This window comes from Pinus tabuliformis, chromosome Q (genome assembly GCF_031772625.1).
Source record: "Pinus tabuliformis cultivar Carrire ecotype Pingquan chromosome Q, CPIR1, whole genome shotgun sequence".
Lineage (NCBI taxonomy): Eukaryota > Viridiplantae > Streptophyta > Pinopsida > Pinales > Pinaceae > Pinus > Pinus tabuliformis.
This window is the reverse complement of record NC_142296.1, coordinates 1,178,707,021-1,178,851,199: the sequence shown is the minus strand read 5'-3', so window position 1 is coordinate 1,178,851,199 and position 144,179 is coordinate 1,178,707,021. Positions and strand designations below refer to the sequence as shown.

The window sequence follows — 144,179 nt, the reverse complement described above, 5'->3', positions numbered from 1 at the left end:
TTTTATTTTATCATAACACCACGGCTGTTATATATTAATGTTTGTTGGGTGATTGCTCTTTACCTTCTGTACGTCCAATCCGCCTCCCTTACTCTCTGCATCACAATTCCGCAATCCATCACCCCGCTTCCCCTGCGGCAAGCCACAGAGATAACACATTCTCTGATTCTTTTTCTCCCACAACTACAAGAAAGCCATGGCAACGGTCACCACAGTAGCATGCGATGATGCCACAATCAACCCAGTCATCCAGTTGATAAAGGAAGTTATTAACAAGGAGGATACCCGTTCGATTCTAAAAACTGATTTGAGACCTATGGAGAGCCTTCTACAAGGTATTCCCTTCTTCGTTGGATATGAACACGATATTCCCTTCTTTTCCGGATATAAACAGAAAGAGCCGCTGGAGATGATGAAGATTTGGTTGCTGTTGCTGCAAAATTCGCTTACGGAGGCAAACCGCCTACTCGATCGCAGGGAGGGATCATACCAAAGCTGTCTTGACAGTGTCATGTGCAATCCCAGGACACTCTCCCACGAGATAAGAGTTTGGAAAGCCCATTTTAATCATCTCTATCAAGGCTTTCAAACTGAGATTATTCACCGTTTGGTTGCCCCAGTCACCGAACTGTTGAAGGATGTTATGAACAAGGAGCAGGATAATCCTCAGATTCCGCAAGCTGAGCTGAGGCGTATGGAGAGCCTTCTACAAGATGTGATCACCCTCTTCCGTGATGAACCCGATATTGCCACTCTCTTCCAACGTCAAAAGCACGAGCTCCTGCACATCTTAAGGACCTGGTTTCAATTGCTGCAAACTTCTCTTACAGAGGCAAACGGTTTATTCGATCTCGATCCCACAACACACTCCGAAGAAATAAGAGAATGGAGCGCATCTTTTGATAAGATGTATCATGGCTTGCAATCCGACTTGTCAAGATTGGTGACTTCCCTGCAGTTTGTTTCATCAAAACCCTTTTATGCATATAAAGAGGAAGATGCATCTGTAGGTTCAGGGATTATAGCTGATGAGGCACAACCCCTCTCTAAAGATGAAGCCTGGATGCTGTTTCGCACAGTGGCTTTCAAAGGCGTCCAAGTTTCTATGGATATACAAGAGCGTGCCAGGAATATTGCGGAAGAGTGTAGAGGTGTTCCTTTGGCCATAAAAGTAGTGGGCGCAGCAATGATTGGGCAAAGCAGTGTTCATGAATGGGATAATTGTTTATCCTCCATTCAAACCCTACATCCCTCTTTTCCACCCACTCATCGTTCTGGCCGCCTTGATGCACAGCTCTATGCACGACTCCGGTATAGCTATGATGCTCTGCCCAATTCACACGTGAAGAGGTGCTTCTTATGTGAGAATAATGCAGAAATAGATTTAGTTATGAGTGGTTGAACTGAATTAGTTGTAGGTGGTTGAACAGAATTAGTTATGAGTGGTTAGGTGTTATTCCTATATAAGTGTGATGTAATTGAACAAATAGATCAATATAAAAGTTTGTGGTTTTCTGTTTTTAATTTGGTATCAAAGCTCAGGGTCTGAGCTTGGGTGAGAGCGCAGGTGAGGAAGGCCAAGTGGTGTTTGCGTGAGGCCAGACGCCTGGTTTGTGGAAGATCCGGCTCCCTGAGACCTGCGTGAGGCCAGACTTGCTGCGTGTGAAGGAGCCTGGAATTGCTGCGTGTGAGTTTGCTGTTTTGAGGTGAACCCAACGTGAAGAGTGCAGATGCTGTGGTGTTGGTACCCGTGTTGGCGTGGTGAACGTCAGTTCTGGAGGCGTTGTGCAGTTTGATGCGGAGAGTCCGTTGTGCAGAGAGTGTGTGCGCTGCGTTTGTGCAGAGAGTTTGTGCCGCTGCGTGGAGGTAATTCAGAAACTGATGTGTCGTGGTTTCCTTATTGTGTTCTTTGCAGAAACCGTTGAGTGCCGTGGATAGTGCGCAGTAACCCTGTGATCCCAGCGTGTGAGGCTGCTGGACGTTGAACTGTGGACGGTGTGGTCGAAGTCTGCTTGAAGGATACGCTGTGGACAGCATACGCTGACCTGTGGACAGCCCTGAATCCGGTGCAGCAAATCGTAAGTGTTCCATTTTCTGTTTTAAAGAGACAACCGATGTTGTGATCACCATACGTGGAGTTTCTGCCGTTGTTGAAAAATCGTTGTTGAAAACCCTCGCCGAGAGGAGACCGTTTTCGATTTCTTGAAGTTAGCCCTCGTCGAGGAGGTGCTGGCTCGCTGAGTTTTCTGTTTTATTGAGTTTTCAGTTTTAAGACAACCTTCATTTGCATGCCTCCCTCCACCAGCGTGCTCTACAACTCCTTTTCGTCATACCTGCTACTCATAGCATCGAAGGTTGATCGGGTAGTTGGGCTCAGTGATACCCCAACCCACCTTTGTCTGGTGCGTTTAATTTGCTCGGTAAAAGAGGCCGACCTTCCAGAATCTCTTATTCTGCAACAGACGCAAGTTCAAGATGTCATATGGTTACGGTTTCTTAAAGCTTCATTAGTTTTACTTGGTTTGAAAACCCTTGGTATGATCGACGAAGAGGCCGGTGCAGTGTCGCAGTGGTGTGCTGTCGAGAACCGTCGAGAAGTCTGAGAACGTTGCTGGTGCTGTCCGTCGTTGTCCAGAACGCTGTCAAGAACGCCCTGTCCAGAATCCACTTGCTGGTGTGCTGCCAAGACCCCTGTCAAGAACTCGGGTAGCAGTTGCTGTTGTGCGTATGTGCTGCCAAGACCCCTGTCAAGAACTCGGGTAGCAGTTGCTGTTGTGCCATCAAGAAAGGCTGTACGTTGGTGCTGTCAAGAACCGAGGCAGTGAGGCAAGCAAGGGTGTGTGCGTATACAGTCGAGGAGCAAGGCGTATACCGTTGCTGTAGTTTTAAGATTGCGTGGAGTGCTGCATTGCGTGGAGTCCCTGTCCAGAACATTGCCTGGTGTTTTTTTTTTGCAAGCTTACCGTGGTCATATTCTTTTTCAGTCGGCCCGGTTTTCTTTGTTTTGTTGCAAAAATCGTGTAAGTGGGTCTTGTTCAAGAGAGTGCTGGTAGTGAGCACCGTTTGTGACAGCTGGTCTAATTGAAGGAGCCCGGAGGGCCAAGGAGAGCAGAGAGAGGCAGTAGAAAAGGCGTTTTGTTTGAAGTGTGATAAAGCTAACTGATATGTCTATTATTTTAGACTTTTTTGACAATGATCTTTTTAATGATCATTTTCTCATGAACCCATTTGGGATTAGCAGTGTTTTTGAGTCCATTGACAAAGAGTTTCATGTTGTTGAAGATCATGTCCCTGAAGAAATCACTCATGTTGTTGAGGATCACGCTGTTGAAGAAATCACTGAGATTAAAACTTGCCCGGTTGTTAGAAGTTTTATTGGATCTACTTTCAAGATGACTGCTACTTTGGAGGATACTACCATGGATGACTGCATTTTGGTGACTCCTTCGTTGGTTCCTCATGGAAAGTGGGGAGAACATGAATTAAATTACCTCGTTCGAGATCTTGCATTGCCTCTCAATCCAAAAGAGGTTGTTGACGTTAAGTATGTAAGCAAGGAGCAAAGGAATTTCATAAGGAAACCCAAAAAGGTGAAGATGAAACTGCACCAGCAATGGAAAAGGAACAAGCATGGACCTTTTAATAAGAAGGCAAAAATGAAATGTTTTGTTGTAAGCCTAGCTGAGACTTAGACCAGCAGGCAAGTTAAAGTTTAAGTTGTCATGATTAAGCATATAGTTCCTTGTATATCGTGCTATAGTATATATTTGTTATATAGTTGGAATTAAGGGGGAGTGGTAGAAAGGTATTAATTCCAACTACCCTCTGTTAATGCAGTAGCTAGATCAATCTAGAGAATACAGCAGATGTTCAAAGTACAAGTTCTAGAAGTCAGTTAGGTATGGTAGAAAATCCATTTCTCCATTAAGGGAGGATGTGAGAATAATGCAGAAATAGATTTAGTTATGAGTGGTTGAACTGAATTAGTTGTAGGTGGTTGAACAGAATTAGTTATGAGTGGTTAGGTGTTATTCCTATATAAGTGTGATGTAATTGAACAAATAGATCAATATAAAAGTTTGTGGTTTTCTGTTTTTAATTTCTTATATTGTGCCATGTACAAGAAAGGTGAAGAAATTGATACAGATACATTACTGCAAATGTGGATTGGAGAGGGGTTGGTGAAGAGCCAACAAGGATCCTATTTAATGGACATGGCCATTGCCCGCAAATATTTAAAACTCCTTGTACACCGTTTCTTCTTCCACAGAGTCCGTAAGAGCAGGGATCTCTTTGAGGGGAGGAGGACAATAAGAGTTCACGAGTGTATTCATGACATGGCGGTCTACATTGGGCAGAAAGAGGAGAACTGTGTATTTAGTCAAAATCAAGTAAATTTCCCAGAGTTTCACGATGAAAACTGCAGCAGGATATCAGTAGCCGAGAGTTCTATGGAACATCTACCCACTGAGTTGAGATGCCCAAAGCTTGCGAGTCTCAGCTTACAAGGCAATTTGCGTTTGAAAGAGCTTCCGTCAGAGTTTCTTCTCAGCTTAACCTCTCTCAGGGTTCTCAATCTGTCGGGATGCTCCCAAATAACTTCAATCCCGACGTCAATTGGGCAGCTCAGAATGCTCCAGTTTCTCTCATTAAGCGACCTTTTCCGCATCACATATTTGCCTGAACAGATATGCCATGTTTCCAGTCTTCAATTTATGGATCTTTCAGGGTGTACAGGTCTAACTTCATTGCCATCTCAGATTGGAGAGCTCACAAATCTCAAGCATCTTAATTTAGACAGATGTGATTCCTTGAAGATGATTCCGCGTGAGATGTCTGAACTTACTTCACTCAGCAGACTCCAGTTAAGTTATCGGACACGTTTAAGTGTGGAAATGGAAGCACCGGCAAGTATTTGGAGTTTGAAGGGTCTCAAAAGCTTGACGGAGTTGCAAGTATGGATAGACACGGAGCAGCAGGATGGAGGATGGTCAAGAATTAAAGATGGCATAATGGGAACCTGGTCGGAGATGAGGCACTTACAGTTGATGTACAATAATAGTTATGAAGAGGAGGATCTCCTTCGAGACGACATGCAGAACATGAAAAAGCTACAGAGTTTTATGCTATTCGGGTACCAAGGGTTAAGTCTGCCGAATTGCATGTTTGAACATCTTGAAATGGTCACATTGGTTAGTTGCTACAACATAAGGGAGCTGTCTCCATTGGAGCGGTTGCCCAATTTAAAGCTTCTGAAGTTATGGATGTGCTCTGGTTTGAGAGAGTTGGGGATAGGGAGTCCAAATACATATGTAAGCTTACAGAAGTTGGTTCTCATAGAGCTAGAGGATTTAGAGTCTTTGGGTGGAACATCAAAGACGGGAGTGTGGAATGAAACAACATTACCTCAACTCCGTGTCTTAAAGATACGGAAATGCGAATCTTTGCAAACATTTCCTAAAGGGATGGAAAAGCTACCAAATTTCCGTGCATTAATTTATCAGCCATGGTACAGGTCGGACAAAAGCGCAAAGGAGTGGTGGGAAAGGTTAAGGTGGGAGGACGAGAACATGAGAATCAAACTTGAACGAATCTTTATACCACGTTAGAGGTAAGTCACTGTTATTTTTTCATTAATTAAATTTTAAATTATTTATATTCTAGTATATTTTATTTTTCCCTCATTTCTTTGTAAAAATAATAACACGTGAGAGGTTAAGTCACTGTTATTTTTTCATTAATTAAATTTTAAATTATTTATAATTTAGTATTATTATTTTTATTTTTATTTTATTTTTTTATATTTTGTTTTTTTTTTAAATAATAATAATCAATGAAATTTATAAAACATCTTAGACTTATTTATTTTTCACATTTACTTATGATACACCGGTTGTAAAATCTATTCTACACTTTACTCAGGAATTTTATAATAAATATTATTATTAAAATTAATTAAATTTCAATTTTTATCATATAAACAAAATAATCAATTAAATTACATGCATTTTGAAAAGATCTCTGGACACGAAAATGCGTGCGTGTCAGTCACTATGAAATGGATAGCACTGAAATATCGGCTAATAGGATGCCCTGACCTGAATACTAATGTTAATTTAACTTGCACCTTATTCAAAAACTCCTATATTATATAGTTTTATTTATAAGTTTTTTTATATTATATATTAATATGATCACAATGTCAACTTTTTTTAATACTTTAGTTTCTTGGGAATGGATTTTTTTTTTTATATTATATATTAATATTATCACAATCAAGTACATTATTATTTTTTTAATACTTCAATTTCTTCGGAATCGAAAATAGTGGTTGACTATTTATAACATTCACAGCTAACAAATATCTTTATTTATGATTTTTTAAACTGAATTTCACTTTGGGATTCGTGTGAATTGCAATTTTTTTTTGTCACTGTATTGTAAATGAAAACTAATTTTTATTTAAAGTATTTATTTATTTAATTGGAACACCATAGTATGTTTACAACATTTATATCATTATAGTCTTTATTTATTTAATTAGAACAATATAGTAATATATAATATGTTATGTTTACAACATTTATATTATTATAGTCTTTATTTATTTAATTAGAACGCCATAATAATATATAATATATTATGTTTACAACATTTACATCATTATAGTCTTTATTTTATTAATGTCTATAACATTCACATCATTATATTTTTTATTTTATTAATGTCTATAACATTTATATTATTATAGTTTTTATTTTATTAATGTTTGGTATTTTATTGAACTAATTGTTTTGTTGGCTCAATTACAGGTAGGGGACATAGCTCCTCATTACCAAGGTGATCGTGAGACATAGCTATCCCCCGTAGGAATCTTATTGAACTAATTTAAATAAATTGATACTCTTTATTTTTTTATGAGATAGTTTTGGCATAAAGGAAGATGGGTGTCATTCATGTTGTGGTATTAATTCACTCATTTCATTTTTTTCCCTATCTCCAATTGGGTATACACTTCAAAATTGAGCAATCTTGGATGTCATTAATCTAGTTGTTTGAGTATATCATGGATTACCTTTTTATTGTGGGTTTGTTTCATTCACACTTAATTTGTTTTGCATGATTATAATGTCTCTTTACAATCTAATTAATTACAAGGTAAAGGATTAACTTTGTCTGTGATAAATAATGTTTAAATTATGTGATTATATTAAACTCTATAGACCACACATAATCTTTACGTATGAATCAACAATGAGAACAATGGAAGAAGTTATGATTCGTCATCTAGAAAGGGATTATTGAAGATGGTTACGGAGATGGTTGAATTGAATGTCTTGTTATGATATATTGGTATGACCACTTTTTAATGAAAAGGTATGATATTCTACAATAAAAAAATCCACGTACGTAATGACAAATTGAATATAATTTCCCTTCAAGAGTTAATAAAGTATAAACTCCCATTATCCCTTTCTTGATATGTGTTTGACTTTTTTCTACTACTAAATCTCAAAGTCAAGATTTGGAATGAGAGTTTAGTTTCCCATATTATTAAAAGAGTTAAGTCACTAAAGGTGTTGACCTTTCAAAAATATTTTCCAAAGACGTGGTAAGGCAACATGGAGAGTAGAAATTGTTGTATTTGTTGTTGAAAAATATTCCAAAGTCTCCTGAAGAGCATGGCTATTGAAGTTGTGAAAGAGAGCCATGATAAGACATTGTGAGAGGTTGTTTGAAGTTGTTCTAAAACTAGTAAAAGTAAATTTTGTTGAAAAATGAGAATGGATCTATTTGTTGATTATCTACATGAAATTGCTTCTGAGAATTATGATTGTGTACAACTAATCAAATTTTCCACATTAGGCTGATCAATTTGTTTAAGAAGACATCGCTTAGGTAATATAGGGTTTCGTCAATTGAGGTTGTGATACTTGTCATGCCTTCATTCTAACTCCTTTATTGTTAAAATTTTACTACTAACAATCACCCAACAAAGAAAGAGACATGCAAATGACCACTAAAAGGTTGATATGAAGGTTGTATAAAAAGGTTATGCAACCACAATTATAATATTAGTCCTTTTGTATATGTTGTGATCTATTTATAAATCTAGAATGTGAATATGTAAAATTATTTGATGGTAGAAAAATCTTCATAAGAACCTAAAAAAATTATTGTGCATGGAATATGTGATCTACAATTAAGGGACATGAAGCAATATATGTGGATCTTATTAACTATAATAATATTTTTCATCTGTGGTGGAATGTAGAAGATAGACATTAACTTGAGAATGACATAATAGATCCCTCCAATAGACAATAGAAGAATGAACACAAGAATGTAGATAAAACCCTTGAGGTAGGGTGACATTGTTAATTCCTTAAGGAAAGAAACAATGCATATATCATGATTGCTATGATTACAATATTTTTCACAATAAATCCCATTACATTGCTTCTACTTCTTTACATGGTTCTATTTAACTTCCAAGGAACTTTCTAGTGAGGAAACCTTCTAGTAGGTGGAACCTTATAGTAAACCTTTCTAATGTTTTTATTTTCCACAATATGGTCGCTTATCTATTATTACCCCCATTGGGTACCTCGTATTATCCTCCATGGGTACATTACATTTCATCCCATTTGAACCTTTTGTCCTCGAAACATGGGAGGAAGTCATTTAATACAATCTACTAAGTAATGTGACCAATTGGTACTAAGCATGAGCATCCATCAATCCTAGTGAAATGTAGGCATGGGGTCCAACTAGTTCCTTTACACCTTGATCTTGATTCAAGTTACTCTTTAGCACCATGTTGTCATTGTGCTACTATGGTATCCCCATGCATTGCTTTAGGTCCTCCATGAGCTTCCATATTAGTTTCCCTTTTGGTTCTATGTTGGTTCAAAAGTTTTTCGATGCTCACACACTTTCCTTCAGGACAATCATTTCTCTTAATGGTGTCAGTGGAAATATACATCAACCTTATATGTCATTTTTGTTGGCTTGGACTATGCAACTCGGGGTTATTTTAAGCCATTTTTTATGCCCTTGTTGGGGTTTTATTCATATGCTTCAATATTCTCTTCTTTTGATTCAACCTTAACATTTTCATTAATTTCTCTACCAAAAAAAATAGGTGGCCCCTTGGGCCTTTCTTATTTAGTAAGAAAAATATCATGCAAAGTGATTTTTTTCTTGTAACAAAGTTCTAATAACTTATTTTGCTAACTAATATTAATTGTACCAACCATGTCCATCCAAGGATATTATAAAACAATATCTACATTATCTTTATATATAACAGAAAACCCAAATGCAACACATATTTATCCATGGTAATATTCAAATCATTAAAAGTTTAAATAGTCTCACCCTCAACCTATGTGCTTTTAATTTCCTTCCTGAAACTTGTAATATTTTAGCCAAATTAAAATTTATTAAATTATGCTTTCTACTAGGGTTTATAGAAATAATGACATGTTATTGCCAAATACATCTATGAACATGTAATAGGAATTTTGTGAATGAAACTAAACCCTTGTTGCACTCTTTATCTTTCTGCAAAACGTTAGACCGCCTATCTAAAATTAATTATTCAATTGCTTCATCTTAAGGTGCCATCATCTTGTCACAGTTAAGAAACTACAACCATAAGGAAATATTCTTTTAAATTAATACCTACCCACTATATCCATTCCTTCCTCCATAATAACTATCTTTATTTTATGTATTCTTTAATAGAAATACCATCATTGTTTCCTTTGAAAATAATTTTCTTTGCTACATCTAAAAAATATAACAAGTATTTTGAGTAAATAACTTACTTTGCAATGTGGTTCTTATTGAAAATGGTAACTAGGTTCAGTCTTCATAATTATCATTGTACTTGTATCATTGTGTATTTCATGCAAAAGAAAAAAGAAGATAAATAATTTTATATTTATTATTTCATTAGTTAAGCATGTTCTTCATGGTTCTAGGATTTATTGATTCAAAGAGTCAAAGTCCTATTTGGACTTCTGGTAAAGAAAAAGGAAAAAGAATTTTTGAAAATGTAATTGGGTAAACTCACCTCAAGAAGTCAAGTCAGGCCCCCTGGATGTCAAGTCAGCTTAATGAAAGGACATTTCTTTTCATATGTTAGAACAACTATATATTGGCATACATCATCCACCCAAAAGACATGTAATTTGGTGTTTTTCTGTAACGAATTATGAGGTAAAATTTTCGAAGTTCAGAGGTTGTTTCCTTGTGAAGGAATGTGAAGTGTCTAAGACTATCCTTCTGCAATATGAGAGAGAGCTTCCTAGTTAGATGTTTGATATCATAACCTCCCGTGATCTAAAATAATTCAAATTCTTCTAGGGAAGAAGATCTCAACAGTGTGAGCTTCCTAGGCTATTGAGAGATTTGAAACAGTGTGAGCTTCCTGGGCTGTAGAAGATCTGAGACAAGTGCAAATTTTCTATGGATTTTAGAAAGCTTAACTTAGCCTCTTGGAGGATGGATTTAGGTCTTGGATATCTCACTTTGATCTCATTTTATAAGAAGAAAATATTTTCTGGGTTTTCCCCTTGAAGGGGTTTTTCCCTAGCTTGGGGCTTATATCTCGTGTTCATTGTCTTTTTTAATCTTCATGTTTATGTTTTTTTAAATTATTTGATGAAAATAATGTATTAAAGGAAATAATAAGCCAACAAACTCACAAATAATTACCATGCTAAGAGAAATCAACCCTAATTCATAAACTCTTTGATTCCTCAACTTGGTATCAGAGCTAAGGTCAATGGATGGCAGTTCTTAAGATCACTCATGTTGGCATATCTCTAATAAGTTTGTTATTCCTTTTGTGATGGTTTCTGAGGAAATTACACAAGCTCCCTGTGGTTAATTAATATTTTTATACATTTCTTTGATCTCTATGAGGCTCGTTGATCTCTATCTATATTCTTACTTATGAGTCTTGCACTATTCAGTACCTCGTATTAATTGACAGAGACTTGTTTATGTTACTTGTGGCAAAAATTAGATCCGTGGTGCCTTGTATACTCTGAACAGAGGTTCGATGTATATGTTTTGAGACTCACTAAGACTTGCACCTATGATTCGTTATATTTTTATAACACACAACATATAGTGTTTGAATCTACCTCTTTAGTAATCATAATGGTTTGTGCAATGGCTCATTCTTTATGAATTTCTCTGTGATTCGTAAATGGCATGGCATCACTCTATGGTGCACATATGGGGCAGTGGAATCATTTATATATAGTGATGTGACAGTTACTCAGATCATATCTCAGTAACATTGATATTGTATTATGACTTGAATTTATATTCCTATATGACTTATTGTGTCACACCTAGTTGTTGAAGGCTCGAAAATATTTGTCTCAACATCGGGGGAAACCACCCATGCGGGAACTTAGGGAAGCTCCTTTTCCGTTTGGAATGGTGGCTTCGACTAGGATTATGGGACCAATTTTCCTTAATGAAAGATATAAAAGCGGATGTGATATATATATATATATATATATATATATATATATATATATATATACATACATACATACATACATACATATATACATATATATATATATATATATATATATATAGATATATATATATATATATATATATATATATATATATATATATATATATATATATATATATATATATATATATATATATATATATATATATATATATATATATATATATATATATATATATATATATATGTGTGTGTGTGTGTGTGTGTGTGTGTGTGTGTGTGTGTGTGTGTGTGTGTGATTGATTATGTAAGTGAAACTAAGATACATAAATATATAGACTTAAATTATTCTATCCCGGGAAAGATTTTATGTATATGTGACTTATAAAGATCTCACATTAAACATGATAATATAGATTATCAAATCTTTTGTGAGGCTAAAACAAATAAAGATGACTAATCTAATTAAATAATTAAGTACTAGATTAGTTCTTGAAACACATCACACATATCATATATTTTTGTTCTTTCATATACTTAAGAGTTTTCAATTAAACACATTAGTGGCGATAAAGCTTAATCGCTTACAGAAATGTATTTGAAAAACAAAAACACAGTAACCATTCAAATGATAAACAGAGTGTTGATTTTCATATAATAATACCCGAAAACGTTAACTCTGCTCATAAGTGAAATAGCAGTGGTTCCTCTTTCCATTAAGACTTCTTCAAGATACAATAGTGAAAACTAAAAGATTTCTCGCAGAAATTTTGAACCCTTCCTTCATAATAATGAATCGGATTTATAGTTTGTAATCTAAACACAAATATAGAAAAGTTCCATAGAATGTTGAAGTGTTTTTAACAAACCATACTAAAATTAAAGTAAAAGATAATAGTCATTTGCAGTTGCAACAACTTGACTCTCCACTTGTTTCCCCACTCTCGCATATATCTGTCATTGGCTTTAATTCAAGTGGATGATGGATTTGTGCACGCCTCTATGCAGTGGATAACGCATTGTTAAGTGTTGAAAGTAAATGAGTGATTATATTGGAGAGACATCTCATAGTCAACGACTTATTATGTTGTTTGATTAGGAAATTCCAATGGCATTCCAAGTCATTCTTTCCATACTTTTGTTACCAATTTTACATCTAGAAACAATTTGATAATTTCTTTAGCCGAAAGACTGAATTGCTGCCCAAGTTTTGGCCTTTTTCAGTCTTTGTTACAACAATCCCTTCAGTTTAGAACCGTGTTGTGGCACATGGAAGAAAGTCTTCGGAAATCTCAGATCAAACTGTTACTTTCTCCTTATCAACCCTCGGTTCATCCCTATTACAATCAAGCAGAGATTTTATTAAACTCAAACGAAAATCGAATTGAAACCTAAACATAATAAAATCCCCACAAAACCAATGAAACAAACTTTTCATTTATTATAACAGAATCCCCCTGTAAGTGACAAGTGGCGAGAATCGTATGGTATCGACAAAAGGCTTATCGCAACTTCTGAAATGAGACAACATGAAAAACTTGCGATATTGGGTAGCTTCGATATGAGGCAGATACGAAATCACAATTAAACTCGTTGTAATAAATATATCGCATCTGTTATATCGGAGGTTTGAAATGGTCGCACATAACCAAAGTTGTGATATTGCAGACGCGATATGGCATTACATCACCGTAACAAAACAAATCGGGTCCACAATGTCAGAGATTTTAAGATGTATGGCATTACAAAGCATCTGATAAACGGATGTGATCTTGCATTAAATGGAACTTATAAATAAATCAGGTCCAAATATCGGAGCTTTGTTTCGATGATGTTATATTAGATGTCTTATTCAAAAGTTCTGATTGAGCACACACAATATTATATTGAATCAAACCTTATAATTATATCAGATCCGGATATCGACAATTGGTGAGCTCCAGTATTGCAGCAATAATGCTACAACTCCTGGGACTCCCTTCTTTACTTTTATCAACCTGGTAGTTTGTAACAAACTTGGAAGCGACAGTGTTGTATGCACAAGTACTAGCTCTTGCCGCAACTGTCACTTGGTCAGCTGGCACAAGTCCGCTAAGGGCTCAAGCCAACTTCTATGAGCTCTGAGAAGAAGCTTTTTAACCGATGGATGAAAGCTACTTTGAAGAAGGCTGATCTACTTGCAGAAAGACAGTGAAAAGCTAAAAGAAAATGCAAACCCTAGCAAACCCTAATTCTACCAACTAACCCTACTGATGCAAGGAGGAGGATGCAAGCTACTGAAGGAAATGCCATTGACTCCTAGGAAGGTAAATACATGTATCTAAGCTACTTCTTCAGTAACATCTTAAAGAAACATCTTTTTGTATTTTTGAATATGTTGCCAGAGTTATTATGCATATGATTTGACTGTTTTTGGCTGTGCGTTGGTGGATGGGCAAGAGGAAATGTTTGGAGGAGGTCAAGAAGGTTCAGAGAGGGCCTAAGGGGTCCCTAACACCCTTCCCCAGAGTTTCATTGAGTTTGGCTATCAAGAAACCTCATTCGTGAGCCTCTACAAGAAGTCTGCAGGGGTTGCACAGGATGTCTGCGATTTTCTACAGGATGTCTGGAATTTTCTACAGGATGTTCAGAAATGAGGTTTTTGGTGGATGAATGGAGAGGGAAAGGTGAAGGAGTGAGTGTGGAGGTAGGGTGAGGGTTGGAGATGGTCTAGAACTCGGTGGATGGAGTTGTGGACAGGTGTGGATCGCTGTATTTGGTTCAAAGACGACTAAAGCAATGTTACACACAAAACTAGGGTTATGGGAGCAAATGGCGAACAGGAGGCAAGGATTCTAAGCAGAGGGTGGAGTGGATGGTGTTGATGGAGAATGAACAGATGAAGGAGAGTTACAGGTACTCTGCAAGGCGTTTTTCCCAACTGATCCAACGAAGACCTATAAATTCAAAATCCTAATTACGATGACCTAAATCTGCTAGTTGCCAATAAAGAGAATGAACAGAAGTGTGACCTGCAATGAAACCATGTATTTTAACTCATGCAACTAAGCAAACTAAAGTCTGAACTTGCAACCAACTTCTACACATGAAAATCAAACACTAGTGATTGCATGGCAAAGCAAAATCAGTGTTTTTGTGGGCAGCAAAGTTATCCTGATCCCAGCTCTAGATCCTATTGAAGGAGAGGCGGAACCAGAGATGTTTGATGGCCCTTTTCTTGAAGCTTTTTCTGTAAACAACCTATCAACTAAATCTGAACATTCAAAAAGTCTTTCTAACCATTAACAGTGACCTAGTTAATCAGCAAACTTTAACCTACTTAACAGAAATGTTTTTGCAAATGCATAAAGAACAACTAACAATACATAGAGGAGGCCTTAACACTCAGGTTGGGCCCAACCCCAAGAGCTGCAGGCTCCTATAAAGAACTCAGATCTGATACCAAATAGAGCTGCTTATCATTATTCAAAAATAACCATCATAAGAAAGTTGTACAACAATAGCTACAATAAAACAGGCTGAGCAAAATGACAGCACTATAGTGCAAAAATAACAATAGTTCCAAAAGTAAACTACGAAGGTTGAGGCCTCCCTACTTATACAATATGAGGGGGCTAGCAGCCTTCCTAGATTCAAGGGACTCGGCTGTCCCAACTGCTAGTGAACAGTCACTCCTCCAAAAACTGTTTGGCTGCCTTTAAAACTCGTTTTGGTGGCCTGTGGAGCATGGTGTTGAGGGTGGAGATTTCGAGGAAGGCCATTTAATGCAAGAGACAACCTCCCTACGAATCCTCACCTCAAGCTTGGCTGTCAGCTAACCCATGATTGCTTGGTTTTGCTCCAAAATTTGTCCAAAAATCCTGAAATAACCACGTATTAGTCTCCTAGGTAGAGTGACCACCCTTATTCGTTCAAATAACATAAACATACTAGAAAAACATGCATAATCTATGAAAAATGGAGGATTGAACAAGGACAATTAGGCAAAATGAGCCCAATAGGTTACCCAATTTGGGGGCTCATCATCACCCCCCTGCTGAATCGGTTGCTCATCCTCTGAGCAACTAGTCCAGCTCATCATCCTTTATGGCTTTGATCGCCTCCCTCACGTCCCAAGCCTCTGCTGTGATATCCTCTTCCCGGTCGTGGAATCCTGCCTTCCTCTCCACTTCCTCCCATTGTCTACCTTCCTCCTCTTCCTTCACTCCTTCTAGCAATCCCAGAAGTAAAGGAGGACTGAATTTCAAGCCAATCCAATTGGCCTGCAAGTCCTGCATCAACTTTTTGTAGAGAGGTACCCTTGCCAAGGCCTCCCTCATCCTAGTGGGAGAGTGGTATTCCCTTATCTTCAAGCTGTGAGGCAATGTGTTCCACCGCCTTGTGCAGGCATGCATACAGTTTTCTCCCAACAGTCTCTCCATGTCCTCAAAATGGGCAATGGCTTGAACCTGTTGCTCAATGTATTCCGGTAGATCCTGAGGACTATTGGCCAAGTGCTGGTGGGCGCTTATCACTGCTGATGGGTCATCTGGCTCTGCTCTGATCATGAGAGGCTCACTGAGCTCTCTGCCTATGATACTGTGGACCTCTGCTGCTCTCTTCTCCTCATGGCTCATCCAAGAGGCCATGGCCATAAGTTGGACATCCCCTATCACCGTGTTAGGATCCCATGCGTTCATGTCTGGAAGGGCAAAGTTGTGCAAGTAGAACTCTGCCAATTTGGCCCTATCCTCAGATGAACTGCTGCCATAAAAAGCTGCAAACTGATGATAATTTTGGAAAGGGGTGATGCCCCTTTGAGCCAAAGTATTGATTTGAAATTGTAACCATTGGTCCTTGAGGTAAAGGGCATAGGATTTGGCAGGCTGCCTGCACTGCAGAGCTTCCATTGCCTAGCTGGCCATGCAGGCCAGTTGGGCCTCCTTTTCTTGCAGCTGCTATTTTAGAGAATGTATCTGTAATTCTTGTTCCTGTAGCTGCTGGTTCAGTGCCTCAATTTCAGTCTGTGTCCCTTCCTTTCTTCGTTGTTCATAAGGGGTATCTGTGGTTGTTGTGGGCCCCTCCTGTTGCTCTTGTTCCCCCAAGATGTGAGGCTCGTCTTCCTGCCTCTATCCCTGTGACTATAGCTGTTGTTTGAGCTGCTCATTTTCTTCCTGTAGCCTGACCCGCTGGATTCTTTCCACATGTCGTACCATAGCCAATTCTCTTCTGGCCTCTTTGAGCTGCTCCTCCAAAGGACCTATATCTGCTACTCCCTTGGACTTAGCGATTTTCATCCAAGTGTGGGTCCTCACCCTCTCTTCCTCTAGTGCAAGGAAAAGTGGCACTGTGAATTTCTGAGGAATGATATTTCTAGCCTCCAAGAAGTTATAATAGGAGCCCAAGCTGGGCTAGGGGCTAGGTTCCATAATGTGCTCGACCTCTTCTTCCTTCTGTGGTGATTTGGCTGCCTCACCTTCCATTTCTTCGGTCTCCTTCAGTCTAGCCAATGTTTCCTGTAGAATGGTTTCAACATCCTGTAGAGAGGTTTTTGTGTCCAACATTTTCATCCTCTCCCTCCAGGTGGATGTCTTCGGGCTTCCCCGCTCATAAGTGATGGCTACCTTGGAGGGGGACCTCTCCTTTGGTGTGGTAGGGGTGTCTACAATGGTGATTGGTTCTTTGGACGGTGGTTGGGGTTTGCCAGTTTTAATTCTTACACTTCTTCTTGCCTTAAAGTACAAGGGAGGCTCCCTCTTTCACTTTTCCTTCTGCTTGGAGGATGTGCTTAGGGTGGCCAGCACAGCTGCTGCCTCCCTAGCTAAAATCTCGGCCGATTTCTCCTTCTGCTGCCCTTTCCCCGGACTTCCTGTAGAAAGTCCTGTAGTGGCCGTTTTCTGGCTTCCTGTAGAAGCAGTTTTCTGACTTCCTGTAGAAATAGTCTGTTGGCTTCCTGTAGAACTAGTTTTCCCTGATTTGGCTTGCTTGGCTGGGGGTGCCTTATCTTTGACTTGTACTGTGGTTGCCTTGGGTGTGCCTTTACTTGTTTGTACCTTTTCAGTCCTCTCTGCCCGGGTTTGCAACAGTCTCTCCCTTGGCGTTGGTGTTTTTACTTTACTCCCAGCTTTGGCCTCAGCAACTTGTCCTTTTTCTTGCTTTTCCTTTTGTTTTTCTTGTGGCTTTTCCTGTGATGGTCTGTCCTGGGTTTTCTTACCCTTAGCTTCCTTACCCTTAGTTTTCTTCTCTGCCTCAATATGTTCCTTCTCCTCACTGCTGGATGAAGTGAGTTCTTCTGCCAGAGTCCGGATATCATCATTCTTGGTCATATTACGGAAAATCTCCCAGGAGATAGGGACAGTATAAGTATGGAGGGCATCTTCTACGAGGAGCTTGATAAGCCCATGATGAGCTAGCTGGTCTGGTGTCCCCTCCTTCAGTTTTGTGCCACACTCAATCAATGACTGCAGGAGGAAGTATGGGATGCTCAATTTTTGTTCTGAGGGAAAATCCATCTTATGCCTGAGCTCAGTTAACAAGTGGAAGTGATAACCATACACAATACTAAATTTCCCCTCACAGGTAATATATTTCATAATTTGAAGGCTGACCTCACTCCAAAATGGCTGTAAGCTAGCTCTCCGGACCCTATTTTTATCCTCTGAAAACTGTTCTTCTGGTAGGAAGAATTCCTTTTTGGATTTTTGGCCCAATTTCCTTTCCTCTTTATCCCAGGGCATCCCCAATGGCAATTCAGTGACCCAGCTAATGAGTTGTGGGGTGAGTTTCAAGGTCAATCCCCTGAAATTTACAGTTACCAATGTTTTTTATTTGGGTTGTAGGGACCTTAGGAACTCCTCTGTTATTTCATCATCGTGACCTTGAATTTTATCACAGAAGGTCATCCACTTTGCACGGGTAAACAGGTCTACCACCTCAGGAGTTTCTCTCAATTTCTTGGAATCCGAGGGTTCCTTTCTGATAAACCCTCCAGGCATGGTGAAAATACCATGTTTTCGGCTTGAGCTCTGGTTAGAATGGAAATTTGGATATGGTTTTCCTCCTTGGTTCTCAGGACAGGGTTCCTCCGCTGTTTGTATCTCCCCTTTCACCAATGCTCTGGTTAAAATACTACTACCGCCCAAAACTTCGACTTGTCAAAAGGAATGAAGCTCTTACAAACAGAGTGCAGAGCAAATTCTCATACCAATCATATAACAGTCACAAAAAAAAAAAATTGATACGTGCACAGGTGAGCCTTACAGCAGTTTGTCATTATAATGGGGAGAGTTTGTTAACAGGAACCACGGAGGTGAGTACAACGCAGCACCATTCAAAAGAAATTCTGTATATTATATAAGCAAACCACCGTTCTTGACCACAGACAAACTAGTTTCAATTTTCCCCCACTTCAAACAAGCTAATTCACCACCTTTCGAAAATTAAGCATGGGGATGGCATGTTCGGGCCTACCTCTCTTCGAGATTTCCAATTCCGACGCACAGACACAGGTTTCTCTGCTCTGGTAGCTTTCGCTCTGCTTCCTGTAGAGCTCCTTCCTGTAGAGAGCTTCTGCTGCTTCTGGAGGACGTCACGGCGCTACGGAGCAAGTCTGGGACGCGGGAAGAGTTTAAACTGGGCCGAGAAACTCGGGCTAACGAACTGCAGAGGAGGAGGACGCTCACGTTGCTGAAAAACCAGTTGTGGCGTAAATGACCATGGTTGATGTGCGTGCTCTGGCCGAATGATTTTGAAATACGGTGCAATTCATGGCGCGGGGGTGAGGTGTCCAGGCCGAGCCGTTAGACAACGTCACGGCCATCATTCCTCGGCATGTTTCTGACCGCCAATATCTATCTCCACCATTACCCGCCGTCATCCCTGTCAGTCCGCCGATTTCACTGCAAATCTGCTGATTTCCCCGACTGGACACTTCCCACGTGTCGGCTCCACGTCCTTTCGGTGGAATCAAGCGTAACCATGCTCGTTCGGATCCCACAAGACAGGTCTACTAGTTGTGGGTGGCCAGTTGACTGGCCATTGCGTTTGTTCAATCCGCACATTCACAGACATGCAAGTTTCATAGTATAGTTCATGTTAATTTGAGAAAATAAGGTTAAGCACTTACTTGGGGTGACCGCGGACGTGTTTCGCAGGTTTTTGGACGTGAAGCAATGGTTTTGCTCACTGCTGCTTCATGCACAGGCATGGTAATTCCCTCGTTCATTTGTTGATGCCCGATGCAAGGCTTTCAGGAACCGATCCTCTGGTGGTGAACGTTGCATGCACGGCCCCGTCTGTTCTCAGCTGTTGAGGAGGTGTTCATATTTTCGCAGAGCTGGTTGCATGCCTCCTCTGTTGATTTCAACTGCTCCTGACTCCATAGTGTGTATTCCAGGCGGATCAACCGCTACAGGATTCTTGTAGGACACCCTATAGCTTCTTCTCCTCCTGGGCTGCATGCTGAAACGGGCACGGCTACAGTCACGGGTGAAGGGTCCTCTTGGATCTTTTGACAGGTATAGTGTGTCGACCTTCATGTATTTGATTTGTCTGCTGGAAAAAAAAATGGCGATCTGAGAAAAACAGGACTTTTTTGCATGACTGTGCAGGATTACAGGACCAAATGGTGGTAATGGCAGTGGAAAGAGAGGAAACAGGGGATGGATGGAACAAAGGGGTGGCTGCAGGCCTCACCAACAAACTTCAAGTCTTAAATCTTCCTCCAGAATCGATTTTGGCTTGTCCAAGGGTTCTACAGGATGTTTCCTGTAGAAATGCAGAACTTCCTGTAGAAAGCCCTGAAACTTCCTGTAGGAGGCTGAATCTTGACCCGAATGTATCCAAATCCTGGAAAAAGTGTGTGGCCAGGGAGGGAGTGATGGTGAGGATGCCTGGTAGCTTGGGATGGACCCCTGTCCTTGATTTGCGTGACCCTCTTTATCTGCATTATATCCCTGCAACCTGCAATAATTTCAAAGATCAGACTTGTTTTTTCCTTTTCTCCTTGTTTTTTTTTTTTTTTTCTTTTTTTTTTTTTTTTGGAGAGACAACAGGGGCGCCTCTATGAGGTTTTCACCCCCACTATCTACCCTGGGTGCCTCAAAGAGGTTTTCACCCAAGGATCTTTTTTATTCCATTTCTTTATTTTTTTGAGAGACAGCAGGGGCGCCTCCATGAGGTTTTCACCCTCACTGCCTACCCTGGCCGCCTCAGAGAGGTTTTCGTCCAGGGTTTTTTTTGTTCCTCTTTTTTTTTCTTTTTTTTTTTATTCAAGGGTTGGCCAGAACAGAGACAGAACCCTGCTCTATTACCAGCACTGATTTTTCCACAGTTTCAATGAATTCCTGCCTCGAGAGGGGTTTCTTGTAGATTTTCAGTCGATGTCCATTGACAAGCATGGGGATGGCCTCTTCATCAATGGTCCTGATAAGGACTGAACCATTGTCGTTACATTTCTCCACTGTATATGGTCCTAACCATCTTGTCCTCAGCTTCCCTTTGAAATCCTTGTATCTTGAGTCATACAGCAGCGCCCAATCTCCCGGCTGGAATTGCTTTTCATTAAGGTGTCGGTCATGCCATATCTTCCTCTGGAGTTGAACTACTTCTGAGTGGAGGAGGGCCTGCATTCTTTGTTCATCTAATCCATTCAGCTGCAATAATCTCTCACGTTGAGCATGGTTGAGATCTAGGTCCAGCTGAGCTGCCACCCTCAATGTATTGTACTCGAACTCTATGGACAACAAAGCTTTCTTCCCGTAGACCAGCTCATAAGGTGTGAAACCGGTTGTGGTCTTCCAAGTGGTGTTGTAGGCCCAGGTGGCCTCAACCAGGCGATCTGCCCAATCCTTTCTGCTGCTGCTCACAACCTTGGTCAAAATCCCTTCCAATGCTCGATTAGTGACTTCCACCTGCCCATTTGCTTGAGGATGATAGGGGGTGGAAGTCTTGTGCTTGATCTTGTGATGAGCGAGCAAATCTTCAATCAGGTTGGAGGTGAACTGGCTTCCTTGATCTGTGACTAACTCTCTTGGGTAGCCAAACTTGTAGAAGATATTTTCCCTCAGAAACTCAGCCACCTTTTCTTCTGTTGCTGCTTTGATTGCCTTTGTTTCTACCCACTTGGTCAGATAGTCGGTGCACACAATGATGTAAGACCATTTCTTTGAAGGAGGGTTGATAGGACCCACAAAATCCATGCCCCACTTTTCAAATGGCTCAAAGGTCACTTGAGGTTGGAGAGGCATTCCATCTCTTGGAGTCGGTTTCCCCATCCTCTGACATCGGTCACACTGGCTTATGTATCTTCTGACATCCTGATGAAGAGTAGGCCAATAGTAGCCTGCCTATAGAATTTTGAAGGCAGTCCTTTTGGCTGCAAAGTGGCCTCCACAAGGTCCATCATGACAGGTTAGGAGGATGTCAAAGACTTCCTCCTCCCTAACACAACGTCTCAAGATCTGATCTGGGCCAAGTTTGAACAAATTGCCCCCGATCCAAGTGAACGGGGCACTCTTCCTTACAATTCTGCTCTTCTCCTTTGAGGACAGATGCGGGGGGAACTGTGTTGAGACCAAGTAGTTTGCTATATCAGCAAACCATGGAGAGAGTATTGAGATAGCAAATAGATGTTCATCTGGCATCTGGTCATCCACTGTTCCTTCTTCACCTGCAGGCAAGTCTAATCTAGACAAGAAGTCAGCAACAACATTTTCCTTACCTGGCTTGTCGACAATCGTCAAATCAAATTGTTGTAACAAAAGTAACCATCTAATAATACGAGCATTGACATCAGGCTTATTCATTAAGTATCTAATCGCAGCATGATCAGTGTGTACAAATGTTTGATAACCGGTGATGTAGTGTCTGAACTTGTTTAGGGAATGGACTACGGCCAGGAACTCTTTCTCGGTTACAATATAGTTCATTTTCTGCCTTTGACAGGTTTTTTCTAACGAAGTATATGGCATATGGGATTTTCTCCTCGATTTGTCCTAAGGCTGCCCCTATGGCTTTGTTCGAGGCATCAGTGTGGATGTGGAAAGGTAGGGCCCAGTTTGGACCTCTCAAGATCGGGGCGGACACCAGCTTTTCTTTCAACTCATCCAGTGCCCCTTGACAGTTGTCAGTCCATTTAAACTCAACATCTTTCCCTAAGAGTTCAAACAAAGGCGAGGCTAGCTTGCTGAAGTCCTTAATGAATCTTTAATAATATCCTGCGAAGCCTAGGAACCTCCAAACATCTCTTACCTTTTGAGGAGGTGGGACCTTTTGGATGATAGCAATTTTATTAGGGTCCACCTATAATCCTTGGCGAGAAATGGTATGTCCTAGCACGGTCCCTTCAGTCATCAGGAATTCACATTTTTCAGGACTGAGGGACAGGTTCATCTCAATGCACTTGGTTAGAACTTTTCCTAGATTGGTCAATGCTTCTTGGAAGTTGGACCCATAAGGAGTGAAGTCATCCATATAGATTTCTACCGAATCATGGACCAACTCAGAAAAGATGCTCAATACTGCTCTCTGGAAAGTGGCAGGAGCGTTGCATAGCCCAAAGGGAAGGACTCGATAGGCAAAGGTACCCCAAGGATAGGTGAAGGTGGTTTTATCTTGGTCTTCCGGGCTGATTTAGATCTGGTTATACCTGCTGAACCCATCTAGGAAAGAGAAGAACTTCTTCCCTGCCAATCCATCCAACACCTGATCTATGAAAGGCAAAGGGAAGTGGTCTTTCTTAGTGGCTTTGTTAAGTTCTCGGTAATATACACAGATTCTCCACTTCCTGTTCTTCTTGGGCACAAGCACTAGAGGTGAAACCCACTCACTATCAGAGATAGGATAGATGAATCCTGCATCCAACAATTTTTGCAATTCTTCTTTGACAATGTCCTTAAGGGCTGGATTCATTCTCCTCTGAGGCTGCCTGACTGGTTTACAATCTTCTTTAATGTAGATGTGATGGGTACAGACTGAAGGATGGACTCCTTTCATCTCCTTATAGCTCCAGGCGAAAGCATCTAAATGTTTGTTCAGTAAGCTACATAGCTCCTTCTCCTGGGAAGGAGATAGGGAGGAGCTGATCTTCAAAGTTCTCTCGGGGCCAAACTCCACATTCTTAACTCTGGGAGAGGTTGGATCAGTCACACAGAGGTCCACTAAGGTGCTGGCTTGGGTATCCTCCACCAATTCCTCTAAGGACAATGCACTGGGAGGTGGATTCTGAATCAAGGTCTCAATCAAATCATCCTCGGTTTGAGGACCTCCCCTAGTGGTTTCTATGGTGCACAAGGGTGCAGAGTATACCTCATCCTCATCTCCTTCTTCCAGCCAGAGCGGTAAGTCATGTTCTAGCAGAGGCTGGGCAGGAGGGTATAGGACTAGCTGCTTGGACATAGGACCATTTTTTATGGTCATGTTTCCAGCTCGGCAACTGATGTAAGAATCCACAATGGCTAACCAAGGCCTTCCCAAGATGAGGGGGTATCCAGTAAGCTTTGCCTTTCGTTGAAGGACTAAGAAGTCTGCAGGATACTCCCAAGAGGCAACCGAGACCAAGACATCCTCCACAATCCCTTCAGGAGTCACAGTGGAGCGGTCTGCTAGCTGCAGGACTGTCGAGGTCTTCCTTAAGGAACTCTGAAGGTTGAGTTTAAGCATGGTGTCCCTGGTCATCACATTAATGGCAGCCCCTAGATCAATCAAGGTATGGGGGATAATGGTGCCATTGATGTGGACATCAACTACAGGACTCCCAGGGTCCAAATACTTTGGACAGATGACTTGCCCCAACATTAGATCAGACAGTTGTCCTATGACATTGATAGTCGAGGCATCTCTTTTTCTCTTGCTTAGGTGCCTGAAACACTTCTCCTTAATCAATTTGTTGTATATCAGTACATCCTTGATGGCTTGGAGAAGGGGTATTTTCACACACAACTGTTTTAGTTCCCCTAGAAGTTCAGCCTCCTCTGGGTTTGGTTGTGTGGTTACTGTTAGTCGCTCAGGAAAGGGTGGAATGACTTTGGGTTCACTTTCCTGTTTCTCTTCCTCGTCCTCCGAGGGAGGAGGTTGGCGATCTGGAAGGGTCTTTCCGGGTTGCAGGTTGATCTCCTGGATCTCCACAGCATAGGTAGGACATGTTGTCTCCCCAGTGTATACCTGCTGGGCCTGTCAGTTGTTGGGGTTCGGGTTCGGTTGGGCAGGTATCTGGGGTTGTCTTGGAGGAGCAGGAGGTAATGCTTGTGGTTGAGCCAGTGGTGGAGGCAGAATGGCGGGAGGAGAGTTGTATTGGGGCCTCCACCCCGGTTGTGGTGCATTCCACTGAGGTTGTGGCTAGACATGTGAGTGAAACGAATGAGTAGTGGGTTGAGAATGGTATTGAGGTGGGTAAGACCACGGAGGAGGTGCAGACCAGGAAGGATGAGCAGGGGGACCCCAAGAAGGCATGTGAGCAGATTGGTTGGAGCTATAATAAGCTTGGGATGTCCCTTGCATCCCCTGCTGGTAAGGTCTGGGTCCATGCGGTCTCCTTTGGTTGAGGAAGTAGAGAGGTTCAGTGGGTGCCTCAGTCCCTTGGTACATGGCTTTGAATCCGAGCAAGGTTGGGCATTGGTTTGTAGGATGTTCCTCCTCACAAACGAAACATACCTCTACTGAATGCAATGGACACTCCATCTTAGGGTGCTTCCTCGTACATCTGGGACAAAAAATGGCCAAATCCCTCTCAGCTTCCTCTTTATTTTTTTGGATTCGGAAAGTATCAAGTTGCATGGCAATGGTCTGTCTCATCTCACTTTTGAGGTATTCCATCTGATTAGCAAACTCATGCTTGGAGAAGGTAGTACTAGCTGAAAGTGGATTCCCCCTACCTCTTTTCTGGGCTGCCCTAGAGTGGTTTCTAAACACCGTCTTTATGTCCTCATAAGCTAGTTGGTAAATATCTCCTCCAGCTAGCATGTGAAGGGTATCTAGAAGGTCTTCAGGGACTCCTCGGAGTAGAACCAGCTTTAGAGATTCAGGGTCAAGTGTGCACCTAGCCCGTTTATAGCTAAGTTGGAACCTTTCCTCATAGTCCTCTAAAGACTCATCATTTCCCATGGTCATCCGAAAGATTTCTCCCTTGGTTTCCTTTGACCTACAATAATCCCGGTATTTGTTGTTAAAGGCTTGTTGCTGAGCCCAAGTAGTGATACTGTTTCCAGGTAACCCCATGAACCAACGCAATGCTGCATCCTTGAGGGTAGAGGGAAAAAGTTTCAACTTTTGCTCATCTTCTGTACAATCATAAGTTCGACAAAGGACAACAAACTCAAACAGGAAGGTATCAGGGTCTTCAGTGGTCAATCCATGGAAATGAGGTAAGGCTGAGGGACTTATGTTCTTCATTTTCATGTCCCCGTTAGTCTCTTGGATGGGGAAGGTACCTTCTATTCTCTCATCATCGTCTCTACCATTTCTGTTGTCAGCCATAGTCTCAAAGGGAATGTTTTCTTACTCTTCTTCTGTTATAGGATCTTCTTATATCTCAGGAGGTTCACCTATAGGTTCTTCTGGACCACTGCCACCAAAGAAGAGAGAAGGGTGACTCAGTGAAATGGTGGGGGTGTTGGGTAGGAATTTTCCAATATTATCTCTGTTCCTACGAGGCATGAAAGGACTTTTGGTTGTTTTTGCTTTTTTCTTTGCTTGTACCTGCAAAACTAAAACAGATGGAACTTGCAACTAACTAAAATCTATCTTGCAGAAATGAAAATGCGGAATTGAAATGAAAGCAGGGAAAGACTAATCTATTTTGCTGAAATCAAATTGCGAGAAGGAAATACTAGACTACACTTGCAAAATTGAAATTCTATTCTATGCTTGCAGAATTGAAAGGTTAATCTACGAAAGCAGGAAATGTCTAGTTTACTTTTGCAGAAATGAAATTGCAGAATGGAAATGAAATAAACTACTTAGCAGAAGGCGAGAGTAGGAAAATAGAAGAAAAGCAGCAATCACAAATACTCTGACGCTTCCCCGGAAACGGCGCCAAAAAGAGGTGGTGAGCTCCAGTATTGCAGCAATAATGCTACAACTCCTGGGACTCCCTTCTTTACTTTTATCAACCCGGTAGTTCGTAACAAACTTGGAAGCGACGGTGCTGTATGCACAAGTACTAGCTCTTGCTGCAGCTATCACTTGGTCAGCTAGCACAAGTCCGCTAGGGGCTTAAGCCAACTTCTATGAGCTCTGAGAATAATCTTTTTAACCGATGGACGAAAGCTACTTTGAAGAAGGTTGATCTACTTGCAGAAAGACAATGAAAAGCTAAAAGAAAATGCAAACCCTAGTAAACCCTAATTCTACTAGCTAACCCTACTGATGCAAGGAGGAGGATGCAAGCTACTGAAGGAAATGCCATTGACTCCTAGGAAGGTAAATACATGTATCTAAGCTACTTCTACAGTAACATCTGAAAGAAACATCTTTTTGTATTTTTGAATATGTTGCCAGAGTTATTATGCATATGATTTGACTGTTTTTGGCTGTGCAGAGGTGGATGGGCAAGAGGAAATGTTTGGAGGAGGTCAAGAAGGTTCAGAGAGGGCCTAAGGGGTCCCTAACACCCTTCCCCAGAGTTTCACTGAGTTTGGCTATCAAGAAACCTCATTCGTGAGCCTCTACAAGAAGTCTGCAGGGGTTCTACAGGATGTCTGCGATTTTCTACAGGATGTCTGGAATTTTCTACAGGATGTTCAGAAATGAGGTTTTTGGTGGATGAATGGAGAGGGAAAGGTGAAGGAGTGAGTGTGGAGGTAGGGTGACGGTTGGAGATGGTCTAGAACTCGGTGGATGGAGTTGTGGACAGGTGTGGATGGCTGTATTTGGTTCAAATACGACTAAAGCAATGTTACACACAAAACTAGGGTTATGGGAGAAAATGGTGAACAGGAGGCAAGGATTCTAAGAAGAGGGTGGAGTGGATGGTGCTGATGGCGAATGAACAGATGAAGGAGAGGTACAGGTACTCTGCAAGGTGTTTTTCCTAACTGATCCAACGAAGACCTGTAAATTCAAAATCCTAATTACGATGACCTAAATCTACTCGCTGCCAATAAAGAGAATGAACAGAAGTGTGACCTGCAATGAAACCATGTATTTTAACTCATACCACTAAGCAAACGAAAGTCTGAACTTGCAACCAACTTCTACACATGAAAATCAAACACTAGTGATTGCATGGCAAAGCAAAATCAGTGTTTTTGTGGGGAGCAAAGTTATCCTAATCCCAGCTCCATATCCTACTGAAGGAGAGGTGGAACCAGAGAGGTTTGATGGCCCTTTTCTTGAAGCTTTTTTTGTAAACAACCTATCAACTAAATCTGAGCATTCAAAAAGTCTTTCTAACCATTAACAGTGACCTAGTTAATCAGCAAACTTTAACCTACTTAACAGAAATGTTTTTGCAAATGCATAAAGAACAACTAACAATACATAGAGGAGGCCTTAGCACTCGGGTTGGGCCCAACCCCAAGAGCTGTAGGCTCCTATAAAGAACTCAGATCTGATACCAAATAGAGCTGCTTATCATTATTCAAAAATAACCATCATAAGAAAGTTGTACAACAGTAGCTACAATAAAACAGGCTGAGCAAAATGACAGCACTATAGTGCAAAAATAACAATAGTTCCAAAAGTGAACTACAAAGGCTGAGGCCTCCCTACTTATACAATACGAGGGGGCTAGCAGCCTTCCTAGATTCAAGGGACTTGGTTGTCCCAACTGCTAGTGAACAATCACTCCTCCAAAAACTATTTGGCTGCCTTTAAAACTCGTTTTGGTGGCCTATGGAGCTCGGTGTTGAGGGTGGATATTTCGAGGAAGGCCATTTAATGAAAGAGACAACCTCCCTATGAATCCTCACCTCAAGCTTGGCTGTCAGCTGACCCATGATTGCTTGGTTTTGCTCCAAAATTTGTCCAAAAATCCTGAAATAACCACGTATTAGTCTCCTAGGTAGAGTGACCACCCTTATTCGTTCAAATAACATACACATACTAGAAAAACATGCATAATCTTTGAAAAATGGAGGATTGAACAAGGAAAATTAGGCAAAATGAGCCCAACAGGTTACCCAATTTGGGGGCTCATCAACGATATTAAGATGTGTGTGATATCAAAAGTTTTGATTGAGAAGATGTGATATTCCATTAAATTCTTTTTGATAAATATGTCAGGTCCAGATATCAGAGTGAATGGCATGTCGTAGATCGGAGATCAAAGATGAATTATTATCGCATATCGGAGATTGGATCTTTAGAGATATCGCAGTATTTTTGATGTCACATGTCGGAGGATGAGCGTGAATGGCTATTAGAAGTCGGAGCTTTGGAGATATCAGAGATCGGCAATCAGGGGATTTGGAAATGAGCATCATTTTAAAAACATCAATATTGGAATCTCGGATATCCTACGTGGAAATCCTGTGGGGTCGAGATTTTGTTATTATAATTTCCAATTGGGTGCATTTGTCACTTATAGCCTTGAACCCTTTGAAAACTTAATCGGAGAATGTTTAGTCGCAATATTTCTTAAAAGGAAATGTTATCATATTCGAAATACTCTGATAAAGTTTTTCTGATATGGAATTTTAAACAAAAGCTGATGTTTGTGAATATGTATTATGGACTCAAGCTCGGATAAAGTTTCCAATAAGGGAGACTTAAGGTTTCGATAAGGAGGATTTATCGTTTTAGTCAAGTTTTTTGGATGGATGAGACTAATATTATCTTCTTTATTGAAACTTAAAGGATTGTATCCTAAATTAAAAAGGGTCCCCCATATTTTATTAGTTCTATTATTAACCATATGGGGTGAGGGGGGGAGGTTGTTGAGTAGTACAACAATTGGCAACACACTAGGAGAAACAATTATATCTTATTAAAATTAAATGAAGCTTTAAACAACTAAATAAGAAGACTTAGAAAAGTAGAAATCTTGAAGTTTTAATTGATGAAAATTTCTCTGAATAAAAGAACTCTTTATCTTGTGAATTATCGCATAACCTGTTTATTGATGAAAATCGTTATTACCCATGTTGGTCATTTAATCAGTTATAAAGATAAAGTTAAGAACTAAAGAAGTTTAGCTTTTAAAATATACTTATTTGTCACTGGTTGAGCCACTGCTCCCTGCAGGCATCCATAGCCTCAACAGGGTTACCATTTAACCAAAGACATACCAGTATCCCATCCACTTTAAAGCTTTCAGGAAAGCCATTGTCCTGGCTTGGTAACTAGATTATGAAAATGTCATTCACAGGTTATAATAATATTGAACAAGTCGGGTCGTGATGAGACCTCTTGTCTTATAGTTATATAACCATAAGTCATTATCCTAGTTTGGTGGCCAATGTTGATAATGTCACTATCATTGGTTTATCATGACCCTGGTAAGTCGACTCATGATGAGACCTCTTATCTTTCAAGATTTATATTTTTGAATTACACTCTAAAAAATTTAAAATTAGTGGATGGGAAGGCATATTCACTTGTTAAGAGTAATTTTCAGGTCCCTATAATACTAGGATTACCCCATTACTATTGTAGTTGTATCCCTTATTAATATTGTTGTGCCCCTCTTGTCCCCATATTGTTATTATTGTGCCCCATAGAATCCCTCTATTGTTATTTTTGTGCCTTTATATTATTATTGTTAGGTCGGCTGGGTTATATTGTGACTCCTTAGACTCCTATATATAGAAAGGAGGTTTTGTCATTTGAATCATCAAAGAATCATTCATTTGTGTAATGTAAAGGAGTTTTCCCCCTCGAAGAGGCTGAATTCTAAGGCGTTGATCTATATTTTCTATCTTTTTGTGAGTTGGTTTCATAACATTTGGTATCAGAGCTTTCGATTCTAGGGTTTCGCTACTCCAAATAGCTCATCGTGGAATTTTCGCTGTAACTTTTTTCTGCGACGTTTTAGAAGAAAAAAAAAAAAAAAAAAAAACCCATTTGAGATGAAATCGTACTGAACCTCGTGTCCGAATTTCAGAGCTTTTCGCGCTATATTTGCGGAGATATGATCTGAGGAAGTTGGTCTTTTTGCAGACTCCTGAATTACATTCCAAATAGGTGACCTGGGGAAAATCGTCATAACTTTCTCTCTAAGCATCGGATTGAAATTTCGTAAGAAGGTACAGAAAGAGGACGGACTGTAGTTTCTTGTATATATTTTGCAGAGCCAAAGGTCAAAACAGGGACTCGTGGAACATCGTACAAGTTCACTCTTCTGAACTAGTCTATAATCAGGTCACTGTGGGAGATTTGGCATAACTCTTCCTTGGAGAATCCAATTGGTATCAGAATAGTGGCATTGGCAATAGGACACATAGGGCTACTTCAGGTCACAATTTCAGAACTAGATGATCTGAAATTACAGAGATACATTAGAGGCAATATCGAGTTCCTACAAAGTGAAGAAAGGTGTGTAGATTTTTTTAAATTTTTGCTTAAGCTTGGTTTGAAAAATTATTTTGAAAGAATTCAAAGGGCATAGTAGATCATTATTAATGGTAACTGATGCCCTGAGGAAAGAAAATTCAAACACCTAGTAAGCAACCTGAAAGCTCTAGCATGACTCATGAAGAAGAGGAAGAAATGCTACATGATATATCAAAATTACAAGACCAAGGGTGTGGAAGCTAAGATTGACGATTTGAAGATAGATTTGAAGGCAAATTTGACAAATTTTCTACAAGAAATACTTACTAATGGTGAAAGGGTAGTAAAGGAAACTCATGATGCGAACAAAAGAAATGTTAATCATGATGTCATAGACTCTAATGTTGGATCGAAGACCCACCATATTCCAAAAATCAATCTGAGGAAGTTTGATGGCAAGGATCCCGCAACATGGATAATACAGATGGAGCAATTTTTCGATCTCAATAATGTGCAAAACACATAAAAGGTACGTATTGCAACTTTATATTTGGAACCAAATCAATTTGTATGGTATCAATAGCTTTGCTCTCGTAAACAAATTATCACTTGGGAAATTTTTACGAAAGAATTGACGGCACATTATGAGGATACAAAAAGCAACACTTTTTTTAGCCAATTGATAAGTCTCAAACAAAAGGGTTCAATAATGGAGCACATTGAGGAGTTCCAAAAATTGAACATAAGGGTAAAAAATATTCTAGAGGAGCATAGGACTGATGTGTTCATAGGGACTTTAAAGGATAATATCCAACATGATGTTCACCTTTGGGAACCCAATTCATTAGAGAAGGCATTTAGGTTAGCAAGAAAAATGGAAAGCAAAATTATGGCAACCAGGAAGCATATCACTCACAACTATAAAGATGGAAGTGTTGTTGCCCCTAGTCTTCCACAACCTATAAGGTTGACACGACAACAATTGGAAGAAAAAAGAGCAAAAGGGCTTTGTTACAGTTGTGATAGCAAATACACTAAAGGTCATAAGTGTGCTGAGAAGAAATTATTCTACATAGATTGTGAAGAGGAAGAAGAAAAGGAGTAAGAAAGGTCAAAAGAAGAGGATATACTCCAGGAACAAAGCCTAGATAAAGAAGAAATGAATCCAACCATATCTTGTAATGCATTGGCTGGAATTACCACTCCTCAAACCATCAATATAGAAGGACAAATCAAGAAGAAAAAGGTAATAGTGTTGATTGATTCGGGAAGTACCCACAATTTTATTCATTGTAAGGTAGCAAAAGAATTGAATTGCTTCCTATATCCAGCACCAGAGTGTCAAGTGATGGTTGCAAATTGCGAAACAATAAATTGCTCTGGAAAGTGCCATAATATCAAACTATCCATGGGATAATATGTATTGACTAGCCCAATGCTTTCCATTCCAATGGGAGGTGCTGATGTTGTACTAGGAGTCCAATGGCTACAATCCTTGGGTACAATAGCTTTTAATTTTCAAGAACTTTTCATGAAATTTTCTGCGGAAGGAAAGGAAGTTGAATTAAGGGGTATTGCAAGGAAACCGGGAAAGATAATCAGCTCTAACGGTATGACAAAGCTTTTAAAAAAGGAACAAAGAGGTGTAATTGCACAATTATGTTTGCTAGATGTTTCCACATCGAAATCATCTATTTCTCCAGATCTCCAAAATTCTTAGACAATCATTCCAAGGTATTTGAGACTCCCAAAGGTCTACCACCTATTCATGATCATGATCATGCTATTCATCTGATTCCAGGAAGTGTTCCTCCAAACATCAGGCCGTACAGATATCCCTATGCCCAAAAGATTGAAATTGAACGTATGGTTGCAGAAATGCTAGAGGCTGGTATAATTCAACCTGAGTCAAAGTTCTTTCTCTGCTCCAGTAGTATTGGTGCACAAGAAGGATGGATCATGGTGCATGTGTTCGAATTATAGGGAGCTCAACAAGCTCACTATTAAAGATAAGTTTCCCATTCTTGTCATTGATGAATTGCTGGATGAATTGCATGGATCAATTTACTTCACCAAGTTGGATCTTCGTTCAGGATATCATCAAATCAGAATGAAGACTGAAGACATTCTGAAAACAACATTTAGAACTCATGAGGGTCATTATGAATTTTTGGTCATGCCTTTTGGCCTTACCAATGCACCTTCTACATTTCAAGGTTTGATGAATTCCATTTTCAAACCCTTCCTTAGAAAATTTGTGTTAGTATTTTTTGATGATATACTAATCTACAGCAAGTCTTGGAAGGATCATGTTGAACATGTTGACAGGGTGCTACAACTATTGGAGGAGAAACAATTATATGCAAAAAGATCCAAATGTTTCTTTGGAGTATAAGAGGTGGAATATCTGGGTCATATTGTATCTCATGAAGGAGTTAAGGTAGACCCTAGCAAAATTAAAGCCATTAAGGAATGGAAAATCCCCACATCCATAAAGCATCTGCGAGGATTTCTCGGGTTGATAGGGTATTATTGCAAGTTTGTTAAGAATAATGGGAGAATAGTAGCACCTCTAACAACATTATTGAAGAAAGATGCATTTTCATGGACTCTAGAAGCAACAAAGGCCTTCGAACATCTTAAAGAGGCAATGTGCCAAGCACCGGTCTTAGCTACACTGGACTTCACAGAAACCTTTATTGTGGAATGTGATGCTTCAAGAAATGGAATTGGTGTTGTTTTAATGCAAGATGAAAGACCCATTGCTTTTGAAAGTCGTCCAATCAAGGGAAAGTTTTTACACAAAGCTATTTATGAGAAGGAAATGTTGGCAATACTACATGCACTTAAGAAATGGCGACCCTACCTAATGGGAAGACACTTCAAGGTAAAAACGGATCATGATAGCCTTAAATACTTTTTAGAACAAAGATTATCCTCTGAAGAGCAACAAAAGTGGGTCACAAAGATGTTGGGTTATGACTTTGAAATCATCTACAAAAAAGGGAAGCAAAATGTGGTGGCAGATGCACTCTCAAGAAAGGATGAGGATGTGGAAGCATTGTTATGCGCCATTTCTATTATCCAACCAGATTGGATAAACGAAGAAAGGGAGAAATGGAAGAATGATGAAGAAGTGTGAGCACTTATTCGAAAGTTACAACAAGATTCCAATACATTTGATACATTTAGTTGGAAAAATGATTCGTTATGGTAAAAAGATCGCTTATACCTCTGTAAGAATTCCCAACTCAAACAAAAGATTCTTATGGAATTTCACACTTCTCCCTTAGGAGGGCACTCAGGATTTTTAAAAACTTACCACAGGGTTAAGAAGGAGTTTTTTTGGGATGGCCTTAAATCGGATATTCAAAATTTTGTGGCGGAATGTTTGGTTTTCCAACAAAATAAAGTTGAAACAATTAAGACCCCAGGTCTATTACAACCTTTATCCATTCCAATCCAACATTGGGAGGAGGTTTCAATGGATTTTATCACAGGTTTACCCAAGTCTGAGGGAAAGAGTGTCACCATGGTGGTAGTTGACAGACTTACCAAGTATGCACACTTTTGTGCATTATCACATCCATTTAAAGCGAGTACAGTTTCTACTGCATTTATGGAAACAATTCAAAAGCTACATGGAAACCCAAAGATTATTGTAAGTGACAGAGATCCCATTTTCATTGGAAATTTTTAGATAGAATTATTTTCTTTTCTCAATACTCAGTTAACTCATAGCTCATCTTATCATCCTCAATCTGATGGGCAAACTGAGATAGTAAACAAATGTTTGGAAGGATATCTTCGTTGCTTTGTATCTGATAAACAGACACAATGGGTCAAATGGTTGCCTCTGGCTGAATGGTGGTATAACACTTCCTTCCATACAACAACAAAAATGGCCCCATTTATGGCACTTTATGGATATTAGTCACCATCCAACACATCATATTTAAGAGAAAAATCTAAGGTTCAAGCAATGGAACATCACATCGAGCATCAACAACAAGTCCTCCAACTCTTAAAGGATAACCTCATGTTGGCGCAGAATAGAATGAAACAACAGGGAGATCAACATCGCAACGAAAGAAGTTTTGATGTAGGTGATTGGGTATTCCTACGGCTACAACCATATAAACAAATGTCCCTCAAGCAAGATAAGAAGGATAATAAATTATCACCAAAGTATTATGGTCTGTACAAGGTGTTGCAAACGATTGGTACTATGGCATACAATTAGAGCTTCCTACAGCTTCTCGAGTGCACTCAGTTTTCCATGTTTCATGTTTAAAGAAGGTTATAGGCGACAAGCTCCCAGTTCAAACAATATTGCCAGAACTTGACGAGGAAGGAAAAATTATATTGGAACCGGAAGCAGTCACAGGAACAAGAACTTGACAGCTACGAAATCGATCCATTTCATAGTATCTCATCAAGTGGAAGAACTTATTCGCTGAAGATTCCACATGGGAGGATGAGAATTTTATACAGAAGCATCCAGAACTACTCAAGCATTGAGGACAACACTTTTTTGAGGGAGAGGGGCATGTTAGGTCCCTATAATACTAGGATTACCCCATTACTATTGTAGTTGTATCCCTTATTAATATTGTTGTGCCCCTATTATCCCCATATTGTTATTATTGTGCCCCATAGAATCCCTCTATTGTTATTTTTGTGCCTTTATATTATTATTGTTAGGTCGACTGGGTTATATTGTGACTCCCTAGACTCCAATATATAGAAAGGAGGTTTTTTCATTTGAATCATCAAAGAATCATTCATTTGTGTAATGTAAAGGAGGTTGCCCCCTCGAAGAGGCTGAATTCTAAGGCGTTGATCTATATTTTCTATCTTTTTGTCAGCTGGTTTCATAACAATAATGAATGACAATTAAAGTCAAAAGATGTTAAAACTTCAAAATAGACTTTACTTTTTGAAGAAAACATTTCATGGCCAATCATAGGATAACCATACTTTATAAAGTTTTCAAATTATGGAACATTCACAATTTAAAGGATATAAAGATTTCAAAGTTAAAATGAAAAACTAAACTTCAAAGATATAATGAGCCTTTCTAAGATATATTCTCTAATCATTTAAATTTCATGTAGATGATGAGATACCTCCAATGTGAAGACAAAAGTGTATTACCTAACATAACTAGGATTAAAAACATCGATACATACATGTGGTTATGTGAGTTTTGGAAACTAGGGCCAAACTTCACATTGGACGGCTCATATGAGGAAGCTCATATTTTTATTGGATTCCTCTCTTCGAGAGGTGTAGGATTGATCTAAAGACCATCCCATTCTGACATGTACAAATGGAATTATGAATTTATTTTGATTATGGACAAATTGTCAAGGTCAGCCAACAAACTTATGTAGGCTCAGAGGCCCAACAATCACGTCTATTCATCCTCAACATTTGCATATAAATACAAGGTGCCTCATCCTCATTTGGACACTTCACTCACTCACACATCTCTCTCTTCTTGATTGGGTACAAATTTTTTAGGCTTCTCTCTCTCCACATGTGTGAAGAAAGGACTTTACTTTTTATGTCCCTGCGTTGACCAACTTTGACCGAAAGTTGCAAGAAGTTGTTTTGACTAGCGTTGACCATATTTGACTGTGGTTTTGTGTGGGGTATTTCTGCTTGGGCAGGCTGCAATTTTAGGCACGAAATATGAGGCTATTTGACCTTTGTTTGACTAGCGTTAACTATGCTAGGGTTTGCTGCAGCGTTGACTTTTGTTGACCATATTTGATTGGAATTTTTCAGACTTTTTGGGCTGATTTGACTTGTTGTTGGAGGCCAAGTTGACCAAGTTTGACCGAGTTGTTTTGGAGGTCAAAATCTACCCTGTTGACCAACATTGACTTTCTGGTTAGAGCTTTTTGTTTCTGTTGTTTGAATGATCAGATTTCACTATGATTGAGCAAGTGAATATTGCATATTGTACTCTCTCTCTCTCTCTCTCTCTCTCTCTCTCTGTGCTGAACTTTTGAAGAATTATAAGAAGAATTAATCAAGGGTTTCCCCACATTGGGGTTTGTCCCTGGCTGGTGCCATATCTTTGGTCCTCTTGTCTTGGCATGTCTTCTACTGTCATTATTTATGTTCTATCTGCATTTTACTATCATGAAGAAATTGACGTAAAATTTCTCTAAGCATAGAACATACCATTGTTATCTAAAATTAACATGGTATCAGAGCTTAGGTGAAGACAAAGCCCAAGCAAGAGTGAGAAGAGAAATCACTAAGAGGAGCAATCACTGATCAAAGACAACATTCAATGGCCTCCACATCCTACTTCAAGTTTGATGATAAGCTTCATGATAAGTCTGATTATCATGCATGGAAGACGTCTCTTGATTTGACATTAGAAGAGCAAGATGTTATGGATTATGTGCAGGGAAAGATTTCGAAACCTCCTTCAAATGCACCGATTCCTACTAAGTCAAAGTACAAGAAGGGTGAAGTCAAAGCCAAGAAGATCGTCAGGGATTCTATTCATAAGCATTTAGTTGCTTACATCTCCAATTTGAACACATCAAAGGAGATATATGATAGGTTGGTTGGCATGTTCAAATCTAGCAATGCAAACCAAATTCTTTTCCTCAAGAACAAGCTGAAGGATATAAAGAAGGGATGAAATGAAGATATTCAATCCTACTTCATGAGGATTACTGACATCAAAAATAATTTTATTTTGATTGGAGAATCTATTGTTAATAGGGAGATTACTCTCATTTCCCTTGGAGGACTCCCTCGTTAGGACATTCTTAATTATAAAGCATAGGGAGGTTTTTCTTCAATGGATTGGACTAGGGATAATTATGGAATAACTAGATTAGGAGGTAGAATAACTTATTTTCTATACACTAGTTGAAAAGGGGAAGTGCTTATAGAGACCTTCTGATTAATTCTATCATCCTATGAAGAAAAACTAGAGAATTGTGCCAATTTCTTTGATTTTGGTCAACTATTCTTTTGATTATCTTGTTGAGATTTTTATTAGTAGATTCTGCTAAGCCATTTCCTTGAGGGTAATAATTTGTAGAATACTTAAGTTTAAAACCTCTTAGAAAATTCAGTAATTGAATTTCCTGAGAAATAAGATGCATTATCAAAACCAAGGGCATGGGGAAGACCAAACCTAGTAATGATGAATTGATCAATAAATTCGATAATATTCTCAGAATTGGCCACCTTGAGGGGTATTGCTTCCACCCATTTGGTGAAATAGTCTGTAGCAGTCAAGATGTATTTATGTTGTTTGGAAGAGTTAGGAACAATCTCACCATGTCCACTCCCCATTGTTCAAAAGGTTATTCAATGTTAATTGGCTGCAATGGTAAAGTTGGTTTCTTCTATCTTCCTAATGCAGTTTGGCAGACTTTACATTTTCTAACATAGGCATGAGTGTCCTTGAATAAAGTTGCCCAATAGTATCCAACATGCATAATTTTAGAGCAGTGGTGTCTCCTCCATAGTGTCCACCAACTGGTCCATCATATAGTTCCCGAAAAACCTTTTCAGCTTCAGACATCCCTATACATCTCAGCAAAACAGAATCATAATTCTTTATAAATAAGACATCATTGACAAGCTGATATTGGTTAGATTTGAGTCTAAGAGCTCTTTTCTTCTAGTAATTGAGTTCTAATGGATCATAACCATTTTTCAAGTAAAAATAAGATCAGCATATCAAGATTCAGTATCAATGGGACATACCTCTATGATTTGTACATTATCACCTGAATCTTCATTAGCTGAGTTATCATTAGCTCCAGTAATCAACCTGCAAAAACCTTAACCTCTGACTATTTTATCTGGTTTAATATCTAGGTCATATCCTCCTGGGCAATAACTCAATTGGCTCTTTCCTCTCTTAATTCTTTCTATATAAGTAATTTCCTCACAGCAAGGAAAGGAACAATTACTTTAGTGTGTGTCTTCAAGAGGAAAGGCCTGAAATGCTTTATGGACTTAAAGACTGTGAAGGCTTGCTTCTCAACCTCTGAATAATTGAGCTCGACTCCTTGTAGATTGGAATTAAAGAATGAGATTGGAGCCTCAACTTGTTGTTCATTAGGTTGAGTTAGGAATATTGTGTAAGATTGTTGAGAAGCAAAAGTATAAAGAAGAAAATGTTTGGTAAAATATGGGGTTGATAATGAAGGGGCATCAATGATTTCCTGTTGTATTGACTCAAATGATTTTCTTTCAATCAACCCGCATTCGAAAATTGACTTCTTCTTTATCATGGCCTGCAAAGGAAGTACAATTTGAGAGAAGTCTGGAACAAATTTTTTAACAAAATTAATCTTTCCAAGGAAGGATTGCATGTATTTGTTTTTGTGTAGTAAGGGGATTTCAGATATCACCGTAATTCTATTTGGATCTATGCAGATTCCTTTTTTAGACATTATAAAGCCTAGAATTTTTCCTTCGTTAAGAGAAAATTTTGACTTTTTAGGATTTAGGGAGATTCCAAACTTTCTACATCTCTCAAAGATCTGTTTTAAATCATGTAAATGATTACCTCTTTGTTTGGAATAAATTGTAATGTCATCTAGATACACTACATGTATCTTATTGATCAAACCTTTGAAAGCAATATCCATAGCTCTTTGGAAAGTAGCCCCATGTTAGAAAATTATATATTACAGAGCAATGGAACACATAGAATATAGTAGAAATATAAACACAGAAAACGCATAAAACCAGAGAGACATAGATATACGTGGTTCACCCAGTTTGGGCTACGTCCACCTTGAACAACCAGTCCTTCCTTTCTATTATCCGGCAAAATGAAGAGACACAACCTACAGCAGATCCGCTATAATATCCTCTGTTTTCTCTCACAGTCTCGCCTCTCTGTTTCTCGCTCAGAGAAAACACATCTATTACACAGCCTCAATACAATGCCCTCATACATAGAGAGGGGTTTCCTTCTAGGGCAAAAAACCCTAAACTAAACATAAGTTCTACCATCAGATCATCCGCCTAATGAACGACCCAGATTGACTAGAAATTACTATACTTTTACAAGGCAATTTTACATCTGTTTTTAGCTTCGGGGGCGTTGCCCCCGAAACCCCGTGGGGGGGACAAGTCCCCCCCGCACCCCCCCGCGTGGAGGGGTGTACAAACTTCCTGGAGTATACATCCCGCTAAAACAAAGACCTCTAAATAATCATGCTCCACACCCAACACCCCAGCATTAATCAGTCTGAAAGGCATTTTTTGATAAGCATAAGTCCCCCACTTAGTCCTGAATGTGGTTTTCAGTCTGTCATTTGGATGTACAAGAATCTGATTGTAACCTGAAAATCCATCTGAAAAAGACATTAATTCAGAACCAACAATAGATTGTAAATCTTATTCCATTGGGGGCAAAGGAAAGTTATCCTTTTCATAGGCTTTGTTTAAATTTTTGATCTATACAAATACGAATATTCCCATTTTTCTTTCTAATTGGCACAAGGTTTGAGACCCACTTGGAATGTCTGACTAGAAAAATGATTTTAGCTTTAAGAAGTTTATTCAGTTCAATTTTAATCTGTGTTTCCAAGTTAGGGTGGTTTTTCCTGAGCTTTTGTTGGATTGGTTTGACATTTGAAAGCATAGGAATAATGTGTTGAATGATGGATGTGTCATAGGTTTTCAGATCATCATAATTCCATGCAAATATATCCTTGTATATTTTGAACAAATGAATGAAAGTAGATCTTTCATCCGGTGAATGTCCAAGGCCTTGAATGATGTTCTGAGGTTTATTAGATCCTAAGTTAACTAATTCAAATCTCTGAGTTGAACTTTGAAATTTGCAATTAGTTACTCTTTTGAACCTATCTTTCAGATCGTATAAATATTCTAGTTTAACTACAGGTTTAGGTAAAGATTTTTCCTCAGAATATTTATTCAAATGTTTGTCATGTTCATCTTCATTGATATACTGATCAAAGTAAGACCCTTTAGATGTAAAAAAAACCCGAGATGTCATTGTCATCATTAAACACTCGCCAATTATTAGTATTTTCTGGAATGGAGGGGCGAAAAAATCAATTCAATAGAAAATCTATCTAGATTGAAATCTTCATATGGGACATTAGGGGAATTTTGAGGTCTAAAACGGGCCTCCTAAGAAAAATATACAAACAAAATAAACTTTATAAGAACCAATAGGATTCAAGATGATGATGTCAACTATGGGGGATGATTCACCATTTTTGGAGTAAAAAGTAAAAAGATCAAAAAATAATAAAATAATAAAACTATTTTTTCAACTCATATTTTCAACTTATCTCCATAAGGTTTTACTCAAATTTCGAGTGGGGGTACTCGTTGGATGAAAAATTTAATTACTCATCCAAGGAGTACCCATGTTGCATACTTTTGATGGACCCTGCTACATGAAAAATGAGAAATACATGAAAAAGTGTGATTACAATCACGTTTTTCATTTATTTCTCATTTTTCGTGTAGCAAGGTCCATCAAAACTATGCAACATGGGTGCTCCTTGGATGAGGAATCAAATTATCCATCCAATAAGTGTTTCCGCTGGAAATTTGAGTAAACCCATAGGGAGATAAGTTGAAAATATGAATTGAAAAATATTTTTCTCTTTTCCCTCTAAAATTTGATGATGAATCTAATATTATTTTATAATTTCTTTAAGGCCCATTTTAGACCTAAAAACTCCCCTGATGTGAGTCTGGAAGCAACATTTGCTAAGAGTTCGACACTAGCATTTTGTATTCTTGGAATAGGAGCTATGTTAAATGAAGTGAAATGAGACGTGAGTTATTGGATCAAGGATTTATAATGCTTAAGGTGACTAGAAACACAATGGATGTTGTTTCTAACTTGTTTGATAACAATTTATGAGTCACAAAAAAATTTAAGATATTTGATATCAAGACTAATAGCCATTTGTAAGTCATGTATCAATGCTTCATATTCGGCAACATTATTGGTACAGTGAAACTCTAATGTGCAAGCTAACATATTTTTTTCTCCATGAGGATTACTTAAAATGCAACCAGCTCCTTCATTAGATTTTGATCCATCAAAATAAAGGGTCCAAAATGCGGTTTCATGCTTATTTACAAGATTATTTACAACATTGATACTGTTGGACACCTAATCCTCTAAGGGTTGGTGTGGGAGTTGAATAGCCAAAGGGAGTCCAAGAGACCACTTGGAATATGAATCCAAGGGTGACACCAATGTACTATATATGTATCATTGTGAATAATAAAAGCAATCCAATGTTTATCATTCATATTCTGTCTCTGACATTGTTATGTTTAACATGGTATCAGAGCATGCAAATTCTGGCCCTGCTCCAATTTGAGCCACTGGTTTTGTGGCCTCCACCTAGGTATGCATATTCTAAATTTCAATCTTGCCATTATGATCGTAATTATCTACCGTATTCTCTGCACATTTAATTCCCTCTTCTATTTTTCTAAGACTCTGCTACACTAACGCTCCCTCATCATGAAATAGGTTGGTCCTAACAGTGATGTGTATTCTGACCTCTTCCAAATCTAAATGAATAGCATTCTGAAAATGCACGATTAGTTGCTATTGTATTTTGACTAATTGCTTGGCCGATACACAGGTCGCCCAGTGTTCGAATCCCATGCAATAGCAGTTGTTTAGCCTGGTATTTGAGACGAAACGGGTCGGGGAATGAGACTGACTGCTTGCCTCTTTCCTACCCACTTGCCTCATATTCTTTGCCTTATTAGACAAATATATTTGGGAGTCACCTTCGGGGGTTTTCGTGGATCAATAGGTTTCGTATTCGATTCCGCTAGTGTAGGAACTTGCGAAGACCGTGTGATTCATAGATTGTAGTAGGGGAGAGGGGGATATGAAGAATGAATGACTAATAAAATAGATGAACAGGTTACCACAGCTGCATCTTACATTAGAAGTGTTAGTCTCGGCGTGCAGAACTTCGCCTCTCCGTTGGTCTCTCATATAATCGGCTTCTTCTCCTTGTAGCTAGGCACAATATCGTTTAGTAATGAATGCCGTTGCCAACTTCATGATCATGGCTATTAAAATCGAAACCTTAGTTGTTGAGCTTACCTCGACATTTTTATAGGAAATAGAATTTCAAATGCTAACTACAGATGATAGTTATTCAATTAAACGCAGAACATTACTTATGAAGCAAAAATCTTTACCTCGAGCGCTTATATGTTACAACTAAGAACAATTGTCCGACCAGGACCTTAAATATGAAACTATATACAAATCTTGATTGCATCTATAATGTATAGGGTAGATTATCAAGCGAAGTTATTTTGAGAGGCTGGCCTTAGAAGATATTGTCGATGTCGGGGATGTGCATTGCTTCATGAGGCCTTGGTAGGGATTTTAAAGGGCTGAAAATCATTATTCCACATTTTCTTATTGTTGTAGCTACATTGAAGGGACTGCATACTATCTCAGAGGCTAAATGAGTGTGGTTTGATAATGATACAAGGATTGTGGTGAAGAGGGAACATGTGCTTCCATTTCCTGGGTAGTGTACATCATAAACAAATGTTGAGGTGCCATTTTGGGACTGATAATTGCATATGTATTGATTTGTGTTGGTTTTCATTTAATTATCAAGTTTTGTTTTCCAATTTGCTCATTGTACAGTTAAGTTTTTGAATGAGAAATGTCCATTCTGTAGGAGTTGTCACTTAATGGCTATTGCATTTAATTTCTGAAGTTTCTATTGAAAAATACAAGTTTATTTGGAGACTATGAGTGCATGTGGAAGCCTTAAAAGCATTGTATAGTGAATAAACTTATGAAAATCACCCACAGTGGAGAACATTGTGGCAAAAATCATTTGCATATCAGGGTTTATCTATTGAGACAATGGAAAAACTTGAAGATGCATTAAAGTTATTGAATATCCTAATACATTCCACTGTAGATGAGATAGTAAACATCATCAAGGGTAATCTTTCCAACATTAAAATATGTCTGCAAAATGCACAGGAAAAGATTGATTTTTTGCAACTAGAGTCTCAGTTCCAGCGAGATGAGATTCAACAAATTTGTCATTCTAAATTGTTTTGTGTTAAAAAAATCCTCTGTTCAAGTTTGAAACAAACACCCATCAAAATCCAGCTAGTCATCAAATCAATAAAGTTGATGTTCTTTCAGATTCAGTGCCTAGTTCAAGAGAAGATTTGCATGCAAAAGAAGAAATGTAGCCTGCACTTCCCAAGCCAATCATCAGACCTTGGGAAGAGCTTGTCGACAATAGGCACAAAACAAGTCTTGGATATGACAAGGATGTTTCTCTTCATATTCCAGACTATTCCAAGCCCATTCAATTTCAGAGCATTGGATTTCTTCATGGCGGTTCACCTTCACCTGTTCCAGATTCTGCTCCTCCACATTCACAACCAAAATTTGTTAAATGCCAACACTATGACCGAGTTGGCCATATGAAATATCAATGTTTTGATCTTCATCTGTGCAAGAATTGTTGTTAGCATACTCATTCTTCACACAAATGCTTCAAAAACAAGCATCCTGCAAGAAAAAAGATTCATATTGGATGGATCGCTTCTTGACAATGGGCTTCAATAGCCAAGAAAATATTTCGCTCATACGATAGGATTTTTTCTTGAATATTGAAAAGTCTTGCAGTTGAGATATCTTCGTCTTCTCACCTTGTATCTGACATGGGGGGAAGTGATGGCCATTTACAAGTTTCAAAGCCACATCAAGTGAGCATGAGACACAACCTACTGTTACAGATCCATTTGGGCATATCGCTCCCATCATCTAGATCAGTGTTTTAGGGCTCATCAAACCTAATTTCAGTTGCTACATGCCTTAAACATGTCAACATTTTGAATGCCTCCTTCCCAGACAGTTTCATGACTTGAAGACATCCTGAAATGATCTCTAAAGGGACCAACGCAAGTAGGCCCATGTAAGGGTGCACTTCAGAGCAGTTGATTCCATGCCAGGGTGCTCTGCAGAGAACTTAGGCCCTCTTTGACTTGCGCTGGGTGAGATTGAGCGAAATTCACATAAGGTTTGGGGAATATTCTTATCTTTTAGAGTCTTCTAGAATTTTCCCTCACTTATCAACTCCTATGATCTCGAAAATGGATGAGAGTTAAGATGCATCCTATCCTCTCATCCCTTCCTCCATGGAACTAATTCTAAGTATGGAAGGCCATTCAATACCCCCATTTATGACATAACCTCCTCCATATTCCTATAAATTGAGCACTCATCTAAGTGATCAGGGGTTGGACTATGTTGAATTGTAAGGAGATAATGTTGCTATGAGAATTGACTTTGAGACAAGTATTGTTATGCTACAAGTTTGTCATGCTTTTGATGTGATGTGGATGGGATCAAAGCTAGAGGAGTGACTTTGAATCAGACTTGATGGTTGTAATTCCTTCTTCTATTCAATAAAGTATTTGAACCTTTTTCCCATATTCTTATCTTGTTATATGATGCTTATATGTGTGAATGTATCTGATTCCATTTGCTTGTAATCAATAGATCTTTTGCTTTGATTGGTTCTTTGTCTTTTGTTGATGTTTACAGGTACTTCTCAAGCGTGTTAAGTACGAGAAGGAGTGACAGGATCGATACAAAGGAGACAAGAGGAAAGAAAAACTACAAGTAGGTCTTCTCATCTTCTTTGTCTTATCTATTGCTTATAGGAAAAGGCTAAAGTGCTTTAAACTATTGTTCTAGATATGGATACTTATCTAGGGAATTAGTATTTATCCGTAGATACCAAATTCTCCAAAACAAATTGGTGACCATACTGGGGAAGATCATCCTTCCTAGTAGCTTATCCATCTCCTATGACACTCTTGCAAACCCTACTTGTTTTCATTTATTGTATTTCAGCTCTATTGCATTGAATTCTGGTAAAAAATTGTGTCAGTTTGCCTCTTGAAATGGCTTACTGTCACCAACGCAGGCTTGTGAGGGACACAGTTCTCTGCAGAGAACCCTTGGCTTAGGGACAGTGCTCTGAAGCACATTGTCTCCCATTCATGGCTGCGCTGATCCTCCTAGGGTCAGAATCCCACCTTTAGATTGAGATTTTGCCAAATTTCTTATGTTTGATTGCTTGCTGATTGGTCAATGAATGTCATGTCTCATAAAACAAGTTTTTATCTCCTTTCTTACCCCTACTTTGACTTGGTTGATTAATGTTTCTTAAATGTTTTCTTTGTCATTATCGATGCATAGTGAAAGTTAGATTATAGTTGATTAATCTTTGTTCGAAAGAAAGTTTTGTAAAAGTCTTCTTTTCCTTCGAAACATAACTGTCGTAAAGTCTTCGTTCTTGTTAAAGATTGATTGATTGTATGTGCATTAGTTTCCTTTTGTTCATATTCACATTAAGGAAATCAAAAGAAATGCATGCATTTTGCATTGAAAAAGTTTGTGTATGCTCATAGGAATAGTTTAGGGAAATTGCATTAGATTGTGCTCTTTGCTCTTTGATCGAAAGAAATCTGATTGCTCTATCCCTATTAGCTAATATTTTCATTATTAAATTGAATGGAAGGAATGCTTATCATAATAGTTTCATTCCTAGGAATTTCAGAATACATCACGTGGTGAACTTGAAAGGAAAATTCCTAAGCAAGATCAACTTAAAATTAACCTCAATTTACCTAATGGAGCATTGTCACCTAACGAAAAACATTTAGTGGTTCTAGGCTAGAGACGTATTCCGGTGTCATAAAACAAAACAATTGTTGCTAACTTGTCTACAATACATCTCGAGTGTGATGCCTCATTCCACATACGTGAGTATATCATAGCTCGTCCATGTACCTTCGGGTATATAGGGCGGTGTTACAGTATGTAAAGTATATGGGAATGCTCTCACTCTACGGTTTTGCATTAGATGGCGCTTATATCGATTGGGCCTCCATGTACTTTTAGGTATATATGGGAGGACAACACTAGGTTTCTATCCATCCTTAGGTAACCGAGTCGGCCGCCTTGTACACTGTGATACACCGAACACAGCATTCGGGGAGATTGCCTGCTCGTACTTCTTGGTTCGCCAGGAGGTATTCTGCAGTTCACAGTTGCTTGGTAAACCTTTTTCCTAGCTTACCCCTTTTTGTTTATTTCTTTTTTGTAATAAAATTAATCAGCAATCGTGGAGGAACATCAACCCTTACCCCGTCATTCACGGAGAGCAGCGAGCAAACCGCCTTTGCCGCCCGAAGCTACACCTATTCGATCAAAGCGGTCTCGTTTAATTGAGTCAAGTACATCAAGAACTCCTGGTTCTTCATCTGAATTACCAGAGTCATCCATTTTGGTAAGTACTGAGACTCTAGTTACTCCAACTATTTCTGGTACATCTGTTACTAAAGAAGAAGTTTCACAATTACCTGAGGACACTATAACTAACACTAGTGAAATGGTAACCATAGTTGTTCAACAACAAGTTGATCCTCAACTTGAAGTTGCTCAACAAGAAATTACTTATAAACTTGAATTAGTTCAACCAGAAGTTAATCCAGAACCTATCACAGTTCAATCAGAAGTTACTTTTGAACCTGAATTTGTTCAGGAACCTCTCCTTGAAACAGTTGTTCTTTTACCGGAACATCTAGGCTTTGAATTTGAACATTCAGAAGTTGTTACCTTATTGGAAGACGATCAACCAGTTAACCCTCAGACATCAGTAACTACTGAAACTTCCACTTTACCAACACCAGAAGTCTATTACGGACCTGACGGTGAAGTTCTTCCACCTGGTTTAATTGTTGTTGAGGAATAATTTGAGGAAGATACTACACCTGGAACTCCATTCCATTTTGGAACAGGGCTCTATCTTTACCCTTATACTCCTCATTTTACTACTCCTTTTGATCTACTTCTTTTCAAGTACCTGTTGATTCTTTAGGACATCTATTGGGTCAGTTAACTATGGCTAAACAACCGTCAACATCCCAGACTGTATCATCTAATGCAGCTGCGACAGAATCTTTTGTCGCAACCTCTTCGATGTTTTCTACTACTCCTGAGTCACATCTATATGGTGAACCATCTGTCCCAGTTGGTTACCAATTTATAATCTGGAACCCACTCAGGGGTTGCTTCTACACCATGGTCATCACCCATGTCCTCTACTAGAATTTTACCTGGTTCTTCATTTATGGGAACTCAACAGTTTGATCTTGCATATCAATATCAAACTGGGAAATCTAGTCAACAATAACCTATGTATCCACTACATACTGGATTGCCACCATATGGAGAGCAATATGCCTATTCACCTTATCCTCCATATCTTGGAGGACCATCATATGGTAGTATCCCATCGTATTCAGGTCAGTCTGGAATGCGAGTCTGTCAATGGAAACCAACAATGCCAGTTCAACCAAGGCTTGTGTATCCAACACAACCAATGCAAATTGTGTCAGCTATTCCTACTACACCTATTGTTACCACTGTACCGCAGTCACAAGTTCAAATGGTTGTATCTCAACCTGTACAAACTAGTCCTTCTACCTCACAACCACAAGTTTCAGGTCAGGAGGCCCAAGTTTCTCAGGCTGTTGTACAACAACCGCTTGTGTCCAGGGTCCAACAACCTTAGGTTAGTGTACCTTTATCTGGAGTGACTCAGACTTACACTGGTGTAGTGTATTCACAACGTGGTCAACCTTACATTGTTGGACAACAAAAACCGTTAAATCAACAACCGTTGTACCAACAACAACAACAGTTGATTCAACAACTGTGGCAGCCCCAATATCAACAACCTCAATTCCAGCAATTCCAACCCCAATTTGGACTTGCCCAACAAGCTCAACCTGGGTTTGGATAATATCAAGCTTACCAAGGTCCTGGTCAACAAGGCTTTGCTGGTTATGGACAACCACAAATTCAACCTAGTTATCAACAACCACCTTATACCGGATTTGTTCAACAACCACCTTATCAAGGTTACCAGATGCAAATGCCCTATGTTGGTATGCAAAGACCTATTGCTTAGGAAATTCCATCATATCCTGGGTATGCTCAACCTGACTTGATTCGACAGTTGTTGTTTGTAGCAACTCTTGAATTACCAGATTTAAACCAGCTCACTAATGATCCAATTTTATATGCACCTTAGTGGCCGGTAATTTTGCATCAATTACCTTCTGACATTCTGAAATTTAATGGAAATCCCAGAGAAGACCCATCAAATCATGTCATAACTTTTCATTTGTGGTGTTCATTAAACTCCTTGAATGATGATTCAGTTAGACTTCGTCTTTTCCAAAGAACGCTTATTGGTTCGGCTGTGAAGTGGTCCATTGAGTTACCATGAGCTTCTTTCGACAACTTTACGACTTTAGCCACCACATTTTTGACCCACTTCCAGTTACCTATCAGATACGAGACTAGAATGGAACTCCTGACCAACTTTAAACGGACTACTGCTACTCATATATCAGATCATATTCATGAGTGGCAACATCGTCATCGAATGGTTAAGACTTATGTTCCTGATCAGCTTTTGGTTGAGTGGTCTATAAAATCCTTATTTTCATCAATCACCGAGGATGTGGTGAAAAGGGGAGTTTTCACAGAAGAGCAAGTAATTTCTCATGCCCAATATTTGGACTTGATTTATACATAGTCTGGCACACTCTACGACAAGATTCTGAATGCACCCTGACTAACTTTCACTGTTCCTCCTCCACCATCGAGTAAGGACTCTCATGCCAGCGACGGTGTGATTGGTTCTTCGAGCACACAAACGGCAGGTAGACCATCTAGTCAAACACTTGCCATTTCCAATCAAACTTCGAATGCATCAAAAAACACTCTTGCTTCCAAAGTCAATGTCATGTCATTTAACAAAGGAAAAAATCAAAAGCAACCAGGAGGCAAGAAGAAGGGGAAAAAAAAGAAGAAACAAGATAATCCCCCTCAAGAGAAATCATCTGATTCCTCTACTTCGGCATGGAAACCTCGTTATCCATGTCTAATCTATAATGACGAGCATTTTACAAGATATTTTCCATACCTCTTGGAAGTCTCTAAGCTTCTAAAGACTTCTAACACATCTACAGTGTTGACTGATCCGTTTCAAACCCGGAGACACATTTGGTTGCGACAGACCATGCTTCCACATCCCAAGTACTTATGCTATCCATCACAAAGACTCAAAATGAAGTTTTGGTGTCAACATGAAAGAAAGATTATGGAAATCCACTGTCATCATCGAATAATCAAGCCACTGATCAACCTAATCCTTCGACTTCAAATTCATCTGAAAATACTCCACCACCTATGGCATGAGAATTGACAATAAAACCACCAAAGGGAGTTGTACATAAATCGACATTTAACCCTCGGGCTCGAGTAGCTTAGAACTATAACATAGTATAAGACCTTGCTCAATCACCTTCTGCTATGTCGATGCTCGAGGTGTTACAAAACTGTCCCTCCCAGAAGCAGGCTTTTTTGTCAGCAATTGGTGGAATAGACCCTACGGATTCCAATCTTGTGGTTTTCAACCATGCGGGATATACACCACAGTTACCGGCACAATTAGCTTTCTTAATTCAAGTAAAATCTCTCAATAAAAATGTTCACCGAACTATTATTGACGAGGGGGCATCTACTTGAATTATGTCAATGAGCTACTGGAAAACACTTGGTTCACCGTCGTTGTCACGATCACCAACAACGTTAAAAGCTTTCAACGTACACACATATACGCCTTGTGGGATTTTGAGTAACCTGCAAATTGAACTAGGGGGCAAAACAGTTACTGCTTAATTTGAGGTAGTTGACGGACCCCTCGACTACAACATTTTACTAGGAAGGCCATGGGTTTATGTTATGGCTGCTGTGGTTTCCACGTACTTTCATACAATTGCATTCCCTCATAAAGGTGGAATCGCAGTTATTGATCAGCTTGCCTTCTTTGCATCTAGTTCTCAAGCTACTGGAAGCATTCTGTTGGTACACGAACCCCTGCTATCACTTCAAAATGTTGGTGTAGGTCTCTTTAAAGATCCTTCCCTAATGGGTACTTTTATGCTACCGTCACCATCTGATTTTGCGGAAGTGGCAAGAGTAGAGACTTGCAACATGATTTCCTCCACCTCATCTTATTTAAGGAGGAATACCAATAGTTATGAAGTTGATAGTAATACTGAAGTTATGCCGCTAAGCCCCATTGAGCCTGCATAGCAATCAATTTTTCTGGGTTGCGCGGCGAACCCAAATCCACTTTCACCAATTGTATGGGTAGACCGTTCATTAGAATATGGTACTTCTTCGGATCCTTTTTCACGTATATTTTCTACGGATGAAGGAATTATCCAATCAATGATGATAGGAGAAGAACCTTGGGAAGATTATCATCATCATTCCCATCTTCTAGATGACATCAAAGATTATTCAAATGAACTTAACCACCCTTCAGTTGTTGATTTCCTTTCGAATTATGTTTTCATAGATACAGTAGATTCCAAGCGAAACCTGTCAAATATTGAAGAAATGATTTCTATTAATATTTCTACCAAACCTAATGTTGTAGAAAACATTCATGTTGGCAAATCTTGTTCTCCATCAAAACTTGATAATTACCATACTCTCTTTCGTGAATTTTGAGATATATTTGCATGGTCATACGAGGAGATGTCAGACATTGACTCTAGTATTGTTGAACATGAAATCAAAATGTATCCTGATGTCAAACTAGTACGACAGCGGCTTCGACCTGTTCATCCAAAGAAATCCACTGCCATTAAAGCAGAAGTTGAAAAAAAATTGCATGCTAGTTTCATTTACCCTGTACCTCTTATTGATTGGGTTTCCAACATTGTTCCTGTTATGAAAAAATAAGGGACAATTCGAGTGTGCGTCGATTATAGGGATGTAAATCAAGCATGTCCAAAAGACAATTATCCTACTCCTTTTATCGACCAGATTATTGATGAATTTGCCGCATGCGAAATTTTCTCATTTATGGATGGTTTTTCCAATTACAATCAAATCAATATCCACCCACAGGACCAATATAAAACATCTTTTATTTGTCCATGGGGAACATTCGCTTATAGGAAACTCCCTTTCGGTTTGAAGAACACAGGGGCCACATTCCAGAGGGCAATGAACTATGCCTTCCATGACATCAAGCATATTGTTCAACCTTACCTTGACGATTTACCTGCTCATTCACGAAAGCAGACTGATCACCCGCAACATTTGAGAGCTATATTTTTACGGTGCCGACACTACAAGATACGACTCAATCCACACAAATGTGTGTTTTGTGTTGGTTCTGGTTGATTGCTTGGATTCATAGTGTCTAGAGATGGAATTCAACTCGATCCTCTAAAGGTTTAGGCAATTCTTGACTTGCCTCCACCTTCAAATCTTTTACAGTTACAGAGACTCCAAGGGAAGGCTAACTTTCTGAGGAGGTTCATTCCCAATTACGCTGAAATGGCTAAAGGTTTTACACATCTTTTGAAAAAGGGGATACCCTTCCATTGGGATCAGGTTGCGCAAGCTTCCTTTGATGCTCTTAAAGATACCTTGATTAGAGTGTCATTAATGTATTCTCTGAATTATCAAAATGACTATTACCTATATCTCGTCGTTGCAGATACAACCATTGGCATGGTTTTAGTCCAAGAGGAAGATGGGATAGAACATCCTATATATTATTTGAGCCGCAATCTCAATGATACAGAAAGTAAGTACTCTTATGTCGAAAAGTTAGCTTTGGCAGCTGTGTAAGTTGTTCAGATATTTTGCCACTACATCCTGCTCCGGAAGACCACTGTCATTTCAAATTGCAACCCTATGACATATATTTTGTCAAAGAGAGAATCCATACAGGTTGGTAGAATTTTTATATTTGTGGAAAAACCTGTGAACAGTTTTTTTGAAACCAACGTTTCGGACTAACTTAGTGAGTCCATCATCAGGGCAATGTGATTTGTATTTTGAGAAGAGAGAGCGTGAAATCATGGAGCTATTGATAGTTAATTGAGAAAAATATTTGATGTCTTTTTTTCATTGTCGACTTTTAAATGATTAACTGATTTTTATTTTTATTTTTAAATATGTTATTGGTTTAATTATTGATTGATTGTGTATATATTTAAATTTATTTATTGATGATTATTTATTTATTTATTATTATTATTATTATTTATTTATTTATTTTTGTTTTTTTTTTGTTCTATTTTAAGTTCTTTGTTTATGTAGTAATGTATATAATTTTAAAGTTATAGTATTTGCTACTTTTTTATTTAATTTAATAAGGGTTTCCAGGTGTTACTTAATTTTAGTCTGTCATCTCTATTCCTCCAACAACATGAATAGAGATGACGGACTAAAATTAAGTAACACCTAGAAACCCTTATTAAATAAAATAAAAAAGCAGTAAATACAGATATACAAACATTCATAAATTAATTAATTAAAACTCTTTTAAATAAAATTTAATAAGTCAACATAAATAAACCTTCAAACTATAACTTTAAAATTATATACATTACTACATAAGCAAAGAACTTAAATATATAACATAGAATCAAAATATAAAATAAATAAATAATAATAATAATAAATAAATAAATAATCGTGAATAAATAAATTTAAATATATACATAATCAATCAATAATTAAACCAATAACATATATATATATATAATCAGTTAGTCATTTAAAAGTCGACAATAAAAAAAAGACATCAAATATTTTTCTCAATTAACTATTAATAGCTCCATGATTTCACGCTCTCTCTTCTCAAAATACAAATCACATTGCCCTGATGATGGACTCACTAAGTTAGTCTGAAACGTTGGTTTCAAAAAAACTATTCACAGGTTTTTCCACAAATATTAAAATATATTTTGTCACGTCAATTGTTGGGGGCCAAATACTCAAAATGGATAGTCATTTTGCAGGAGTTTGATTTGGAATTCATCAAATCCAAATCAAATAAGTCTCTCATTTTTGTCGAGCTACTTTATGACCTTCCCTCGACCTCCATTGATTCAACATCTGAACCATCGATTTTGGATGAGTCTCTGTTCCTGATATCGTCATCTAACTCGTGGTATGGAGATATACTGATTTATCTCCAGACCCAAACTTTTCAGCCTGATACCTCTCGCTCGCAACAATGACGTATCCGATACCAAGCCAAAGATTATCTGATCATTGGCGACACTCTTTACCATCGTGGTATTGATACGATTTTATGGAGGTGCCTCACACATGAGGAAGCCAAGAAAGCATTGAATGATTTCCATTCATGTGCTTTTGGTGGACACTCATCTGGATATGCTACCGCACAGAGAATTCTCCGTGTCGATTACTTTTGGCCAACTATATTCAAAGATTGTATTATTGTCATCAGAAGCTATCATGCATGCCAGATCTATGACCACAAAGCTAGATTACCACTTGTACCATTGCATCCAGTCGTTACTGTTGGACCATTCGCCAAATGGGGCATTGACTTCATGACATGTAACCCCACCTCGTCTGGGGGGCATGTGTATATTATAGTCGTCGTTGCCTATTTTACCAAATGGGCTGAGGCGATGCCAACATTAAACAACAGTGGCGAAACGGCTACTCTTTTCTTTTTCAACCACGTGGTTGCCCGGTTTGGTGTACCACAGGTTATAGTTACAGATCATGGGTCACATTTTCGCAATCACATGATGGCTGAGTTGACTGCTAAGTTAGGATTGTCACATGATAGTTCTACCCCTTATTATCTGCAAGCGAATGGACAGGTTGAGGCCATCAACAAATTCCTGAAGTGAATGCTTCAAAGAATGATAGGGGTTCATAAACGAAAGTGGCATTTAATCCTGTACTCTGCCTTGTGGGAATATCGACCCTCAATGAGAAATGCAACTGGATTTACACCCTTTCAGTTGATGTACGATTTGGAAGCAATCTTACCGATACAATGTGAATTTCATCTCTCAAACTCGTGATTAACCTGTTCCCTGACACTTCTGAAGAAGAAGCGTGTTTCTTGGAACTTATCCATATAGATGAAACCTATCGTAATGCTACATTATCTAATGAAGCGCATAAGAAATGAATTAAGGCACAATACGATAAAAATGTCAAGCCTCGTATCTTCTTAGAAGGAGACCTGGTCTTACTTTATGATCGGGAAGCTGATAAACTTGGAGCAGGGAAATTTGAACTGATGTGGATGGGTCCTTGTATTTTCAAGCGTGTTTTGGAAAAATGTGCCTATGAGTTAGTAGATTATGATGGGATTCCATTGTCGTAGCCCCGAAACGGGTTGTACCTCAAACGTTACTATGCTTAATTAAGTGTAGTAAAACTCACTGTATATATGCTTTCATGTGTGTGTGTTAGTGTGTCTTTAAGAGTTTTTTATCTGGTTAGTAATCCACTTTGCATTTGTTGCAGATGTCAGAATCTTCGGAACCATTTGTTGGTTACGCCGATGGTGTTAGTCGTAATACGCAGAACCTATCTTTTGCAACATGGGTTATTTTTTATCCAAGTGGTGAGTTAGTGAGTTTTCAAGGGATTTGTATCGATTGTTCAACGAACAATATCGCTGAGTATAGCACGTTGATCGAACTTCTCTCTGATGCCATTTCACTTGGCATTCACTCCTCGATGACAAGGTGTTTTTGATCGAGCCAATTGAAGAATGCAGTGGAAAAAATGATTGTTGACTGACCCGCATGTCGAGCCATCAATTCGACCCACCTCTGCATCTGTGGATCTTTAGGACCAGCTACACCTAGTGATACATGTTGCGGTTGCATCAGTGGTATTCTCTCTAAGGTAAAAGCAATTAAGATCGAACCATAGCAGAAATTCTTCGTCTTACCACTTTTTACCTTGGTCAGTTGTTATTTTAGTGAAGAAAGCACGGCCTCACACTAGTTGAATATTTTTGGCTCTAGACACTCAAGGGCATACTGCATATATGATCTGTTCACCAGATGAAGTGTCACACTGCCAGCCAACTTTGTGATTGTGAATAGGATCATTCTCAAAGGAAAATCACCTACATCTCTGATGTTTATTTTCCCATCCTTTCTAGGCTATGTACCTGGCCGACAAAACTGTCGAATGTAATCCCTCACCGATTCACCTCCACGAGAAAATCTAGAAAGTGAGATGGGGGAACCTCACCTCGACAATCCGGTGAGAAAGTAAATATCATAAATGGTAATAGGGACCCTTTTTTCCCCTATGTGAAAATTTTGATCTGTCAAATCCCATGCATGAACAAGAAACTACAATAGTTCTATTTGTTGCCTCATTCCAGATAACCTAAAGTATTTGAGTAACCCACAGTTTTTGAGGGCCTCAACTGTACCCGAATTGTTTAGGGCAACCATGTCTTGTTCTTCATGCTCTCTTTCTCGCCATGTAATTTACATTCTAATCCAATGAAAGCCTAAAATCCAATCATAAGCTTAGTTATGATCCTTTCCATGCAAAAAACAGGACAAGTTTTGGAGAAAACAGCTAAATCAAAATTGGGAAACTCGTCCAACACAACCCAGGCACAGAGACAGTGCATTGAAGAGCAAGTATCCTTCTATCAAGGTGCTCTTCAGCACAGTTTTCGATGTGAAATCCTGCACTGATCGCTGGGCAAAAAAATCAAACCCCAAAGGCCCTAAGAACCCTAAAACTTGCATGAAACAATAAAAGAATGATCTGAAAAGAAAGAGGAGGGGTAGATATCCTACCTGGTCTGGATGGCACGAGAAATGGTCCATAGAATCTCTTGCAATTAGTTGATGAAGTTCGAGGTAAAAAACTAGCCCAGAGCACAAAACTGAATGGTAAGTATCAAATGGTAAAAATTACATGGTAAAAACTTGTTTTATGTTTATTTCATATTCATTAATCAAGTAAACATTAGTATTTACCTATTTTTACCTATGAAACAGGTATTTTTAATCCATTTGGTGATGTTTTGAGTAGGTTTTACAGCTGACTTATAGAGTTTGATGTGCTCGATTGTAAATTGTACCTTTGACCACAGAGCATACTTTTATCTCTTTTTCGAGCTATGTTGAATAATGAAAAAGGAACCCCCTTGGAGTCCTCTTTAAGCTCTTTTCAGACTCTCTAAATATGAAAATATTTCCAAGCGCTTGTCCTTTCCATCTCATTTACGGATTGGAAACGACATCTACTCAGTATAAGTTTAACCCTTTTTCGCGCTGAGATAAATCATTTACGAAAAAGGAATACGTTGACCGAACATGGTCAATAGGTTCTCTCTTGTATTGTTTTACGCTTTCTCGGACTTGAGAGACAAATATACGAAAAAGAACTTGTGGAGTTTTATTTTTGTCCCTTTTCAAACTCTCTACACATGAAAAGGACCGAGTTATCTTTGTCGTTAAACTCGTTGAAACATCAAATAGCGACAAACTTGTCCATCTAGACAAGACCAAGTTTCACCTTCACTAGACTCGTTAAAACATCACATAGCGATGGATTCACCCGAAGGGTGGAATTATACAACAAGCGTATGTTATCCTCCTCAAGCTTGATAAAAAATAAAGAGGTACTAGTCAGCAATGACTGGGGAAAATGAGAAAAAGGGGTAAAAGCACTTTATGGTAGCAAGTTTCTCTTGTACATGACACTTTCACTTCATCACTGTGACTACTTAGGTTGGATTATCAGCTTGATGGTTATCATACTGTTGGTCTATCATACCATCCATCACTTTTTTTTGGGTCAATGATACTAATTCATTTCAGTGTCGCCGACATGTTCAAGAGAAGTCATCTAGTTAAAATTCATCCTTTGCAATACCATAAACCTTCATTTTCATGACCGCCATTCCTGAACCTTGTGTCGTCAGTCAAATTCCATCTCCAAATTCAATACACTCATTCTGTGTCATTGATGTGGGATACATCAAGGCCCTCCTGCAATGAGTCGCTTCTTTTTGACATCAGCACACTATCCAAGAAGTTGACTTAGAAACACCCTTCCAGTACCTTGAGGCTTGCATACATCAATGGCAAGTTTCTCGCTTTCGGCGATAGGTTAACATTAATGGCCTTCTACTGAAAGACTTTTTATGGTGTTCGACATCAAATCATCCATTCACACCATGCAGAATGTACTGCAGTGCCTTGAGGATCATTATAATCATTATCAGGGATTTCTCTTGCGTCTGTTAATGGCTCACATCATTGGTTGGTAATCAGACGGTGTCTTCCCAAATTCGACTTCAGATCACATATTCACATGGTTAGACTCGTACTTGAGCAAATGATTGAACGAGATAGAAGACCCTGGATCTAGTTTCATCCATCCGGGTTGTGATTTCAGGAGTACTAAATCATATGTACAATGGCCTGACAATTATGGTCATCCATTCATGGGTCTATATCTGTAGACTACTGTCTATGTACATGTAATGAAAGTTTATATGTTGAGCATGGGTATGCCTTCACTCAGAAATTCATGTAAAAATCAAAATATCATGATATATGTATTGTAATTGATGCAGGCCACCTTCCACTTCAAAACCTCCTCATCACATCGTAAAGCATTTCATTCAACATTTACATTTTCCGACTTCATGCTTTAGGGGGAAGCTGTTACAGATCCATTTGGGCATATCACTCCCATCATCCAGATCAGTGTTTTAGGGCTCATCAAACCCTAATTTTAGTTTTTACATACCCTAAACAAGTCAACCTTTTGAATGCCTCCTTCCCAGATAGTTTCATGACTTGAAGACATCCTGAAATGATCTCTAAAGGGACCAGCGCAGGTAGGCCCATGTAAGGGTGTGCTGCAGAGTAGTTGATTCCATGCCAGGGTGCTCTGCAAAGCACTTAGGTCCTCTTTGACCTGCGTTGGGCAAGATTGAGCGAAATTCACATAGGGTTTGGGGAATATTCTTATATTTTGGAGTCTTCTAGAAGTTTGCATCACTTATCAACTCCTATGAGCTCAAAAATGGATGAGGAATGAGTTAAGATGCATCCTATCCTCTCATCCCTTCCTCCATGGAACTAATTCTAAGTATGGAAGGCCATTCAATACCCCCATTTATGACATAACCTCCTCCATCTTCCTATAAATTGAGCACTCATCTAAGTGATATGGCTACTTATCTAGGGAATTAGTGTTTATCCGTAGATACCAAATTCTCCAAAACACCTACCATACCAGATTCAGAGTTGTAGCAAGAGACAAAGATGCCACTGAGCATGCCTTTGGTTGATGGTCAACCTTAAACCATATATGCGGGGTTGAGACCTCCCTTCAAATAATTGGGGACACTTCCTCTAGCAGAAGACTTCAATTTCTTGTCAATTTTGGAAGAATTCCAAGAATTGCATTAAGCATTCTAGAGTTGGTGGTCATCCTTAAACCTCCACAAGTTGTAGACCTCCCTTTTTCATGTTGAAGGTCTCCCTCTCTAGAATTAGGGACACTTACTCTAGCATAAGATTTCACCTTCTTATCAGACTTGGAAGAGTTCTGGGAACTACACTAAGCGTTCCAATGTTGGTGGTCATCCTTAAACCACCCCCTCATACCAACATTTCAGAGAGCACATTCAACCCAATGTTGTCATCCATGCATATTTACACATTTTGTATTACAACTCTCTTCTTGGACTCACACATGCCCCTTCGGATTAAGGGGGTAATGTTGAACACCTAATCCTCTAAGGGTTGGTGTGGAAGTTGATTAGCCAAAGGGAATCCAAGAGACCACTTGGAATATGAATCCAAGGGTCACACCATGTACTATATATGTATCATTGTGAATAATAAAAATCCAATGTTTATCATTCGTATTCTATCTCTGACATTGTTATGTTTAACAGATACACTTAGAAGAATCTATTTGGGAGAACTTTTCAATTTGAGATGAAACAGAGTCAACTAAAAAAGGAGGTTCTTGCACTTGAAAATTTCCAAAGAAAGACTCAAAGGAATAACTTCCAAGAATATTGTTCAATCTGCAAAGATATACCATTCAATCTGCACATCGGTCCCTAGTCTAGAAGTGGTTGTGATCTTATTCAACAATTTGTTCAATCTAGAATTAAAACCTTTGATTCTTTCATTTGAATTGGTCTTAAGATTTGATAAGTCATTAATCAAAGAGGAAGTTGTTCGATCATCACCAAATTTCAACAAAAAATTATCTTCGAACATATCCCAATTTGTTATTGATCAAGAAGGAACAGAAAAATACCAAGATCATGCAGATCCTTCAAACGTGTATGGAAATAGTTTGACAGCACAATTTTCTTCGGTGACTTCATTCAGATTGATGTCTAACATACAATTATGAAGATGTTCCTTTGTAGGGAGACCATCATTAGGATTAAACTTAGCAAGCCACCTCTCTAGGTGTTTGGGAAGTGGGTGTAATGGTGGAGCCATATGTACTGCCCCAAGGTTATTCCATGTCAGTTTTCCATTTTGGGAGTACTTGGAGTAGAAGATGAAGGGGATGGTGATGTTTGAGTCATTGTAGAAGATGTTCCTATAGTATTAATGATTATAATTGCACTAGACTATTGTGTTTGAGGAATTTGTATAGATAGGATGAGAGGTTGATTAGAAGAAGGCAAAGAGGTAGAGGAAGTGGAAGGACCAAGAAAAGAAGTAAGAGGGGAAGATGGTGATGTAATATCACTAGCAGAAGAATGAGTTTTTGGAGTAATTTTCTTTCTCCGATGAGTGGTTAATGGTAATTCAAAAGGTTTAAATCCAAGTTTTTCACTCTAACATCTAGTTAATACACCAGAAGACTGTAAGGATGAGGAAACACTTCCTTCTGATATATTTCTTTGAACAGGTTTCTCTCCATAAATAGAATCTCCTTTCAATTTTTGGAACAAAAACTAAACTTTAGGAGATTCAGTTGGTATTTGAGAAGAAGTTTGGCCATCTAAATCTAGAAGTGTGCTATGAGTCTTAGTGGCTTTTTTAACAACTTCATATCTTGGATTAGGAGATTTAGAATGTGATCTGGAAGTTGGTGGTGGTTTTGAGGGAGAATGACTCTTAAAATGACCTTTTCATTTAAGAGTGGATCTTCTTGCCATTCATAGTCTGAAGGCCCTCCTCTAGCACCAAAAATGTTGAAGGCTCAAAAATCTCTGCCTCAACATTGGGGAAAACCACCCGGTCAGGAACTTAGGGTACATCCTTTTCCGTTTGGAATGGTGGCTCCGATTGGGATTATGGGACCATTTTCCCTTAATGAAAGATATAAAAGCAGATTTGATATATATAAGTGTGTGACTCATTATATAAGTGAAACTAAGATACATAAATATATAGACTTAAACTATTATATCTTGGGAAATATTTTCCTGTATATGTGACTTATAAATATCTCACATTAAACATGATAATATATATTATCAAATCTTTTATGAGGTTAAAATAGATAAAGATGACTAATATGATTAAACAGTTAACTAGATTAGTTTTTGAAACACATCACACATATCAGATATTTTTGTTCATTCATATACTTAAGAGTTTTCAGTTAAACAGATCAGTAGTGATAAAGCTTAATCTCTTACTGAAATGTATATGAAAAACACAAATACAGTAACCATTCAAATGATTAAAAAAAGTGTTGATTTTCAGATAATAGTACCTGACAAAGTTAAATTTTCTCATAAGTGAAATAACAGTGGTTCCTCTTTCTATTAAGACTTCTTCAAGGTACAATAGTGAAAACTAGAAGCTCTCTCATAGAAATGTTGAACCCTCCCTTCATAAAAACGAAGGGGATTTATAGTTTGTAATCTAAACACAAATATAGGAAAGTGTCATAGAATGCTAAAGTGGTTTTAACAAACCATACTAAAATTAAAGTAAAAGATAATATTCATTTTCAGTTGCAACAACTTGACTCTCCACTCGTTTCCCCACTCTTGCATATAGTTGTCATTGGATTTAATTTAGGTGGATGATGGATTCATGCACGCCTCTATGAAATGGATAACACATTGTTAAGTGTTGAAAGTAAATGAGTGATTATGTTGGAGAGGCATCTTAGAATCAGCGACTGATTATGCAGTTTGATTAGGAAATTCCAATGACATTCCAAGTCATTCTTGAATTACTTTTGTTATCAATTTTACACCTGGCAACAATTTGAGGATTTTTTTAGCCGAATGATTGATTTGTTGCCCATGTGTTCGCATTTTTCAGTCTCTGTTACAAAAATCACTTCAATTTAGAACTGTGTTGTGACAAATGGTAAAAAGTCTTTGGAAATCTTGGATCAAACTGTTACTTTCTCCTTATCGATCCTAGGTTCATCCCTGTTACAATCAAACATATCTTTTATTAAACTCAGACAAAAACGGAATTGAAATCTAAACATAATAAACTCCCCGCAAAACCAATGAAACAGACTTTTCATTTATTATATAGCGACCCCCTATAAGTGACAAGTGGTGAGAATCGTATGGTATCAATGAAAGGCTTATCACAACTTTTGAAATGAGACAACATGAAAAACTTGTGATATTGGGTAGCTCTGATATGAGGTGGATGAGAAATCACAATCAAACAATTTGTAATAAATATATCACGTCCGTAATATCGGAGGTTTGAAATGGTCGCACATAACCAAGTTTTGATATTGCAGACGCGATATGGCATTAGATAACAATAATAAAACAAATCGGGTCCACAATATCGATGATTTTAAGATGTATGTCATTACAAAAGTTTCGGTAAACGGGCGCGATCCTTCATTAAATGGAACTTATAAATAAATCGGGTCCGGATATTGGAGCTTTATTTTGGCGATGTGATATCAGAGATCTTATTCAAAAGTTCTAATTGAGCGGACATGATCTTATATTGAATCAAATCTTATAATTATATCGGATCCGGATATCGGCAATTCTAAGTTGTGTGTGATATCAAAAGTTCTGATTGAGCGGATGCGATATTCCATTAAATTCTTTTTTATAACTATGTCGGGTCTGGATATCGGAGTGAATAACATGTCGGAGATAGGAGATCGGAGATGAATGATTATCGCATATCTAAGATCAGAGCTTTAGCAATATCGCAGTATTTGTGATGTCACATATCGGAGGATGAGCATGAATGGATATCGTAAGTCAGAGCTTTGGAAATATCGAAGATCGACAATCGGGGAATTGGAGATGAGAATCATTTTAAAAACATCGATATTGGAATCTTCGATATCCTACGTGGAAATCATGTGGGGTCAGTATTTTGTTATTATAATTGCAAATGGAGTGTGTTTGTCACTTATAGCCTTCAACCCATTGAAAACTTAATCGGAGAATGTTTTAATCGCAATAGATCTTAAAAGGAAATGTTATCATATTCGAAATACTCTGATAAAATTTTGTCGATATGGAAAACTGTTGAGGAGACCACTGATTGAGTTATAGGCACTGTGAAATGCAAGTACATTGCAAAATAACATCCTGAATGAAGTATATTACCCTAAAAGAAAGTGTTGTAACCCTTAAACACTGAATATGACCAACAATTGTCAAAATGAAGCAAACTAAAAATTGTAGTTTGAGATTGTAAGAAAAAAAGCAGTGTCATACTTTAATGAGATTGGACCGGTAAAGAGGAAGTGGAATAATCTCCTCAATAGATCTGGATGTGGTCCCCCTTGATGTATGTGGAGTCATGTTTGGGAGTCCATACATGTACATGGATGATGTAATATTCATGTGAAGAGCTAACTAGTATCAGCTCATCAAGGATGGGAAATCGTCCATCATCAACGTGCACAAAGGCAAGTCAAAAATTTCACTGGAAAGTGCCAACCAATCCAAGAAATTGATCAGTTCTAGCAAGAAGTATATTTTATTGTTTTTAAGAGAAAGTCAGTATGTAGAGGACCCAATAAGAGGTAAGGTTTCCCTAGAGGGGTGTACTAAGAAACAAAAACATAAATTGGAGGAGTTGTTATAGGCATACAAGGACGTGTTTCAAGAGCCTAAAGGGTTACCCCTTAAGAGAGAAGTGGATCATGAGATCTAGCTATTGCCAGACTCCCCATTGCCAAATATTGGGTTGTACAGGCAGTCTTTTATAGAAGCAAGTGAGGTGAAAAAACAGTTGCAGTAGCTACTCAAACAGGGTGTCATTCAACCAAATACATCACCATGTGGGTCACCCATCATCATTGTTTCAAAGAAGGATGGGACTTGACAAATATGTATATATTATAGGGTGTTGAATAAAATCACATTCAAGAAGAGATACCCCCTCCCTAGGATAGATGATCTGCTAGATCAGTTGCAGCAATCAAAGTATTTCACCAAGCTAGACTTGAAGTCTGAATATCACCAGGTTCAATTCAAAGAAGAAGATACATGGAAGATCACCTTCAAAACTAGGCAAGGTTTGTATGAGTGGTTAGTTATGTCATTTGGGCTATGTAATGCACCAGCTACATTTATGAGATTAATGAATGATGTATTGTGCCCTTTTATAGATTCATTTGTTATTGTCTATTTGGATGATATATTGATATATAGTGCTACCTAGGAGGAGCATATTTCACATTTGACGAGGGTACTAGAAACATTGAAGAAGCATCGGCTACTAGAAAATCTCAAGAAGTGCAAACTTGCGCAGCAGTCCTTGGTGTATTTAGGATATATGATTGGTGGAGAAGAATTGAAGATAGATCCTTCCAAGATGGAGGCCATCATGAAATGGTCGATGCCTACTAATGTTACTGAGGTTAGGAGTTTCATTGGGGCAGCACAATACTTGAGGAAATTCATAGCCTCATTTTTAGCGTTAATAGCACTGCTCCATGCCATAACAGCAAGTGGCAAGAGTTTCCAGTGGGGAAGAGGGCAGCAAAAGGCTTTCAACTAGTTAAAGAAGAAGATCGATGAAGCACCAATTCTAGCATTACCAAACTTGCAATGGCCCTTTGAAGTTGAGACAGATGCGAGTGGGTATGTTATGGGATTTGTCTTGATGCAAGGAGGAAGGCCCGTTTTCTACCATTCTAAAGTATTTCATGGGGCAGTTCTTAACTACCCTACCTATGATAAGGAGATATATGCCATGGTGAAAGCTGTGAAGAAGTGGAAGCACTATCTGATGGGAAAAGATACAATAATCCACACATATCACCAGACGTTACAGTACTTGCAGGCCCAGAGTAAGCTACAACAAACCAAGCATTACAAGTGGATGGGGTTTTTACATCAGTTTCATTTGGTGATCAAGTATAAGAAGGGAAGCACAAACAAGTTGGTCGATATGCTTTCAAGGCCACCCACATCAAAGATTACTGCTCTGGGGACTCTTATGCACATGGATCCATTCATGCATGACGCATACATAGAGGCATATTTATAAGATGAGCACTTCAAGGAGGTGTATCAGCAGTTGCAGAGTCATAGTCATGTGCACAATGGTGACAACACCATTGACTACCATCTCCAGGATGGGTTACTTTACAAGCTGGATAAGCTATGTGTTCCTAAAGGTGAGTGTTTGAAGCTGATTAAAGAGGCTCACACCTCCAAGGTTACAGGGCACTTTGGTGTAGGTAAGATCATGGCTAACTTGCAGAGGTATGTGTATTGGCCCAAGATGCAAGAGCAGATAACTTCTGAGGGGTTACAACCAGAAGCATCTGAAGACATGGGATGAAAATATGGTATATATACAACATTATTATAACAGAGCAGTCCACACTTCTACAGGAAAGTCCCCATTTCAGACTTTTTTTGGATATTTTCCACCTTCACCTTTGGATATTGCATATGGGAAGTAAGGAGGAGTGAAGGAAGATCTTACAGGAGATGCTTTGAGGGCTAAAAAATTTATAGAGAAGATTAGGTGAATCCATTTACAGGTACAAGAAACATTTTAGAAGTCGTAGGAGAAGTATAAGGTCAGGAATGATCAGTACAGAACAGAGAAAATGTTCAAGGTGGGAGATTGGGTATGGCTACAGTTGAACAAGGAGAGGTTGCAGGGGGCTGGAAATCAAGGATCTAAGATATGGTCCCTTTGAGATACTAGAAAAGGTGGGTGATAATGCTTATCGACTCAGTTTACCACCATATATGCGCATTTACTCAGTTGTAAATGTAGAGAATTTGAAACTCTATGAGCCTTCCATGTTAGATCAGGAAGAGGAATAGTTCCTACCTTCTGTGGAGGATTTGGCACAAGACGCTTAGGCAGAGTTGACAGAAGATACAGTTTTGCAGAAGAGGTCTAGAACTATAATACAAGGGCAACAAGACCTTTGGCAGATTGTGTTGAAGGGACAACTTACAGGCAAAGCTAAATGGTACACCATAGAGAAGGTGGAGGAAACATTTCCTCACCTCATTCAATAAAAGTTTTTAGGGATCAAAAGCCTCCCAAAATGGGGAGGTATGATCTGAATTGGATCATTATATTATTTTTCATCCATCTCAATTCATTTATAGTGGAAAAGGTGGAGGAATCAGCTCATGGGACTGTTTTTACTTGTGGGACCTAGTTTGACACTATGGGGTCTGAAACCTTCTGAGACCATTTTGAAGCTTCGAATGAAGTTTTTTAGGGGTAAAATTTTTCCCCTAATTGGCTCACCTTTCCATGCTATTCTACACATAGAGAGCTTTCCAACGGTGCAAGAATTGTGTCAATCGGAGTCTGTATGCAAAAGTTATGCCACTCAGAAGTTGACCTTCATGTTTTCACACCTATAGTTCGAGAGGATGTCTCATTAGCCCCCATTATTCATGGAAAAGGGGCTAGCCACGTGTTCATTATGTAAAATACTAGAACATTCTATTTTGTAAATCTAGTTAAGAGTTGATGTAGTCAAAATTAACTACTAGTAGGCTATCAGGTTGTGTTATAACCGGGCCAATAGGAGTAAGAGGCATTACATTATTTCGAGAGAATTTTATTCCATAGCTGAGAAAAGATAGCTAGAAGATATAGGAGGTAGAGCACACAAAGAGTATATGTGCACTATAGTAGCCCACGAGCCACAGACATTACTTATTTGTATCCGCAACCATGTTTCCAGACAGAGAAAGAGAGTGAAGCGGCCTCACCTTCCATCTAGGTTTTCTCCTGAAAGGGTTTCCCAGAGACAATATCTTATGTCATATGTGTGTGTGAGCTTATTTTTTTGTTCTCTACTTTTCTGCTTGATTTACTTTTACATGCATGCACTAATTACAGTAAAATCTATAGATCTAGAAATTAAATAAAACTGGAATAGTGTAGAATCTCAGATTTTATATATAATATTATCATATTTGTTCTGGCAAACTGTCTAGTGGAATATCCTTTGAAGTTTACAGATATTTGGTATCATAGTAGGTTTATTTGGGTATTTTTTGGAGATTGCAGGGATCTATATCGGTGAGGCTGAAAATCATAAAACCTTAATCATGGGTGACGAATTGTAAACGAACCTCGTGATCTTGCAGAGATAAGGTTTTTGCGGCTTCAACAACAAGTCGCAGACATAAAACGCAATGTAAACCTCCTCATGATGTCCCTAAGCAACAAGCTGGGGATATTTGGAGAAGACAGTGATTTGAATGCAGAGGAAAAATTAGAACAAGAAACAGAAGATCGAGGAGAAATGGAGAATCGACAAAAGAAAGAGCCCGAAAAAGATCAACCCAATTCAAGCGTCGTGAATCAATCACATTCCCTGTTTAAAGTGGAAGAAAAAGTTGATATCAAGTCATACCATGGCAAGATCAATGCTTTGAAGTTGAACCATTGGTTGCAGCAACTGGAAGTTTATTTCAGTGTCCATCAGATCAAGGAAGGGAAAAATATCTCATTCACACGGCTGAAATTGGAGGGTCATGCACTGACTTGGTGGGAGAGCCACACAGAAACCCTGAGGTTAGAGGGAGAACCTCAAGTGACTAAGTGGAAGGATTTCAAAACCCTCATTAAGTCACAGTTTTATCCCATTGGGTACGTGGAATACCAGTGGATCCGGTGGCATTACTTCAAGCAAAAGTTGGGCCAAAGCGTGCAGGAGTACACCACAAAATTTACAAAGATGGTTATAATGTTGGGTATCTCTCCAAAGAACCCAGATGTAATCCACAAGTATTTAGGGGGTTTACACCATTATCTATATGAGGAAGTGATGTTATTCAATCCCAAAACGGTGGACGAGGCTTATGTACAGGCACAATACCTAGAGAACATAGGCCTGAAAAGAGCGCAATCAAATGGATCGAAGCAAAAGGAACAACAAGACACTTCTAAGGAGGGGAAGAAGAAGCAAAAATGAGAAAAATATAAAAATATGACATCCATAGCACACCAGTGCAAAGATCCTAGCAACCACTACAACCACTGCAACATTGATGGCCATATCGAGGAGAAGTGTTGGAAGTTGCATCCAGAGCTAAACCCGAAGAACAAGAAGAAAGATAATAAGAAGAATAATCTCATGGCCACTGATTCGAACAACCAAGTTGAAAGAAGCTCGTACATGGATGAGAAGATCGTATGTACATTAGTGCAGAAGGAGGTGAATTTGAGTAGCTTTCAGCAACGGGAAGAGAAAGAAATGACCAAACTCTTCCATGTAAAGATACAAGTCAAGAAGATGAAGGTTGATGCTTTGTTTGAATCGGGATCACAGGAGAATCTCATTGAAACACATATGGTCAAGGATTTGGGGCTGGAAGTTCATGATAGTCCAAACCCATATCCACTGGGATGGGTACATAAGAATGCAGAATTGAAGGTAACAAAACAGTGCAAAATTATATTTGCTATTAGTGTCGATTTTATTGATGAAGTAGATCTGGATGTGGTCCCCCTTGATGTATGTGGAGTCATGTTTGGGAGTCCATACATGTACATGCATGATGTAATATTCACATGAAGAGCTAACCAGTACCGACTCATCAAGGATGGGAAATCATTCATCACCAACGTGCACAAAGGAAAAGTAAAAAATTTCACTGGAAAGTGCCAACCAATCCAAGAAATTGATCATTTCTAGCAAGAAGTATGTTTTATTTCTTTTAAGAGAAAGTTAGTCTATAGAGGAGTTAATAAGAGGAAAGGCATCCCTAGAGGGGTGTACTAAGAAACAAAAGCAACAATTGGAGGAGTTGTTACAGGAATAAAAGGATGGGTTTTGAGAGCCTAAAGGGTTACCCCCTAAGAGAGAAGTGGAGCATGAGATCCAGTTATTTCTAGACTCCCCATTGCCAAATATTGGGTTGTACAGGCAGTCTGTTATAGAAGAAAGTGAGGTGAGGAAACAGTTGCAACAGTTGCTAGAACATGGTGTCATTCGACCGATTACATCACCATGTGGGTAACCCATCATCATTGTGCCGAAGAAGGATGGGACTTGGCGGATGTGTATAGATTTTAGGGCATTTAATAAAATCACGCTCAAGAACATATATCCCCCTGCTTAGGATAGATGATCTGCTAGATTAGTTTTAGCGAGTAAAATATTTCACCAAGTTGGAATTGAAGTTTGGATATCACCAAGTTTGAGATAAAGAAGAAGATACATGGAAAACTGCTTTCAAAACCAGGCAAGGTTTGTATGAGTGGTTAGTTATTCCATTTGGCCTATGTAATGCACCAGCTACATTTATGAGATTAATGAATGATGTATTGTGTCATTTTATATATTCATTTGTTATTATCTATTTGGATGATATACTGGTATATAGTGCTATCTGGGAGGATCATATTTCACATTTGACGCAAGTGCTAGAAACATTGAAGAAGCACCAGTTGCTAGCAAATCTCAAGAAGTGCGAGTTTGTGCAGCAGTCCTTGGTGTATTTGGGATATGTGATTGGAGGAGTAGAATTGAAGATAGATCCTTCCAAGATGGAAGCCATCATGAAATGGTCGGTGCCTACTAATTTTACAGAGGTTAGGAGTTTCATTGGGGTAGCATAGTACCTGAGGAAAATCATAGCCTCGTTTTTAGCGGCAGCAACACTGCTCCACGCCATAACAACAAGTGGCAAGAGTTTCAAGTGGGTAAAATGGCAGCAAAAAGATTTTGATGAGTTAAAGAAGAATAGCAGTGAAGCACCAGTTCTAGCATTACCAAACTTGCAACGGCCCTTTGAAGTGAAGATAAATATGAGTGGGTATGTTATGGGAGTTGTCTTGATGCAAGGAGGAAGGCCCGTTTTCTACCATTCTGAAGTGTTTCATGGGGAAGTTCTTAACTACCCTACCTATGATAAGGAGCTCTATGCCATGGTGCAAGTTGTTAAGAAGTGGAAGCACTATCTGATGGGAAATGAGACAATAATCCACACAGATCACTAGTTTCTACAGTACTTGCGGGTCCAAAGTAAGCTACAACAAACCAGGCATTACAAGTGGATGGGGTTTTTACAACAGTTTCATTAGGTGATCAAGTATAAGAAGGGTAGCACAAACAAGTTGGATGATATGCTTTCAAATCCACCCACATCAAAGATTACTGCTTTGGGGACTCTTATACACATGGAGCCATTCACACATGACACATACATAGAGGCATAATTAGAAGATGAGAACTTCAAGGAGGTGTATCAGCAATTGCAGAGTCAAGGTCATGTGCACGATGTTGACAACATCGTTGACTACCATCTCTAGGATGGGTTACTCTACAGGTTGGATAAGATATGTGTTCCTAAAGGTGAGAGTTTGTAGCTAATTAGAGAGGCTCACACCTCCAAGGTTGTAGGGCACTTTGGTGTAGGGAATACCGTGGCTAACTTGCAGAGGTATGTGTATTGGCCCAAGATGCAAGAGTAGTTAGCTAGGTTCAAAAGAGGATTCATGCTTTGTTGTACCTGCAAGCCTAGCAATAGGAAACAGGGCCTGTATCATCCCTTACTTGTACCTACTCGTCCTTGGGAAAGCATTTTCATGGACTTATTGGGAGGTTTACCGACAACCAAGAAGGGAAATGACTACTTGTTTGTGGTATTTTATAGGTTCATCAAGATGTCTATTCTGATGCCCTGTAAAAATACCATCAATGGACAAGAAGCAGTAAACTTATTCTTTCGATAAGTCTGGGTGTACTTTGGGATTCTAAGGAGCATCATTTCAGATAGGGATACAATATTTCTCAGTGCATTTTGGACTACATTGTGGGATAAAATGGACATGAAGTTGAAGAGATCTACAACATTCCATCCATGTTATGCTACACACACATATATTTCCAACGGCGCAAGAATCGCGTCAATCGGAGATTGTATGCAAAAGTTATCCCACTCAGAAGTTGACCTTCCTGTTTTCACACCTATAGCTTGGGAGGATTCTGTGTCAACCCCCATTATTCATGGAAAAGGGGATAGCCACATGTTTGTGATGAAAAATACTCTAGAAGAGTATATTTTGTAACTCTAGTTAAGAGTTGATGTAGTCAAAATTAACAATTAGTAGGCTATCGAGTTGTGTTATAACTAGGCCACTAGGAGGAAGAGGCATTCCATTCTCTCGAGATCATTTTGTTCTATTGTTGAGCAAAGATAGGAGGTAGAGGACACATAAAGGATCTGTGTACTGTAGCAGCCCACGGGCCATAGGCATTACTTCTTTGTATCTACAACCATATTTCTAGATAGATAAAGAGAGCGAAGCGGCCTCACCTTCCAGCTGGGTTTTCCCCTAAAAGGGTTTCCCAGAGAGAATATCCTGTGTCTTATGTGTGTGTGAGCTTATTTTTTTGTTCTCTAATTTTCTTCTTGATTTACTTTCACATGCATGCACTAATTATGGTAAAATCTACAGATCTAGAAATTAAATAAAATTGTAATAGTGTAGAATCTCGTATTTTTAATATAATATTATCAGATCTGTTGTGACGAACTGTCAAGTGGAATATCCATGACAGTTTACAGATCATCAGCCAATACAATAACATTACAACAATAATATATCAGCCTGATAAAACCCTAGCAAAAACATACACATTGACATTGTAGCTATACAATCGAATAATAGTACATGGCAATACATAATACATAGCTACAACAACATATGCTAAAAATAGCAAAATAAACTCTATACAAACAATCAATCCACAATAAAAAAACTTGTCTATATATCTGTGTACAATTATTTCAACGACAATTGATAAAAATAAGGATGTCCAAGCTTTGTTTCTCAAACGAATATCCTTGCTTTAGAACTAATCTCGAATCAATCCATCTACATTTTCCTCTGATCTTCAGATCTGCCTCACATTCGCTCTCAATGGAATGCCATCACAATGCATCCAACCACAAATCCTCAAAAAAATCTCCTATGAGTAATTTTTCTCATTGAATTTTCAACTTTGATCATCTTTTAGATGAAGAGAAACCTTCCTTGAAGTTTTTGACCGAATACCAAGTGCAAATACCATAGTAAATAGCCCTGGAATTGACTAGAGTGCGCACAGAATTTAGGAAACTCCACCTATAGGGTGAAACACACCTTATACATTCAAGAAGTGCATTATAATGTTTTTTTTCAACACGTACACCTGTGTTAACTCTTCCAAGCATCCCTTCCTCCACCTAACCTGCAGCTCAGCTTCAAGATATTAACATGTAACCTTGAGACATTGTAACAATCAAAGGAGACTTCACATTAGACTAGTACAAGGCATAGAAATCATGATTAAAAGTCTAAGCATTGGTTGACATCAATGGAAACATTATATTTCCAACACCCTGAGCTCTCATGATTTGCTCATTTAAGTTTGAATTCATATTATAATTGACTTTATTTTAGACATATTTTGAGTTTATCGCATATGTTTTTAATTTTGAACAGTACTTGGGACAACAATTTTGTTTTGATTACACTATTTTGTTAATGGATTTACATGATATGGGAAGCACAAAGAATAATTTTTATTGTTTCTTATGAGATGATGTTTAATGTGCATGATGATTCATATTTTTGATATATAGATGGGTGGATAAATGCACTTTTATGATGCCATATTTATGTCTATGTTTTACTTTCCTAGGAGTTACAAGGGTATGTTTGACGTAGGAAAACCCTACTTTTACCCACAGTATGCATATTGAAATGCATAAACCATTTTTCCCCGGGAATTCATATGACCTACCGAGTCATATCTTCATTAGATAATGGTTAAGGCCCCTTTATTTAATTCTCAGTGGAATGATTTGTCAACCTCTGCCGAAACAATTCCACAAACTAACTACAGTTTATGCCCTTCATCAATCCTTTCATTCATCGGGACTTATTAACTTTGGGTCATACACAGGCTTAACCCATAACTCAATTATCGACACTTTAATACTATTATAAAACTTTTATAATAGAATCCACATAAACCATGTGTAAACATACCTTTTCGTGTTCCTTCATTACTTAGCACATTTCTCGAGGCTTCCTTTATCGCAATCGCAATCGCAATTCTCTGCGGGTCACACTAACACATGACTTCCTCCATCGCATCTGATATGCAATAATGCAACCGGACTTCAAATCACATAAACGGCGCGTATAACCTTATCAGGTCCGCTCTCATATTGCATGTCGCATTGGTTAAAGGTCACGACACATCTACTATGGAACATTTGCAATGCGATCAAATCTCTGATCGCATCAAAAATCACAATCGCCCATCGCATTTCACATGTTGCAAGACTTGTGGCCCAAGGTTAAGTCCTCCCTTTGGAATATTGCGATGCGAGATTTAACAGCAGTCCTCCACCATTGATCTGAGCGCCCAATCCAATGGTTAACAATAAGATCGCATTTTGCAATTGTAACTCGCTTGCGGCTAGGGTTTACCCACTGCTATAATATGTTGCGATGCGACACAACTTCCTCCCTTCGCTACGACTTAATCCTGGCCATTGATCTTCCAGATCCGACGACTCCTATACATTAATACTTCATTTCTTCGTTCATCTCTTTATTTGGGTTATATGCCATTCTTCAATGGTTCACTGTGGTTTCAGTTATTTCAATGGTTACCGTCCTTCCACTATTCCGCTGCACGACTCCTCCTAAGCTTAACTCTATGTGTTTCTTTGATCAAGATCGCTCCAAACCATTACTTGGATTCTTTGAATGGATTCAGCGATCCATTACGTTCCTCTATATTACTCTTCTCCTCTGTGTATTCGCCTGGACTCTGCCTGCACACATATGTTATACAGAATACTCTGATTCATACATAACTTTAACATTTGATATTCAAATCGCACATTTACACACTTTGGAATTAAAACTCTGTATATATAAACAAACATTTACACAATTTCTCTCTCAGGCCTGATCTTCTAATGTCAATGGCCTCTGTTTACAACCTGCCCGTAGGCTTACAATCACATTATAACTGGTTAACCTATCCAACCTCTCTCGAATCCTCTCTTCCCTCTCCTTTCAAAAAAAGAAAGGGAAATACATATATGTCCTATCTAACCATCTCCTTCCACAAATGAAGGAATTTACTATATATTTAGAAATCAAAGCCTATCCTAACTGAATAATCTAACTACTTGGCTTGATCTCCAAGTAGGGAGGATCAACTTGCCACTTGTTCCCAATTATGTTCAGAATTAGGCAACAAATAACTACTTACATAATTTGCAATTAATAAAAATTAAGTAATCAATCTTTCCTCCAAACCCTCGTTAGCCACAACATGTGAACACACCATCACATTGTTGGCTAGGCCTAGATGCTCCTGCATCAATGTTTATTGTTAATTGATGGAAATGAGATTTATTGGGGACCCAACCTATTAAATATGAATAAAATAATTTACATTCCTTCTAAATGAGCCTCTCTTGAAAATAAAAATAAAAAGTTTAATTTAATTAAATAAGTTTAATTAAGGAAACAAGTACCTAACAATTATTAAAAGAGACTACAAAACCGACCAGAGGGCATTGAAGGGGGGAGAAAAAGAAAAGTGAGGAGAGGTATGTTGAAGATATAAATTGTCATTTTCCTGATATATTCTCTTAAGTACAAAGGCTGTTGAGTACAAAGGGATAAAATATTTTGTTGATAGTAGAGATATCTTGAGTGACAAGGAAGAAGTGCATACATCATTCTTGGTCCGATCTTTTCAACATGTTATTATTTTCTTGAAATTTCTATGCTTTTAGAAGGTTTTATATATGATATCAATGCTAATTGGTGCACCTTTTGTAGAATATATTTTTTGTAACAATCTTATCAATGACGTTGAACTTGTAGGCAACATATTTTCTTGCTTTTCCTATGACACTTAGTTGCCTCTATATGATTCTATAACATCTAAGGATTATAAAGTTGTTTTTGGCCTAGATTTTTGTAGAAATCCATAAAAAAAAGTTGGATGTTCTCATTTATTTAATTAATCATATCATCTTTGATTGTCTTATTTTCCTTGCATACATATATAATCTATTTATGCTTGATTTTCTGAGATTAATGGGTAGGTTCGTGGCTCATTTTGCTTAAATAATAAGTTTTTTTGTGACATCTTAGTTTTGTACATTCATGGAATTTTGGCCTATGGTATACAACCATTAAAATCTACCAAACTATTTCTTCAAAAAAAATCTTCACAACATCTTTATCTTAATTTTATTTAACTATAAAGTGTACATATTGTGTGATATTTCACTTTAGTTAATTTTCTTCGTTGTACGTAATCAGTTTATTTCTTTTAGTTTTACTCACATTTTTGTATATAATTAGATAGGAGACCTTGGATATATAACAAGTAGGCTAAATCCCATTATCTCACCCAACCATGTGATATTCAAAAGCGTTTCCAACGGGGCGTAGAAACTCCACCTTCATTAACATAAGGGAGAATGAATCATCCATCATCGATACTATCCACTCCTTAACATAACACAATGAATCATATCATTGTCGACTACATACAAATGCTATTTAAAACAACTAGATCAAGAACACAGAAAAATATTTTGTGGACATTAGGGTTGGTGAATGTTAGGTTTCTTGCAATGGTTTGTGATTTACAATCTAAATTGTTGAAGGTTGTGTCAATAAGTTTGATTCCAAATATAGGGTGGTATTTTTTGACAAAGAGCTAAAGTTCTAAGTATCCCTTACTCTTACATTTTTCCAGAGACTTCCTTATCTGCTAGAGACCAAAAAGGTGTTTAAAATGCTATAAGAAAACACTTTATTGAGTTCACATAGTGGAGGTTTCTCTCTATTGTGTGAATGGTTGTACAAACCAAGGTAAAGGTTGTGAAGGAATAAAAATTATATATTCTAGAGTCAAAAAAACCTTATAAGGAGATAGCATGGTCATTTTTTTGAGTGGTTGAACAAAAGTCCACTTCTTGCATATATAGGTGTATTGCTTTTTTTAATCATCTAATATACTCTACACAATAAATAGGTTATTAACTAGGTAGAGTTGGTTTTGAACAGTTTTTAATACTAATTATTTGATTATATAAAGACCAGAAGATTTTATATGTCCTTTCATTTGATTTTTTCCTTAGGATTTTCAAGAAATCTACAACTTGATCTAGTATTAACCAAAATGGTGAGAATTTACATTTATAGTACCCTTTATTTTGGAAGCATAGGACCCCATATCATTTTTATAAGATTCAATACTCCTTTGTTAAAAGTGAAACAAATGTTTCTAGGGAGATAAATTGATTTGTTGACCGCTGAGTGACAGTTTTCCTCATATACAAATGAATTTTTTTAGTTAAGGTTAAATTCACATATATTAAACTATATGGTTTTGATAGAAAAGTTTTCTACTTCACAAAATTAGTTTGTGAACATTTCTTCTTCATATAGGTTATTAGACAATGCACAAAAATGTGGTAATTTTCTTCTTCATGGGAAATACAAGTAGTTGTTGTTTGTGCCTTTTATGTTACGAGATTTATTGTGAGATTATTTTCACATTTGATGAATAATTCCAATAATATGAGAGAGGCCAATTTAGTTGTGTTATGATCCAAAGCATTTATTTAAACCACATTTGTTATCATGTTGTTATACTAGGCATTTCTCTAAGTTTGAATTCCTTTAGGTGTGAGGAGGAGATAATGAGAATATTTTTATTGAAGAGAATGTTGATTGTAGAGAAATATTGCAAGAAAGTCCTCCCAATTATAGGGTGAAAAAATTGATCCCCCAAGGGCTCCTTTATAGACATAAGTTCAAGTATGAATGCAAACATTAAGAAGTGGTAGAAAATGGTTCTTAACAAAAATAAAGAATATAAGGTTTTCATGGGATAATACCATCAAAAGGGGAAATCAAGTTCTGGATCTGGAGGAGTTGTTGTGGAATGTTAGTCTGTAAATATTTCAATGATGATGCAAAGGACTACAAAAAATATGTGATGGTAAAAAACACACCACCCCTATTCCTCCTAAGGAAAAAAAAAAAACTGTATATAATGAGAAATAATCATTTCCTAAAGGAAATGATGAGGAACATGTTAATTATGCTAACAAAATTGAATCTTTAATGACTTTGTTGAACCTCTTTCTAGGAAAATATCCCATATGGATAGTTTTGAAGTAGTAGGATGTGGGATGATGTAGTAAGAAATCGTCACTTTGAGGATATCATTGTTACCATGTACCCATATCACTATGATAGATAAACTAAAAAGTGACATATATGTAAAATAAATATCAAGGGAGATAAAATAGTTGAGAATAATGAATGAGATTTGCTTAGATGCTAAGGGTATCATAGCTTTTGGTGATTTGAGGATGCATAATACTACTGGTAAAATGTTGGAGCATGTGGTAGATAAATAAGAAGAAATGTAAGTGTTCAGAAACATAGTGACAAAGCTAGAAAAGGTGGTGGACCTTGAACATTTTTATGTCTAGCTTTCTAATGAAATAAGCAGAATATATGGAGATTTATAAGAGAGTGAAATCAAATCAAGAATTTTTATTTGAAGAAGTAATGCAAGTGTTCAGAAAATAGTCACAAAGCTAGAAAATGTGGTGGATCTTGAATAATTTTATGCCAAGCCTCCCACAACCTAACTTTCTAATAGTATAACATATGGAGATGTCCAAGAGAGTGAAATAAACTCAAGAAGTGTTATTCGGAGTGAGAAATGTTATGTTAAGTAGTGTTAGAAAAAAAAAATTGTATTTTCAAAGCTTTGGGAAGATGTAATTGATGCCTTTGATATGGCCAAGTGACCCTTATGCTCGGTTAAATGTTTGAGGTCAAACTCATGAAGGATGAGGAAATTTTTGAAACTTCTATAGATACTTATATAAAGAATATGAAAACTATAAATTCTCACCTAAGATAAAGAGACAATCTTTCTTTAGACAACAAGCTCACTAAGATATGAAAATGTTAGGACAAAAACTTTGAAAATAATCATTAATTAATTATGTCTTAGGATGGCCTTGGGAATAGGATACCTTATTTATTTTTCCAAATATTTGAATTTATGAAGAAATTAGAGGGATAAGCCCTTATCCAAAATGAAACAATAATTGCAAATGTAGAGTCCCAACATAGTTTGGTTGAAAATAAGGCTCTATTGAGGTTATAATTTGATAGCATTACTCACTTTAATGATGTCAAATTTAAGAAATGGTTAAAAAACTTTGTTTGTTGATTATATAGGGAATAACACAATTTTCAAAGACCAATTTGTCATTTTATCTAGAATCTAAGATTAATTTCTTGCAATAAAGATTAAGGAATATATTAATGGGTCACATTTCATGATTACATCAACACTTGGGTGGATGAAGTAGTTAACATTTCCTCTTAGTAATTTTCAAATCAAAAATAATTGGGGTAGTTAATTTATTTGGGTCAACTAGCCTAGGGGCTTAGCTCACTTGGTAGGGTTCCCATCATTGAAGTGCCTTTACTATAGAGAGGTGGTGGGCTCAATTCTCTAAACACTCTTGGGATTAGACCCTGTCTCTGCTATTGCAAATTTATAAGCCTTGAGGGTTATCTCAATTGGATGAGGTCATGTTACTAAATCACCTTACCATAGAGAGGTCATGGGTTCAATTCTCCTTGACACCCTTAGGGTTAGGCTCAAATTAGTTTGGCTTAGGGTCAAAGGAACTTAGCTCAAGTGGTATGGTTCACGATTTATGTCCCAAGTAGTGTGGTTTCAAGTATCTGGAGACATGATGGTCCTTTTGTAATTTATGAAATATTGGTTCTACCAGGTAGAATAGTGGCATCTATTTCTACAAAGTTACCGATTGTGCCTAGTGAAATGTACTCATTACTGTTAAAATAAAAAGTTATTGGGGTCAAATTTGTTTGGTTGGAGACAACACATTATAATGAGTTTTATTTAGTCAAATAAGCATTCATAACATGGAATATCCCCCCACCATCCCATTTTCTCTTTTTGAAGTAAGACCCATCCAAATTTTTTCCTTTCCCCGTTATTTTTTGGTAATTATTTTTGTCATTTTGTCGTTTATATGTGTTATAACTATGAAAACCTACTTGGAAAAATTGCACACTCAAAACTGTATTTGTGTCATATTAAACACACATATAAATATATCAAGTATTGGTCTAAGATATAAACACTATATTAACCACTCAATCAACTAGTTGAGAAAATATCTCAACCAAACATTAAACTAGGAGCTATTTTAGTTTGACAAAATCTCTAAAATCCAACTAACTGACAATCAAACAAACAAAGTAACAATTGAATTTTATGATGAGGAAGATCATTAAATATGCACAAGACAAGTAGGAGTTAACGGTGAAAGTATGAAGATGGGTTACACTTTTCGGCCAAATGTAGCGATGAAATTTCAAGTTTTTCCTCTTGTATTTTATTGAAGCCCTCAAAATTCATATAGGCACTGTAAATTTTGATTCGGAATAAAAATACAAATTATGGAGAATTAAGCTCTTGTCCTAATGATATTTTTTGCAAAAATATTTAGTGTCGTATAATATGTCAATTTCCCATTAAATGAAATGGTTGTCCTTGAAAAATTTCACACCTATTAAGAGGTATGTGTGTGTTCATGTAGCATAACTTAGTCTAAAATGTATAATTTTTCAAATATATATATAAGCATGATATACACACATAGAGATAAGTTTTTCATATTAAATTTTTTTTTTTTTATTCAAAATATATTTTTTATTATTTTTCGAAATTGGAAAAGTAATATTTTAATTGCATTTTGCAGACACGTGTGTTCACGTAAGGCTTCTCCATCTATTTTAATAGATTGAAAAACCAAAATTACCCTTTTGAATAGGACTCGTAAATGAAGATAGTGGTATTTTTTGAAATTTTTTCATTGTGTATATTTTATGATATTGATTTTTTATTCAACCGCTTTAAAACAATTTAAAAAAAATTCAAGCGTTATGTTTAAAAGAAATTAGATGAAAAATATCATATGAATTCGAAAATGTCAAACTCATATGCCATGGGATAGAGCATTCCCTCATGAATCCAACGTGATCACCTCTACTACCTAAGGAAAAATTTAGCCCTAAGTTCGCTAGGGTACAAAATGGAGTTGTAGAAAATTTTGCAGAAGGGGTGTTGAAATTGCTGATTATAGGACTTAGAGGTTCGATCAAGCGCTTAAAGTGCTTGATCAAGTTCCTAAATTTCAAATTTAAATAGCTCGATCGAAGGTTTCGTAAACCCTTGATCGAGCCATATACATGGTTAACAGGGGCTCCATCGAGCGCTATGGCTCGATTGAGCTATGTAGCTCGATCGAACCTCTATTAAAAAAAATGAATGATATAAAATTAAACTCTTACCTCATTTTAAAATTCCAAATCTTATTAGAATTTTTGTTATAATGTCATGTAAAAACCTTATTAAATTTAATATTAATATTAAAATATTATTATTATTATTAAATTAAATGATATTAATATAAAAAATTTAATATTAATATATTTTAATGTTAATATTAAATTTATTAATTTTGGATTAATATAATATTATTAACTTTAATATAATAAAAAATTTCTTATATTATAATATATACTAGCACAACACCCGGATGCGGGTGACATTCAATGAAATTTATGGTAAATATGAAGAACGGCGGCGAGAGGACAGGCCACTTGGCCGATGGCACCTCACCCCATACCACTCTGAGCCGATCTCTTGACAGACCGCAGGCAACATTTAATGCAAGCTCGAATCGAGGAAGAGCTATTATCTGCTCAGACATGGACTCCCCTTGGCTCATTGTCTCCCATGCTCCACTGTAACGGCCCACTCCAAGCTACTGAACCCAGCTCCCGCATAGTTACAGGGCATCGCTGCTGGTTAGCTTGCTGTGTCGATTTCGAAAATGGGCATCACCATTCCCATTCCAGGTTCTGCTAGTTAACCACCGCCTAGTCGGTCCTTGCTCCCCTTCTCAATCCCTCTGTCATCTCTCCCTCTGAACACTTAGCCAGGTATTCCGACATGGTTCGACATCGCATGAGAAGTCGAAGAGGAGGGACTCAGGGAGGTAGTACCCACCCTCAGACTGAGCCGAATCCTGAGCTTGTTGCCTCCTCTCCTTCCCCTGAACTTTACCACCCCCATAGATATGGTTTGGGAAGATATCCCAATACGCGTAGTGGACGGGGTCGTGCTCTGTCTCCGGGTGCAGGTCACAGAGAATTTGCGGTTCACTCTGCTAGTTTCCCTTTGCCCCCTCACCCCGCTCCCCACTCGACCCAATTTAGATTTCGTAGCACCCTGAACAGGCCAGTAATTACTGCTACAATCACCATCCTTTTCACTGAAGACAATGAGCAGTCAGCTACCCAGGAGGAAAATTCTGACTTGCGGCAAGAGGAAGCCCACCGTCGCAGAAATGGCCGAGACACAGGAAAGAATTTGCTAGACGAAGGAAATGTTGCTCTACATGGCAAGACCATTGGTGGCGGTTAGCATGCTGAGGGTGGTAGCTCTGGTGCCACGCGCTCCCCAGGTGGAACAGGAAATGAAGGGTTAGCTCCGAAGGTGGCGGCTGGCAGCCATGGCGACGTCCATCTGGCAGGTGGGCCACACGGCGGGGCGTCGACGGAGGAGGAGGATGACTGGGCGTGTCCGATTGTTGAGGAACCATCCCAGACGAACTCAAATGAGATGACGTGGCTGCCAGGTGTCTTTTGTCTGGTCTTTTTTGTTATGTTAGTTCTACTGGAATCTGTCTGGATCTTTTTTGTCATGGTAAAACTTCTCTGGTTTTTGTTGTTTCCGGTCTTAAGGACTGATATCCCATCTGGGTATTTTTGTCTCTGCGGACTCGTTTCCCCAATGTTGGGGCAGTCAAGATATTCTCTGATACACTATGTTAAACTCTGCTGAGGCTTGGTCCTCTCTGTACATTTTTGTTACATATTAATAGATTAACCTAACTTAGAAAATATATACATATATATATACTAGCACAACCACATTAATAAATGTAGTTTATATACAACATAGGCATCAACAAAAGAGTCATTAACACACACAAAAGTCATACAAGCTAACTCAATATATGTTAATTTTATTGAACCTAATTTTTTTATAAATCTAACATAATAAAATATGAAATTTTTTTAAAATCCTGAAGTAATTATAACCTAAAGTTACCTTTAAAGAAATAAAACCTAAATAGTTTCAATTGGAAGACATGAAGTGCTCTATGTATCTTTAATGGAGATAGCTGGAACATTAATATTTTGGAAAATTTTAGATAATATTTCCATGGAAAATTATCATTTTCCCTCCAGGTGAATGTACAACACACATTTGAAATCTTGCATTTTAAATATGTATTATATAAAAAAATTAAATTGTTCTATGACATCAAAATAAATAAATAAGTAAACACACACACACACATATATTTTAATTGTCAAAGTCTTTTAAAAGCTTTGAAATATAGAGTGAGATAAAGTGGGAGAGAAGGATAAGAAGGGGGGGGGACACAAAGATGGAGAGAGGGAGAGAACGAGAGAGTCTCCTAGAAAGAGAGGGATCTCGAGAGATGGAGTTGGAGGAAAAGATAGGGAAGGAAGAAGTTCAAGACATATAGGGAGAGAAGGGTGGAGAGAGAGAGACAGTGTGTGTGACAATCGAGAGATGGAGAGTGTGTGTATGTTTGGGGGTGAGATAGAAATACAAAGAAGGAGAGATGGAAAGAATGGGGAGAGAGAATGAGAGAGGGACAAAGCTTGAGAGAGAGAGAGTGAGTGAGTGAGTGACGTGGGGGAGAGACAAAGGGAGGTGGGAGAGAAAGGAAGAGAGAGAATACTTGAGAAGGAGGGGGAGAGAGAGGGAGGTAAGAATAAAGACATATAAAGAGAGAAATGTGGAGATAGAGAGAGAGGGAGTGGCAAGGGAGATGGAAATAGAGAGAGGAAGTGATAAGGTAGATGGAGAGAGAGGGAGAGAGGAGAGTAGGAAGGAAGAGAGATATAAGGGGAGGCAGAGGGAGAGGAGGGGAAGAGAGAGAGAGGGAGAGGGATAGGGAGAGGGAGGGAGATATAGATAGATATGGAGAAACGATGTGTACATTTGCAGGGTGATATGGAGAGATGAAAAAGGAGATACAAAGGGAGATAAAGATATAAATGGAAGGGGGAGAGAGGGAAGAAGAGAGAGACAGAGGGAGGGAGAGAAAGATAGACAGATATGAAGATAGAAAGTGTGTGTTTCTAGGGGGTGAGTTAGAGATACAAATAATGAGAGATGGAGGGAGATATCAATATAGATGGAGGGGGGAGATAAAGGGAAGAAATTTTTTTGCACTAGATGCATTGATTTCAGTACATAGATGTTTACATCTAATCCTATTTGATTTATTGCAAATTGGATGCATTCAATTTTGTGTAGATGTTGATTTCTAATTCTATTTCGTTGCTTGCATTAGATGCATTCATTTCATTAAAGACATTGATTTATAATCTTGTTTGATTGAGCTTGAGTTAGATGCAGTGATTTTAGTGTAAATGTTGATTCCTAATCCTATTTTATTGCTAGCACTATATGCATTGATTTCAGTGTAGATGTTGATTTTTAATCCTATTTGATTGCTTGTAGCATTAGATGCATTGATTTCAGTGTAGATATTGATTTCTAATCCTATTTGATTGTTTTCATTAGATGCATTAATTTTAGTGTAGATGTTGATTTATTATCCTAGTTGATTGTTTGAATTAGATGCATTGATTTCAACGAAGATGTTGATTTCTAATAAATTATGTAACTAGATTTATGGTGTATATTAATTTCAGGGTAATTAGTTTTACATTGTGCATTGATTTCAGTGTAAGCACAAAAAAATTATTGACGACGTGCATTATGACTAGGCTTTTGTAAATAACCTTAAACAAAATAAAATCGAATAAAACTTGTATTTATAACTTTTACATCTCCACATCTTTTAAAATTGAATATATAAATTATTTCAATCATATTTGAGTTTCTAAAAATTGAATAAAACTTAAAATTCCATCATAAGGAATTGATTGAAATACTTGGATAACTACTTGTAAATTTAGGAAAGTTGATAACATTTTATAAAATTATAGAAATGTTGCCATATATTGTTGTTTGACCTATATATTAAATTTCAATATGATTGACTTATATCATGCTATGACTAAGCTCTTGTAGATAATCTCAAACTAAATAATGTTGAATAAAAGTTATTTGTTGTTTACATGACATCTTTTAATATTAAAATTGAATAAAACTTATTTCAATCATATTTGTGTTTTTTAATTGAACCTTGAGATAAGAAATTGATTGAAATACAAAAATTTCATATATATATATATATATATATATATATATATACGGATGACTTTATAATTCAAATAATTTTTTTTTAAATTGAATTGAAATAAATTACATGTTGATTACACTAAAAGACACTTTCTCCAAGCCAATATGAAGCATGATTGGAATTATTTCCATATTCAATATTAAATCGATACATGATATATTTTAGTTCATTTTAAGTATCAAAGTGACTTGCATCATAACTTAACATTGTACTTATTTTCTTAATCTATGAAACTGGAAATCAAAATTGAACATATATTTTACTAATAAAAGTTATAGTATATAGAAAAATTATAAAATTGGTGAAATAATTTTAACAAATCCATAAACTTCAAAAATTAATGAGTATCCATAAACAAGATTAATACAAATCCATAAACTAAAATAGTGAATACATGTATCAATAAACTATCCATATGAAAATGTGTACAAATTACAAATATCACATGAACATCCTCCATAAAGTGAAATAATAAGCATCCATAAACTAAAATATTGTCCATGATGTACATCCATAGATTTTCCATGTATGAAAATATATAAAGTTTGTATCACACATGTGAATATGCCCTATGAAATGAGCTTGAAAATACACAAAGTATGATGCTCTAAGTACCACGATAACTCCTATGTGAGTTCCACCGCACAAAGTAAGTGTCCATAAGCTGGTACTACAATATAACACCTTCAAATTCAAACTAATTCGATCATTATTTGTTAAAAAATAAACAATATGGAAATAAATGATATTGAACCACATTTTTAATTACATATACATGAATCTACTAACCGCATTTGAGTCCAAATGCAAGTCTGATAAGATGGGAGTCTGATCATGAATCTGGGTTTGGTACTTCCCTATATGTGGCTTGATGATTGGGGCCTGCATCAATGGACCCGCATCATCAATGCTTCTAAACCCAACATCCCACTCATGTCTCCACATAATAGTGGCATCAATTACACTTTGTATATGGGCCTGTGTACACAATGGCAAGGACAAATTATAATTAGTCTACAAATTAATTAGCATATTTATGTAACTTTAAAAAAATGTTTAAAAATTAGGGATAAAAAAGTTTACCTCAACTGTTGGTCCATGTGGTTGTACATACTGACTCTCCTCCACATTAGTGAACATATAAGGTGGAGGTGGAGGTGGAGGAGAATCCATGGAAACATGCTCTGGTTGAGGATGCACTAGTTAATCAACTACCCCCCACGAGGGCTTCATTCAATGAACTTCTGACATATCACGTGTGTTCACGGCATACTAAACAATACCCCTAATTTGACTACATATTGGAAAATACATCTAAAAATCACATTTATTAACCCCTTACCAATACGAACCCAATACACCTTCCTAATTTAAAAAACCCCTACTTTCACTAGATATTGTAGGCATCCATTTTTTCATTAACATTATTCATACCCCTTTATATTTTTTCATTAACTTTGAGCTCCATTTTTTATACCTACCAATATAAAAACCCTTTATCCCCTATATATCCCCCAATATATAATGTCATTTTTTCCTCAATATATATCCCCCAATGTGAATGCACATGGTATGGTATGTCTCCCCTAGTGAAGCTCCCGTCTTGCCCCCTTAGATGACCTCAAGTTCATCCATGTAGTTGGGACGTGTCTACATGTTATCGTGAACTTATTAATATAAGTGCAATCTAATACGAATTGGAAATTTTAATATAAATAATTATGTATAATTTGACAATAAAAGTCAAAAGTTTCGTATATATATGTACCTAGTCTATGTCACGCAGGTCATGCACCCACCAAGTCTCATGAATGGCATCATGATACATATATGTATGTTTCAAAAGTTGGTCAAAGGTTAAACTCGAGAGAAATTCATCATCATATAAGGGCACTGGTGGGTCACAAGGTGGTGGTGGTGGTCTCTCCATCCAATGCAACACACACACTAGTCAATGATGCTCGTATGTTTTCTGCAATAGTCTCCTGTGTCTCACCACCTAGCTGTGACAACTCCTCTAGATCTGTCAGTAATACCAAGCTCCAAGACGGTAGTGGCAAGAATATCGAAGGTGTTGTTACATGCCCATGGTCCCTACGAGCCCCATAAAAATGAGATCTGGTATCAGTTTAATTCAGCCTCATATGTAACACAAACTTTGCATATAAATTCTTAGAAAAATAAATGACGACTTGGTCGTTGTTGGCCAACTTGCCCCAAACTCCAATGAATCTATGATACATGAAAGGGGTTGCATGAACATTACTAAATTATTTTAGTGGGATCATACCTTTATGTCTAGTAGGGAGATTTAGAGGGATGTCGAAAAACTCCCCACGAACACCAATGTCCTTGGTGGTCTCTTTCAGTGCCTCCCAAGAATTTGGGCCTCTAACCTCATGCCTCCTGACCCTATGTATGAATTGTAATATGTGGCTATGTGGGCCTGACCTCTAGTATGTCTCAATCAACCTAGTCATGCTATCCAGCATTAGATACAATGCAAGATGAGTTGGTGAATTGGCAGGGATCTTATCTATCTTTATTGTGATCTGTGTATGACAGTTCATAACATCCTCTAATGTGATCTTAGTTGTAGCATCATCCCATGGATGGATCGATGTTTCACTCTGATCCTCATCTTCGGCCTGCTGAGGACCTATAAATCATAAACATAATTTAGCATGCATATATATATATATATATATATATATATATATATATATATATATATATATATATATATATATATATATATATATATCTATATATATATATAATTAAAAAACTAGAAGCATAATAACATATACATTAAATTCAAACAAATTTTGAAGTCAATTTAAAAATTAAAGACAATTTCAAGACATAAACACATAGTGTTTAAAGAAGATTTAAAAATGCACGAGTGCCTAAAATGGGAAAAAAACGGTCCACTAGATGTAGCATGGTCATCAACATAGACAGAAACACTACCTCTGACACTCTGACTGGTGTCAGATGTTGCTTTGTTATACCCTCACTATCAGCACCTGAAAAATCTTGATTAATTGAATTTGAATGTTGTAGAATTTATGAGCATCAATTGCAGAGGGAAACAGATCTTGTGCATTTGTTTTCCTCAATAATTAATGCTCAAAAATCATATTCAATTAACATCGGATGGATTAATGCAAAAAACTTGCACGAGCTCCTAACCAACAGTATTTGAAACCCTTAGGATGCAAAGCATGACCTTCAATACCATTGTATTTAATGTCAAAGTCTATAAAAATCTTAACTACATTAGTATCTAAAACTCCATAAATATTTTGTTCAAATCTACTTGCAAGTTGTTCTGAATATATGTAATACATATTCATCATTAAAAACACAAGAAAACCTAAATAAAACTAAAAATGAAAAGATAAAGTATTATCAAGTAATTTGAAATCTGATTTTATTGTAGCCACCATGAACCTTAAATATCATTCCTTTGCAATTTGCAGCAATTATCTTATTGGTTTCAGCATATTCCATCAGGGTAAATCAATGGTACATATCAATAAAAACCTCTTAAGCTTGAATTTCTTAACAAAATGTAAAATCTACCTATTCTAAACAATAAACAAAAAATCAATATATCTATTATTTGATATGACCCATTCCAATAGAAAATAAAATGTTTGGCCCTAAGGCTAAGCCCCTTGCCACTACAATCTATGGTAGGTTGTCTGGGGCATAGTATAAAAATTATCAAAAACATACCCTTTTTATGGAAAAGTTCAAGGCAAAAATATGCAGAATTTGAGATGTCTTGGTATGGTTCCACAGGTCAAAGTTCGAATGAACTAACTCATTTATCCCCCAGGGGTTTTGAGGGTCTCCACTTGAAAATTCTTGAAACGGCCAAATCCTTAAAAAACCTTGAAATGGTGTGAAATGGTGTGGAACTATGGCCCCTTTAGTTTTTGCTTCATCAAATCTAGAGAAAATGATATTTTCCCGACCATTTTGAAAAGGCATACAGTACACCATTCATGGCATTAAAATCAACCTAATTCCATTTCACTATACAAATATGATCCTCTTTATGAGATTATTTTCATTTCAGAAAATGGTAACTCAATTTCTAACCTATTACTGCTTTAATTTGTATTAATGTCTTAGATTCTTCAGAATTTTGGCAGTCAAACCATATGAACTATGTTGCATGTCTAAGAGTTTCTTAACATAGGAATAACGTGTTTCAAATTTAGAGAGCCTATATTGTCCACTCCTTAGAGGGGTTTAGGATCTGGGCAACAACAATAGGAATGAGGAAAGATTGACCGCACCACCCAGTGCCTTTCACCCCATCTTAATGCCAATATGGAAGGATAAACTTATCTTAAGTCTAGGAAATCCACTAAGGGTATATCAGAGGGAATTATATATTTTTTGTAAAGTAATTTAAATTTTGTTCTAGTTCAAAAATAGAGAGCCCTTTGTATTCAAACAGGATTCCACTATGATATGTTTATCAAAGAGCAGTATCAACATGCTTTGTATATTATCAGTATCATTGGTTCATTCATATCCTTCCCACATTTTTTCTAGAGTCTTAACCATCAGAACTTGAAAGTTCATCTTTTCTCTCAACAGAATTTACACATTGAATAAATCATGATAACACATTATTATTTGTCAGCATGCACTAAAGTTGTTGTTATAAAACTGAAATCTCTCAATAAAATTTGCACATTGAATAAATCATGTTTACACATTCTTCTCTATCAACACACACTAGATTTGGAGTTCTGCAATAAAATTAAAAGAAACACGCATCATGACTGGGAATTTTAGACCAACTATAAGTCTGAAGTGATTTTAGCGAAATAGCTACACCGCAAGTATGGAACCTAAGCCAAAAGAAGCCCATCCATTTCGGTGTATTATGTAGGAAAAGGCATCTGGCCTAATGCAAAAATGGCACAAATGTGATCGAAATCAAGTGGCACACCCATGCAATAAAATCCCTAAAGTCATGGGTCGATATAATGGACATACAACAAAAAGGATACCAGAAATCAGAGAGCTCGGACATCCCAACAGAACATAATTCATGGACCCATAAATCAAAACTCCCAAAGCTAACACTTACTATCTATTATAACAAAACTCGATAAACAGATAAACAAATTAAGCAGAGAAAACAAAAAATAAAAAATAAAATATAAATATAAATCACCAACAGATCCAAATACCTAAATTTCAATCTACGAGATTAAGCTAGACCCTTTGAGTGGTACTTTGTGTAGCCATCCTGGGATTTTTGGTCTCAGAATCTTCCTCTGTCTTTGGCACAGGGCATTCATGCTTCCTGGATGATGCCATCTTCTTTCTAGTTACAAATCTATTCTTCCGAAATCATTTGAAGTTTCACACAGAGAATCAAAATATTACTTGCTTGTAAATTAAAACCCAACAAATCTTGTGCTTCAAATGGCAGTGCATATGTGCTCATATAAGAAGAAAGACTAGGAACCAAGGGCAAGGAAACCATGACCCAGTTTATAACCAGATTGAATCAAGAAAACTACATATTATGGAATAGAAATAATTTGGAAAGAAAATGTGGCTTTGCACACAAAATGTGCTTCACAAGTGTTTGTTCTCCACTTGATGGTTAGCTCTATATATAGTGAACTAACTAAGCTTGAGGTAAAAGAATATGTTAATCCTATTTTGGTCGCCATGCCCTACGACCTATTTTCACAATATCAACAATCAGTGCCTTTTTTTCCCAGAATCTATAACTTCACACCTTAAGTCAGTAAAATCTGAAACCCATAACATTTTCCACTAGAACATGTTGTTATTCATGTTTTGTTACTTTGGTGGTCCGTGAATATTTTTGAAGACAAAGTTTTGTCATTGAAAGGGAATCACATTGTTCTTCATGTTTTATTGTTCATGTTGGCAAAGGTGTTGGTAAAGGTTTCTTTCATTGAGGAGTTAGTAATTTCTCATTGAAAAGGATGAATATTAAGTTTTGTTGTTCTTGCGTGGGTAGATGTGTTGGTTGCAGTTTTTAAACACTAACTTTTGTCATTGATGAGGTTTAAGTAATCTCTCATTATTTAATAGGAGGTTGAGTCTTCAGAGTGATCTCAAATTTCAATATGTTGAATATAAAGATAGAGGTGTAGTTTAATCATTTTATATTTTGATTTTTGCGTCGAGAGATACTCTCTAGCCTAGTATGCTAGAGATGTTGTAATGTTTAACCTTTTAACTAAGTCAAATTACATAAAAATAAAATAAATAAATAAATAAAAATATTAATTTAATGTCATGTAAACCTTTTAACAAAGGAAAAATAAAATAAAAATAAAAATAAAAATAACCCTATAAAAATAAAATAAAAATAAAAATGGCTCATGATATTAAGAATCCATGGTATTCATGTGGAATATAGTCTATTTTAAGAGGGGAATTAAACCAACTTCATTCCATCTTAACTCTGGATCTACCAAGCACTGAGAGGGATCACATTTCTTTTCACTATAAAAGAGTTTTTCATTTCAAGGGATTTGATCCCTCTCGATGCTTGGTAAATTCGTAATTAAGATGGATCTAAGTTGGTTTTAATCAAATTTTGGTGATGTAATTTTTGGTAAGATGGTGTTTTTTTGTTTTGAAAATACATTTGAATGTATAAATAGATCTAATGCCCTAAAAAACCCTAGAACAATTGAAATATATAGATTTTACAACCCCAACAAGTCTCTTAATACTCTATCAATTATTCAATTAAAAATAAATTTATTTTTAAAAAATTTAGATAAGTTATTGTAAATTTAGATAAGTTTATGATCAAGCTAGACATCAAATTGAAGTATAAGACCTAAATTTTAGATAAGGCATTATAAATTTAGATAAGGTTATGGTCAAGCCCAAATTTTAGATAAGGTATTGTAAATTTAGATAAGGTTATTGCCAAGCCATACACCAAATTGGTGTATAAAACCCCTTGTTTGTGTGACAAGGAACCCACCTCTACACAACAATATGACTACTAAAGGTGTACATACTTTACACCCTCTAGATTTGAACTTGTGACCTCTTACAAGGAAGCATGTATTCTTAACTATTAGGCTCACTCAAATTATCTAATATTATGCTTTATAATTTTGATAACATGCTTTATGAGATTTATTTTACTTGTGGTTGTTATCTACGTGTGTGTGTTTCGTCTCTCTAAGATGTGAGGAATAATTCCTATTAACCCTTAAAACCCTTATATATCAGTTTCAAACTATGTTTCTTGTCCCTTCTTCCAAAGGGAGTATAAAACTATTATATATTGTAAACTTATACTCTATACTGTATAAAATTGTTCTAATTTTAACATTATAGATGGATATATAGACCCCTTTAAGGGGTCGTTGAATCCATCTACCTAAATTTTAACATTGCAGACATATTTAGAAACCCCCTTAAAGGGGTCTCTAAATTTTAATATTGTGGATGGATTCAGAGTCACCTTTGTCTCTAAATTTTAACATTGCAGATGGATTTAGAGACCCATTTAAGGATTAAGGTGGATTAAGGGGTCTCTGAATCCTTCTGCAGCGTTAAAATTTAGTGAAAAGTAACACTCCAGTATCAAAATTGCAATTTTCCATTTCCGGAGTGACACAATTAAAAATGACTGGCATAAACGACTAATTCATATATTTTTTATACTTGTTATTTGGTCATATTTTTATTCTCGGACTATAGTAATTGTTTATGTTAATCATTTTTAATTTGTTCACTTATTATCTATTCATTTTTTTTTCCACTGGAAAAATCGTAATTTTATTCATTATGAGTAAAATTACATGTTGTAGATGCTGAATAGCATATGCTGTAACAAAACTTGTCCTGCTAATCAGGAGCTAATAATCAATCAAATAGTCAATCTAGGCTTTCCTACTCTTCTTTTTTTCCACTTTCCGCCAACCTTCATTGTTAGGCGGAGCTGTTACAATAATCATTTTTGTTTCAATTGTGGCATCCATGATGTCCTTTTTAGAATCTGTTCTTGTTGGTGAGCATGCTCGTTTGCTGCCTCCTATTTCTAGCCTGGAGTTCTCATATTGCTGCTGAGGGTTACCTGCATTTGTGTCTATTGTTCCTTCAATCAGATTTTCATTGTTCTGTAGGTAGCGTGGATAGCTTTCTTTGTTGATTTATGGGTTATTCCTTCCTTCTTCATCTTCTTGTAGATTGCTGGTGGTTTCTGCATTCTTTTCCTCTTCTATATCCTCTTCTATATCCTCCGCCCATGTGGCTGAAAATTGCCATCCTTTCGGCTTTGGTGGTTGTCTCCTTTTCCTATCTTTTTTGTTTTGAGGGCATGCATTCTGAAGATGACCTGTTTGTCTACATATGCGGCAGCAGAAGGCGGTGTTTTCATAATCCAGTGGTTGTGCCCATTGTTTTCCATTATGTATTAGGAGAATGTGATCTGGTAGGCCTTGACTAAGTTCTACCTCCACGCATATCCTGGCAAATGTGTAGATATCCTTGGATAGGCGCTCATGATCTGCTTTTAAAAAGGATCCCAGGGTATTGCCTATTCCTTCCAGTACTTTGTACTGCCAAAAGTGTATAGGAAGGTTAAACAGTTTTACCCAAACTGGCATTTTGGTGACCACCATGCTGTTTGGATCGAAATCCGGGAACCAAGATTTCAAGAAAAGGCCAGCGTTTCCCCAAAACCATGGTCCCTCGTTCAAAGCATATTCTTTGTCCTTTATGGTGTCAAATTTGACAATAAAGAATCCTTTTGAACAGAGGTGGATATCACAATTTTCTGTCCATATGGAGTAGATCCATTGACGAAGGGCTTCCGGCTTGGGCCAAAATCCATTGAACTTGCATATCACTGCTTTAGTTGAGTAATCATTTTGTATTTCATTTACCTCTGGTATGGAGATTGTTAATGCAGGGTTCTGTGTTGTCTGCTCAACAATGTATGCCCCTGGTGTTGTAGCTTGCTGTTCTGGTTTCTTTTGTGGTTCCATCTTCCCTTTGACTGCATCTTTGAAGGAAACAGGTCCTTTTGAGCTTGAGCCGGGGCAGCCTCCGCGCAATCTTGTGCTGAGACAGATGGTAGAGTCCTTTGCTATACCGTATTCCATTAGTTTGAACCCCTCCTGAATTACCTTCCCTGCATAGAGGAGGAGTTGTTTGCATGGTGGGATTCCAGTCTTTTCATGTATCCTCTGTTTGAGGATTTCTGTTGCCTCCCATATCCCTATTTCGATGCATATTGTGTTCCCTCCCATAGATCTAATAAAGAGAGGGCTTTTTTTATCTTCAATTGTCTTTTCCGGTGAGTGTATTTCCAGATCTGACCTGCATAGGGTTAGATCTGCTCTACAGGGTTCTAGATCTGAAAGCCTATGACCCGATCTGTGCCCAAGTACTGTAGATCGCAGAGGATTAGTCTGCCGGATCAAATCCCTGTAGACGCAGGTGTTGCTTCCTATCCAGGGCGTATTCCAAAATGGGGGTCGTTTAACAGTGCGCGGTTCTAGATTTTGGATCTCGTGGCTCAATCTCAGCTCCATGCCACGGATCAAGTAAAATAATGCCCGATCTGGGCTCAATGGCTCTTGCTCGAGTAGGTTTTCAACGAGATTTGCAGCCTGTAGAAATAGATACGGGTTCTGATGTGCAAAATTTTTGAGATTTCTTTTTCTTACCTCCAGGGTTTTGTCGTCGTGGGCTTCTAGTCCTCGGATCTGTATCAGCATACCACTTCATATCAAAACGCCGTGATTGAAGGCCCTCCGCTCTGTTTCCGGACGCGCTTCGTAGGCATTTACGTTGCTAAATTTGCTGGGTGCCAGATCTATTCGCTGCTCAGGTCTCGAACTGCGCCGGAAGCCCTCTTTCACCTGTGGAGCGATAGGCAGGTACAGGGTTCTGAACTTATCCGTCGCCAATCTCGCCGATCTCGCAGCCTCAGGATCGAATCTCGTTGTTTTTACGCCTACTTTCGCCATCGCCGCGTCTTCAGAAAAAATTCCAGTATTAATTCAAATGTTCCACTTATTATCTATTCATATATCTTAGTCTTGGAACAAATTAGTCATTTAAGTTAGTTGTTTTTAGTTGGGTCACTTATTATCTGGTCATATATTTTATCCCTAGACTAAATTAGTCATTTTTAGTTGAGTCACTTAAAATTTCTCAAATCTAGTAGTAATTCATTAAAAATAATTGTGCTGACTATGTTTTTAAGTCGCATAGTCACCTCATTTTCTAGAATGCCACTCCACATTGGCCTACCATTTCTACCCGTATTCTGACTGATTACTCTATCATCCTTGATGACGATGAGACCACTTAGCCACGGTCCATTGTCCCTGAAACCATTAATCATTCGAAGCCTTGGGCTTTCTTTGATGGTTTCGCACAAGAGGGAGGGTGTGGTGAGGGGCCATTCTGTATCTCACTGATACCCATTATTACTATATTAAAATGAGATTAGGATGGGGCACGAATAACTTCGCCAAACTATCCACTACAAAATTCCTCATTCAATTTGCATTGGAAAAGCACTGTAGAGAACTAAAACTCTTTGGGGACTCAAAAGTTGTCTGTGACTGGTTAAACAAAACACCTAGATGTTTTGCATATACTTTGAGACATATTTTGGATGAGGCTTTCCAACTTATTACATCTTTTGACTCATTTGCATGCCATCACATTTTCAGGGAATGGAATGCAGTTGCTTACAGATTATCCAAAGAAGTTGCGAACAGGCCTCTCGGCACTTGGATGATTCAGGAACATAGGGAAGGAGGCCATTATCAGTACTACCATCGGCCTTTTATGGACATAGTTGTGTAGTAGGTTCACAGGGAGTCTGGTTACATGTTTTTATTTTTGCTTTTTAGCTTTCATTTGTAAATATTCATATGTGTTTGTTTTCAAACAAGAACAATGCGGACACTCTACATGAATAGAGTTTTTTTATTTTGATAAAATATTATGCTGAATACAACTGAGAATGATGCCTCCCTACATGGACATAAGGCATCAATTTTAGATCTATACTAGAGAACTTTTTTTTTTTGACAGGAAATGCCCCTCTTATAGCATATGCATCATGCATATACAACATGTAATTTTCTCACTTAATGGAAATTACGTTTTTTCCAAAGGGAAAAAAAACAACAAACAACAAACAAAAAAACAAAAACACATAGTCACTAATCTCGCATTTTGTACTAGTGGATGAACTTGTATGGTGTGATGGTAATTATTCTTACATGTGGTTGATGGGTTCCTTCTTTTAGGCAAAATTTGCTCAATGGGCAGTTACCAATACAAGGCACACAAAGAAAGCTTATCATGGTGGTAACCCATACAAGATGCAGGCACCAAAGAATCCAATGTAAAAAGAGACACTTATTTATGTGATTCTCGAAGATGTACAAGATAGGATTTCAAAGTGACATGAAATCCTAATAAACATGGGAATTTCGCAAACCCTAATTTCATGAGGACATGTTAACAAGAGCCTAAAATGTACATGGAATGAGGGGCACGTGAAGATTTCCTCTCTATGATAGAACATAACTTTTCATTACCTTTCAAACGCAGCGTGAGGTTATTAAAAGTTGTTGTTAAATGTCTATATTACGCAATGTTAGGAAGGGAGACTAAGTTGAATTTCTAAAAGATGCAATATAAGTAACACAATAATACATAGGTATTGGATCAAATATTAAAGGTGTGTTGCAAGGTTATATTAAAATGTTGCATAGAAATTACATATATTAATGCATGTAAGAAAGTTACAAACGTTGCATTTTATATTAAATAATGCAAAGAAATGTATATCAAAATGTTGCTAAAGGTAATACAATGATGCAAAGGGGTTTACACATGTTGAAAGGTCATTTTATTAAGGCTACATTAAAAACCACATAAAGGTTGTGTTTGAAAAACCAATGCAAAGTAACATTGATAACACCATGCAAAGCAGCGTTGGAAAACCATGCAAGGCAACATTGGGAGACTATACAAACGTTGCATTAATAATTTGATGAAATATATTAAAATGTCAAGTGGCACCATAAAAATGCAATCAAAGGCATCCGAGATAGATATTATAATATGCAGTTGTGATAACATCATTGAGAGATCAAAGGAAAAGACTACATTGAAGTCAAATACAACCAATGTAGTGAAGGGATACTAAAATGAGTTGGAGGGATTATCTAACAATACAATGCGTTGAAGAAAGGGAGAATAAAATGCGTTGCAGACATAAAGTAGTGTGTTGCAGAGATAACGCAATGCATTGGCGAGATATTGCAATGAATTGAAAGGATAATGCAATTAAAACAGTATATTGAAAGGATAATATAATTACAATAGTACGATGAGACACCATGAAAAATATAGTGCATTGAAGTGATATATTAAAATACAATATGTTGAATGAAATGCAAAGCAGCGTTTGGAAACCATGCAAGAGTACATTGAAATCCAATAAAAAGCAACGCTTAAAAACCATATAAAAATTGCATAGGCAAACCATATAATGTTGCAATGGATATACATTAAAATGTTGTGTTCAAATACTATTACAAGCAATTCATTGGGAGAACATATAATAATAGTGAGATGAATATAACAAAAGGGAATTTGTTGAAGAGATATTATAGTGCATTGAAATGATGTATATATATTGTTGAGAAAAAGGGTTATAAACATTACAATAGTTAATATATTAAAAGGCAGTGATAAGGCCATGTTAAATGTTGCAATAATATATCAAATAAAACATCGCAATGGTTAATATATTAAAGGGTCAATGCATTAATGATATATATTAAATGTTGCTAAATAAAAACACATTAAACACTCTTAGTGACACCATATAAACGCTACAATAAAATATTGTGTCAAGATGCATTAAAATACAATGATGGCGTGTTTTTTTAATATTGTGGAAGACTACATAAATTATCGCATGTAAGGATTATATGTATCAAATGATGTTGTGGCAAAGATGATTTATCAAGCACCGAGAAAGGTTATATATTCAAATTATATAATGGTTATATATCAAAGAAGTGAACAATAGTTATATCAAGGGTTGCAATGAAGACTACACACCAATGTGAGGGATCATAAGGTATTTCACAGGTATTTCACATTTATCACTGACATGAAAAATATCGCAAGCAATAATAATTATTTTGCAAATTTTTGGATTCAAAGTGTCTAACTCTCTACGGAAGTCATTGGTAAAGCAAAATACCTAACCCTAAAACCATGCTTACCTAACTATTGTGTAGTGAAACTTTCTCCAAGGCTATATTCCCTATTATTAAATAATTCACTAATTCTAGCTATGTACTATTGTGTAGTGAAACTTTCTCCAAGGCTATATTCCCTATTATTAAATAATTCACTAATTCTAGCTATGTAATTGAATGGTGGGTGTGGTACCAATGACAAGATAAGGATCATTCTCTCAAAGAGCAAATGGAATTATTTAATGATGGATGCACACCTCTGGTGGAGAATAATGAAGCCTCATCCTACTCTCCTTTTTGTATATTGTTTACCAAAATGTGTTTACAAAATGATTTTGAATAAATGTGAGCATATTTCATTTCTTGACCAGTGCCAATTCAGCCATAAAGATAGTTTTGTAAAGGAATACAAAATTTGAGCTCAACCAACCAAAATGAGCTTATAAATCCACATAAATTTCTCAGCCTCATATGCTTCAAAGAGTCATCAAGAATATGAGAAATATCTTTCACGTTTTGAAGTAGAACTTTCAAGATCTAAGCGAGAAGTGCATGAAATCATATGACCAAGAATGTTAGCAGAGTGGGAAAAACTAAGAAAACTTGAAGGCTTGTCTTGTGCTTGTTCATAAGTTGAAGGGTGCATCTTTTGGGGAGTTTTACTACAACAACAACAATGGTTTCATTCTCTATTTGTTGGTTTCATTCATGAAATAGGGAGAGATGTTTTCTATTATATTTTCATATTTTATTATATTGGAACATTTTACATTTTATTATGTTGGAACATTTTATTCAAAGCCCTAATTATTGGTTTCTTACTTGTAGGAGTAATATGGTTCACATGAATTCACTCACTCTAGCATTAAAGCTATTATTTCTTGCTTGTTATATTATAAGTATTATTGTTTTCTAGTTATAAAAGAGAGAAATTCCCACAGTCATGTAAAGGTTGGTTTATGTATGAGAGTGTCATTAATCCATTTTGATTCTAATCTCATATTTGAGATTATGATCAAGGGAATGTGTAAAGAGATATGACAGAAGTTTTAGAAACCTAATATGCCTTTGAAAAATGTAAAGGATAGAGAGGCACTTACTATAAATTGTGCCTTAGCTTGTATCAACACCTCTACCTATTTTTCTTTTCATGGATTTGTTGTTTATCGTTCAACTATTTGTGCATAAACATGATGGAGAAATTAAATGAAACTTCTACATTATTAAAATGAAGCTTGGTTTTACATGAATAAGCTAACAAGCTCTTTTTATTACAGGGATATTGCAAAGACATTGTGTATATGGCTCAGGCTCGCAAATTGTAGTTGTCTCTAATATGCTTATTGATGTTGTAAATCCTCAACAAGGTGGACCAAGTACCATTTGGAAGGGAATTCTATTAGGAGAGTGGCATGTCATAATGAATCTACATGCTCAAGATTCAAATCTCATTTTCTTTGCTTTATTATATTGTAATGTTTTATGTTAATAAAAAAATAATAAAGGTCATCTCAGAGTCACTTGGAATGTGGAAAGTTTTATGAGTTGGATGGGCAATGAAGAAATTTGAAAATCCATAAGAGAGGTGAACAGTCACCCACCCATTTGCATAAAAGACTCTCATGCCTCATTGGTAAGGGTTTTTTGGCATTTGAATCTAGTAGCATAGTTGTAGCATTCAATGATTTTAGTGCATTCACTCTGTTGAGAATAGCCACAAGAAATGCTAAAAATAGAATTTAGAATATTCCAATTTTAATTTGTCCTTGAATTAAAATTGTGAATTAAAATTTGAATTTAGTCTCACCAGCTGCTTGGAAAATAATTAATTAATTCATCTTGAGTTAATTAGTTGGAGAAATTCAAGCTAGAAGTCTTTGTGAAGTCATGAAATAGTTATCCATTAAATTAAGGAGATAAGGATGAGTTGTATTTGAGTTGTAATTAGTTAGCTCAGTTAACTGAGTTAAGTCCAGTTAAATTAGTTCCAAACAGTTTGAGGAACTAAATGTGAGTTCAGTCAGTTAATGCATGCATGCATCCAACTAGTGTACTCCAGATAACTGAAGATTCTCTCATCCATAACTCATGCATGTCTATTTTGAGAAAGATCCAGTTGAGATTAAAGACATGAACATTGTACTATCAATTGCATGAGTTTTCCTATAAAGGAAACTCATCCATGCAGAAGGAAGAAGGTTCCTTGAGGATTGCGCAGTTCTGACAGTGTGTTAGAGCAGGGTGTGAGATCAGTGTGAGTGATCAGTGTTACACTTGGTAACAGTAGGATCACCCAAAGAAATTGCGCAAGGGAATAGGAGGCTTGGAGGGCTGAAGATAAGGTTTGTGAGAAGCCTTATTTGCCTGTGAGCATCCAGGAGGATTGTACTGAGAGCTGGCTAGCTGTGAGAGCTAAGGCTTTGTGTAATTCTGAGATATTTCCACCATGTATGATAATACAGATAGTGGTTTTTTAGCTGAGGCTTTCCCCTAATTATTTTCTGTGTTTCATGTGTATTGATTCTTCTTATGGTTATATGTGTTCAGCTCTGATCCAGCTCGATCTTTAAGCTTCTGCAAGTTTGATAGTAGAAGTAGATTATTGTATTTTTCTTTCGTATATTGCATTATCGAGTTAATCTACACTCAAATTTTCTACATATATCTCAGAGGTAGATTTGTAGAGAATTTGTAGGAAATTCTACATGGTATCAGAGCCTAGTTTATCAGAGTAAATATTATTGGGGCAGTGAACAGTATATGAAGAAGAGAATTTGAAGTAAACAAAAAAAAAACAAAAAAATTGGGTCGCGAGTTTACAGAGCAGATCTGAAAATTTTTGTGCAAAATTTTTAGAAACAAATGGCAGAACTAAATTCCTTGCGAAAAATACCCAAATTCAAAAATAAAAATCAGCTGAATCGGAGTTCGGATGAGGGAGATATCGTTGATTTGAAATCAGCTCTTCTTCCAAAAAAATTCATTACGGCGGGAAAGATGAAACAGATTGGTGTGCTGGCCAAGAACCTGTATGCACTTGAGGTACAAGATGCATGAAAAGCCTTGAGGATCAAGGCAAAGGTTAGATACTTGGTGGTTGAGAGGGAGAGTAAATTACCTGTCAACATGCAGCCCCAGAAGAAGTCTCAGACAATTGTGGAGGAGCCACAATTGGAGAAGTGGGCAAAGGGATCACCTGCAGCCGTACCTCTTGGTGTGAGGTGGGGTGATGTGAAGTGATACTCTCAAGAAGGCTGAATTTGGGCAGGGTCCATTGAGAGGTTTATATCATGGATCATACCTTGCTACGGGAGCCCAAAGTACATAGTAGTGGGAGGAATCAGTGGGATTGATGCAGTCAGATATCAAAGTGACAGAGGCTAGAGTTGTCAGATATTGAATAGCACAGAGAAGGATTGACAACAGTGCAGAAAGGCAGAGCCAACTGAAGCGCAAAGTTTTCAGTTGATAGAGGCAATAGCAATCAGACACTTTGATGACAGATGCATCATATTGATTCAGGTTGGATGTTTCTTTTGTTTCTAAAGTTGTTGGAGCAACAACACTTGAGAGAAGTGTTGCATGTAGAACATTACAAAAGTTCAGGATGGGGATCGAGTTGAATGCCTTTCTTGTTGAGAGGAAGTGTTGAGAATAGCAATAAGAAATGTTAAAAATAGCATTCAGAATATTCCAATTTCAATTTGTCCTTGAATTAAAATTCGAATTTAGACTCACCAGCTACTTGGAAAATAATTAATTAATTCATCTTGAGTTAATTAGTTGGAGAAATTCAAGCTAGAAGTCTTTGTGAAGTCATGAAACAGTTATCCCTTAAATTAAGGAAATTATCCCTTAATTAAGGAGATAAAGATGAGTTGTATTTGAGTTGTAATTAGTTAGCTCAGTTAACTGAGTTAAGTCTAGTTAAATTAGTTCCAAACAGTTTGAGGAACTAATTATGGGTTCAGTCAGTTAATGCATGCATGCATCCAACTAGTTTACTTCAGATAACTGAAGATTATCTCATCAATAACTCATGCATGTCTATTCTGAGAAAGACCCAGTTGAGATTAAAGACAGGGACATTTTACTATCAGTTGCATGAGTTTTCCTATAAAGGAAACTCATCCATGTAGAAGGAATAAGGTTCCTTGAGGATTGCGCAGTTCTGACAGTGTTTTAGAGCAGGGTGTGAGATCAGTGTGAGTGATCAGTGTTACACTTGGTAAAAATAGGATCACACAGAGAAACTGCGCAAGGAAATAGGAGGCTTGGAGCGCTGAAAATAAGGTTTGTGAGAAGCCTTGTTTGCCTGTGAGCATCCAGGAGGATTGTACTGAGAACTGGCTAGCTGTGAGAACTAAGGCTTTGTGTAATTCTGAGATATTTCCGCCTTGTATGATAATACAGATAGTGGGGTTTTTAGTTGAGGCTTTCCCCTGAGTATTTTTTGTGTTTCATGTGTATTGATTCTTCTTATGGTTATATGTGTTCAACTCTGATTCAGCGCGATCTTTAAGATTCCGCAAGTTTGATAATAGAAGTAGATTATTGTATTTTTCTTTGGTATATTGCATTATCGAGTTAATCTACAGCCATATTTTCTACATAGATCTTAGAGGTAGATTTGTAGAGAATTTGTAGGAAATTCTACACACTCTTGGTAGCTTATAGGTTGAGGGATTGTGAGGATAAGGTTTCCGTTTTAGAGATGATATGAACTGCTCTCATTCCACTATCATATTTTGAGAGGCTTGCAATGCATGTGCTTGTATTTATCAACATTTAGTAAAAATATTTTCACTTCATACATTGATTTTGTGCATGTTAATGGCATTTGTGATGGTTATCTAATACTTTTGATGTTTATGCATGTGTGCTTACTTATTGGTTACATGTTAATGAACTAATTTGTTGAGTGTATATGGTATGTTTACTTTGAATCTATGCTCTTTCATTCCATGCAAATACTAGTAATTAACCCTGAACTAATTTGTTGTTGGTTTCTAGCACTTTTTTCTTATGTATGTCTTAGTTAGTCTTATCTATCAAATTCTTTCTTAAGAAATGCTTCTTCTCGTTGTTACTTTCTTGTATTAGGTTGTGCAATTTATCAATTAAGGGTTGATTTTGTCCTCATTCTTACCAATTTTACACTTGGTCTCACGCTCTTTCATTCCATGCAAATACTAGTAATTAACTGTGAACTAATTTGTTGTTGGTTTCTAGCACTTTTGCTTATGTATGTCTTAGTTAGTCTTAGCTATCAAATTATTTCTTAAGAGATGCTCCTTCTCATTGTTACTTTCTTGTATTATGTTGTGCAGGTTATCAATTGAGGGTTGATTTTGTCCTCATTCTTACAAATTTTACACTTGGTCTCACATTTATTTCTCTGCATTTGAAAGTCAAGAATTGTCCTCATTCTTACGAATTTTACACTTGGTCTCACATTTATTTCTCTGCATTTGAAAGGCAAGAATAACACGCAGATGGTGGCAGTTGGGCCCACAAACTAGATGGGACTCCTATACCAAACAGTGTGAGGTATAATTGGTACTTCACACCAAGGAGACCCAGGGTTCATTCTGGCCAAAAATAACATTGCATTTAAAAATAATAAAATAATACTTACATTTAAAAAAAAAAAAAAAATCAATGTTAGACTTAAATAAAATAATATTAATAACAAAACATCAATGTTGGATTGAAATAAACTACTTATTTTTCCACCTTAATTTTACATCATACTTTAAATAGAGAGATAAAGTAATTGAAAGTAAAAAAAATTAATTCAATTTTGAGTATGAAGGAGATATGTAATTCCTTCACTACTTAATGTGGAGCTAACAAATGGCTTGTAAAAATAATATTGTTGATACATGATGTGTAATTGACTTGTGACATTTAAAGCAAAAATATATCAATAACAAAAAAATCATTATTATCATTTATAAATAACATAATTTTATATCAAAAATATTATATTTTCACTTTCTATTGTGAGGGTGTAATACCCCTAGTGCAATTGATTTTGCAAACATTATTATTTATATTTACTTGTAAATATTATGGAAGTATTGGTTGTGGGTGCAAGACTAAAATTGGTTGTAAATTTTAATATATTATTATGAATAAAATATTATTTCACTTATTTATTATTCTGAAAATATAAGAGGAGCCACCATGTTAGGACCACAATTGTCAAGAAATAGTTAATAATCAGTTGTAATCCATATAAGAGGAGTCACCACGTTAGGACCACAACTGTCAAGAAATAGTTAATAATCAGTGGTAATCCAAAAAAGGGCAATTGACATAAAATCATGCATCTTCAAGGGAATAATTTCCCTACCACCAAAATTATAGTGACTCCAGAGAAAGGTCACGGGTGGAGTAAGATGATTTAGTAGGACGGAAGATGATCTAGAAAAACAAACAAGATTGTGGGAGAGGAAAGAAATCTAAATAGTAAGGTTTCAGTGGGAGAGAAGAGTTGTGAAAGAAACTGAGTGATTCCTAATAGAAAAGGGGCATGTAGCTCAAGAGGAACTATTGAAATGGCAGTTCAATAGTTGAGAAGAATGTGGTTTCATCTTTTGTATTTTTGAAAAAACACAAATAAGTAATTAGGTTTTTATGTTATGATTTGATTGAGAATTTGAATCCCAATATGTGCTTATGTCTCTATGTATGGAAGAGGAACGGATGCAAAATTTAAGGGGTACATGGGTTCCTATTAATAAGGGTTTAATTTAGTGTTATAAGTGGCTCTATGAAATAGGTTGACTATTTATGTTAAATGAAAGGCCTATTTAATTTTAAAAGTAACCTTGTACAGAAAACTATGAACCAAGTTGGAAATTGTTATATAAATTTTCATATATAATCAAGAATAACAAGGTTAGCATGGTTATGATTATGGGTTGACACTAAACAGACAAAGGTTCTTAGTACATCCATCAACAACATACAATCCTTGTTGTAATATGGGAAACCCTTAAAAGTATTACGTACAAAAAAAAACCTGAAATCCAAGAGTCTTGTACTTAAAACTTCTGAAGTGAGAGTTTCCCTAACCTATCTGGTCTATAAGTATATCTTTATAAAAATATATTCAAATAAGAAATAACATTAATTAGTATCATGTTGTTCTTTATATTTAACATTCGAATGAACTAGTAGGAAAATAAATATTAAAATAGAAACTACAAATAGATATAGAATCTCTATTCATGTTTCAACGAAAAAAATTGAAACATGTTATTTTTATAAATAGTTGTGATTTTCTATTCATAAAATGAAGTATTTTAATTTTGTACATACAAAACTAGGGTTGAAACAACTTCAGAATAAGTAGGCAGATCTTTGTGTAAATTGCTTGCCACAAAATTCAATTAATCATGTACAATCCTATTAAGATAACATAAGGATTCCAGATGTTATAAGCCTTTTGTACACAGATGAACAATGCAGTAAATTGAAAGACCGTTATAAATTATAGTATGTATTGGTTTTCAAGGAAGTGTAATTGAAACAGGGCATTCTAGAAGTAAATGTCCCAACTGAACTTTAGTGGAGTTAAAATAATACATACGGAACCCAGAAGGGTTTAGTTTTTTTGAAGGAAAATTGGAAGATGTAAAATAAATAAAAACATGTACGGCCATGGCCACGACCGTTCTTGGGTTACCATTAATACTAATCTGAGACTGAGGTAAACCTGCAAAGAATAAAGGATAAGGTTAGATAACCCAAGATACCCGATAGATGTCTGAGTCACAAAAATAATATCAGTAAAGGAAAATCCTGGAAAGAATAGGTACAGACCTATAACAGGCAAAGAGAAATAAGTTAGAAGGTTATAATCATAAACATAAAACTTATACAGTGGAAATAATTTAATATACAGTGGAAGGGTAATTACTTGAGTGTGTTCCTTGCATTCCACTGAACCTTATTTATATGCACAAGTAATACTCAAAACTAAAAGCTAAGTGAACTGTAAGGAAATTGGAGTAAATTTTCTGGAATATGTAAGCCATTGTTTATTAAAATACTTAGCATAGATGGAACACTCATGAGAGAGATAATATTCAGAGAATGTTGACATAAAAACAAAAAGAATGGGAAAAGATCAGCCATTGGAACTTTGGCATATTAGAATAGATGTAGAAATTTTAGAAGGAACCATAATATTCTTAATAATATTTATCTGTAAGTGGTGGATTGAAAAAGAAATATGCTAACAAAATGGAGTAAGGTTTATGTTGTCAAATTTTGAAACAATAACAATAATAATAATAAATAAATAAACAATAAAACTTTTTTTCAAATTTTTCTAAACAAATTCTAAAATTACTCAAGTAACTAGGTATGAAGTCAAAACATCACTAGAGTAAAATTACTCTAACAGCATGAGAAGAAACTCCAAAATTTCTCAAAAACTATTGTTCGAGGAATTTACGAGTCTACCTTGCAGCAAAGTTTACAATTAGAATAAAATCTTACATGAATCAAATAACAAAGAATACAAGTGAGAGTGTACCTGTATTCAAGGGAGCACTAAAGACTTCCCAGGAAGAGGAATATATAGCCAAGGGAGTACTAAAGATTTCACAGGAAGAGGAAGAGGAAGAGGAATATATATATATATATATAACATTTTGAAAAATATTAATAACAAAAATAATGTTTTGGATTTTTCTCAATCTCATGTGTCACCCTTTTTTTATATAGTCGGTTTAGGAAACTCCCTGTTGTAGCCTTTCATATTTTTTAAAATGTTGTATGTAAATTCCATATTAAACATTGAAGGAATTATGTGTCATACATTGAATTACAATGAACTTATTAATGGAATAAGAATTTTCTCTTTCACACACACACACATAAAATATTAAAATCTTTTAATCCACATGCATATTGAAATATTTGATTTATGACCCATATTAATGTTTTTTTATTATTTTTTTAAATACCATATGTGAACTCCCTATAAGAATGGAATAAATTACACATCTTTTTCACAATGGAAAGTGAAAATATTTAAAAAAAAAATTAATTTAAATTATTTTATTTTTTTTATATAAAGTTGATATAAAATTATGTTATTTATAACTAATAGTAAAATATTTTTTATACTATTTCTTTTTCAATACTTTATTCCTCTATATAAAGTTTGATGAAATTTGATTTTAAATTAAGTTGCAAATTGAAGTCTTCTATTTATGGCAAATATTGATTTTTTTTGTTATTAATATTTTTTAATTTGTTAATATAAGTATTATTTTATTATTTTTAAATGTAATGTTACATGACGACATCTCTCGTGTTGTAGAGCACCTAGGCTGCAATAATATTTACAGAATATTAATAATAATAATAAAAATATGGGTTATAAATGAAATATTTCTATATACATATTGAGTAAAATATTTTATTATTATAGAGAAAGAGTTCTTATTCCTTTAATAAGTTTTTTCTAATTCAAGATATGATAGAGATTTATAATTCCTTCACATTTAATATGAAGTTGACATGTAACATTTTAAAAAGTATTAATAACAAAAATAATTATGTATCTATATATAGAGAGATATCTAACATTTTAAAAAATATTAATAACAAAATTAATTGCTATAGCTAAAATATTTTATTAATATGTTGTTCAAAACAAGTATAGATCCATCTTAAATCTAGATCTATTAAGAGGAATCAAATTTCTAAAATTGTAAATATTTCCTAAATTTTTGCACTTAGAAAGAGGTTTTGCATTTTCATTAATTTGATCCCTCTTGGTGTTTGGTAGATTAGGAATTAAGATAATCTAGGTTGGTTATAAGACACTTGAAAATTGTAATAATATATAATTTATGAATAACTTAGAAACAAAAGAAACATAACAATATAAAAATTAAAGTTTCCAAAAGGAAAATTAAATGTTTTAAAACCGGCATATATCCACCTTAATTCTAGATCTACCAAGACATATCAAATCAAATCTCTTAATATGAAAACTTCTTTTTTAGTGCAAAACTTGAGAAAAAGTTTATACCTAGACATTTGATTTCTATCATCACTTGGTAGATCCTTAGTTAAGATGGAATTATGCTCGTTCTTAATAATATTATTTATATTATATAAATTTCACATCTCTCTATATAAAAGAATTCCATTTTTAATTTTATTAAAATCTCAATTCAATCTTTATGAAATACCCACATAATATTTTTAATAGTATGAAGGATAAGGTTTAAATATCTCTCAAAAGTAATTATAACATTTGAATTTAGGCTTATGTGATCCATGCTTGAATTATTGAGAAACTTTCGGTAATAGTCATATAGGAGAAATTTTGTCTACACATTTGGAACCAATTATAGTATTAAATTAAAATAAAATTTATAAAATATTTTGATTACGAAATGAGCTTTGTTTTTTGTTAGGTGGTATTGATAATCCATGGTATTGGCCCATGTTATTGTAGCAAAGTTTATTTACAAGCTAATAATATTCATGGTAAATCTGAGGTGAATATCCATGGTTGAGAATCATGGTATGCGGTAATTTTATTGTAAGTATTTAGCTTTTATGTACTTATTAATTAAATTTAATTATGATTACATGATCATTATTTTAATTTATATGATAAAATGGATCTTAATTTATAGCTACTATTTATATTTATACGTTATATGTTTTAATGTGATATGTATATTATGCTTTTCTTTTATCTAAAAAATTATTACTTTTAGTATTACAGACAACACAACATCTCCTGCATATTTAGCTCTATATTACTTGTAATTTTTTTTTTTTTTTTAATTGAGCCAAAATGTAAATGTTTACAGAATTTTACATTACTACAACATCAACCCGACACGATAAATTAATAAAATAATCCAAAACTTTTTACATAACATTTATTCTTTTAAATTAATATACTAAATATTCTTTTAAACTAATATACTAAATAAAATTATTTCATTTCTTTTTATAAATATTTATTTAATTATAATTAAATATATTTATTAAAAATAAAATAATAACTACGTAGAAATGTATATTGTAAAATAAGTATGTAAAAATATAAATATAATTATGGAAAACATTCCAACTTAATGATAAAAACAACCATTTTTAATTTAAATGTGTAACGGAAAATTGTTTGGGCATAAGTGATCATCTATAAGACACAGAGACATTGACATAATATAAGACACAAAGACATTGACATAATATTTAAGATAGAATTATGTTATACATAATGGAAAATATCAAAACTCTTCTCATTATATTTAATATTTAAAAGTATTAAAAATAATAAAAATACATTTATTATTAATACAAAAAATAATCATTCACAAAAAGTAATTCATAATTTGAAAGAAAAAAAAAAGGGAAATATGTATATGTATATGATAAAGTTGTTTGAAGTTGAAAGATAAGTAAAAAAAATAAAAAATAAAAATAAAAAAATGCAGTATGAGATTGTTGTTTAGTTTTCTTTTCAAAATATTGTTTTATATGTTCATAAATAAACACACATTCTAAAGTGAAAACACTTTGTAATTGGAGTTTTATAGGTTTTATAAGATTTATATGTGTTATACAAATTTCATATGCATTACAATTGTTACTTATATTTTGTATAAACAACAAATTTTGTATTCATATTTCACACTTGTTCCAAATGATTAAATGCACACACATAAAATTGGAGGAATGGACAAGTGGGCCAGTTTCATGCTCGATGACTCTAACGGTTACCACTCTAACCTTTATGTGCCTAATATACTCGTTGGATTGCACAGACACAAGTAAATTGGGGGTTTGAACCTCAAAACTTATGCTAATTGCACTGCCCCTAAGGGCTAATTAAACATATTTATTGATTTTTTATTTTTTATTTTTTTTTAAATAATTATGGAAGTAGGCATTATGCTTATTATTCCTCCTATTCAATATTTATCAAGAAATCTACGAGTTGTTAGAACAAATCTATAAAAGTAAGAAGCAATTATCTTCTAAATCATTTTTTCTAAATACATATGGAAAATGATTTTTTTCTCAATCAATTCTTGTGGAATCATCAACACAATAATAATATATAAAGCAAAAATTTGAAAACAATTATTACAAATAATAATATATATAGCAAAAAGTTGAAAACAACTATTACATTTCCTAAAGTTAGGATGAAGGATGAAATGAATTCTTAAATAAAAAATATTTAGTATAGTTAATAAAAATGATGATATTATTTGGAGTTACACTCTAATGCATATGAGTACTCCTTGACTATTTAAAAAAACCTGGAAATTTGTAGTTGCTTATGAATTCACACAAATTTACTCTACTCAATCTACCGAAGGGAAAGCATACAATAAAAACACATGCAATTATTCAATCACAATGAACACAGTATTTTTATTGGGGAACCCAACCGGGAAAACCCCCTCCTTTGTTTGTATTATGTCAGATGAGATTTATCTATTACACATTTGACAACTTTAATCCTTGAAGCTCAATCTACACTGCAATATTTATCTCCTCCTCTTGAGACTTCTCTAGAAAATATTGAGCCTATACTTGCTCTGCCTACACTCGTGTTCCTGCATGTTAGGGTCCCACCCTAACCCCTTTATTTATGTAATTGGATCGAGTCATAGTCAAGAGTCAATAAAGCCCATATTAATAATTGTAAGTTGTTAATCCACAATTAATGACGGGACCACCGTTAGTTGCAAATGGGCCGTAGTATTAGATAGATGGTATTAATAAAACCCATGGTATTGATCCGTGGTATTTCATGTATGAGTCATATATAAAGGATAGAGACTCCCTGCGAGGAGAATCGTGTCTTATTTTGTATCGAGCTCTGCTCTATTGGAGGTTTCCCCCTCAAAGAGGCCAATGAACATTGCTTTCTGAATAATAAAATATTTGTTGTTGTCTCTCACTATTCTATGTTTTGGGTATCTCTCTTCGCATATTCTGTATTTGGGTATCTTTTTGCAGGTTAAGAGCATAACAAGTGGTATCAGAGCACTTTCCAGGGCCAGTGGGATCTCTAATTCTTAGCAATTTTTTTTTTTGGCTAGAGACGTGTTCCGGCGTCTTTAAACCACGGGATCTGTCGTTGAGCGCATAAACCTGTGGATTTGGGGAGGCATGCACGCAGGAAATACAAGAGGTGGTCACGCTTGTTGGACTCCCTTGTAACCCCTGTGGGTACCCCTTCGAGTAGTAGCGCATTAGACAGAACCGCGTACGGATTGTCTTCCAAGTACCTTCTGGGTATATCGAAAGCCCCTTAGCTCCTCTGCAACCTCACCATAGATAAACTGTCGGCCGTCTTGCTGCTACAGTACACCGAGAATAGCACTCGGAGAGATTACTCGCCCGTACGATAAGGTAGTTGGGTTGTACGGCTAAGGGTACGATTGATCCTCCTTAGTTAGAGCCCTGAAACATTGGGCTGAGTACTACTGTCAGACCCTTATGTATATTGCGATCTGTAGCACCTGACACTCCTCGAGACCATAGTTCCCTTTTCTATTTCGGGATCACACATCATCTCTGCCAGATCAGCGCGCAAATAGGTGCAACAGTAGCAGACATCAGTCCCGCAGTTCCAGACCAGTCATTCCGATCTATTAGATCCATCAGATCCGTAGCAACAATCTGTACCATCACCCAGAGATATCCGATCTGCCATTCAGATCTCTCAGATCCACCAGATCTGAGTAGTTGTGTGGGGTTCCTATACCGGGGTGTAATTTTCGCAGGACTTTTGGCAGCATTGACATTTTGAGGATTTGGTGACTGCAGTATTCATAAGGAAGGAGTAAAACTCCGTTAGGAGTTTTCAGACAGAAAGAGAAAAAAAAAGTCTGAGATCTCCCGGGGCGCTTATTGGTGATCTAGCCCATCAGAATCAGGACGACGAGCTGAGCACAGTGGTACCATTCAATTCTTAGTGAAAAAAATTTTAGGCTGTCCCAATTTTCAAGAACATCAGGTCAGTGCATGGTAGAAACTAGAGCTCAAGCTATGGCCAATGAAAGGATGGACAAACTTGAAGAATCCTTGTAATTCCTCCAAATTCAGCTTGACCGACTAAATAGCATGATCCCGAGCATAATCCCGAAGGGCAAGGAGGAAGCCCAAGAGGAGGAGTATAATGGCAATGGACACAGTGAGGGTGAGTCTAGCCACTCTCCTCCCATCTGGCGCACCCACCAACAATCCCGTCAGTGACCTCCCAAGTTGGATATGCATAAATTTGACGGTTCTCACCTAGCAGCATGGATAGCACAAATGGAGCAGTATTTCAATCTGAATAACATCTTAGATGATGAGACTTGGCTTATGGTGGGGAGAATGTACTTGGACAATGAAAGGTGGCAATGGTGGGAATGGCATCAACGTTGCAATGGACCTTTTCGGGCTTGGACCAAATTCAAAAAAGCTCTTACAGACCGCTTTGACCAGGAATCTTCTTTTTTGGGTCATCTTACTAAGCTCCGACAGACTGGCACAGTGGATGAATATATTACAGCCTTTGAAGCCTTAGCCTTCCGCACTTGGGATCTCTCAGATGTGTTCTACACAGAATGTTTTATCAGCGGTCTTAAAGAAGCCATAAAAGCCCAAGTCCTACTGCACCACCCTCCCACATGGACGGAGGCTTGCAAGGTAGCTCGTAACGTGGAACGTGCATTAGCAGCCCAATATAGTCGCCCAACTTTCTTCGCTAAAGGTCGCCCCCCATAGGCTCCCAACACGACTCAAACACTTAAGGTCCAAAAGGTGTCACCTGCAGAAATGGCCGAAAGAAGAAAGCAAGGATTATGTTACTACTATGATGAAAAATACTCCCCAGGTCATAAATGCAAGGAGCCCAAATTTTTTCAAATTGATACCACTGACTACAGCTCATCAGAGGAAGATCCACCACTTAAGGAACATGAGGCGCTAGAAGAGGACAACCAAAAGGACAATGTCTTTGACGAACCAGTTATTTCGCTGCATGCTTTGGCAGGGATTTCTTCACCTCAAACTCTCAAAATCAGAGGTTTTATTAAACATCTCCTAGTAGTAGTCTTGATTGATAGTGGAAGTACACATAATTTCATCCATCAAAAAGTCGCGGAAGCAGTGCATTGTTTTGTACGAGCAGTTTCTAACTTCCAAGTCCAAATTGTGGATGGGGGCACAATGAAATGTGAAGGCCGCTGTGAAAATGTCAAACTTCAAATGGGGGATTATTAGTTGAAAACCCACATGTTTTCCATACACATGGGGGGATGTGACATTGTCCTCGGCGCTGAATGGCTCCGCACTCTTGGGCCAATCACAATGGATTTCCAGGAGTTATATATGAGTTTTAAGCAGAACAACTCCACACATACCCTCTATGGACTCGAGGCGGGAGCTCCCTCTATCATCAGCTCGCATAGGATGGAAAAATTGCTAAAAAAAGGGCCATCATGGAGTTATAGCTCAATTTAATGCCATCCAGGCAGTCGAAACCAAGTCTCCGCCAATTCATCCTGAGATGCAACAAATTTTAAATAACCATCCGCAGATCTTTGACAAGCCTCATGAGCTTCCACCCTCGAGAGGGGAACATGATCATAGCATCACCTTGGTTCCAGGAGCCCAACCCCCAAATGTGCGCCCATACAGATATCCATTCACCCAAAAGAATGAAATAGAAAAAATAATCAAGGAAATTTTGGAAGCAAATGTCATTCGTCCCAGCATTAGTCCTTATTCATCACCGGTGGTCATGGTGCTCAAGAAAGATGGGGAGTGGCGGATGTGTCCAGACTTCAGGGCCCTCAATAAGTTGATAGTCAAAGATAAATTTCCCATTCCGTGGTTGACGATTTGCTGGATGAACTCAATGGGGCTCAATTCTTCACTAAGATGGATCTTCACTCGGGCTACCACCAGATTTGCATGAAGGAAGTCGTCATTCCAAAGACTGCTTTCAGAACTCATGAAGGCCATTGTGAGTTCCTGGTCATGCCATTCGGTCTTTGTAATGCCCCCTCTACTTTTCAGAGCCTTATGAACCACATTCTCAAACCATATCTCAGGAAATTTGTCCTTGTCTTCTTCGATGACATCCTCATCTATAGTTGCACTTGGGCCGCACATCTTCAGCATGTAGATCTACTCTTGCAACTGCTCCGCAAGAATAAATTATTTGTCAAGATGTCCAAGTGTTCATTTAGCATGGAAGAAGTTGAGTATTTGGGCCACATTGTGGGGCGTGAAGGTGTCAAGGTGGACCCCAAAAAGATCCAGGCAATGCAGGATTGGCCTCAACCTAAGACCTTGAAGAGCTTGAGAGGATTTTTGGGTCTCACAGGCTATTATTGTAAATTTGTCCGGAACTATGGTTGCATAGCGAAGCCCCTCACTTAACTCTTGAAGAAAAATTCATTCTTCTGGAATGAGGAAGCACAACAGGCATTTACAACTCTCAAAAATGCCATGTGTTCCACTCCAGTCTTAGCACTACCTGACTTCACCAAATCTTTTGTCATTGAATGTGATGCTTCGGGTACAGATATTGGGGCAGTCTTAATGCAGGAAGGGCAGCCTTTGGCCTTCACAAGCCAACAACTAAGTGGGAAGAATCTGGGCCAATCTACCTACGAGAAGGAAACGATGGCCATCTTACATGCCGTAGAGACCTGGCGACCTTACTTATTGGGGCGACGTTTCCAAATCCGCACAGATCATCACAGTCTTAAATATTTTTTGGAGCAACACCTATCCTCCCCACAACAAAATAAATGGCTCGCCAAAATGATGGGATATGATTATCCGATCATTTACAAGAAAGGGAAAGACAATAGTGTAGCAGATGCATTATCTCGCCAATTTGAGGAGGAAAGTACTCTGCTAGCAATTTCCCTCCCCATTCCAGAATCGATTGAAGAGGCTCGCAGGGAATGGTTTTCACATCCCGGGCTCTCCCAACTCATTTCTCAATTGCAGGTAGATACAAATTCCACCAAGGGCTACTCGTGGCAGGATGAGATTCTTCACTACAGGGACAGTCGTAATAGCACCAACATCCACCCTCAAAAGTCACATTTTGGCAGAATTGCACTCATTCCCCATTGCAGGACATTCAGGCTTTCAGAAGACGTATGCTCACACCAGAAGATCCTTTTTTTGGATAGGCATGAAAAACGACATCCTTACTTTCGTAGCAGAATGCGATGTCTGTCAATGCCACAAAGGGGAGACCGTCAACACACCAGGCACATTACAACCATTGCCCATCCCGACATCAATTTGGACGGAGGTTTCTATGGATTTCATTACAGGTCTTCCAAAGTCAGGAAACAAGTCAGTCATCATGGTGGTTGTGGACGGACTTTCGAAGTATGCTCATTTCTGCGCCCTACCCCATCCATTTACACCAACTTTGGTCGCTCAATCTTTCATGGATCAGATCTTCAAATTGCATGGCATGCCCACTTCTATTGTGTCTGATCGTGATCCGATCTTCACCAGTAATTTTTGGCAGGAACTCTTCAGGATACAAGGCACTCAACTAAAACTCAGTACTTCCTATCATCCGCAAATGAATGGTCAAATTGAAGCGGTCAACAAATGTCTGGAAACCTACCTTAGGTGTTTCACTTCAGAAAAGAAACATATTTGGGTACAGTGGTTACCTCTGGCTGAATGGTGGTATAACACCAACTATCATTCCACCACCAAAATGATTCCCTATGAAGCAGTATATGGTCAACTCCCTCCTTCCCCTACTTTTATATCAAGGGGTGCTCAAAAGTACAGGCAGTGGATCAACTCCTACAACACCGCGCAACCATGCTCACCCATCGTAGAGAGAATCTTCATCAAGCTCAAAACCACATGAAACAACAGGTAGACCAACATCGCTCAGAGCGCCAATTTCAAGAAGGGGATCAGGTCTTTTTGAGGCTACAACCATATAAGCAAACATCACTCAAAGACAAGGGTTTTCAGAAACTATCCCCAAAATTCTACGGATGATATCAAGTACTTCAGCGCATTGGAGAAGTGGCTTACAAGTTGGCTTTGCCACCTACTGCAAAAATCCATCCAGTTTTCCATGTCTCATGCCTCAAGAAAGTGATTGGGAACAATTGCAGAATTCAAAACAGTCTACCTGAATTGGACGAAGAAGGGTCAATCTGGCTCCAACCTGAACAGGTCCTAGACACACGAGACGGGCACCTGCGGGGCCGCATGTTTAGGGAAGTCCTCGTCAAGTGGAAAGACACCTCTCCAGAAGATGCAACTTGGGAACCAGCCGCTATTCTTCAGCAGTTTTCGCAGCTTCAGTCTTGAGGACAAGGCTAGTCTTAAGGGGGAGGGCATGTTAGGGTCCCACCCTAACCCCCTTATTTATGTAATGGGATCGAGTCATAGTCAAGAGTCAATAAAGCCCATATTAATAATTGTAAGTGGTTAACCCGCAATTAATGACGAGACCACAATTAGTTGCAAATAGGCCGTAGTATTAGATAGATGGTATTAATAAAACCCATGGTATTGATCCGTGGTATTGCATGTATGAGTCATATATAAAGGATAGAGACTCCCTGCAAGGAGCATCGTGTCTTATTTTGTATCGAGCTTTTCTCTATTGGAGGTTGCCCCCTCGAAGAGGCCAGTGAACATTGCTTTCTGAATAATAAAATATTTGTTGTTGTCTCTCACTATTCTATGTTCTGGGTATCTTTCTTCGCATATTCTTTATTTGGGTATCTTTTTGCAGGTTAAGATCATAACACTACACTCGCTCTACCTGCACTCATGTTCTTGCACTCACTCCTATTTCCTTATGCAAATCTGAAGAAATTAGCTCATCTTATGCATACCAATTGTATACACTGTCTAGTATACAATAATAAATACAACTATGTCTTTTCCTTCCACTCAACTAGTCAATTTGAATTGTATGCATGACTACGGCTATTTTTAGTAAATTGACTAGTTAATTGAGAGATCATTGAGTTAACAATAATTACAAATACTCAACTAAACTCATACTAACCCTATTCGTGACTAGAGGTTAGATCATTGAGTTTCACTAACTATAACTCCACTAGATTGCTATATCTTAGTAATCAACTCATGCACAACTCTACTTCTATCCCAAAAAATCGAATTGACTTATTTAACTAAGTGACTTGGCCATGTCACCCCTGCTAACTGCAACTCAAGTCATCCTGCTAATGTGGAAATTTGAATTTCTCCATTTGATTAAGGCATAATTCAAATGAATCATTTTCTTGCTACAATTTAACGCTCCCTCTTAGCAATAAAAGGGTTTTGAACAACCCCAATCCTGATCCTCTATAGGAATGTATTGTAACACAATTAACAAACCCTCTCACTATTGTTGTTGCCACTACAACTTTTGTAACTAAGAAGCATCCAAAATACTGAATCAACTATGTCTCTAAGTTGCATTTGTCTCTTGAGTCTTTTGTTGCTACTATCCTGCAACTGTCGCCTAAGATGTGACTGCGTCAACTTACATTGATCCTTCTGCTACTGAATATTTTGGGCCCATGTAACAAGGTTAATGATCCATGAGAAGAGTAGAATGCAATTATTATTTCTCTCATATGGACCCTGCCCAAATCTTTGCAACTTTGGGACTAAGGCTCTACATCGCCCCACCTCACTCTTGGAGGTATAGTTGCATACAAAGCGAACTCTAATTTACTCATATTGTTACTACCAATGCTATGTTGTTGCTTAAGTGTTGTTGTTGTGAATACTGCAATAATGAGTCTGAACTCCCCAAATCTTGAAGTACTAACTTCCATAGGGATGCTCCCTCTGAAACTATACTACCTTCGAGACTTGATCTCCCTGTGGGAAATCTCTCTGCTCTCTCGTCGCAACTTGCATTGTCCTCTTGCACTGGAGAAATACCTGCACAACAAATTAATCTATTATTCAAAATTTCTTGAGAGATTGATGTGGAACTTGGTTTCTATGTAGTTTTCAATAGCTCTAATACCATGTAGAAATAAATTGAAATTTGCAGCTACTAATCAATTCAGATTGAAAACAATAGACACAAATTTCTTCTACTCAATATGTGGAAGGGAAAACATAAAATATAAACACATGCAATCATTCAATCACAATGAACACAGTATTTCACTAGGGAAACCAACTGGGAAAAACCCCTCCTTTGTTTTTATTATATCATATAAGAAAAAAAATGATCTATTACAATAACGACTTCAATCCTTGAACTTCAATATGCATTGAAATATTGATCTCCTCCTCCTGAGACTGCTCTGGAACATACTGAACCTGCACTCACTCTACCTGCACTCGCGTTCCTGCACTCACTCCTATTTCCTTGTGTAATTCTGAGGAAATTAGCTCATCTTCTACATACCAATTGTATATGCTCTCTAGTATACAATAATAAATACAATTACGCCTTTTCCTTCCACTCAACTAGGCAATTCGAATTGCATGCATGTCTAGGGATAGTTTTAGTAAATTGACTAGTTAACTGAGAGATCAATGAGTTAACAACAATTACAACTACTCAAATAAAATCATATTGACTATATTCATTACTAGAGCTCAAATAACTGAGTTTCACTAACTATAACTCCACTAGATTGCTAGATCTTAGCAATCAACTCATGCACAACTTTACTTCTAGCCCACAAACTTGAATTGATTGGTTTAACTAAGTGACTTGGCCATGTCACTCCTGCTAACTACAACTCAAGTCATCCTGTTGATGTGGAAATTCGAATTCCTCCATTTGACTAAGGCACAAGCCAAATGAAGTCTTTTCTTGCTACAATTTAACACTCCCTCTTAGCAAGAAAAGGTTTGTGAACAACCCCAATCCTTCTCCGATGTAGGAATGTATTGTAACACAATTAAAAGACTATACAATTTTTCATGCATCATTTTGTGATTATTAGACCATTTTTTTGTGGATTAGGATATCAAAGTGTTGTCAAATTTGGATTATATTATCACTATTATATTAAGCATGACTAAATTTTTGTTTGTTGAGTGACCTTTATTTTTTTCAACATGATATAAATAAATCTTCTCTATGTTAATCTTACTTTTTCAAACATACAATAGAAACAAAATGGCGTTGAGTTACTGAGTTGCAAAATTATCTTTCATTAAATGAAAATCCAAGTAATGGTTCTAATTTACTCTGGAAAAATTGATTTGAACACCCATTTTTTATTTTATAAATTTTGTAAAGCCACATGTGGATGTGTGGGTTTCCACATTTCTTTTATAGTGAAAGGTCCAAGAATTAGCTTCAAATGAACATGTTATTTTGAAAACTATTACTTCATCTATGAATATTTTATTTAAAATTATATCCTTGATTGCTTGAATATGATGACAATTTCTTTATATATTATTAGGTAAATTACCATTAGATTGGAATAGTGTTCTTGTTATTTTTATTTAGTTATTTGAGTTTTGTTGCAGCCATACATTTTGATTTATTTTTCATTAACTACACTTTCTTTGGTGATTGGTTCTTAATTAATTCATGGACATTACCTTCTAGATGGATTAATGATTCCACATAGTCCCATATAATGAACATAATTTCACATCCTCCTTTTTAGGAACATTTATTTATGCATTTAAAGAGTCCCTTCATAATCAAAGAATTAGGAATGAAAATCCATATAGAAATGGGGGAGAAAATGTTAATCTCTCGTGAGCATAAGAATATAAACACATTTCTGAAGAAAATGTTATGGAGTTTTGACACTAGGGTTTCATGAGGTTTGTGCCACATAACTGTAGGAGGTATTTAGATTGTGAGCCAGTCAGTTTCAAAGTCAATGTTGCACAGACCCATCCAGGTCTGGCCTTTCAATGATTGTCCCTTTTGAAGGAGGGGGAGGTCCCTCCTCTTACATCAAGGCCCTTAAAGGGGGTAATGCAGGTCTATACCGATCCACCAATGGAATAGGATCCCCACAGGGACACAAGAAGAACCAATCATGGCGGGGAAATGGAAGGCGAGGGTGAGCAATCGATGTCTCCCAAGACGGGAAAAAACCCCAAATTTATGATCCCGAACAACCATGTGGAAAAAACACAACAATTCATGAAATACCTTGTGATTATCTATAAATTTATGGGTATTTGGCCAAGGGAATAAGAAATTATCCATTGGATCCACCCCAAATGGAACCCATCTAGACTAATTGAACTTAGACTACGACCAAAAGGTTTTTTCACAGTAATGTTTACAGATCTGGGGGATGAGAAGAAATTATTTGAGAATGGGTTGTATTTTATGAATAATGTTGAGCTATTCATGATATTTTAGGAGAAATGTAATAACCCAGAGAAAGAATAATTTCAAGCAGCTCCGGTTTGGGTTCACCTTTACTCATTGTCGAAGGACTTCTGGGAAGTCAATATTCTTGAAGGAATAGGCAACTCTATTGGCCAATTTGCCAAAATATCATAAATCACCAAGCGAAGACATCATGCAGCCTATGCCAGAATGTATGTTCATATGAACATATCTCAACCCATCCCAGAATCCATAAATCTAGAGTACCATGACTTTGTGTGGACCCAACCATTGGATTATGAACATGTTCCTTTCAAATGCAGATGATGCTATAAATATGGTCATCTATTTTAGGATTTTCCCCTTACAATAGTGGAAGAACGAAAGGAAAAGGAAAATATGGATGAGGAGGGGTTCCAACAGGTCGATTCTTAGAAAGGTAAAATCCCACCCTCCACACTCAAGAAGTAGACAGGCTTGAGCAACCCAGTGCCAACCACGAGCACTAGTCACACTAGGGCAATCAAGGAAGATTGGACCTCAAAATAGTACACAAAGTTTACCAGAGGAGAACCCCTTTGATTCTCTTGCAAACCTAGAAATGGAGGAACTGATAGCCCCACAAGAGACATCTTCGATGATCAATGCAATGGAGACAGAGCAAGATCAATCCAAACTGATTGAAAGAAACATATCAAAGAAGAAATATCTAGAGGATATAGAAGAGGAACATAAATTAAAGGAAATCTTGGTCCAAACCAGTAAGATTCTTGAAGTAGAATAAAAGTACAATAGACTAAACCAGGACAAAAGGAAAATGATTGAACTCTTTAGTGTCTGGAAAAAAGGAGAAATGAAAAATAGCCCCTCCAACCAACTAGCCATCTTTCGATGTCTCTTTAGGAAATGGTACATATGTATCTCCCAGCAAGACAGGGAACCCATTCTAAGAAACAGTGGTAAAGAAGGAAGGAAGCTCTCTTTGGCACATTTGGTCATCATTCTTGTTGAAAAAGGTAAAAGAGGACGTAAAACAACAAAACAAATCCTGAAAGAAGCATAAGAATTCCTTTTGAATTCAGGAAAAATGAGCCAACTCACGAAATACTTCCCACGTACTTCATTAGTAATCTACACTTTTAATTTCATCCGAGGATTGTGACAAGGGGATCCACTATACCCTTTCCTATTCATCATTGCAGTAGAGGGTTTGGGCCTTTCATCTAGGATTTAAAATAGAAAGGTCAAATTAAACGGCTTGTGATCCCTGGTATTGATCTCTCAGCAACACACCATCAATTTGTGGATGACAAATTGTTGTTTGGGAAGCCAACAACTTGGGAGGCTCATATGGTGCGTGAAACTCTGGAAGCCTTTGAGTCTACATCAAGTATGTCCCTTAACAAAGCGAAATCTAGCATATTTTTCTTCAACACTCCTATTTAGATCCAAAAGCATCTATCAAGAATTCTGGACTTCTCGATTGGCACATTACCTTCCAAGTACCTAGGAGTACCCTTGGTGTTCAACCCACTGAGGATTACATGCTAGAAGGAGATTTTTGTTAAGATGGCCAAAAAATCATTATCATGGATGTTTCGTGTGCTCAACCTTACAGGCAGAGCAACGTTGTTGAAGGCAGTGCTACAATCCATGTCGTTATATCAACTTTTGATACTGCCAACACCTCGTTGCATCTATCAAGAATTGGTGATCATATTTAGGAAATTCCTGTGGCAAGGAATTAATACCCAATGTAAATGGGCACTAGTGTCATGGGAGAAACTATCCTTACCGAAGCTTAATGATGGTTTTGGGCTTTGAGACCCATAAACCATGAGTAGGGTAATGGGTGCTCAACTATGGTGGAGATGGATCCAAGGAGGGAATGAACTATGGAAACAAATTTGGTTCCAAAAATACTCCAAGGGACGAGCATAAGAGGAGATAATTCAAGCAGAATACCTCAGCACAAGCTCACTAGTATGGAATTTAGCAACCAGAAACAGTTCCATTTTCAAAGATCACTCATTCTGGGAGTTACATAAAGGAGACTATGCCCTCTTCTAGCAATACTCATCGCAACAACTCCCCAAATTTATGAATAATTCTAACTTAGTCCTGGTCAAAACCATCCTACAATTATTAAATGACCACAAAGTCAAAGATTATTGGAAAAATGCAAGACTTGGTGATGAATGGAGACAGTGGAAAAAGAAGAAAGATTGGCATGGTGTGGGTGACAACCTGGAGTGGGGACCATTCCATAAAATTCTAGATGAAATACGCATCCTGATCTCCCAAAAATTAGATAAGATTCACTAGGCATACTCCCCTGTAGGTATGTTTTCAATAAAGGAATCATACTCTTTGGCTTCTGAGCACCAATCTCTCCCATGATAACCGATTTGGAGCAATATTTGGACTACAAAACTTTCGCCAAAATTTGTTATCTTCCTATGGTTGCTCAGCAAAAATGTCTCCTAACCTAGGACAAGTTGGTAAAGAATGGGTTGGTTGGGTCATCCAAATGCCCGTTATTTCAACAGCAGGAAGAAGATATTCAACATTTATTGAACAATTTCCTTATAGCAAGCTTTGGCACTAGGTTTTGGGGACTTTTGGTAGAACGAACCACTCTCCAAATAGTATAACTAATACGCTAATATAATGGAGGCTATCTCCCTTCAAGAACCCCATTATTGATCAAGCTTGGGCCCTTACTCCTAGCCTCCTGGTGTGGAATCTATGGAAAATCCACAATAGATATATCTTTAAGGATAAAAGTACCCCTTCACAACAGATATGGAAGATTATTAAAGAGAACATAAGAGATACCATTTTCTCAGAGATGTACACAGAAGATGATTGGGAATTTGTCCCAGAGGAAGCCATGGTCATGGCTAATATTGACCTCTCACCAGCTTTATATTCCCCTCAGCACCCCAATATCTTGCATCATCTCTCTTCCCCTTCCCTATTCTACTCCCCCTTGGGGAAGGCTTTATCCAAATCAACTTTGATGGGGCTTCCAAAGGAAATCTGGGCTTTGCAAGGTATGGTGGCATCCTTAGAAATTGGGTGGGTCAACCGCTCAGTTATTTCTGAGGGCCTTATGGACATACAACCAATAACATTGTTGAAATAACTACCCTAGAAAGAGGCTTGATGATTGTCGAGCATAATCCTTTTATCAAAATCCAGAATATTGGAGACTCTTAGATGGTGACCAAAATGGCCCAAAAAATTATTCATGGATCTTCAGTGGAGAAGGTCCTCAAAAGTTGGAGATTAGAGGAGAAGAGTTTTTAAGTTCAAGACCTCCTGTTTGCCTTTCCATATGTAATACCTACTCATATTAGGCAAGAAGACAATAAAATCGCAACCTGGTTATCCAATCAAGGATCCATGGAGAATGCTCGGGACATGGCATTGGAATTTTCTCCCCTCATACATCCAACCTTAAGGAAACATATGGAGTATCTCATCCACGATGATCAGCTCTTCCTAATGGGTGTGATTCCCAAGACAGATGACATGACAGAAGGTGTTTCTCCCTCACATGAGGCAGCAGATAATCATGGTTTAGAGTAAATGTGTCTTGGGAGCCTGACTGACAAAGTTTCTCGACGCAGGACAAAGGTTATTAAACAAAGTAACTAAACCATTTGGTATTCTATTATGAAAATAAACACGTATTCTAACAAGGCAGAGGAGTTGCTCGAAAATTTATGGAAATTTCAGTCATATTTAAAGAAAATCTAGTAAGGATTTTTGTAAATCCAAGTTATAGTTGTTAAACTTCTAAATTATAGGTGTCCTAGACGTTTTTGATGGTGCTGAATCCATTTCCACCATCAAAAACATGATTCAAACACTGCCTCCACAAAAAAATTGAAATTTTTTTACCTGAATTTTAGCCACCTTTAGCCGTCCGGGAAATTCCTTCGCCTCGTTAGACGAGTTTGAAAATAAATAAGTTTAGGTACTTGGAGAAACAAAGCCCATGTTGAGGATAGCTTTATCGACTCTTTATCCCTCTGCAGTTGGCGAGACAATCTTGGGAATCTAGCTCACGCTAGTTCATTTAATTCTCAATCTTCTGTGCAATTGTTTATCTTGGGAACCTAGTGTGGATAAAGGTAGTCATTGGGAGAACTTGTGATGAGAAGAGAAAGTACGAAGGCATTACTAAAGGAATTTCCGTTGCTCCCAACTTGACGTAGGCTTCCTCTCGGGTAATTCCATATTTGATTGTTTCTTGTTATGTTTCTTAATTGTTTCTGTGTGGAAAGGAGTACCTCCAAGCACTGGGTGTTCCCTGGCCTTACTTGAGCGGGGAAAAGGAATAGGTCCCCTCAATGCTCTTGGTGGAAAAGGTTTTTAAATTCGCCAGTCCTTTGGCTAGAGGTCACTGAAGTTAGGTTCGAGGCCTCAATTTGAAACCTTGTTGAATGTGATGTAGTATGTCGCAGCTTCAATTTGGTCGCTAACATAACAGAATTCAACCATGGTTTCACCCTTGGAAAGATATTGCCTTCTGGCAGCACGGTAATAAGCTTGGGGAGAGGTGGGGCACCCGTGGGGAGGAGTTATTGTGTGGTAGCAAGGAAGGCCATAGCAATGGGGTTTCAAGAGGACAGAAGGTCACTCTAAATGTAGCGGCAACGAGGATGATCAAGGAGGGGTGGAGGAAATCAGGAAAGAGAGCAGCATGAGGGGGATGGAGAATTGGACCCTCCAATCAAGAACTCTCCTAACCAGGTGAATTTACCAACCCATTTTGAATCTATTGAAGCTCAAATTGACTTGCTCCAATGCACAGTTGACTAGCTTGAGTTCGTCGGTTTCTTGAGTGTCATCCGCCAGAATCAGCATTGCATCCTAGACTGAGAGGCCACACTGAGAAGGAACTAGAGGCGTCTCCAGAACTTTCATGTCTCACGTGGAATCTCACATTCACAAAGCCTTTCATCACCCAGAAAATGTTGCCCAGGCAGCATAGGTCAACATCACCCCTCCTCCTGAGATGCATAGATGATAATTGGAGGTCTATACTTTTTGGGTAAATTTTGCCCATTATGGGCTATGGATGTAATGAGGTCTTGTTTTGTAAAATTTCTCTCCCTTTTTTTTGTATCTGAAGGCTAACAAATGTGGTCAGAGTGAGGCCATTTTTGCACTCTCTCGGAACTCCTCACGATGTAATATTCTCATGATATAATGAAAAAAGGTTGACTATATATATATATATATATATATATATATATATATATATATATATATATATATATATATATATATATATATATATATATATATATATATATATATATATATATATCAACACATGTAGGACCTTGGTGATAAAAAAAGATTAAAAGAATACAAGAAAGAATATACGTTAAGAACCTTAGCAAATGCAAACCTATGATGCTTCTTTTGTCAAAGATGGAAAATTACTATATCATAGATTAATTAAAAATTAAAGAAAGAAAAAGAAACTTATTATTATATATTGTTTATTCTTTGTGAATCAACTCACCAAGACTTTATAATGTTTTATAATTTAGGGAAATATTTTCCAAGGCTTTACAATGTTTTATAATTTAGTGAAAGAGTTGCCAAAAATTTACAAGATTTTATAATTTAGTGAAAGATTCGCCAAAATTTTACAAGATTTTATAATTTAGTGAAAGATTCACCAAAAAGATATATATACATATTATATTATTGATACAATAGCCTATAAATTTTCCTATGTACCACAAAAATTCTCCCATTTATTGTACATATATATTTGAGGGTTGTTAAAATTTTCCCTAGATCTCATGGATAGAGTTGAATTTTCCAATTAAGACCTAATCGAATCCTTGAGTTCTCATTGTTTTGTTCCAAGAGCTCCTATTGACCCATTTGGTGGAGCTATGAAGCCATAGGAAGAGATGTTCAATTTGTGACAAATGATGGTGCCCAACTTAGTTGAAGTTATTGAGCTTTTATATTGATTTTCCAAAAATATGGTGATGTTACTTGGAGAAGAGAAATCATTTCGTGGAAAAAGTATGTATGTGACTCTTCAATAAAATTGTGATTGGAGTTGTGAAAGAGTCATGATAATACATTGCCATGCATTTCATTGTCATGTATATTGATAAAGGGTCGCTTTAATATCAATACGGCAAATGCTAAAGGAGATATTGTTTGTGCGATCTAGTATTCGTTGTTGGCATAATTAAATAAACCATGAAATTTATTTATTTTTCGTTGCTACTTTAATTCGAAACTCTTTTCTTACTCTACTTTGAAATATATATATATATATATATATATATATATATATATATATATATATATATATATATATATATTTTATTTTTATTTTTTTTACATGTTTGTTAATCATTATATACTAAAAAGCATAAAACAATATATATATATATATATATAATTATATAATTACCATATCAATTAAACTAATTTTTTTTTTTTTAAATATTATATATTTATTAACCAAACACTTTCTTTTAATATAATTTGTATTTCAGCTCATAGTCAATTTAGGTACTCATTATTAAAATATTAAATCCCTATAGAATAGCTAACCAAAAAATAACTTTTATATTTTACATTTAATTTGATTGATGTCATGAGTATTAAGATTAATATTTAAATTTAAATTATTTGATGTATGTCACTCTAAATGAGATTAATATTTAAATTATAATTTATATAAATCTAAATTTTAAAATATTAATTAACTAATTATATTTAATATGCATTATTAATCAACTAATGAAAAATTGAATATAAATTTTTTTCAAGAATTAATAAAGTATAAATTCCCATTATCTTTTTCTTTATGTGTTTGAGTGTTTTCTATTGTTGAATCTCAAATTCAAGATTTGGAATGAGACCTTAATTTCTCATATTATTAAAATATTTAAGTCACTAAAGTTGTTGACATTTCAAAATGATTTTCCAAAGACGTAGTAATGATACATGGAGAACAAAATTTATTGTCTTTGTTGTGGAAATATATGTCAAATTCTCCTAAAGAACATGGCAATTGAAGTTGTGAAATAAATTCATGATAAGGAATTATGAAAGGTTGTTTGAAGTTGTTTTAAAACTAGTAAATGTAAATTTTGTTGAGAACTGAGGATGGATCTATTTGTTGACAATCTACATGGAATTGCTTTGCAGAATTCTGATTATGTACAACTAATAAATTTTTCCACATTGTGTTGATCAATTTGTTCAAGAAGACATCATTTTTTGGAATCTATGGTTTTGTCAATTGAGGTTGTGATTTTCTATTTACTTGTTATGGCTTCATTCTAACTCCTTTGTTGTTAAAAAATTACTACTAACAATCACCTATCTAAGAAAGATACATGCAAATGACCAATAACAGGTTGATTTGAAGGTTGTGTAAAAAGGCTATGCAACCACAATTATAATATTAATCCTTTTGTAGTATGTTGTGGTCTACTTATAAATATAGAGTGTAAATTTGTAAATCTATTTGATGGTAGAAATATCTTCATAAGAACCCAAAAAATTAACTATTCATGGAGGATTTGATCTACAATTAAGGGCCATGAAGTAATATACGTGGATATTAACTATAATAATATTTTTCATTTGTGGTGTATTTTAGAAGATATACATTAACTTGAGAATGACATAATATATCCACACCATAAACAATAGAAGAATGAACACAAGAAACAATAGACAATAGAAGAATGAACACAAGAATGTAGATAAAACCCTTGACGTAGGGTGACACTATTAATTCCTTAAGGAAGAAAACATTCCATAAGCCATGACTGTTATGATTACAATATTATTCACAATAAATCTCATTACATTTCTTCTACTTCTTTATATATTTCTATCTAACTTCCAAGGAACTTTCTAGTGAAGAAACCTTATAGTAAGCCTTCCTAAATTTTTTATTTTCCACAATATTGTCACCTATCTATTATTATCCTTCTTGGGCACATACCTATATACCTTATATTAACCTTTGTATGACCATTACATTTCATCCCCATTTGAATATTGTGTCCTCAAAAAATGGGAGGAAGTCATTTAATACAGTATACTAAGTATTGTAAACAATTAGTACTAAGCATGAGCATCCATCCATCCTAGTGAAATGTAAGCATGGGGTCCAACTCGTTCCTTGACACCTCGATCTTGACTCAAGTTGCTCTTTGGTGCCATGTTGTAATTGTACTACTATAATATCTCCATGCATTGCTTTAGGTCCTCCATGGATTTCCATACTAGTTGTCCTTTTGGTTTCATGTTAATTCATAAGTTTGTTGATGTTGAGAACTATTGTTTCTGTTAATGGTGTGGGTGGAAATATGCATTAACCTTAGCTATAAAAAATTTGACTTGGACTCTTCAACATGGGGTTTTTTCAAGCCAATTTTTTGCCCTTCTTGGGGTTTTATTCATATGCTTCAATATTCTCTTCTTCGGATTCACCTTTAAACATTTCCATTAGTTTCTTTGCAAAGAATTCTCTAGGTGACCCTTTGGAGCCTTCTTAGTTAGTAAGATAAATATCATGCAATGTAAATTTTTCTTGTAACAAAGCTTCAAAAACTTTGTTTGCACACTAATATTTATTGTACCAATTATGTCCATCCAAGGATATTATAAAAAAAAATCCATATATATAGCATGAAAACCTAAATTCAACACATTTATCCATGGTAATATTCAAATCTTTAAAATTTGAATAGTCTCACCCTCAACCTACATGCTTTGAATATGATTTTTCAAAAATTGTAATATATTAGCCAAATTAACATTGATGAAATATGCTTACTACTAGTGTTTATAGAAATAATGAGATGTTAGTGCTAAATGCATCCATTAACATGTAATAGGAATTTTATGAATGAAAACATAACCTTGGTACACTCTTTATCTTTCTCCCAAATGTTAGACTACCTATCTAAAATTAAATGTTCAATTGCTTTATCTTAAAGTGCCATCATCTTGACACAATTAAGAAACTATAACCATGAGGTAACATCTCCTTTTAAATTAATACCTACCCACTATTTCCATTCCTTTCTCCATAATTACCTCCTTTCTTTTATCTATTCTTTAATAGAAATATAATCATTGTTTCCTATGAAGATCATTTTCCTTGCTATATCTCAAAAATATAACAAGTATTTTGAGTAATCAACTTACTTTTCAATGGAGTTCCTTTGGGTGATTTGGTTTTGAAGTGAATAATGTAAAATGACTAATATAAAATTATCACTTCGGTGATGCTTCTTTGATTGGATATTATTACCATAATTATGAAATTACATTATCAATTTTCAATTATTGACACTAGTTTAACAATAACATATGCACTATATCAAAATATATTTGATCTATAAATTGTGCAATTTCCATCACAAAACCCTAAAGTGGTTGATTTAGATCAATTATAACTCCACTTCCCAACCTCCAATTTGGATTTTCTTTGTGTGTTTGGGCATTTTTTCAAGAGGAACTCAAATCTACAACTATGTTCTTTAGAGTCTACACAAAATGTTTCATAAGTTAATATAAGTATTGTCGCCCTATAAGTATTTCTACCCTCAATTTCCTTTGAGAAATCTGCAAAAAAAAAAATGTCTTCCCCTTATTGGCCCAAGAAAGAGTTCAATTACCACTTTTAGTGTGACTCAATAGATTTGAAAATATAAGATAGACATTAATTCAAGAACAATAAATCCTATCCACATAATATATAGCAAAATAATGAATATAAGAATGTAGAGAAAACCCTTGAGGTAGAGTAATACCATCAATTATTCTTTAAGGAAGGAATCACTTTGCAAGAGATAATTTCTACAATTACAATATTCTTCAAAATACATTTTCAATATATTGTTTTCACTTCTTTATTATAGTTCTATATAACTTTCTAGGAAATTTATATTGAAGGAAACTTTTAGTAGGTGGAATCTTCTAGTAAGCCTTCTTACAATTATTGTTCTTTTACACTATGTGGCCACCTATCTGTTATTGTTAAAATGGCTACCTCCCTAGGTGGTGGCAATCAAACAAAATTAATTCAGAAAACACCCGCATATTTCTTACACAAATATATGTGTGTGTTTGTGTGTGTGTGTGTGTGAAGCTTGAGACTTTCCTTGCTTGCCCCATCATATACATTACATCCCTATTTATTCTGGAGAAAGGAAATATATTGAAATTCTAAGAGATAGTTCATCCCCTATAAACTTGGAGGAAGTTGAGAGTTAATCTCCTATAAACTTGGAGGAAGTTGAGAGTTAATCTCCTATAAACTTGGAGGAAGTTGAGAACAATCCTCTCAAATTTAGACACTTGAATTAACTATATCCTAAACAAATAAAATTAGTCATGATTACATATAGTTTCTAGAATTTTACAAAATATAGTATTTTCTAGACACTTCTTAGACTTAGAAAAAATAAGTACATGTATCTTTAATAATGCAAGATGCTCCTACACTAAACTCCCAAGGAGAAAAAAAAAATCATGGAATCATGTGCATAAATTCTTCATTGCCGTTGTCTTCACTCAAAAGTTTGAAATAATTTAAGTGCATTAGTAAAATAAAGTGTTTTCTTCAAATATTTTTCTCCTAGATCCCAAGGTCTATTTGTTAGATGAAAACCTGGTTTTCTTCTCAATTATACTATAGTGTTATGATCTTGAAATTGGGAAAAACATATAAATATTGTATGCATAACTGAAACCATGTCATGATTTATTTATTCATCTTTTTTCTTCAATTTGTTCCTGATTTCTTTAATTTCAACTACACATGAAGCAAACGTGTTAAAGAAAATAATGTGTTCATTGGGAGCCTTGTCAAGCCCATCCTCAACCATAAAAATCACTACCATTTATATAATTGTCAAGACAACTTGAAATAAAGTTGTCTTCATATTCTTTTTTATTTCCTTCCTTTCTTCCACACCACGCTCCATTATTTGATTGTGCGCTTCATATGCATGAAATTGTACTTATGCTCATCCTCTCTCAAACATACAAATACTTCCTCTTCCACAATATACTCAAAAAAATTATTGTCAATATCAATTTCAGGTTTCTAACACAAAAACCCTTCATTGTCTCTTAAGGCAACATCTTGCTCTTCATTTTCTTGGTATTCACACATAACAATTTCTTCACTATTTCCTTCTATCACAATCTCTTTTTTAACATTCTCTTTTGTAGTAGATATCACTAGATGATATATCTTTGTTATTGTCAATACTTCATTGGAAAATTCATTAGTCTTCATATTATCATGTTCATTTAACAAGATATGATTTTATAAGGGCAAATCAATTATCTCAACAATTGTTTGTCTTATTAGGAAATGTATATCCTATTTCCTCTTAAGTTTTTGTTGATGGTGTTGGATCTGCCAACATTCAGGGGATCTCCCCGGTAAGAAATCCCAACTTGACCTCAGACCGTTTGGAGTAGGAGTCTCAGCAGTGGGTGGTAATATAGTGCCTTGACCGTGGTAGCGTATAGAGATAAGTATGATGACTTTGGTCGAAAGCAAGTGTGTGACCTTGTAGCGAATCAAGTGAGATGCATGGGGGTTCTAACACATGAAGGGGAGAGGGAGGCGTGCCCCTTAGAAGAATGTAGTAGTCCGCAACTTGAAAGGAACACATGAGTAGAATGACATCACAAGCTTAAATGTGGAATAGTCCACAAACCAAAGTGATAGGTTAATCCAACAACACGCATTCAACAAGCATTAGAGGAAATTTTAGCCTAAAAGTGCCAATGAAATTTTAATGTAATATCCATGTCATAATATGTAAACCAATCAAAATCCTTTAAATTTCAAAAGAGGTACTTGTATCTATTTTTAGAAGAAAAAGAAGAAAAACTATTTTTTAATTGTATTTTTTACTTATCTCCTTATAAGTTTACTCAAATTTCAAGTGTAGGCACTCGTTGGATGCGGAATTAAATTTCGCATCCAACAAGTACCCATAATTCATAATTTTGAGAAGACCCACATTGACAAAAAATGAAGATACATTAAAAATGTGTGTACAACACATTTTTTAGTGTATCTTCATTTTTTGTCAATGTGGGTCTTCTCAAAAGTATGCATGATAGGTATTGTTGGATGCAAATTTTGATTTCGCATGTATCAAGTGTCTACACTTGAAATTTGAGTAAACCTACAAGGAGATAAGCCAAAAATACAATTAAAAAAAAAAATAGTTTTCTTTTTTTCCCTCCAAAATTTGTAACTCTTATTTTATTATTTTAACTATTATTTTATTATTTTTCAGTAAGTGGCCTCTTTTATGCTGAAATTTCCTCTAATGATTCCTACAATTGATACAAAGTAGTTCATAAGCAAATGCATAATTTAAACAACATACATTGCTAAAGCAACCAGAATAGACCAACTACAATAACAACATATGCATGAAAACATGTTAGCTCGGTTATTATTATTATAAGTGAAAGTTCCATCCATACATACACTAGTGACATCCACTAGCCCCGATAGTGGAAAATTACAGTCAAGAACACATGCTCCTCCAAAGAAGTATACTCGCTCTACATTGTGGAGAATTCAAGGCTCGTCACAATACTCTCAAGCCTTCTCTAAGCCTAACCCTAGCCAAAAGCTTGGCTCCCAAAATCCTCTTCTATGAGTTATGAGATTCTATTTATAATAAAGGGTGGGGTGACCCTTTACATTCTCCTTTGTGACTCTTTGAATACCCTCCTGACTCTTTAACTTCTTTACAAATAACTCATTACATTACATAGTGAATGTTCACATTCCAGTAATGACACTTGGAATTTCACTTACAACATATTTACAAATAATATACGTTTTCCATATGTACCCATGTGATACAAAATAGGCTAGAGACAGCCTAACAAGACAAAACACTATGACTTAGAAGTTTGGGGAAAGACCAACTCGACAACCTCCACTTGATGCTTCTCGGTGACGTACTAATACCAAGCTTGGTATTGTGCTATGATGATGGTGTCTTTCTGATAGCGGACTCTTGCCTCCATAGCTTATGGGTATATGGTCTTGGGACCTTTTTCCAACTCCTCTTGAAGCATGTGCAACATGGTATTGACGATGACAGGACCACTAATGTACTTCTGCATGTTTTGTGTGCTTGGATCCAAGTCATTGTTGGTGGCCTCTCGCCTTATATGCTCCATGTACCTATCTATCTCTAGCCAGACTTGGTTCTTGTGCTTAGCTTCAGTGAGGGAATCGATTGATGGGATATTGTGTGTTCTTACCATGACATCCAAACTCTTATACAACCGTGCATATGAATCTTGTATGTTGCTGACAAACGGGGCGAGCTGCTCATAGTTCTGGATCAACATCTGGATCTTTTCTTTGTCTAGATCTACCTATGGCTTCATCATCTTTGGCAAGTGAAGCGCGGCTCCCTTGTACCTCATTGTCCATTCTTGCACATGGGCGATAGCAGCATGTATGTCCTTGAGAGTTTGGACAATCCTTTTGCTTCGTTGTTGAAATCCATATAGATGGACAACCGCCTTATGCACGGTGACAAATATGTCATAGAGTTGTTGCATGGTAGCCTCAAGAGTAGATACTTCAGCAAGTATCGCTTTCCTCATCTCTGCCATTGCGGAACCTGCAGATTGTTCTACCTTCTACCTAACCGCTTGCAAGTTCTTTTCCATCTATTCATTCTTAGTTAACAGGAACTTGACATTTGAGCTCATGGCTCCTGCATAAGCCAAAGTGGCATCGACCATGGAGACTGGATGCTTTCTAACATATGACACTATCACCCTTTCCTTCATAAATGCAGGTGATGCATGATCATCTGGGAAATGCTTTCTCCGTGCTTGTACAATCTTCTTTTGCAACTCGTCAAATGATAGATTGTACACATCCATCATTGGATCATCATCAAGGAGAACATCCTCTCCCTACTCGCTCAAGACTGGTTCTGATACTAAACATGGTGGAGACTAAGGGGTGACTGCGGGTGCTTTCGGCATTAGGTATATGTCTTGGTCTTGTGGCTCCTACCCCAACTCCATGTTTTGTCACTTCAATTAATTGCTCAATCTGTTGAGAAAGATCCTGATCCTACATCTGCTCACCCTCTTCTTCAATTGTTGGTTATTTTGACTCCTCAACTTGTATGGGCATTGTTTTCTCTGTCATCGCACCTTGCCTTTCTTCTTCTTCCTATTTCTACTTTTCTACCCTCTCTCTCCTTCTTAGCTCCTTCTCTTCCTTCAACTTCTTCTTTGTTTCCTGCAACTTCCTTTCTGCTTCCTCCAGCCTTTTCTTTTCTTTCTTCCTTCGCTCTACCCTCTTTATGTGTTGTTGCCTCTTTGCCTTCACTTCCAAAGTTGCTTTCTCAATGAGAGGATCTTCTTTGAACTTGTAGCTTTTCTCAGCATCTGGGTTCTCGGCAATATTCCTCTTACCCTTGTCCTGCGTCAATTTTCTACTTATTGTTGTTGTTATTGTTGCTTCCTGCGGTGTTGCTGCCTGCAGAGCAGCTTTCCATGTTGTGGCTATATTGACATGTTCATTGACCTTGGAGGAGTTATAACAGTACCTCCAAGGGTCCTCCTTTGCCCAATGAAATGTCCCGTGATGTAGGTTTTAACCCCGTCCAAGGGTCCTCCTTTTCCCAATGAAATGTCCCGTGATGTAGGTTTTAACCCCGTACAGAAATTACCTGCATACGAATTCTAAAACACACAAAAAATAAACAATGCAAGAGCATAAAACACATGCACACAGAGATTTTCCCCTAGATCCCAAAACCAGGACTACCAGCTTGATTTTTCATTATGTTCCTTTCAATGTTACATTACATATTTATACATGCCGAAGCATCCAATACCATGGACCGAAAACCATCGCGTCCAATATCATGGACCGAAAACCATCGCGTCCAAAAAAACATGTGCGAAAATCATACACAAAACCATAGGTGGGTCCGCCCAACCTAACATAGGGTCCAAAACCAAAATTTTCCAGGGCGCTGCCCTGGACTCCATAAAGTGGGGTTACGGGTGCCCTTCAAACCCCCTGTTAACTACGTGGAAAGAATATAACACAACCCAAGATTCTCCCACTTGTTGTTTTCTTTCCACAGGGGGCCACAAGAGAGCTTAGTCATTTTCCCAGCCCTGAAATGCCCATTGTCTCTCTACACCAAGAGAACTTCTCAGAGTTCACAGATTTTGTCAATGCATCTGCAGTATTCTTCAAAGTGTCCACCTTTACCAGTAACACCTTTTTGTCTTCTATCATATCCCTCACAAAGTGATACTGAACATCAATGTGCTTTGTCTTTGAATGATATGCAGGGTTCTTTGCCAAGAAAATTGCACTTTGGCTGTCACAATATATCCTTATAGCTTCCTGTACTAACCCCATACTTGAACATAATCTCTGCAACCAAACTACTTCATTGGTTGCATGAGTGGCTTCCATGTATTCTTCCTTTGTAGTTGATAGTGCCACTATAGATTGTTTCTTACTCATCCAACTGACTGCACCTCCAAATAGGTTAAACACATACCCACTTGTAGATCTTCTCTGATCCATATCTCCAGCCCAGTCTGCATCAACAAAGCCACGAATATCCAACACTCTGTCCAATCCTGGTCTTCCTTGGTAGCACAGACCATAATCACTAGTGCCACGCAAATACCTGAAAACCCGCTTCACTGTTGTGCAATGCTCCTTTCCTAGTTTTGACATAAACCTACTCAATACTCCCATTGCATGTGCAATGTCTGGTCTAGTATAGACCATTGCATACATCAGGCTACCGACTGCACTTACATATGGAACACGAGACATGTCCTCTTCCTCTTCTTGTGTCTTGGGACATTGTTCAGCAGATAACCTCACACCTACAGGAATAGGAACCTTCATTGGTTTACTATCCTTCATATTAAACCTCTGTAGTATTGTCTTGACATACTTCCTCTGGTTTAACCATAGCTTCCTCTTTGCCTGATCTCTTTTAATTTCTATGCCCAAAATATAGTTTGCAGCACCAAGATCTTTCATGTCGAATTTGGAAGACAATTGGGTCTTCAAATCCTAGATAATTTCTTTGTCATTTCCAACCAGCAACATATCATTCACATACAAGACCAAATAAAGAACACGGTAACCAATTAATTTAAAATACACACAGTGATCTGCTTTGCTTCTGGTGAAGCCAAGTCCCTGTATAAATGTATCAAATTTCTGATACCACATCCTTGGTGACTATTTTAACCCATACAGAGACTTCTTTAACTTGCATACCAGTTCTTTCTTACCCTTCGCTGCAAAGCCTTCAAGTTGCTTCATGTAGATTTCCTCTTCCAGATCCCCATTAAGAAATGATGTCTTCACATCCATCTATTCTACCTTAAAATTAAAAGCTACAGCAACAGATAAAAGTAATTTAATAGAAGTTACCTTGGCAACAAGAGAAAAAATATCACCAAAATCAATTCCCGACAACTGGGAATAACCTTTTGCTACCAATCGAGCTTTTTATTTCTCCACTTTTCCTTTTGCATTCGTCTTCTTTTTGAACACCCATTTGTTGCCAATGGGTTTCCTTCCAGCCGGCAACTCCACCAGATCCCAAGCCTCAATTTTGTGCAAAGATGCCATTTCATCAACCATGGCCTCTTTCCAGAGTTTTCCATACTTTGAATCTACTGCTTCCTTCACAGTTATGGGATCATTGTCAGTAATAGATAAAGCAAAATTTTAACAGAAAGCAGATCGACTATACCTTTTAGGCTGCCTTCTTTCTCGAACTGATCTTCTCATAGCCGGAGTTTTTGGCTCTTCATCTTCTGATTCCTCCTCTGTTGTAGAGTCTGATTCTTCTTACTTTAGCTCAAACTCTATCTTCTCAGGTTCCTTTCATTGGACTTCATGTTTAATAACATCTTTCACCTCTCTAAATACCACATCTCAGTTGTACACAACCTTCCGTGTGACTGGGTTCCAAAGCTTATAACCCTTTAAACCATCCTTAAACCCAATAAAGATGCACTTTTCAGATTTACTATCCAACTTGGTTCGTTTCTCCTTTGGAACATGTACATATGCATCACATCCAAATACCCTAAGATGTGAAAGGGAGGGTTTCTTACCAGTCCATACCTCTTGTGGAGTCTTATCCTCCAATGCTAATGAAGGTGACCTGTTGACCAGGTAACATGCAGTATCCACCGCCTCTGCCCAGAATTCTTGTCCTAACCCGGCACCACTGAGCATGCTTCTTGCCCTTTCCATCAACGTCTTATTCATTCTTTCTGCAACTCCATTTTGTTGAGGTGTATATGGAGTAGTCTTCTACCGTGCTATACCACACTCCTTACAGAATTCTTCAAATTCCTTACTGCAAAACTCTCCACCATTATCTGTCCTCAGCACTTTATCTTTTTCTCTGTCTGGTTTTCCACCAGAGCCTTAAATTCTTTAAACTTGTTAAAGACTTCAGATTTCTTCTTAAGGAAATATATCCATGTATTCCTTGAGAAGTCATGTATAAATGATACATAGTACAAAGACTTAATCAGCGATGGAATATTCATAGGTCCAAACACATCACTATGCACAAGTTCTAATATCTGTTTTGCCTTCTTACTATCAGAGGGGAAACTCACCCGATTTTGTTTCCCATATACACAATTTTCACAGAAATCAAAATCCAGAGAGCTATTACTCATACCTTCTACCATACCTTTACCATGAAGTATCCGAAGGCCCTTTTCTCCAATATGTCCAAGCCTTTGATGCCACAGCATGGTCTTCTCTCCAGAGACCACTAGATTTTCTGCTCCACTTTCAGGAACTACAAAACTATTGCACCCATCAATAACAGTGCTACCTTGCAGCTTCTACACAGTTCTAATCCGAACTCCTCACATCAATACCAGTGCTCCATGAACCATCTTGCAGGTATCTTTCTCGAACACCGTTTTCACACCTGCATCATCCAGCTTGCTAACAGAAATCAAATTTCTGGTTGATGCAGGAATATGTAGAACACCTGGAAGCATTCTAACCCTTCCGCCTTGCAACTTCAACTTTACTTTCTGCGACCAATGATTCTAGCCTCCCTGTCATCCCCCAAGAAGACATCATGACCATCATATTTCTCATACTCGCAAAACCACTCTCTATGGGGAGTGAAGTGAAAGGATGCACCTGAGTCAATCAACCATGCCTCATGATCTACATGTGTACTTGAAGAAGCCAAGTACGCATCCCCACCTTCATCTGAGGTGGTTTTCGCCTCTGCAGAGGGAACCTCATCAGATCCCTTTCCTTTGTCAGGAACTTTAGATTTACAATCCCTTTTGTAGTGCCCTTCCTTTCCACATTTCCAGCACACCACCTTTATAGGTTTTCCTGGAGATTTAGATTTCCCTTTAGATTTAGATCTCCCACTCGATGACTTATTTTTATTTCTATTCTGGGTCCGCCCTCGTACAGACAAGGTATCACCATTTTTGCTCTCCATATTTTTCCATCTCATCTCCTCCATCAGCAAGGATGAGACTATTTCATCAAAATGCAAGGTAGTTACATTGCTACCTATTGCAATAACCAAACTATCCCACGAATCTGGTGGAGAACACAACAAACTGATGCACTTATCTTCATCTAAAATTTTAATATCAACAGATTCTAACTGACTTACCACATCTGGTAGAGAACACAACAAACTGATGCACTTATATTCATCTAAAATTTTAATATCAACAGATTCTAACTGACTTACCACAATATTAAATTCATTCAGATGCTTTGTCACCGAGTCTCCATCTTTCATCCTCAGGTTATATAGCGTTTTTCACAGGAACAGTTTATTCACCAAAGACTTAAATTGGTACAAAGTCCCTAACTTGTCCCGCAAATCCTTCGTCGTAGCTTACCCTGATACATTCAGAAATACTGAATCTAAGACACACAATCATATTGTGCTCTTTGCCTTCCGATCCAACTTCTTCCATTCTTCATCGGACCTACCACGATCCACTGGTCTTTATCCACCAAAAAATCCTCCATCTTGAGTTTCCACAATTGAAAACTCTGACCATTAAATTTCTCGATCTCTATCTTTCCATGGCTCGCCATTTTCTTTCACCACCAGAATCGATCTCGCAGATCTCCCATTGAACAGGGTCTACCACAGGCCCAAGCGAAACCCCTCAGCAATAAAGGTGTCCCCTTGAAGCCAAAACAACTCTGATACCAAATGTAGGTTTTAACCCCGTACAGAAATTACCTGCATACGAATTCTAAAACACACAGAAAATAAACAATGCAAGAGCATAAAACACATATACACAGAGATTTTCCCCTGGATCCAAAAACCGGGACTACCAGCTTGATTTTTCATTATGTTCCTTTCAATGTTACATTACATATTTATACATGCCGAAGCATTCAATACCATGGACCGAAAACCATCGCTTCCACAAAACATGTGCAAAAATCATGCACAAAACCATAGGTGGGTCCGCCCAACCTAACATAGGGTCCAAAACCAAAATTTTCCAGGGCGTTGCCCCAGACCCCATAAAGTGGGGTTACGGGTGCCCTTCAAACCCCCTGTTAACTACATAGAAAGAATATAACACAACCCAACATGTGAATCCATGGATAGTACACCTTCACACAATGGTTCTTGCAAATACCGTGGGGATCATATGGATTGTAGTATTTGGTGTCGAACTCGAACTTCACTATCTCCTTAGCTTCAACATCCACATTCTTCAAGCTCTTAATCTCATACAATCCAATCCGCAAAGGAAGGGTGGGCCATGGTGCCTTATTCTTCTTGTGCAATCCTGATGATAACCCTATGGAGAGGTGATATGCAACCTCTTGCATGACCAGCTTGTCCTTGGCATATCTTGGTACAACATGTGGAGGCTTCTCTCCACCAAACACTCCAATGAAGGTGCCACTGGGTGAGGCATACCAATATGCAATGTTAAGTATCGCCTCCATCGCTTCTTGGGACATGCAAGGGGGGTCCTACTCAAAGATCAACTTGTACAACGGGATGATGAACTGGTCAACTAGCCTCACCATAAATCCTCAGTAACTAGAGTCGAAAAGAAAATTGCAATAAATATGACAACAGGCTCTTTTGGTGCCCATGTCCAACCCATGCTAGGAAACTGATGTTGGGCACAAATTGCATCAAGTAAATATGCGGACATGAAGAATCTTGCCTGCTCATCCTTGGGGAGATTCCAAACGTTAGTCACGTGGAACTTCAACTAAAGAGCCAACAAATCTGACCAGTTGAATGGATTTCCATCATTAACCAACTGGTCCAACACAACCACCCAATTTTCCGGAAAGGTCTTCATGCTCTCTTGATCGTATAATCGACATGAAAATATGATCAAGAACTAGTAGGCCTTTCTGAGTGACTTAGTATTGTAGACATGATTGGGTGTTTCTCTGACATCTCTTTCACCCGTTGCTTTATAATATCTCTGGTGTATGAACTGTGGGTGGCATACAAAAGTGCATTCATGCGGTTCACTGGCTGGGGTAAATGATACATTTGTTGATAGTTATCTGCCCTGAAGTTGGAAAGTTGTATCCCACTGGAACTTCTCAATTTCATAGTCTTTGGATCTGTGTGTAAGACAATCCAGTGGATTATGTCCGCAAATGGGAAGGCAGGTTACCTACATGCAACCTTATGTAAGCTTAACCGGTGGAAATTGATATAAATTTTTCAATCCTCTAGATCTTCCTTGAAGTGCCTTGCAAAGATATCATTTATTTCATGACATGTTAACTTCATGCCCTTCTCAATGAAGAGCTGAGTGTCTGCATAGATTGGAAAATTCATTGACACATGTTCAATTGTTTCCCGAGTGCTACTCCCGAAAGTATCCTTTGATGTAGTTCTCTTGGGATTCATGTTACCTGTAACTGTTGGAGAGTTTCTCAACAACTATTGTGCCTGGAGATAGAGAGGACACTCATGGCATGCAAATGTTAGCTTGAAACCAAAAGCACTTCAAGAACAGACCAAGAAACAAACTGGACAACTTTTGGGAAGGATTTTGCAATCTTGGCTCACATAGGTGACTCGCTGCTAGCTGGAACTGCGCATTGCACAGCCCCGGCAGTAACGATCATTCAACAAAATGAGTGAAACAACACTCTCACAAGATAAACAAACAAAAGTGATAGAAAAAACGACAAAGGACTAGAAAAGAAAGACTTACCCGGAAAAGCAACGACGATCGCACCGGAGGTTCCTTGATCTCCTCAAGAATGCTAGAGCTCTAAGATCAAATATGAAAATGAGCTTTGGCAGTGTCCATTAAATAGATTTGTTTGAATTAGGGTTTATAATGTGAAGGCCAAAAATCAAGGAAAAAGTGACACTTGGCGCATTTTCAAAATAACTCGAGTGTCTCCTCGAGGATGCTAAAAATAGATCTGTATTTTATAGGGATATTTTTTCACTTTTTTATTTTTTCCTTTTTGAGACAAGTTACCATGCATTGCCCCGAGAGATTGCGTAGTTTCAGGAAGGACTGACCAACTCACTAGCTCATGCATTGAGCACCTTCTGAGCAAGAAGCTTCTGCGCAATTTATGGGTTGAGTGGCTCTAGGCTGCCTCTCAGGCTCTACGCAGTTTCCTAGCTGAAGGTTGGTTGTCAGCTGGCTCTATGCAATTCTGGAGCTGAAGGCTCACTGTCAACTTGGACTACTCAATTCCCAAGAGCAAGGTTGGTTGCTCTCAAGGATTGTGCAGTTCACTAAGGCAAGCCTGGAACCGAGTTGAAACCAAGTCAAAAGATTGACTTGTGGTTTAGTCAGTAAACCAGGTGAGAAAACACAAGCCAAAATGCAAAAGATAAATCTCAATCAAAGCACAAGTACTTGGGTCAGTGCGAGATGGGTTGTTGTGATTTGGGAGGGAGGCTCCAAAACGAAGCATGGAAAAATTTTGGAGGGTGGTTGTAGCCACTACAACAATTTCCTATTTCAAAAATTCTCTCACTCAACATTAACACTTTACTACTAATATTTTTTACTGCACCTTCATCCTTTAATAGTAATAATGCGTGTTTCTCACCATCCTTTTCAAAAGTCTATGTGTTTCTCCTTCCATCATGCATTGTTTTTCTGTAATATTTGTAGGATGTACCTAATAGAATGTAACATAAATCCATGGGTATGATGTCACAAAGTACTTTATCTTTATTGTATTCAATGTGGAACTCTACTTCACATCATTTGTTTACCAATATCTGGTGTCCTTCCTGTAGCAATGACACTTTGTATGGAGTATGATGCATTGTTCTCTTTAGATTTAACCTCTCCACCATATTTGTAGACACCAAATTTTCAGTGCTTCCACTATCAATAACAATTATACATCATTTACCTTTTAACTTATAAGTGGTTTTGAATAATTCTTTTATTTATGGAGGCTCCTTAATCTCTTTTCCATTTCCAATAGAACTATCTTCATTATAAGAGATTCTCATGCATATAGGAATTCACAAGTTATGCATTTTTCTATATATTGTGGACACTTTTGTATTTATGGAAGTGTTCTTTGGACTCATTTGATTTATGATTAATTGTGTTGTATGTATAACATCTAACAACAAAATATTTTCCTATACCTCTTTGATATGGTCATTTGCCTCTAAATTCTCCTCTTGATGGCTTTCTAGATGATATGAACTACTTCATTCTTTTGCATGGGTTGGAAATCTTCCTTGACTACTTGTATGTCCTTTGCTTCCTATTGTATTTCACTCATTTTATCTCTAGATTTGTTTCCTTGTCAGTTTCTCTTACACCTTGATACTTACCTGGTATGCTTCTTCAATAGTTCATAGAGGAAAAATACTCTAACTCGCTTTGGATTTCATATCTTAAACCATTAATATATTTAGCTACCTTTTTAATGACTTCTTCTACATAACCAACCCTTACGTTACAAAATTCTTCAATATACTCTTTCACAAACATTGATTGTTTCTTTAGACTCTTGCATTTGTCCAAGGAGATTTAGCTAGTAATATTGGGGTATAAATTCACCTTTTAATTTTGCCACCATTCCCAATTAGTAACCTTCTTCTTGCCTTTGTTCCTTTGCTCCACTTGCATGTCATCCCACCATAGTGATAAATGTCCCTTCAATTTCATCACTACAATTTTCACCTTCTTCTCCTCAACTACATTCTTGTAGTCAAAATATTTATCCATGGCGATGATCCAATCAATCACCTATTTAGCATTTAAGTTGCCTTCTTGCATAGGCACTTCCAATCTCGGTTTGATGCTTAATCTAGCAATTATCTTGATCATTCTTTCTTCTTAAGTTCCTTCTTAAAGATTAGCTTCTTTTGACGACTCTTCTTGATCGTTGATGTCACTAGTGTCAACTCTTCTTCTGTATGTTATATCCATTGCATCTAATCTTGTTTGTATGATTCTCTTCAAGTATGATTTGGTTGGAAACTAGTCTTCCTCAGCCTATTTTTGCTCCTTTGGTTCCTCTAGCTCTATGCGCCATCTTATTAATTTATTGCACAATTTATCTTACAAACATTGTTTGACTAAGTTTCGCTATAACATTTAAAAAAGTTAAAATTCCATAC

General features: G+C 36.9%; 1 protein-coding gene across 1 annotated transcript; it reads left to right on the top strand.

Annotated features, from left to right (window-relative positions):
* The first annotated feature begins 4,115 nt into the window (after positions 1 to 4,115).
* On the top strand, positions 4,116 to 5,609 carry LOC149223896 (uncharacterized). Its single transcript, XM_089388033.1, has one exon. It carries the CDS (start codon positions 4,116 to 4,118, stop codon positions 5,607 to 5,609), a length of 1,494 nt encoding a protein of 497 aa, XP_089244159.1.
* The last annotated feature ends 138,570 nt before the right edge of the window (positions 5,610 to 144,179 follow it).

Bases quoted from the DNA above. Each gene is read 5' to 3' on its own strand.
- LOC149223896 (XM_089388033.1), top strand. From the start codon at position 4,116: ATGTACAAGAAAGGTGAAGAAATTGATACAGATACATTACTGCAAATG.